The sequence below is a fragment of the Geotrypetes seraphini genome, chromosome 17 (assembly GCF_902459505.1).
Source record: "Geotrypetes seraphini chromosome 17, aGeoSer1.1, whole genome shotgun sequence".
Classification (NCBI taxonomy): Eukaryota; Metazoa; Chordata; class Amphibia; order Gymnophiona; family Dermophiidae; genus Geotrypetes; species Geotrypetes seraphini.
Genome location: NC_047100.1, coordinates 6276885 through 6414099, shown reverse-complemented (window position 1 = coordinate 6414099; position 137215 = coordinate 6276885). Strand labels below are relative to the sequence as shown.

General features: G+C 44.1%; 1 protein-coding gene across 1 annotated transcript; it reads left to right on the top strand.

The window, feature by feature from the left end:
• The first annotated feature begins 16305 nt into the window (after positions 1–16305).
• Positions 16306–130038, top strand: CELSR3 (cadherin EGF LAG seven-pass G-type receptor 3). The gene is made up of 36 exons (XM_033926602.1): positions 16306–21130; positions 63076–63714; positions 74901–75123; positions 79937–80052; positions 81200–81288; positions 82141–82298; positions 84492–84655; positions 84918–85043; positions 86381–86550; positions 89129–89314; positions 91270–91380; positions 92209–92377; positions 93237–93378; positions 94624–94744; positions 95170–95353; positions 97392–97493; positions 98343–98357; positions 101702–101796; positions 103432–103641; positions 104281–104464; positions 105196–105345; positions 106748–106928; positions 110037–110204; positions 113428–113554; positions 114411–114617; positions 116660–116834; positions 118808–118920; positions 119549–119628; positions 120726–120852; positions 121634–121753; positions 122480–122616; positions 123372–123478; positions 124444–124617; positions 126011–126211; positions 127753–128908; positions 129685–130038. The coding sequence occupies exons 1-36, from the start codon at positions 16306–16308 to the stop codon at positions 129710–129712; spliced, it is 11280 nt and encodes a 3759-aa protein (XP_033782493.1). The 3' UTR covers positions 129713–130038.
• The last annotated feature ends 7177 nt before the right edge of the window (positions 130039–137215 follow it).

Below are 137215 nucleotides of genomic sequence, written 5' to 3'. Positions count from 1 at the left end.
CGAGAGCTCACGGCAGCCATTTCCTATGAGTGCACGGGGCAGGAGCATAGGAAGATCGCTCCTGCCCCGAAAACCTGCTAGACCACCAGGTAAGGCTTAAGGGATGCCGGGGGGAAGTAGGGGGTGGGTCAGAGCTGGCCTGAATATTATTTGCGTTTTTTTAATATTTGAGGGCCGGCTCTGCCCCTAACCCCCTTGGATACGGAGGGAGAAGTATATAATGTTACAGAATGCCATGTAACATAGATATCATAACATGAAATAAATACTTCGGTCCATTGACCAAAATCTGTTGACTATTCCTTCACTTAAAACCATTAATACGCATAGACAATACATCTTTTCAGTTAAGGCTCCTCAATTGTGGAATTCCTTACCAATTTATTTAGGGAAGAATGAAATATTGATAGATTTAAGAGCAAGATAAAATGCTTTCTTTTTAAAGATGCTTTTGATTGCTAGACATTGCAAATTAGGACCGCACACATCAGTTTATACCCCTGATCCCTTCAATCAAGCTGAAGACTCGATTTATTTAAAACCCATTCCCTTGATTGTCTCATTTGCTTTCAATTATTGTATTTCCATCCCTACATTCCTTATTGGTTCTGTCTGTCCGGTAAGTCATGTTTTTGGTATATGAATTTTTGTTTCCTTGTATGTTTTTATAAACTGTTTTAGAATTGTGCATTGCCTTGAATGTATGATTAGACGATCAATCAAATTTTAAATAAACTTGAACTTAGAAATAATTGGCAATAATTAGAATAAAATGACATACATACCCAAATAGGTAAATGACAAAGCAAAAGTGAGTATGTATGTCATTTAAATTTTAACGCTGTAATTTTTTTAAACATTTTTTTCAATGTATTGCCAATTATTTATTTCATGTTACGATATCTACTTTTTGGGTTTCTGCCAAGTATTGTAGCCTGGATTGGCCACTGGAAACAGGGCTAGACGGACCATTGGTCTGACCTAGTCTGGCTATTCTTATGTTTAGAATTGGTGCTGCCCAGATACCGTAAATCCACACCCAGGTAATGCCTTTTCTGTAGGTTAATTTTGTCTAAGAAACAATATACTGGGCAACATTTGACTTGGGATGGACGGAATGGGGTAGACATTGCAAAAGAACTCTAAAAGCTGTGAAGGCAAACCCTTTGATGGTTGTTGACAGTTTATTAAGCATATAGAAATTCAGATTAGTTTCCGGAGTAATTATTTTGAACTCCGTTCTGACCTGTTTCTCAATTGCTTCAGAAGGCAGCGGCTCTTGGCACCAGACTCTGTCCTGTCCTGGGTTCCTAGCTGAAGTGTGTATTGCCAGGCAGCGCAATTCTGGACCTGCCTTAAAATGGACCCTATAAACTGAAAGAGCTAATTGAGCAAAGTATATAATAACAGAGCTATCACTCAAGTGCTAAGAAAAACGCTGCGATTGTATTTTCCACATTGCACTGGGCGCCAGACACCCCCAGGTGCTTTTCTGCAAGTAAATTCATTTTGGCTTGATTTATTGATTTTTTTTTTTTTTTTTTTTGTCATTTGGCACCATCTACTGGGCTACTTTTACAGCCCTGAAGAAGGCCCCTGTGGCCGAAACACGGACCGTGTTGGGGTCCAGTATGTTCTTTTACAAAGGACTTTACATGCCTGCCACAATTTGTTTTATTTATATGTAGACTTGTGCGAATTTTAACTGAAATTCTATATTTTAAATAAATGTATCTGTCCACACAGTGGTCCGACCAGTGTCCCTTCCACACAGTACGATGCGGAAACATTATCTATGTGACATGCACAAACAATTTATGGATCCAGTTTATTTGCGAAATTATTTACTGATAGCTCTTCTATATATTATCTCTTCCTTTTATGAAGCCGTTAGGCTTTTTATCACTGACCTTGGCGGTTTTAGCTCTGATGCTCATAGGAATTCTATAAGCATTGGAGCTAATACTGCCATGACAGTCGATAAAAAAAAAAAAAAAGGCCTAACACGACTTTGTAAAAGGAGCCCTATATGAAGGTAGTTTGAAAAGTTTGGTATAAAAGCATATTAAACAACGTAGTCTCCATGGAGGGGTATATACTTATTCCAGTGAGTTTCTAGGTTTTTTTTTCCGTACCATAGGAAAAATAGCTTACAAAAAACCTGGAAATTTACATGACTTAAGTATATAGCCCTCGATGGAAACTAACATTGTTTAACTTGCTTTTTCACCAAACTTTTCACACATCCTTCGTATTTTATTAACCAGAATTGCAATCATTGTCAGGAATCTTGGACCAGCACGTCTTGGCTGCTGACTTTAATGTTCTCAGGAGACGTATCTTGAGTAGTTTGGAGAAGGATTTATTTGGGCTGCTTAATGAATCTTAACATGCCACCCTAGGATTTTGGGACAGCACCACCAAGCTGCTGGAGGTGAAAGGTTCAGCTCCACACAGGCAGGATAAGAACGCATGAAAGCAATTACCCAAAGGTGCACAACATGTGTAAGTGTGCTTTTTAAACATTGATTTTTAATTCTTTAACACTTTGGGCAGTATACTGATCTTATAATGCTGAACAGTGCCGCCCTGTGAACTTTGAAAGTGCTTGAGATGCTTTCACAGGACTGTATATGATCAGCTACTGAAAGATGTCAGAGGGCCTGTTGGGAGAGGACAGATATTGGAAAGGGGTTAAGATGAAAGTGGGAGATGCACCATTGGGGGTGGGGAGGGGGAACTTGTTAGAGGAAGATAGGGAAAATGCCAGGGAAGAGAGAAGGAGAATTGATTGCATGGGAAAAAGCTAGTGATGATAGATGACTTGTAGAGAGAATTGTAAGGGCAATAGAGAATGAAATGGAGGGATACATGAGACTTAAAGATGTGATAAATCTGAGGAGGGTTGAAAGGTACGAGAAACATTAAAAAAAAAGCAAATCTGAGGTCCCGAAAGTCTTTGAGCTTTGTATCGCTCTCCTTTTTTTCGTAATGAAGCATCACATTGGATGGCAGTGTAAAGGTGGGGAACTGAATTTAGATTGGGGGGAGGAGAGGATGGACATTTTGCTATATTCTATAAGTGAAGGTTGAGTGTAAATTTCTGCCCCTCTAATGTATTGCTCTTGACCATGTTGAATTGATCACTCTGAATGGTGCAAGAGACATATATAAGGATTTAATTTTTTTTAAAAGGCGTATTTCTCAAGCAGGGCTCCTTTTTTGTCTACTGAGGATAAAATAAAGGAAGGAGGGGACAGTTCATGCTGCAAGTCATGGCTTAAAACATTGGTTTAGGCCTTGAGGCTTTATTTTTGCATTGATCCCTAATTTCTCAGGCCCTGGAAAATTGTCATAAACCTTAAATACATTGTAAAGTACCTTGAATAATCTGGCAAAACTTTAAAGCACTTTACATGGAGGGAGATGTCACCACAAATTAAAATGTTGTCTTATTTGGGGAAAGTGCCTCTCCTAACCCTTCTCTTTGTTCTTGGAAACGTTTCTCAGTTTGTTGAGCAGTTTCTAAAGTTAATCTTAGACTACTGAGAAATTTTGCTTTAGGCTGAATTATTAGACTATAAAACAAAGTGAGGTAGATGTGACTAGACAAATTTGTTAGATAATGTGGTGTCACATTGGGGGAAAAAGCCACAATTTTGAAAAGGTATTCCTTAGCGCCCCCTCCTCCAATGTCCCCCGCAGGAACTTCATTTCCCCGTCCCCGTGAGTTTTGTTGCTGTCCCTGTCCCATGTCTGTAAGCTCGGCCTTAACTGCACAAGCCTTGAACACTTATGATTTGAAAGTGTTTGAGGCTTGCACAGATGAGGATGGAGCTTGCAGGAATGGGGCAGGGACAGGAAAAGAACTTGCGGGGACGGGAAGATGAGTTCCCGCGGGGATGGGGGAAAATTTGTCCCCGTGTCATTCTCTAGTCTAAAGTTCTGAAGAAGCGCACCTGTAAACATCTCTGCAAATGTGAATATTAAAAGGGCTATGCATTTTCTTAAAACACTAATATTGATATAAACATGGAAACTATAAATAAATGAATATTTAAAAATGTTTTATTCTGTGAAATGCTTTCATGATATATTCCCCTTCTTGGACTTTGATTTCTTATATACAAGAAGGACACATGGCTTGAGAAAGGTTCTGAAACCTGGAAATGTTCTGATAGCTCTTGTTATGAGAACATTGAAAACACAGTCTGGCTTTGTAAACTGTCAAGAGAAATGAATTTATCCTGTGGCCTGCGAGTTGATGAAAAAGATTTTTTAAAATCACCAAAGCTATCCAAATCTTTCAGAATCCCTTCCCCACCCCCAGGTGTGATTTCTTCATAAAAGACTTTGCAATATCACTTTCTATGATGAGATACTCTATGGGGTGGTGTTTTTAAATGCTGTGGCACCCCAGCTGAATTCTGGTTCGAAGGATTTGCAAACTGCTGTTTGATCCCTCTCTTTAAGCCTGGTACTATCTAAAGTGAACTTGGCTTCCTTTATATCCAGCAGCTCTGGAGAATACTAGGAAACAAACTTTTTCATTTAGTTTTGGAAAACAAGCTCATATCAACCTCTTTTTTGGGACTCTGGGGCTGCTTTCTTTGCCGTCATGAACCTCTTTCCCCTTTAGCTTTGTGCTAACCAGAATTGTGCCTTTTTGAAGTTGGCTCAGAGTAGCATTATTATGGGGCAGTTTTATTCCCCCAGCTCATTTCAGGGGCCTCTTCATCTAAATTCATACATGAGGAGGTAGGGGGTGAAATGATTTGCACAAAGAGCATCCGTGAAAGAGGGTGGCATTTGAACACTGCTTTCCTGGGTCTTTGCTTGCTGTTCTGACCAAGGGCTGCTCTTGCTCTGCTAATCCACAGATACAAACCATGCTTCACAAGTCTTTTACTACTACTGGAAGATAATTAAGAGCAATTATTTTGTACTTTTTTCACCATTGCAAGAAAATGAGACATTTTCCCCATCCCCATGAGAACTAATTTTCCCATCCTGCCCCATTCCTGCAAGCTCTGTCCTTATCTGCACAAGCCTCAAACACTTATGATTTTAAACACTTTAAAATCATAAGTGTTTGAGGCTTGTGCAGTTAAGGAGGAGCTTACAGGAGTGGGGACGGGGAAATTGAATTCCTGCTAGGACGGGGACAAATTTGTCCATGTGTCATTCTCTAAGCTGTACACATAATATAGAGTAGTTTTGTATCGGTGGAACACTTTATACTCCATGCACTGACAGATAGCAAAATGATTGTGTTTTTATTACACACATGGTCGAGCCACATTATTAGGACCACCTTTGACATCAGGGATGCACAGACTTCGTGAGCATAAAAGGTGGGATTGCCAGCAAGTTGCTGTCGTGGGGAAAAAGTGCAAATTATCAGACATTGAAAAAGGCATGAGTGGATACTGGGCCGAGGGCGGCTGCATTTTGGAAACGATGGAGTTTGTGAACTGTTCACAGGCTGCTATGGTTAGTGTACGGTGAGAGGATGAATGGAACCTTTTTGACAACCTGACGTAATGGGCAGTATGAGCCATCGATGTGAGAAGTGAACGTTGGCTGCGCAGGTTGGTACGGGCCAATCGGCATGCTATCATGGAGCAACTCAGCATCCAAACAAACCAGGAGACTTCCAGATGCAAACCCTGTTGCAAATGGAACTCGAGCAGATGACTGGTGACTGCACCCATGCTTACTAGGGTTCATCAGAAAAACATGGCTGCAATTTGCACAGAAGTACTGACATTCACTTGCACCAACTGGCAGAGGGTTACCTTCTCCGATGAGTCACATTTTGAGCTCCATCGAATGGATGGATGTTGACGTCGGGCATGAAACCACTGAGAACATACACCCAGCAACCATTGTTGGATGTACACAAGCTGGTGGCGGCAGCATTATGGTCTGGGGACTGTTTTCTTGGATTGGTCTGGGTCCCGTGATACCTCTGGAAGGCACTCTCAACCGATATGGGCATCTTTCCATCCTTGCCGATCAAGTACACCCGTACATGTTGACGGTCTTCCCTATGGGATCTTTCAACAGGACAATGCAACATGTCATACTGCCAGAATTGTTTGCGAGTAGTTCAAAGAACACGACCAAGACTTTGAGCTACTTCCATGACCTCCGAATTCCTCAGACCTTAACCCAATCAAGCACATTTGGGACCACCTCGATCGACATGTTCGATGAGTGGATCAACAATTGTCGGATGCACTGTAGTCTGCATGGCTTCAGATACCTCTAGCAACCATCCAGCATCTTATTGAGTCACTCCCATGGTGTCTGGCTGCCGTCCTTGCTGCTAGAGGCAATTATTCTGGATATTTGCAGGTGGTCATCATAATGTGACTCGACAGTGTATATAGACGTGTGTGTGTGTGTATATATATATATATATATATATATATATATAAACATACACATACACACACATGTCTATATATATACCGTTGAGCTACTGGCAGGATATGAGGCATGCATAATGAATACCATATGCCTACTTTTGATCCACCCTGTGTGTATCTCTGTCAATCTATACACACATACACGGTGGACCAAAAGTAGGTATAAGGTATTCATTATTCTTATTTTGCAGGAATTGAATAGATATAATACAGTACTGAACAAAATGATGAAACCAATACAAAAACACACAAATGTTATTCGTGACACCTGTAATATAAAAAGAAATAACAAATTCCTGAATACCTACTTTTGGCCCACCCTGTATGTATGTATATATATATATATATATATATATATATATATATATAGTTCCTTTATTAATTCTTTAGATGAGTCTGTTTGTTATTGAGCAGCTTGCAGCAAGGCCCATGCAAAGGGAAGAATCCAGCTAATATCCAAGACCTGCATCTTATCTGATTGTGCGGAATAATTCAATTACACTCAATTTCACTGCACTAATGCCCTGCTGATCCCTGGTGCTATCAGTTAGATAATTGGAACAAATAAACTTGCAGACCTTTGGGTTTGTTGTTGGGTTTTTTTATTTTTTTGAAGAAACATTCTTCTCCAAATTGAGTTTGTTGGTGCACATGCCTGATTTTTGGGTGAATGAATCAATCACCAACTGTAATTGTATTATTTTCCTTTGCTCTGTGCTGTTTAGATTGTGAGCGTACAGCTGCATTCTGCCGAATGCAACGAGACATTTCTCAAGTAGTGTTTCAGTTCTGGTGCCTGCTTAATTCCGTCTCCATTCCCTGTTACTCCCCCTCTTAGCTCCCAAGAGCTCCGTGACAGAAGCCTTTCCAATTTCCTGCGTATTCATATCCATTGTGGGCCAAAGAACCAGTTATCACCCACTTAGAAACTGTTTCTTGGTTATTGCTAGTGGAACGGAAGAAATAGCAAGGGAAATTAGCACAATGCGAGATGTAATACTACAGCAATGCTTGGAGCAATATTTTCAGGGATTTGAAGTTTTGTATGAAACAAGAAATCCTAAAGTTGAAAAAAAGAAATGCAGTATTCATTTTAAAATAGAACTGGTGTAAGCCCAGGCCCCACCTACCCCGACCCCTCAAAATGTCCCATAAGGGCTGAGGGGGATCCAAGCTACAGCTCCCTTCCCTATTAGGAGTCCAGTTTAAGGCTTTAAGAGTCTCTGTTCTTTATAAACCACCCTTTTCTCTTGCAATTCACATGTATGCAAATTAGGATGCAAATCAGTTCAATTCCACTGGCAAGGTCATCCCGTATTCTTTACTATTGGGCAATGCAACACGGGAGGGGGGGGGAGGATCCTAATCCCACCCACCTAGTCTTCCACTATGACTAGAAAACCCTGGTAATCTATTGCTCACGTTTAAGGGAACCCTGGGGAGGGATGGACTCTGGTATAGCCCTCCCTCAAGAAAGTACGCTCTTACGTGATGAGATGTACACCCCGTCACACCACTGTGAAGTTAAAGAATTGGAGGGTTTGGTGGAAGAATTGGTGGAAGTTCTCATTTTTATTTTTAAAATTAGGTTTGGTGAGTCAGATTTTTTCACCAAGGTTTTTCTCTTTTAAATGTCTATTGAATTTCATAAAACACAATAATTCAACACAACAATTAATCTAATGACATTTAAGCCCCCTTTCCCCCTCCCCCCACCAAAATTGTAAAAGTAGACGAATTGGGAGTACAAACCAGAATTATTGTGTTTTATGAAATTCAAATGGCTGCCATGAGTTTCCATTGTAGATGGCAACCATTTTGATGATGGCTCTGCACGGGGCAGGAGCATAGGAAGATTGCTCCTGCCCCGCGTCACCGCAAGACCACCAGGTAAGGTTCGGGCAGCCTGCAAAAAGTAGTCCGGGGAGGTTTGGGTAGCCTGCAAGAAAATTGTGAATAATCGAATTTGCGAGTAGTGAAACCGCGAGTCCGGAGGGAGAGCTGTAAATACATGAGGTTTGTGACTTTTCACTTACCCAGAGATGACTGTTATGAATTTGCTGGACACTAGTTGTTAAATTTGGGATCTCGCTAAAAACAATTATATACTGGGGGAGGTTTTTATGGCTGTGACTTTTCTTGCGATTGATGCCCTATTTTCTGAGGCTGTTCCTACCCCCAATTAATTAATGGAATGAAATGATAAGTTTTGTCATTCTGGGTGGATTTGGTCAATGTTTTCTTATATATTTAGCTTTTATGTGTCGGTGTGTTATGTCAGATGAAAGGTGCTTTTGGCTTACCCACTGCCAACCTGTGGATTCTTTGAAAAGGTGAAGAGAGGATTCTGGGAAAGGACAGTGATGAAAACAACGAGGCCCGGATTCTATAAACAGCCACCGGTCACGTGTCAATCGAGACTTTGGAAACGTAGGCCAGGGTTTTCTAGGCTTATGTTTCCAGCACCTTCCTTTCATGTGACTTGTGGCTAAGAAGGAGATTTATGACGCCTAATGTAACTTCTGGCATTAGGCATGCCTACAGTGGTGTTAAGCATCGGAAAGCGCCTCTGTAGCCGTGATGTATCTGCCATTTTTTTAGGCGTCTACATTTTTCTTTTAAACAGCTTTTAATCTTTTTTTTTTTTTAATGACCTTTTCCAGTTTGCTAAATATTTATGTTCTCTCTAGTTTTCTAAATATACAAGACTAAAGGAAACCACAATCACAAAAGGGGCAAAATGCCACTATTATTATATATCCACTCTTCCTATTTATTATTTCTAAAGCAGCACTAATCTTACTCATAAATCCATTCAATTCAGAAGTTAATCTTTCATCCCGTTCAGTAATTTGAACTGAACATCATCTGCATACATACGAAAAGCCACCCCAATCTCCTCTAAAAATGTACCCAAGGGGGCCAAATATTAGCTTGGTGCTCTGATTTTTGGCTCTTAACTTTTAGCATCCTTTACATTACATTACATTAGTGACTTCTATTCCGCCTGTACCTTGCAGTTCTAGGCGGATTACATTTGAAGATAACTGGACATTACCAGGAAGTTACAAATTAACGATTGGATACATAGGAGAGGTTTTAGAATAAAAGAGGAAGGGAAGAAATTTGAGGAATACCTTTAGGGGAGTTGCGGTTGAGGGGGAAGGTTTCAGGTTAGAGTCATTGAGGGGTAGTTACAAGAGGGGAGGAGGACGACGGGAGAATTGCAAGGAAGGGGGGAGAAGAGAGGGAGGGTTGAGAAGGCTGGATATATTTTTTGAATAGCAAAGTTTTGATTTCTTTTTGAAAAGATTTAAAGTCAATTGTTGCTGTCAGTAGGTTGGAGATGGAGGGTCCAGTTTTGCTGCCTGCGTTGCTAGGAGGCCGTCATACACTTGTCCACTATATGGACTATATACACTTGTCCTCTATATGGACAGAGAAAATGTTCAGTGCCACTGTCTCTAGAGTGCAGCTGAAAACTTATTTATTTACCACTTGTATCCTAAGTGGTTTACATTCAGGTACTTTATCATATTTCCCTATCTTTCCCGCTGGGCTCAAACTCTAATGTACCTGGGGATTAAATGACTTACCCAGGGTCACAAGAAACAGCGAAGGATTTGAACCCACAGCTTCAGGGTGCTGAGGCCATAGCTCTAACCCTTGCACCACACACTCCCATTAGTGAATGGGGGATATAGGATCTATTGTGCAGTGTTGGCCACTACTGGATCAGTTCTTATGGCTATCTTACCCATTAACAGCAGATTGTAAGCTGGGCTTCTTGCCTGCAGCCTTCAGGGAAACCTGATGCAGTGGTGCTACCGTTAAGATTGCAAACATCTGCACTATTTTAATAATTGCAATGTTGATGTCATGTGCAAAGAAGCATTTCAAATTGGTGTCAGTTTGGGACATTAGGTCATACGCCGACTTGTGTGTCTGCTGGGAGCGACAGTGTAAATGTTATTGGGTAATTGGCTGGCTACTGAAATCCTCGCAGAAAGATTTGTGCTTATCACAGCTGAGGTCTCCTGGGAACGCTGTAAACTGTTGAACTGCGCTAAGTAAACGGTACCTACAGTCTCAAGTAGCAAAGGTCAATCCCGAGCTGAAAGGCCCAATGACAATAATGCTGGAGCAAAGAAAGATTTAATTAACAGTGGATTGAGCGTAATCCCTAATATATTATGAACCACCCAAAGATTGTGGTGGTGTTAACACTTTAAAATCATCTTTTGTTTTGATGTAATATCTAAAATCGACATATTTAAAGAGAAAGTAGTGTCTGTAGCTGTTGGGCATTGCTCTTTATCTTTAACTCAAGTTGACAATGGCATTTTTTTCTGTCTTAAAAAAAACCCCAACCCAAAACAAAACTTTATAGTTACTTTGTTCCCAAACACTGAGGTCAGGATGCCGACAGCCATCTTGTTTGGGTTTTTTTTCTCTGCTGCTGATAGGATGATATCCCAACCTGCCTCGCTGATGCCAGCATGCTCTTCCTTCTGTAACTTTTGGCCATTGCGCTCACATTATTTTGTGTTGTCGAGAGCTTACAGCCAGGTTTTCTCAGATGGCTCCTTAGGGGCCACATTGCATGGTGAAATGAGAGAGCTATGTATTGCAAAATAGGAAATTTCATCCTTATTGAAAACGTAGTGCCAATGTTGTATTTAAGAGTTTATATGGGATTTTCCCCCCCCCCCCCATTATTTACCCTTTCTTTCAACTCTCACCGACCTTTTTCTACTAGAGGTATACATAAATTCAAATTAGATTTCCCTTTTATTAGAGGGATTCAAACTTTAGGTAGGCTTTCACACTCTTTGGCATTTACCATGGTGTAAACCTGGAATGATCTCCTTTCAGAAATCAGACTTTTTTTCTTCTTCGACATGTTTTAGAAAAACCATGAAGACGTATCTGTTTAAGAAATTTTTAGCTGATAAATAAGAGATGGAAATAGATGAATTTTACTGTCCAACTACTGTTCTCTAATGTTTCTTTGAGTTAACTTTTGTTAACTGGTTTGACTCCCTTTGGGGAATGACCTGGTATATATGACTAAGGATTGGATTGGATTGGTGTGTATCACATTTCTCTCTTTCATCAATGACAATCTTAAATCCTGTTCAGATCTTAATTCCCTTCTTGGACAATACAATGCCAAGAAATCTCAAAAACAGCCAGGGGCTGTAGGATATAAAACCTGATGCACAATCGAGAGCACTTTATATTGGACTCTTGTTGTACAGGAAGCCAATGTAACTGCTTCAGTATCCCACTAATCTAGTATTATACGTCTTATCGGTGTACAAAAAATGCTTTCTTCATAATATTCCTCTCCATGCTTTCTAGAGAAACATTTTGTACTGAAATCAGATAATCGGTGTGTGCCTACAAACTAAAAACTTATTGTCAATGTAATCAAAATCAGATGTATTGGAAGGACTGAAATCAAAGCCACTTATGTTTTGCAGACAAAACAGTGACACAAACGTTGGCACTTGTTTGATTTGTCTGGCTCAATCACAAGATTATTTTGAATTCCTGCATGAAGATGGAATTCAACTGCTGAGACTTTTCTAGAGATGTGACTTTCATGCGATACTAAGTCCACGGTCCTTTCCAGTCTGAATATCTTTTCTTCTAAAATTAATTTTATCACATCAGCCAGCAAGACTATATCAGGTTTTTCTCACTGATTTTGGTTCTGTAATAGAAATAATATTTTGTGGAGATTTCCTAAGAAACAAAGGAGAGAGATGGAATTTTCCATTTTGTTTTATGTTGCCACAGAATGTAGTGAAATCAGTTAGCTTAGCAGGATTTAAAAAAGTTTGGCTAATTTCCTAAAAAAAAGAAGTCCATAGGCCATTATTGAGATGGCTTGTGAAAATCCACTGCTTATTCCTAGGATAAGCAGCATAAAACCTGTTTTACTACTTGAGATCTAGACCTGGGTTGGCCTCTGTTGGAAACAGGATATGGACTTGATGGACCTTCGGTCTGTCCCAGTACAGTGAGCCATGTATGAAACAATTAAGCCATTGTGACATCACTGATGAGGTTGGCTCTTAGGCATTGGTGGAATGAGGCATTATGACATCACAATCTCAGCTATGGAATGTTCCTATTATTTGGGTTTCTGCCAGGTACTTGGAACCTGGGTTGACCACTATTGGAAACAGGATACTGGGTTTGATGGACTGTCCTAGTATGGCAATTCTTATGTTTTTACTGGGCTGTAAACCACTTTGGCTTTACCAGAGAAACGCATTATATCAAATACATTACCATACCTATACCTTATCCTGTGAGGCCTGGTCCCATCTCTGCCAAAAACCCTACAGCAGGAAAGACGCTCAAAGCTCTCCTATCCCATGGCTGGCTGCTGGCCTCATCCTTCCACATTCAGGGATCCAGTGGGGCTAAAATAATCCCCAGTCACTTCTGTCCCATTGGTATAAGATGAAATTGCTTCTACTCCCTTTGGAGCCATGAATGGGTTAAGATGCATGTGGAGAGGAGACAGAGAGCTGGGGTAATAGGGAAGGGTGGCCGAAAGCCTGGGTGAAGGAGAAATTTGTTTATTTTGATGGCAGGGGTTAGTTTTAATGTAGTCTGCCCTGATACCTAATACCTTGCGTCATCTTTAAAGAGAGAACATTATAGTCTCCAGTACTCCTCAGTGTCAGTAAGTGAGCTGCATGGAAATAGGTTCAGGAGAAGAAGCACGGGCCTTTGATTGGCAGCTATTTTCAGAGAGAGGCACACCCTGGGGCTCAAAGAGGGTGGTTGAAGCAGACATTTCCTTGATGCAAAGTTTTTAAAATAGTTAAAATGCACTTATTTAAAGGAGTCTGCATCAATAATTGTAAGAGAGACCCCAAACAATATTTCTTGATGGAAATGCTAAAATGCACAAATTAAGAGATTACAGCACACATATGCATGTTTCTCTCTTAGTTAGGAAACTTTGAATTAATGTTTCCCCTGGACTGCTCATCACCATCCATCATCTCCCACACAGTAGGGTCGCTGTCTCATTTTGCTAGGTTGTATACTAATATCCTTCTCTCAGAACCATCCACACTCTTTATTTCATGAACTATTACTGTAAAATTACATTACAATATTACCAGATTACAAGAAGAGAACATTTAATGGCTGGGAAACATCCATAGGTTTTACTGTGGAATTATATCTAAATTGTAAAGGTCTGAATAAATGGAGAAAGGGCCATTCACTGAAATTACCTAAGTATATTATGGGAAGGGGTAAAACGCCAACCTTGTGGATCTAAACCCGCATGTCCTTAAAAATCTTAGGTCCGTGTCACTTTTCATGTGTAATCAATTTTTATTTTCAAACAGAGTACAATAATGGGTTTCAAAAAGGGCCTGGATGACTTCTTGAAAGAGAAAGGGATTACAGGGTATAGATAGAGGGGTACTATACAGGGTACATCAGGATTAGGGCATAAACAATTCAGGTGGTGGGAACTTAAAGGTCGAGGACCTCGAGGGCCGGAGCGGGCTGCTGGGCACGATGGACCCCTGGTCTGACCTACAAAGTAAAGGAAACCGTGGAATAACAAAGTAGAAGCAGCAGCCCGCCACTTTTAGTCTCAGCATAGGTCATGGCTCTGAAAGACCTCCATGACATTTTAGCTCTGACGGACCCTAAAGCTCCTCCCTCCCTATGCTGAGACTAAAACTGGTAAAACTTTTGTCCTGAGGTCCGTGCCACTTAGGGCTCCTTTTACGATGACGCGCTAGTGGTTTTAGCGTGCTAGACGCTAACTCCTCCATAGAGCTGGCGTTAGTATTTTCTGTGTAGCGTGGGGTTAGCATGTGTGGCATTGCAGCGTGCGCTAAAAACGCTAGCTCACCTTCGTAAAAGGAGCCCGTAGACTCAACATAGGGAGGGAAAAGCTGAGACTGAAAGTGGCACGGATCTCAGATTTTTAAGGACGTGCGGGTTTAGATCCGCTAGGTCCATGTCTTAACCTTTCCTATATATTATATATTTGGTGAGTTGCTTTATTGTAATACTAATTATTGGGAGAAAGTATTTTTTTAAGGATATTGCTGTTTCATCGTTATAAGGAAAAGGGGGAATCGCCTCAAACCTTTGCTATTGTGTGTTTCTATCTATCTAGCAGAATTCATGCACATACATGCCAATAAAGTTTAGAGGAATGAATTTAGTGCCCACTTTGTTGAAGAAACAGTGCTTAATGAATTGTACATGAACACACTTGTGATAAATTGCAAAAAAAATAGCCTTATTTTGTTTTTATTAATATCTGCGTTCATGCTTGCACAGGTCTACAAGCTACTCGTAATTGATACATGTGCTTTACTAAGTCATTCCCTTTCAAGAGGAAAATAAAATCTTGGTAGATCAGGTCCTCCAAGTCATATTAGGAAATGATAGCATATGGAAGGAATTACAGTATGGTAAATCAGACCAAGAAGACTATAATGCCTCTGTGTCACTCCATGGTATTGCATTCAGTTCTGGTTACCGTATCTCAAAAAAAGATATAGCTGAATTAGACAAATTTCAAAGACGAGTGACTAAAATGATAGAGGGAAAGGAACTCCTCTCATGAAGAAAGGCTAAAGAGATTAGGGCTTTCCAGCTTGGAAAAGAAATGGCTGAGTTTGTGTGGACATAGACCTTTTTACATCAGTGAGTGTTCATTGTCCGTTCCCACTGTTTTTTTTTGTGTGTGTGATTTTGAACCCATTGGTTTTTTGGTCCTGTTGGACTTTTGGTGTTTGAGGGGATTTAATTTCATTTTGGAGGGCAAAAACTCATTTCGGAGTTTTATATTGTTTCTCCTAGCTAGCCACTCAGCTACTGATCCTTATCAGGTCTCCCCCCTCAACACTGATACATTTGAAATAGGAATATAGCACAGCTCTAGTGGGCCACAGAGAATATACAGTAAAACCTTGGTTTACAAGCATAATTCGTTCCAGAAGCATGCTTGTAATCCAAAGCACTTGTATATCAAAGCAAATTTCCCCATAGGAAATAATGGAAACTCGGACGATTCATTTCACAACCCAAAAACTTTAATACAAAATACTATACTACTTGTATTGCAAGACTTTGCTCGTTTAGAACAGTCACTACACTCTTGCAGTGGCAAGAGAGAGAGCCATTGGCTCAGTTGTGATGTGTGTACTTGTATTGCAAGACATTGCTTGTATATAAAGTTAAAATTTAATCATATGTTTTGCTTGTCTTGCAAAACACTTGCAAACCAATGTTTTACTATGTGTGTGTGTATATATATATATATATATTTTTTATTTATTTATTTTTTCAAAGAGACAGTATAAAAGAAAATGAAGTTTATGACTTAAACCAATAGCACGTCAATGTAGAAAATAGACGGGCATATTGGTAGTTTGAATAATCCGCCCAGCTCCCTGATTTAAGTGTCCATTGCTGAATTGGACCCTTCTATTCCTCCCGTCTTCAGCCGTCAGGAAAAGAACCTTAAGTTTCAGCACCTTGGACAGCGCCAAAGAGGCTTTTGCCAGCACTAAACATGGCCGAGGGAGTCGCTCTCTTGGAATCCAAGCGGTGTTTTTACTTGACATGCGCCCCGGGCTCTACCAAGTGTAGCTATTTCGGCGGGGGGGAAGGAGAGAGGGTGGAGCGGACCATTGGGGGTTGCCGGGAGCCATGTTGGAGCCAAATGAACGAAAGGCGAGGAGATGCCGTGTCCAAAGAGTCGGGCGATGAGGCGGGGAAGAGCCGCGTAAATGGTGGCTGTCGGGGCGGGGAGAGCCAAAGGAGGACCGGGGGAGGGGTGCCTAGGGAGCCGGTGAGCGGGGCTGCTATGGCTGCTTTGCTGGCGGGACCGAGCCGGGCTTCGCATCTCCTCCCGCTGCTTCTCCTCCTCGTTTCTTTGTTCACTTGCAGCCTGGAAAAGCATGCGGGCAGCGAGCGCGTTAGCCACCGCGTCAGGTGCACGAAGAATAGCCTGGCACCGTGCATTCGAGCGGAGAGGGCTTGCGCCCAGGGATTGCGAGAGGAGGAGGAGGAGGAGGACAAGGGGGCTTTGCTCTTCCAGTGTCTCGATGGAGCCTGTCGTAACAGGGGCAATGGCAGCCAGGAGGGGCTGCATGGGTGCCCTTGGAAATTAACCCTTTGTTTGGGAATGTGTGGACCTTCAGCCTTCACCAAGGGACAGCATAAAGCAGCAAATCACTGTAGCGCTATAAAGTATTTTTATCGCACTTGCGAGAGATGCTCTTTAAAGAAATGCAACTATGCCTCTTTATATTCGTATATAAAACGCACGAAGAGCAGTGGGATCCATCAAACAGTGCAACGGACTAGTGGGTTGTCTCCTGAATCTAGTGCTGTGCCTTCTCTCTGGGGCGTTAAAATTAGGTACAAGAGACGGGGTGAATTTAAGGGACAGCAAGCCGTGACAGAGAGCCGGAGGGGCTGCCCCCTTTGCTCTCGGATTATCCACGTAAAGTTGCATCAGATGAATGTGAGTAGGGTTTGGAGATCTCTGTTGGCCAACTGCTCCTCCGATTGTTGGATTCGAGAAAAGGCGAGGGGCACGATTTTGCCGCGTTCCAAACCAAGCTTGCTGTGTTGGACTGGCTGTTTTAGGACCGCAAGCAATACGAAAAAACGTGGAGAGCTCTTTACCAAACTAGTCTGCAGTGACCCCCGGGATCCATGCCCTCAACCAAATCATAGCTCAAAACACAAACGAAACTGTTGCCATTTGGATTACCAAACTGTCTTCCTGTTACCTTGTGAGGATTATTTTCTAGCCGAAGCATCAGGAACCCGGGGAAAGACTGAAAAGGAAGAAGCAAAAGAATGTCAGATGGCTTTCGAAAGACACTTTGATAGAGCCTTTATAGTCTACAATTTTAACAGGTCTTTTCACAACGTTGAGATTTACAACCAGTGGGAATTCTACATGGGAACAGCTTTGTGTAAACGTGTTGGCCAGCCTCATCCCTCAGTCGACAAGGGCAGCTTGGATTCAGCCAGGAACACGAATTTAATTTGGGACTGCCTGATTCTGAATGTTAATAACTCATGCCAGAAGAAAGAAGCAGGCACCTGGGACTTATTGCAAGGGGTGAAACAGCGTGCAATGCAATTTAGGAGGCAATGCCAAAAGAAACGTCTAATTCTCAGAGAGGCTGGCTACAGGTATGGCAGACAGAAAGAAGCGCTCAAGGACCCAGCCCTGCATCCAATGCAAAAGCATGCCCCCGAGAAGCCCTTCTCTTTTGTAAGTATACAGTTCAGCTGTTCTGAGAGCTGGTGTGACCACTTGCCTTCGGATGAATGTTTGACCTTAATTAGCTGTGCTGGGGAGTGCTTGCAGAGACTGCTTCGGAAGGAAACCCTTTGCCAGTGCATAACTGTTGGCTTCAATCAGCGTTGGGAATTGTTAGACCCCAACCAGCCCTGTAACTTCAGCTTGGATGAGTGTTTGCGAACATTTGAGAATATAAGTTTTGAAGGGCAAGGTGGGGGAAGATGCCCTGTTCCAGCACCATGCCAGGAAACAGCTCCTAGAATAGAATTAGAAATCCGGCCTACTCCTATCAAGGGCTCCCTGGCCTCTGAGCAACAGCAAACCATATCTTGCAAGGATCACTGCCTCTTTGTTCATCAATTTAATTTGACCATAGGTTCTTTAAAGTCAATTGTTTTTGCCATGGAACCTGGGAGCCCTTTAGGCATCAACTTGTGTGTTCATCTGCAAGAAAAGTCTAGTAAACCTATGAACTTTGATCAAGCTCATTTACGAAATCCATCCTTTACTGTGAATGGCAAGCAGAAGGGCAGAAGCAGTAAGCGAGAAAAGGCATCTCTGCCCTTAATAAGGACTCCCAGGGCAGCCAACCGCCATCCACACTTCCCTCAACACAACTACCAGGTTCTGGTGGCTGAAAACCAGCCACCAGGGACCCCGGTTATAACCTTGACAGCCCAAGATCCAGATTCAGGCGAGGCCGGAAGGCTTTTCTATGCCATGGATGCCTTGATGAATAGCAGGTCTTTAGAACTGTTCAACATAGACTCAGTGACTGGACTGATCTCCACCATAGAGATTTTGGACCGAGAAATCATGGACCTTCATTATTTCAGGATTACTGCTGTGGATCATGGGACACCTCGTCTTTCAGCCACTACAATGATTTCAATAACTGTGGCGGACAGAAATGACCACGACCCCATCTTTGAACAGACTGAGTACAGAGAGACCATTAGGGAAAATGTAGAAGAGGGTTACCCTATTTTGCAGCTGAGGGCCACCGATGGCGATTCCCCAGCTAATGCAAATATTAAATATCGTTTTTTAAATGAGAAAGCCGCGCACTCCGTCTTCGAGATAGACCCCAGGTCAGGCTTGATCACCACCAGTGGGCAGGTAGACAGAGAAAAAATAGAGAAATACTCTTTGATTGTGGAAGCCACTGATCAGGGTAAAGAGCCTGGTCCCAGGTCTGCTACAGTCAAGGTCTACATTACAGTTCTAGATGAGAATGACAATGTCCCCCAGTTTAGTGAGAAACGCTACATTGTTCAGGCGAGAGAAGATATTAGGCCCCACACAGAGATTTTAAAGGTAACAGCTACTGACTTGGACAAAGACAACAATGCTTTGGTTCATTACAACATTATAAGTGGAAACAGTCGAGGACAGTTTGCCATTGATAGTATAACGGGGGAAATCCAGGTAGTGGCTTCTCTAGATTTTGAGGTTGAGAGGGAGTATTCCCTTAGAATCCGTGCTCAGGATGCAGGGCGCCCCCCCTTATCCAACAACACCGGGATGGTCAGCATCCAAATCATTGACATCAATGACCATGCTCCCATTTTTGTCAGCACTCCTTTCCAAGTGTCTGTCCAGGAGAACGCTGCTCTGGGCCATTCAATCATCCGTATCCAGGCTGTGGATGCAGATTATGGGGAAAATTCCCGAATGGAGTACAAACTTACCGGGGTATCTCCCGACACTCCCTTTGTCATCAACAGCGCCACCGGCTGGATCACAGTGAGCGGACCCCTAGACAGAGAATCGGTAGAGCACTATTTCTTCGGGGTGGAGGCTCGGGACCATGGCATCCCCCCTCTATCTGCCTCAGCCAGCGTGACCATCACTGTCCTGGATGTAAATGATAATCGCCCCGAGTTCACCCAACGAGAGTACTTTATCAGGTTGAATGAAGATGCCAGCGTGGGCACCAATGTCCTCAGTGTAACTGCTATTGACAGGGATGTGAACAGTGCCATCACCTACCAGATCACTGGAGGAAACACCCGCAGTCGCTTTGCCATCAGCACGCAGGGGGGAGTCGGGCTAATCACTCTCTCTTTACCTCTAGATTATAAACAGGAAAGGCGCTATGTTCTCACAGTGACTGCTACTGATCGCACCCTTCACGACATCTGCCATGTATATGTGAATATCACTGATGCAAATACTCACAGGCCTGTGTTCCAAAGCGCCCATTACTCAGTCAGTGTCAACGAGGACAGTCCTATTGGCAGTACTGTGGTACTCATTAATGCAGTGGATGAAGATGCTGGAGAAAATGCAAGAATCACCTACTTCTTGGAGGACAACATCCCCCAGTTCCGCATCCATGCGGACACCGGTGCTATCACTTTGCACGCGGGGCTGGATTATGAGGACCAAGTGACTTACATCCTGGCCATCACTGCCAAAGACAATGGAATCCCTCAAAAGTCAGACACTACCTATGTTGAAATCAAGGTCAATGATGTCAATGACAATGCCCCCCAGTTCCTCAACGCTCACTATCAAGGGGTTGTGTCCGAAGATGCCCTTCCTTTCACTAGCGTCCTGCAGATCTCGGCCACTGATAGGGATGCCCTTGCAAATGGAAGGGTTCAGTACACTTTCCAAAATGGAGAAGATGGGGATGGAGACTTCACCATTGAGCCCACCTCAGGAATTATCCGCACGGTCCGTAGGCTAGACCGGGAGAGCGTTCCAGTCTATGAGCTGACAGCTTATGCTGTAGATAGGGGAACCCCCCCACAACGAAGTCCGGTTCACATTCAGGTGACGGTGCAGGACATCAATGACAACGCTCCAGTGTTCCCAGCAGATGAGTTTGAGGTGTTTGTCAAGGAGAATAGCATCGTCGGCTCAGTGGTTGCCCGAATTACAGCGGCTGATCCTGATGAAGGATCCAACGCACAGATCATGTATCAGATAGTTGAAGGCAATATCCCCGAGATTTTTCAGATGGATATCTTCTCTGGAGAACTCACTGCACTGATAGATCTGGATTATGAGGCAAAAGCTGAATATGTGATTGTGGTCCAGGCTACGTCTGCCCCTCTTGTTAGCCGAGCCACTGTCCACATCAAGCTCATTGATCAGAATGACAATAGCCCGGTCCTTAAGAACTTTCAGATCCTTTTCAACAATTACATCTCCAATAGGTCCAACACTTTCCCTTCCGGAGTCATTGGAAAGATTCCAGCCTACGACCCGGATGTATCAGACAAATTGTTCTATACTTTTGAGCGTGGGAATGAGCTAAACCTGTTGATTGTAGACCAGTCAAGTGGGGAACTGAAGCTGAGCCGTAAACTGGACAATAACCGACCCCTGATGGCCTCTATGTTGGTGACTGTCACAGGTAAGATATTTATTTTTTTTTAAATTAAGATCTCATGTAATAATCCTGTTCTTTATTAACATTTCCTGGGTATATCGATAGTATCTAACGTTTCTTCCTGAGGAGAAGGCAGGAAGGGAGAGTGGAAGAAGTGTGGCTTGAGGGAAGAAGCCAGGGCTATAAGACTGAAAGTTAGGGGGACCAGCCTCCTCCCCGTTCCACCACCACCACTGAATATTACATTATAAACCAGAAAAACAGAATGTCCTGTGAAAATTCATTGTGATAGAAAAGGCAAAACTACAAGAGAGTGAGGCCCCAAATGAAAATGATTAAATGTGTCCACTACATATTAGTTACGGTAAGCTTTTTAGCTTCGTTTATTCCAATGGGTTGAAGAACGATGCCAATTTACTCTTTTTTTTCCGTCCTGGTTCATTAACATTTTGAATTTTAGAGTTGGCTTAGTTTTGTCAATATTTCTAGTCTTCCTCCCGCACAAAATATGTTCATGTTGAAATATTTTTCTGGAATAATAGCGTTGCACTTGTTTGCTAAAAATAATACTCTTTTGTCAGACGATGCCATATCATGCTAACTTGGTTTCTTGAGGGAAATTCATAAAGCCTTGGGTTGTTTTTTTATTATTATTTTTTTCATTGCCAGGGTTGAACTTATTCAGTTTGTTCCCAGGAAGTGCTGCATAATTCACGAATCCCAGCAAAGCTTTTGCCATCAAAATCCTCCCACCCTAGAGACTCATTAGTAAAGTGAGATGGGAAAATTATGTCCCTGGTTTCCTGATAAATGCTTATGTGTGTTCCCTCTGTGACAACATGTGTTTGGCTCAGCTCAGTTACAGCTCGAGTTTGCAGGGAGATTAGTGACTCCTTGGGGTTAATGTATAGTAGAACAGTTTACACAAACATACACACCTACTTTCTCACTCTCACTCACTGAAAAGCAAAGAAGAGGAATAAATCAAAGCCAGTTCTTTCTCTCTATCTATCTATCTATCTATCGTCACAGAGTGGCCCCTGTTCCTAGCGAGGAAGCCTTGCCGGAAGAAGGAAATGAGGTTAAAACCCTTGAAAGTATTCCTAGGCCTGCTAAGGAGAGTCCCAAATCAATGCCTAGGAATACTCACAAGCAAGCCTTCCAGCAAGGAAACCTCCTAAAGCCCTGCCTAAAGCAGGCAAATCTGGTTTAGCTTAACCTAACCACGTCATTATCACAGCTCTGAAAACTATTTTATAAATAAATATAATTAATATTGTGTAAAGTGCTCAGACCCTTCAAACAAACTGTTTAGTGATAACACCAAACTGTGGCTGCTGTTGGAACCATCATTGCTTTTACAGTCCCATTACCACCCGCTTACTTCTAAATTCGAAAGAAATAAGATCACTTATCTTAGATGTTGAATGGGTGGCTTGTTGATTGTACTGTCGGCTGCCACAGGTGAAGAAATAAAGTGCTGGTGCTTAAACGGGCTCATAATAAAAGCTGCTATATGCCATGTCAAGAACCCAGGCTTTACCTAAGCCAGTTGTGGGAAAACAGATGGAGAGACTACATCTCCCAGCAGCCATAGGGCCAGGGAAAGGAAAGAGCAGGCATGGAATACTGGCCACACCCAAACAAGCTCAAACTGGTTTAGGCCAGGTGAGAAGTTCTCTGAGGGCAGACTACCCTAACAAAACTGCAGGAAGGACTAATCAGCTCCATGCAATGAAAGAAAAGGGTTTAGCTTTCACAGAGACGGTTCCAGGGCCAGCGTCAGCAAGTCTGAGCCACACAGCAAAAAGAAAGCAGCAGACTCCAGCCAGAGAACCAGAAAACAACAGTCCACCTCATGGCATCAAACTCAGGCAGCGGTTTGTGATGAAGAGGCTAAGGATAAGGTTGGTTCTGGGTTGGTGCAAGATAGTGAAATGGTGGATAATGATTTGCCCAGCGCTGAAGGGATGGACATAGGCTGAGAGCCATTGCTAATAAGCTGGAGGGAAAAGTAAAGTCTGTTCAAGTTTATTGGAAATGATGACGTTTTTGTTTTGAACTTTAAATACAAGCCACAGGCAGCCATTTTGTTGGGATCTGGGGAGGAGATCTTTCCAAGCTGATCCATTGAGGGAAATTATTTGGAGATGATCCCACCCTTGGGGCATTTAACCCCAAGTGAATTTTGCCTGACAGAAGAAAAGCTTTCATTTTGTTGAAATAAGGCTTTTATGTTTGGGCATATTTTTGGCTTAAACTACAATTGTTTTGTTTTGGTTTGTGAATGCTGGACTTAAGCACAAGATGATACAAAGCTGAGAATTTATTTGACACTTGTTTATGCTGGTGAAACAATAAACAATACCCAAGGAAATTGCCCCCAAAGTTTTGAACTCTTTTATTTTGAGCCTTACCAAGCTACCAAAACAACCTCACAAACTGCTTGGCCGAGGTTTGTGTCACTGGGTTAGGTCACTTGCTGAACCCAGCTTGGCCGTGCCTGGTCACACTATACATCCCATCTAGTATAACCCTTGTAGTCTGCAAAAATGAAAGAATCATAATACAAATTGCTATGTGGATGATAACCTAATGCTTAGCATTGCACCATTCCTTCTACCAGATGTCCTATCTATCTGTCCAAATTAGATTGCAAGCTCTTCTGAGCAGGGACCGCCTATTGAATGTTAAATGTACAGCGCAGCGTATGCCTTCCAGCGCTATAGAAATTATAAATGGTAGTAGTAGTTTGAGGTGGCTGCAGAGAGCTCTGCCTCAGAAGATTGTAACAGCATTGCCTGTAGTGGGGTTTATTTCCTTTGAAGGTTGCTTGTAAAGGTCATTTTCTAGCCCAGGGGTCGGCAATTCCGGTCCTCGAGAGCCACAGGCAGGCCAGGTTTTCATGATATCCATAATAAATATGTATGAGATGGATTTGCATGCACCGCCTCCTTGAGATGCAAATCTATCTCGTGCATATTTATTGTGGATATCCTGAAAACCTGACCTGCCAACCACAATGAATATGTATGAGATGGATTTGCATGCACCGCCTCCTTGAGATGCAAATCTATCTCGTGCATATTTATTGTGGATATCCTGAAAACCTGACCTGCCAACCACAATGAATATGTATGAGATGGATTTGCATGCACCGCCTCCTTGAGATGCAAATCTATCTCGTGCATGTTTATTGTGGATATCCTGAAAACCTGACCTGCCAACCACAATGAATATGTATGAGATGGATTTGCATGCACCGCCTCCTTGAGATGCAAATCTATCTCGTGCATATTTATTGTGGATATCCTGAAAACCTGGCCTGCCTGTGGCTCTCGAGGACCGGAATTGCCTACCCCTGTTCTAGGCCAAATATAGGGTAGTCTCTTTCTCTATGTGTATCAAATCTAGTTAGTTTGGGTTTTGATAAGTCATATAGACTATTCTCTTCATTATAGAATCTCAGTTCCCCAATGAAAGCGCCATTTGTGCGCTGATTGTTAATATTCTATATCCACATTGGTAAGTGCTGGTGGGGCACTAGCCCCCCAATTCTACAAAGGGAACCTTAAGGGGGCCTTTTACTAAGGCGTGCTAGCCGTTTTAGTATGCGCTAAACACTAACGCATCCTTAGACTATAATGGGCGTGTTAGCGTTTAGCGTGCGCTAATATTTAGTACGCTCTAAAACAGCTAGCACGCCTTAGTAAAGGGACCCCAAAGTTAGGATCATCAGCCAGTGTTGGTGCTGAATTTAATTGAGTAATAGGCTAAATCGACACCAATAATCGGCACTCAACACTCTTAATTGAAGTTAATTGAAAGGCACCTAACTTGGTACCAGTTTCCCTGTTGGAATTAATTGAATTGTTTTAACTCGCATTTGAATATTTTTAATGCGTGGAAGTCAACTGTATGCAAGTTATTATGTAAGATGCACTAAAAATTTTACGGATCCTTAATGAATCAAATGTATGCTAACGAATGTAGTCCTTTACTGTTGATTGACTATCAAAGTCCCTAGGTAATGCGAGGCAACTGTTGCCTATGCATCAGTACTTTCTTCTCATCTACCTCTTGGTCACAAAAAGCTGCATTGGTGCCTAGTTGAAAAGGGAAACGATGGGATAGTGGCAGCATTTAGAAAAGGAGTTTCGAGTTTATTCCAAATTTCTTATACTGCCTAATCAGGCTTCTAGGCGTGTACAATACTAATAATACATAGAAAAGATTCATTAAAACCAAGTTATATAATTAACATAAGAATTGCCGCTGCTGGGTCAGACCAGTGGTCCATCATGTCCAGCAGTCCGTTCACGCGGCAGCCCCTAGGTGAAAGACCAGTGCCCTAACCGAGACCAGCCCTACCTGCGTATGTTCTGGTTCAGCAGGAACTTGTGTAACTTTGTCTTGAATCCCTGGAGGGTGTTTTCCCCTATAACAGCCTCCATAAGAGCGTTCCAGTTTTCCACCACTCTCTTGAGTGAAGAAGAACTTCCTTACGTTTCAACTTTAGAGAGTGCCCTCTCGTTTTCCCTACCTCGGAGAGGGTGAACAATCTGTCTTTATCTACTAAGTCTATTCCCTTCAGTATCTTGAATGTTTCGATCATGTCCCCTCTGTCTCCTCTTTTCAAGGGAGAAGAGGCCCAGTTTCTCTAATCTCTCGCTGTACGGCAACTCCTCCAGCCCCTCAACCATTTTAGTCGCTCTTCAAGTAGTACCGTGTCCTTCTTCATGTCCTTCTTCATGTACCAGTGCTGGACACAGTATTCCAGGTGAGGGCGTACCATGGCCCAGTACAGCGGCATGATAACCTTCTCCTATCTGTTCATGATCCCCTTCTTAATCATTCCTGGCATCCTATTCGCCCTTTTTGCCGCCGCGGCGCATTGCCATACTCAAGGCCTTCCGACTTCTGCCCTCTCCAAGATTCTCATGAGATTCTCAGAGATGGTGGGAGCTGGAAGATCATGAGCATGTGCAAGGCTCTGCAGTGGCCCAGCGTAAAACATCAGCGGCAGGCTCTTTCAGCACTGGCACATATATGGTAAGCAGTGATGGTCAGTGGTGGGAGAAGGTGGACAGCAGCACCAATTATTTTGGGTGCATAGGGAGGATAGCAGCGCCGGTGGCCTGGAGGGATGGCTTGCAGTGAAGGAGAGCAGAACCAGTGGCCTTGAGTGATGGTGGTGGTGGATTTGGAGTGCCAGGACAGCAGCGACAGTGGTCTTCAGGTTTGAATATAAACTGAGACCCCCATTTTTGGCCCATTTTTTACCCCCAAATCTCAGTTTATATTCACATACTGTATAAGCCTATTTGTAATAGTAACTGTCAAACAACCAGAAACTACATTTATCCAGCATCTACCAATCCCCCATGGGTGCCGATTAACTGACAATTAGAAAAAGAATTAGAAGTTCTAGGATCGGGGTATTAATGCTCTGTGCTATGGTGGAACAAGCTGGGGGTTGAGTCTGCTGTCCATGGTGCTGACTAGGATTGGGCATGCCATGGTATTGTGCTTAGCATTACAGAGGTAAGAAAGGCAAATTCTGCAGCTAATGGGTAATCCTAAATAACACTGTGCAGGAATCTCTGAGGAGATATTCCTCCAAACCCCAGTGCTGCCCAGCCTGAGCCAGGTCACTAGAAAAGGTGACCACTAAAAGCTTATTTATTAGAACTATAAATCTGGAAGAGATATTAAGAAGGTTGGAGACCATCAGAGGCTTCTTTTCTTTATGCTTGAATATTGATCCAAAGTGACACCATAGACAAGGGGAAAGCTCAGTTGCTCCGGTTCTCAGAACACCTACAGACAGCAGCACCTGTTCAGAATGAAGCCTCTTATTCCTGAAAATAATAGATCCTCTAGCTTATTATTCCAATCCACTGCAACATTGTTGTATACATTGCATAACATAAGAGTTGCTATATTAGGTCAGACCAACCCCCCTCCCCCCCTTCCAGTCTAGTATCCTGTTTCCAATATTGGCCAATCCAGGTCATGAGTATCTGGTAGGATCACCCCCCCCAAAAAAAAACCCCCCCCAAAAAAAACCCAAACAAAAAACAACAACCCCAAAAAACAGATTACTTGCTCTTACACTCAGGATTAAACAGTGGGTTTTACTTTGTGTACCTTGTTAATCATGGTTTATGGATTTCATGTTATAACAAATAAAGTGAATTAAATTATTTAATTATATAAAATGCATGATATAATACTAAAAATAATTATAGAGTGCTCAGTGTGATATCTTATTCAAAACCAGCAGGTTAATAGAATAAAGATGTATTAACATTGCATCATTGCACTCACCTACCTACCAGCCCTGAATATTCTGTTGAATATGAACTGTTCAAGCAGATATATAGTGGTGAATATATATAAATGAATACTTAGCTGAATTTAGAAGATATTGATTGATTGATTGATGAACAAATCACCACTATCAAAAATGTTATCTCAAGATGATCAAAAATATCCTTGAAATCTGCTCATCAATGCTGGGAGTCGTGCAATGAAATATTCCATCTTGTTATAGCTGGTTAGGAAATAGTAACAATAAAATAAGTGAGTCCCCAAATCAACCGCTGAAAGCTTGTCAAAGTTCAACAGGTAGCTAAAACTCCTTAGCGTGAAAGCTTGGGGACTCACTTATTTTATTGTTACTATTTCCTAACCAGCTATAACAAGATGGAATATTTCATTGATGAGCAGATTTCAAGGATATTTTTGATCATCTTGAGATAACATTTTTGATAGTGGTGATTTGTTCATCAATCAATCAATCAATATCTTCTAAATTCAGCTAAGTATTCATTTATATATATTCACCACTATATATCTGCTTGAACAGTTCATATTCAACAGAATATTCAGGGCTGGTAGGTAGGTGAGTGCAATGATGCAATGTTAATACATCTTTATTCTATTAACCTGCTGGTTTTGAATAAGATATCACACTGAGCACTCTATAATTATTTTTAGTATTATATCATGCATTTTATATAATTAAATAATTTAATTCACTTTATTTGTTATATTATTAAGTCGGTGAATAGATTTATATATTTTCTCCTATTTATTTATATTATGGATTTCATGGCCACATCCGTCATGGTGTCTGTGATCTTGCACCCTAGTCTTGTACCAAGGGTGAAAGGTTGTGGCTGTCATATTGGATATGGCCAGGGCAGGTGCAAATGGGCACTTCTCCTCCCCTGATAGATCTCTGGTAAACTAACAGGGATTTAGGTAGGCCCAGGAGCCCTACCGGGGGTGGGGTGTATGGGCTGCGGGGCAATGGGGAGGGAAGCAATGGCAGGAAATGACAGAGGAAACGTCCTTGACATTTCTTTTGTCATTATTAATAGATAGACATGGGGTCTCAGGTATATTCTACTATCAAAGAAGGTTGTGAACTTCCTCCCCTATTTCCAAGGTAGAATCACAGGGTGGGGGATAGGAGCAAGTAGCACCCTTTCAGTCCTCAAGGTATTATCTCAGTATAGGCCATGTTGGTAATATATTGGCATGAGAGATCATGTGGGAGTATGTGACACAGGGGTTAGAGCTACAGCCCCAGCACCCTGAGGCTGTGGGTTCAAATCCCTTGCTGCTCCTTGCAACACTGGACATGCCACTTAATCCCCTCATTGCCCCAGATACACTAGATAGAGTTTGATCCCATCGGCACAGATGGGGAAATATGATAAAAGTACCTGTATGTAAACCACTTAAGATATAAGTGGTATGTAAATAATAAAAGAAGTTCGTTTTCAAAACACAAAGATGTCTAACCAATGGCATAAACCAGCACATGGATATTTTTCTCACCAAAACGTCCAAGTGCTTATTTTTGGAACCCAGCTTTCTGGACGACTTGCCAGGCTTGACTGCTAAGCATCCAAAGTTCAAGGGGGCATGTTGGAGACATGTTAGAGGTGGGCTTTGGGCGTGCCTAGCACTTGGATGTCTTACGGTGATAATTGAACCTTTCCCGAGATGTCCAGGACGTCACTTAGACTTTGGGATCTAGACCTGTTTTTAAAGCATTTAAGTGCTAAAAGGTACCCAGACTGACCAGATGACTATTGGAAGGATGAAAGCATGCTCCTCCCCTCCACTTCCCTAGTGGCCACAGACTCCCTCCCACCTCCAAAAATGTGAAAGAAGCAGTACATACCGGTCTCTTGTGGAACATCCAAGTACAGCAGCAAGCAGGAATCTGGAGTTGCCTGGTGGGTGAAGGTGTGAACCATGGAGAGGGGGGTTCAGGCCCATATCCCACACTACTCACCACTTATATGGTGAAAAGTGTAAGCTAACAAAACCCAACCAAAATTTACTGTATTGCCATATAGGTGACACCTGCAGCCATAAGGGCTGTTGGGGTGGAAGACAGGTGGGTATAGGTGTTGGAGGAGTTCTGGAGGGTTTAAGGGGGATCTGGTGAAAAATGTACCTACCCTCTAAGGTACTTCACTGTCCTGTTGGCATGTCTGGGTGGCAAGTCCATTAAGATGCCTATTAACAAAGTAATCTCAACTTCTTGGGTTTGATACTGGCATCTCTATGCTTGAGCGGTCCTGTAGCCATGCAACTGTTATATCCCTCCTGAGGAAGCGTCCTTTTTGCGAAACTCGAGTAGAGGGAATGCAATGGTTATATAGATGCACAAGTGGTAATATAATATTTGTTGGAACCGGGGAAGCAGAGAGGTGCACATGAATGAACATTCGCTCCAGTGTGCAGCTAAGTGAAATTGTTTCCAACTTCATTGCCATTATTACGAAAAGTAGGAGCAGTCGGGGACTGATAAGAAGCTATGATGGTCCCTTGTACAACCTCAGCTTAATACTGTATTCCTATTGGGGCACTTAGGTTATGGGTCTGAGCACTTATCACTATAATTTATGCATTTTTAATTGTTTATGTGAGGAAGGCGGCTATGGGATCAAGCACTGAATGAGTGCATCCTGCTTTGGTTGAACTATTAACAAAGTAAAAAAGGGTATGTGTAAAATGCTATGCAGATGTGTAAATGCAGCCTTGGGTGCAATTTCATGTGTATGTAAAGTAAGCGCCTACGTTACCGTCTGCCTCATTTGCATATCATTAGCATACATGATAAAGATCAGACTTACACATGTTGAGGGCTGATGTTAGTGTACTCTGATACACCGGTCTCTTATTGTAATTCAGACCGCAGTTGCTGATTTGCTGCTGCTTGCTTTTAGTTTCGGACTGTGATTCTGAGCTGCCCGAGCGAGTTGGCGACGTGACTGATGAACCGTTTCCCACCCCATTCCCCCTTATTGCTGCCGAGTGAAATTCAGCTCAGCCAGTCATGAAGACGCGTATCAAATTATTCAGAATAACGGAAGTCTCATGGCCACGCATATTAAAATGAAATCTGGCGGCAATGCATATAGCACAATTAATTCAAAGCCACGAACATGATGGGCGTGCACAGTTAAGGGGAATTGTAGAAATGGATGCTTCCTTCTAGGCGAAAGCCTACCCTGCCAGCATCTGGGCACCCAGATTTCATTATAGAGAAAATCCACTGCTTATTCCTAGGATAAGTAGCATAAAATCTGTTTTCTCCTTGGGATCTAGTGACCTGGGTTGGCCACTTTTGGGCTTGATGGACCTTCGGTCTGTCCCAATTCGGCAATTCTTATGGTCTTATATTCTTATGTGAACCAAGTATGGGACAATCAAGTCATTGTGACATCACTGATAAGTTTGGCTCTTATGCATTGGTGGAATGAGGCATTATGACATCATAATCTCAGCTCTGGAATGCTGCTGCTATTTGGGTTTCTGCCAGGTACTTGTTAGTTGGATTCCATGTACTTGGCACAAACCCAAAGAGTAGCAACATTCCAGAGCTCAGATCATGATGTCATAATGCCTCATTCCACCAGTGCCTAAAAGCCAACCTCATCCGTGATGTCACAATGGCTTGATTGTCCTATACGTGGCTCACATAAGACCAAAGTTCCATCGAGCCCAGTATCCTGTTTCCGCATAAGGTGTAGGGCTAACATACAGCCAGACATTCAATGCTGATGCCCAGATATGACTTTGCATTGACAATCTGGGAACGCAGCCAACGCAATATCTACCCCTTACCATCTTCTTGAGCAGAGAAACATTCATCTCCCCAAGCGAGATTGCAGATGCCTCGATCAGGCTGATGACTGTGCCAAGCGTTTGCCAGCCACAGTGGCTTGCTCTGTTTTCTAGTGATGGGCGGGTGGCACACTGTCAGCAAGTGAAATGATAGCTCACTCTGGGCAAATGCCAGCAGGCGGTACGTGCAGAGATCATGTCAGTTTCCTTGGATGGTGGTACTGCGGGGACCACTCAAATTTTTCGGTGCAATACTCAGGATACCCCTTCACCGATTCAGGCAGACAAAGAAACTAGATTGTTCACAAAGGACAGGTAAATAATCCTTAAGCATGCCGGCAGCGATTTCTGTGTGCCTGTTTTGGCCTTTCCATGGAGCATGTTTTATGTCAACTTTAAATTCTAGCCTGTCACTTCTTAAATTAAGTGCTGTACTAGAGAATTTATTGGATCTAATGTGCAAAGAACAGGGCAGTAGTAGTCACTCCACAACTAGGCAAAATGATATGGAACATTCTGCAGTCCAGACTGAGAAAACCTGAGTGAGGAACAAGGAGATTTTCAGAGAAAAGAGAAGTACTGCCAGGGAGTGCTGAAAAGTTCTCAGCCCAGCCAAGAAGAGAATGACGTGGATACAACTCAATCAATGATCTGAAACAATGTCAAAATATAGAATTTTGTTTCTGCAAATTAGCACTTAACGAAATAAGATAACACTCTTTTCAGCTACGGTGACATAGTAACACTCAGAATTTAAGAAGCTAATTGGTTGGACTGAGAACTTTTCAGCACCCCCTTGTATGCCAAGTATAGGACAATGAACCCATTGTGACATCACAGATGAGGTTGGCTTTTAGGCATTGGTGGAATGAGGCATTATGGCATCACAATAGCAGCTCTGGAATGTTGCTACTCTTTGGGATTCTGGTAGGTTAGGATCTGGGTTGGTCACTGTTCGAAACAGGATACTGGGCTTGATGGACCTTTGGTCTGTCCCAGTACAGCAATTCATATGTGAGCCAAGAAAAGGACAATCAAGCCATTGTGACATCATTGATGAGGTTGGCCTTTAGGCATTGGTGGAAAGAGGCATTGTGAAAAGTTCTCAGCCCAACCAAGAAGAGAATGAAGTAGATATGGTTCAAACAATGATCAGAAACGATGTTTATTGTTTATTGAAAGCTTCTATAAAGTTACTAATGACTGTGAAGTCAAAACAGAGAATTTTGTTTCTTCAAATGAGCAGTTAACGAAATAAGAACACTCTTTTCAGGTACAGTGGCAAAATAACACTCAGAATTTGGGAAGTTGGATTGTTGGGCTGAGAACCTTTCGGCACCCCTTTGTATTCAGCAGATATCAATGCTTCAGCTAATTGCTGAAGAAATGGTAAGTAAATTAAAAAAAAAGAAAGAAAGACTCCCACTGCTTCATGGACTTCAAGAAGGTATTTGATGTGGTAAGGCATGAAGGACTATGGGGCTCACTGTCAATTATGAGAACACAGGAGAAACTGATGAGAATGACAAGAGATGGCTGTAAGGTCCACAAATGGATAGAGAAGATGGTTAAGCCCAGTAGACAAGGCGATCCATTGCCCTGCTGTTATTCGTAACAATTCTGGAGAAGGTCTTGGAAAAATGGAAGTTCAAGAGAAGGGAGGTGTCATGATTTCCAAAACCCTCTAGGTCTAGGATAAAGAAAATATCATCCCCAAATCTTTCCCACATGCCGTCCAAACTCCATCTATGTGAATGCCTACTCATGAATTATCATGTCAATATTCTTGCGATTTAACCAGCCAGAAATAGCTCCTGTTCAGTTAAATCACCTGTTTGGGACTAACCACTAATTTTCTGTGGCAGTTAACCGGTGTCCTTTTCTAGTTTAAATTCCTTTGGAAAGGCATTTCACCATGTTGGGGCCATTACTGAGGACATTCTTGCCCTAGTGCTGTTGTATTTGATGTCTTTGTAGTTAGGACTTTTGGCTTGAGCGCAGAGTGCGTAGGGGTGTATGGTGTTATAGTCTGGCTGCTAGGTATTGCGATTCCGAGAGGTGAACAGTTTTGTGTGTCAGCAATAAGATTTTGAATTTCATCCTGCGCTCAGTCGGGAGCCAGATATTCAATGTTAGGGTATGCACAGCTCTCGGCCTTGAATATCTGACCTGGAAGTTAACTGGCACCAGCTAATATTCAGATCGGTGCTCGGTCAACTTGGCACATAAAATTAGACCAGTGGTTTGCCGTCCACGCTCTTCATCGGTCAGGCAAATGCATTCTCGTACTTTGGGGCTTGCATCATGTCTCTGCCACGCTCTCATTTTTCCTTTCCCATCCTGTCTCTTCTAAACTGTCTCTCTCACTCCCCCTCACCCTGTTGCTGTCAGCCTCCCTCTGCTTCATGTCAAAATATTTCTCAAGCAAATGAAACTCTGATGTGCCTTCAGCACAGCCCCCGTTAAATTACCAGAAAGAATAAGAGCATGAGTGGAAGCAGAGATGCCAAAGGCAGATCACCCCAGAGGCTGAAAATTTACTGTCCCAAAGCGTGAGTCTGAAGGCCAAAGAATGAGATTTCTCAGAATGCATGTGTAGAATATAAATCAAGGAAGGTGTAAGTGTTATATTGCTTTACCGGTGAACGATATTTGCCTTTCTTTGGGATCTGATTCCGATATCCCCGCTTGTACTTTGCATCTGCAGCACATCGCCAAAGAGACACAAGCAGACACAGACCTAGAACAGGAGATAAACACAGGCAGATAGGAAGATAGGCAGCCACACATAATGGCAGAGACACAGGCAGACAACAACACAGAAATACAGAATTCATGCACACATAAACACGGAGGGAGAGATCGTGATACAAACAGAGGGATACGGGCAGATAGAGACTCAGATAAAAATAGAAAGAGGCAGCCAGAAACACAGACACATACACACAGGCACATTGAGGGAGAGGCAGAGACACAGGCAGAAAGAAACATGGATGCAAGCACACACAAAGACAGAGAGAGAGAGAGAGAGACGGAGATAGAGGGATGGCGGCAGATAGAGAAACACAAATATACACACACTCCCAGAAATACAGACGTAGAGACAGGCAGACAACCACAGACAGAGGTGGAAAGAGACCTACATACAGGGAGAAACACACGCTCAGAAACAAAGGAAGATATAGGCACTTACACACTGTAGAAAAATATATTCAGAGATGCAGAAAGAGGCCCAGGCACACACAGATGGCACATTCACAGAGATACAGGGAGCAACATAGGTGGAGATAGAGACAGGCAAACAGAAACACATGCAAACACACTTGTGGATAGAGGGAGATGTAGTGATACACATAGTGACATGCCAGATGTTGCTTTCGGTAAGAGTAAATTCGATCATGTAACCCCTCTGCTCAAGGAATTACATTGGTTCCCAGTGTATCTCAGAATTCAATTCAAGTGCATTTAAGATCCTATTTGGCATTGGAATGTTCATAGATCTCATCTTGCCAGAAGTTCTCACAAATTAAAACTTAGATTTCCCTCTCTCAGTGGTAAAAACAGAACCTTCAAGAGATTTAGTCATTCTTTTGCTTTTAAATTAACCGAATTCTGGGAATGCTTTACTGCTTACATTAAGAAGTTTAGGTTCTTTTGCTTTATTCCGGAAAGTTCTGAAAACTTCTTTGTTTGCTAAACATTTTGGAAATTAACTATTTCGGTCTACTTTTTCCTTGTCAAGTTTATGTATTATGTATTTACATTATTGTTAACCGAGTCGAGCTCCTCTTAGTTGATGACTCGGTCTATAAAACTTTGGGCCGCTTCTATTAAACTGTGCTAGCGGTGTATAGCGTGGGGAGCCAAGCTGAATGGCCTGCTCTGCTCCTGACGCTCATAACCTATTGTAGAGGAGCAGGTGCCAAGTGAAGCCATTTGGGAGGAGAAGTGTAGCAGAGGACTGAGTTAGTCCCCTAGCATAGGCATCGGAATGGTGGAGGCCCTCCCACCCATTTCATGATGTCGTAATTTAGATCATTGGGCAGCCGCCATGCAGCGTCAACGAGCAGCCCTGCCCTGAACTCTTCATTCTAATTCTGGGAGCAGGCCATAGGAGGTGGAGTTGGGAGCTGGTGAGGGCCGTGCCGCAGTATTCCGCTGGGGCTAGGGTGGTGCTCCTGGCCCCCCCCACCACCACCAAAATCAAGCACCATTTCGCTGCCTATGCTCTGATGTGCATCCTGCAGGTGGAGGCGGTGCTAGCAAGGTACGAGCAAATAGCAGAGGAGATCAGCAAAGATCCCACTGTGGATCCTAGGTTCAGATGGAAATCCTTATTAGTTAGGATAAACCTTTTCCAACCTATCATGGGTGGCCCTGAAGACCAGGAAAGAACACTGATTCGTTACCTAAGAGTTTTAATTTGCATCTTGGATATTACAATGCCTCATTACTTATGTTAAGAGGTATTTTAAGAAAGGTTTCCATTGGAACACCACGTCTGAGGCTTGACTGGTTATTGTCATGTGAATACTAAAGATAACAGTCTACACCATTAACTCTTTTTTCTGAGGCCCTCCAAGTACCTACAAATCCAAAATGTGGCCCTGCAAAGGGTTTAAGTTTGAGACCACTGGTCTACACCTTAAGTCCTGAAGTTTAATCCTTTCCTCCAGCATGGAATCTATGCTAGCATATCGATGAAGCAATGGTTTGGCCCTGGATATTGAATGTGAACCTGTGACCTGTGAGGATAGGCCTGGGAAGGAGTTACATTAGTAATACTCAACAGAAATAAACCAAAGCTCAGCTCCCCTTAGATATATGCATAAGCAGCAGCCTAGCTCCCGTTCTGTCTCTAATATCTGTGTCTGTCCCTGTCACATAATACAGGCCGCCCAGCTGCCGTCAACCTCTGATGACTCTCTGTCACTATCAAACTCTGCTCTGCTGCTGATCTAGAGATGAAAGGCTCCATATCCCAAAGCCAGTCCAATTAGCTATGCGTTGTCCTTGCAAAGCTTTGCTCTAGGGACCGGGTCCAGCATTTCTTCTGCTCCAAACAGCTGTAATTGGGATGAGTTGGCACAAAACCATAATGTATGGATAATATTATCCTTTCCTTTTCTCTGTATTTTGCTTGTGTTTATTTCTCATCTCCTTCAGACTTTCAGAACCCCTAAACCACCCCTTTAAAAGGTACATAAAATGGTCCATTGCAGTGTTGATTATGCAGAGTGTCAGAAGGGCTGATATAAGATGGAATCCCTTGGAGATGAATTTGTCAGAGCACGAGCTCCATCCGGCAGGAGCAGCACGGCAGAAGCTTGTGTTGGAGAAAACGGTTCTGCTGGAAGGAAATTTGGCAAGTTTCTTTGAAGCTTGGGCTTGTTCACAGCCACAGCCTTGTTTAAATTGCACTGGTTGCCTGTTCCCGAGGGTATTGAGTTTAAGTTGCTTTGTTTGGGGGTTTTTTGTGTTTTTTTTTTTAAACATGACATTTTTCATCTCCTGAGTATTTGTGTACGAAATTATCCAAATACTCGTCTGGGAGATTTTTGCAATCATTACAATTTGCGATCACTACAATTTAGGGTGCCTGGTCCAAGAGAAATCAAACCGGAGTTAACCAGAAAGAGAGTTTCTTCTTATGTTGGAACAGCTCTTTGGAACTCATTGTTAAGTGGCTTCTGTGATGGTTTGTCTTACTATGATTTCATGTAAACAATTGAAGTCAATCTTATTTCAAGTTTCAAGTTTATTTAAAATTTCTTATACCACCCAATCAAGCCTTCTAGGCGGTGTACAAAAACACCAAAACGATGTGCCAAATAAAATACATTTTAAACAAAAACAGACCTGGGGTAATGACAATTTTTAAAGACGTTGACAAATGGAAACAAAAGGGAAGAAGTGTTAGAACTACAATTGATAGAGAGAAAGAGAACACGCAAGGGGAAGAATAACAAAAGGAGGGGGAACAGAAGGTATAATGGATCTGAAAATTATTGATTTGGAGGTATATGAAGAAGGGTTTTTTCCTAATTATTTTGTGCAATTGTCTGTGATCAGTGGTGTAGTGAGGGTGAGAGGCACCCACTTCCTTTCCCGCCTACCTCTAGTTGTTCACCGCCATGAGTAGCGATTTCAGCGTGCTCCTTCGCAACCCCGGCAGCTCTCTCTCTGATGTCACTTCCTGTGCACGGCACCCGGAAGTGATGTCAGTGGAAGAGCTGATGCAATCGCGAGGAATACGCGAACGTGGTTGTTCATGGCGGTGAACCACTAGAGCTGTGGGGGAAGGGGGAGTGGGAAGAGGCAGAGGAGGGGTGATGGCGCCCCCACCAACTGCCCCTTCACCCCCCCTTACTACGCCACTGTCTGTGATATACAGTGTTCCCTCGCTCATTCGCAGTTCGCGAATCATGGACTCGCTCTTTCGCAGTCTGCTTCGACCGCCTCTTCCTGTAGCAAAGTCAGGCTACACCAATCAGGAGCTGTGTGTCAAAGCAGCTCCTGATTGGTGTAGCCTGACTTTACTACAGGAAGAGGCAGTCAGAGCAGACCGCGAGTGATTTTCTTCACCCGCCGGCGCTCCAGCTACCCTCTCCTGCCTCCCCTGCCTTTTGACAGGCGAAAAACCGCATTTGCGGGTTTTTCAAAATTTGCGGGAGTTCCTAGAACGGAACCCTTGTGAATTTTGGGGGAGTAGTTGTATTGTCATTTTATTTAAATTGTAGTATTGTAAACCATGTAATACATTTGTCTTAGCAGTATATCAAGTGTACTAAATCCAATCCAATCCACAGGATGTGGCTTGAGCATGACGGACAGGGTGCTGAATTAAAGGGCCAGAGCTAGAGATTCTGTATTTTTTTTTTTTTTTTGTGGTGAAATTGTCCCATCTCAGACTGTCAGGAGAACAGAAGGCGATAAGGAGGACAAATGAGTTTGCCAGGAGTGAGCTGCATAAATTTGAGTGCCCAAACCTGTCCAAAGTAATCAAAACAGTCTTCAGCCGATAAGAAGGAATGAGAGCTTTCATTGCTTTCATTGCTCAATCAGAATTCTCTGCGAGGAGTGCGGAACATTCATGGCTAATTAGCGACAAGATTACGGGAGAGACAAATCTTCTTTGCATTTCAGGAGAAATGTGCAGATGGATATCAGAGATAATTGAATGGCGATCATCTTTTCCATTTACAGCTCAAATATTGCCTGCATGGAAGAGATAAATGTGAGAAAATTCCCCAGAAGATGAGATTGCAGCCAAAATGTTTAAAGGTGATGCTCTTGACAGACTCTGAGCGAATCGTTAAGACCTCTGAAGCTCTAGTCCAAGGACACACCCAGTCAGGTTTGCAGGGTATCCATAATGAATATGCATGAGAGAGATTTGCATGCTCAGCCTTCATGATCTCTCATGCATATTCATTGTGAGTCTTCCAAGACTGGCTGAGTGTGTCCTACGGACTGGATTGAGAACCACTGCTCTTCTAATTAGTATTGGCAAAGTCATCCTTAAAGGATGCATGACCTGACTATTCCTGGGGGAATTTTATGCTTAAAGAATACAAATTCAGCACAACAAAATAACAATTCTTCAAATTTTTTCAGGCTTTATAGTCATCAGAACAGCAAGCTAAATTAGTCGTTCCATAATTGTCTTTTCTATATTACATTTGAAACGATCAAAGATGGGGAATGTTTCATATTTTTGTGCATTGGAAGTGTACGAACATAAGAATAGCCTTACTGGGTCAGACCAATGGTCCATCTAGCCCGGTAGTCTGTTCTCATGGTGCGTACGCCTTTCGGAGCTATATAAATGATAAACAGTAGTAATGGTAGTGGTGAAGTTCAGTTGAGGTGTGAAAACAGCGCTGCAAGAGAAGCCGCTTCCAGAGACTCTTGCCAGCTGGAAGGGGCTCAGCTCATGCTGCCTCTGTTGGCCCAAGGCCCAGAAGATAGGCAGGATGGAGTCTCTACTGCCACGGTGACAGAAAAGCATGTTTGACTGAGAGATGCTATTGAATAAGTGAGATAAGGTCAGCTAGGGGGAAGGAGGAACAGGCCCGAGAGGGCAGAGGGCAGACCCCATCTTGTCACACTCTATAGTGTGTAGACCATAACACTGAGGTCAGTTTTCAGCAGCAGGCTGACTGCATAGCTTTTGACAGGTAAAGATACCCATTTAAAGTTAGGCTGACTTTCAACAACATTACTCATGCAAATAGTGATGCTAAAAATCTGCGTGCCAGTTTAAAGCAGGGATTCTCGGCCTGGTCCGCGGGACACGCTCAGCCGGCCAGGGTTTTCAGGATATCCACAAAAAATACGCAGGAGAGAGCTTTGCATACATGTGGATTTATCTCGTGCAGATTCATTTGGAGTGTCCTGAAAACCTGACTGACTGGGTGCGTCCTGAGGAATGGATTGAGAACCTAAAGTTGCAACTGCTATTTGCGTGGTCCCGTAGGAATTGGCATGGGAAGAGCCACGGGCGCCTTGGCCCCCCTCAAAATTTTCCTTTCCTGACTCTTCTCCAATCAGGCATCGCACAGCCATCCAACGTGGGGCCTTGAGCAACTGATCGGTTTCCATCCCCTCTATGATAAGAAGTTCAGAGGAAGTGGGAGTCAGCCGGCCTTGAGCATGTGCAAATGCTTAAGATTTGCTCCGTTTTCTATTGGCTAATTTTCAACTGGGAAGGCACAAAGATCTATATAACACACTAACAACCCAGCACAAACCTTTATATTATTTCATGCTAATATATTACTTTATCCCCCCTTTCTTTAAATATCAACGCTTTTTTCTGTAGAATCTTCAGCAGGCTCTTTTGCGTGCAATTCAGGTAAGGATAGCACGAGCCACTTTCGTCACCGGATCCTTTGGGTTTTTTGTTTAAATTATTTGTGCAAACACAGCACCAATGAATTATTTGTCAATCATTTTATAAGAAAGACTTATCTTAAAGTAAGTTGAGCGAGACTTGGGAGTGATCATCAGTGCAGACATGAAGGTTGCAAATCAGGTGGAAAAAGCATCATCCAAGGCAAGACAAATGATGGGATGTATCAATAGAAGTTTCGCAAGCAGGAAACCTGAGGTCATATTGCCACTGTACAAAACCATGGTAAGACCTCACCTGGAGTACTGTGTGCAATTCTGGAGGCCATATTACTGCAAAGATGTGCTTAGAGTCGAGTCGGTTCAGCGGATGGCCACTAGGAATATTTCGGGGCTCAAGGGTCTCTCGTATGAGGAGAGACTGAACAAACTGCAGCTCTACACTCTGGAGGAACGCAGGGAGAGGGGAGACATGATTGAAACGTTTAAATACATCACGGGTCGTGTCGAGGTAGAAGATGACATCTTTCTACTCAGGGGACCCTCGGCCACAAGAGGGCATCCGCTCAAACTCAGAGGAGGGAAATTTAGGGGTGACATTAGGAAGTATTTCTTCACGGAAAGAGTGGTAGGGCACTGGAATAAGCTTCCGGAGCAGGTGGCCAAGGCCAACAGCGTGCTTGACTTTAAGAATAAATGGGACATCTATGTGGGATCCCTACAGAGGCCTAGTAAGACACTCAGACTTGATAGGGCGGGTCAGTAGAGTGGGCAGACTTGGTGGGCTATGGCCCTTTTCTGCCGTCACCTTTCTATGTTTCTATGTTTCTAAGTCACGGGAACACCTCCACCGACAGGCCACGTTTCAATTTTTCTTGAGGGTCGAGGCTCCCACCTTAAGATTAGCAGGAGATCCTCATGTCGCTCTCCAGATTCTAAATGAGAACCTTGGGAGCATGACCCTTGATCCATCACAACCCGTGACTCTGTCCGATCTTGTTCACGATTTTCCTCCATCGTTTTTAGGTAGCGCACCTCCCTGCACTCCTTCCTTCTCGGTTTTCATTTCTAGTTTCCCAGTCTAATTGCAGTATTTTGCTTTCAGTTTGACAGATGTCACTGGTACCAGTAATAGGAGCAAGCAGGCACTCATTAAACAGTGTAATTACTTCTCCCTCTTTGTTGTACTGCTCTGGAAGTTCCCTAGGTGTTTTTTCATTCAACCCATCAAACACATTTATTTGTGTTTATGCGGCAGAACTGCTGGTCAGTGACTGGTAATCACTTTACGGCTTTCTGTCATTGAAATTAGCGCGATGCTTTTCTGACCCATCTCATGCAGGACGGAACGAGTTCTTTCATCAGTAGTTGCTGTTTAAGATTGGTGCACTGTCTTTTTTTTTCTTCTTGGGTACATTGACTTTCAGATTGCTTGAGATCTGCGTTATCTGCACCCTGAAAATATGTGGAAGTTACTATAATGATTTGAAATTAGAAATGGTAAAAAAATTGATGAACCCCTTCCCCCCCCCACACACACTGTCCCATCTTACTTTCTCAGCCTTACTCTGGGGTTGTCTCGATATAGTTATCTGTTCCACTGCTTTAAAAATCCTCAGATGGTGGTCTCTGGGGTTCCATGTTATCAGATCCAAGCTGAGTCAGTCCTCCCCCTCCGCTGTACCTATGAACCTGGACTTCCAAATGGTGTAGATTAATTGGAACTACAAGCCCCAGAATGCACTTCAGGATATTCATTCAGCATGACCAGACCTAGAGCACAGGGAGTACTCTGATGAGACAGACTGGAATTAGAAAGCAGAACCTGCCTGGGTACCAAGGGTGACATCATAGTTCTGGGTAAAGAGTGTCAGTTGAAGCTGGTCTTGGTTTTAATCTGATTGAATCTAGGGACCTGGAGGGTGCTCCAGGAAGTAGATAGCCACTAATATTCCAGTGAGACCTTTCAGTTCAAATTACTATAACTCATAATAGTTCCTGAGAGCTGGCCTCCATGCTTCACAATCTAATTTGCTACTTTAAACTTCTTTCCATCATTCAAACCTCCTGGAATGTCGCTTCAGATAATTCTGGAGCCCCTTTTGTGGACGCTTGATTTCCTGCTGTCTCTTTCTGCTTGTGAAGAATAATGAAGCCCAGTGAAAACTACTTGACTGTTTAAAAATTGCTCTCAAGAAATACAAAGATGAACAGGAATAAATTGTGAAAAGAAATGTTTCACAGCAACAATGGGACAGGGAGGAAGAAGAATCAGAAATGGGAAAATACTTACTGGTAATATGTGCTTAAACAAAATGTAATAGTTTATTATTAAAAGTTTCAAGTGTATTAAAATTTGTTGTGCACGCAATATCAAGTATTTCAATGTGTATTACAAGTTAAAAATAGGAGACAAATTATAAGACAATGAATTACAAATAAAATATATACGTGGAAATTTAATTACCGATACAAAAGGAGAGGGGGATGAACTACAGTCATTAAAGAAAATAAAGAGACATTTATGGGGAGCACATCAGGAGGGTAGCAAAGAGGGAAGATAAGAAAGAGGAAAAAGTTTGCGTCTTATAAATAAGGACTGATTGAAACTAAGGGCTCCTTTTGCTAAGGTGCTCTAGCGTTTTTAGCGCGCGCTAAATGAAAAATACTAACGCAAGCCCTATGGAAGCATTAGCGTTTTGCGCTAAACCCACTAGCGCACCTTAGTAAAGGGAGCCTTAAATATTAGGGTATAAAATTTTAACTGTAAACGAGTTATCTTTATGTCTCAAATGCGTCTTTATACAGGAAACTTTTAAAATAACCTTTAAATTTTTCTAATGAGGGTTCACCACGCAAATCTAATTTTAAACAAAATAATATTAAAGGGAACCTGGGTGAGCACAAAATCATTTTAGAATTCAATACAAAGCAATTATGTTATGTCATCAATTTATAAATGGTACGACGCCTGAAATTTTTAAGAGTATGATGTCTGGCTACCAAACACTAAGATCCCTGCGTTCCGAAAGGGCCGCATTGTTGATAACAAAGGCTAACCCTAAATATGTGGAAATGAATGCCATGAGTCAAGCTGTGGAATGGTCTTGTTGGCCAGATTCGAAAATGTGGAGAGAGGAATTCATTTAGGAAAATGTTAAAGACTCAACTCTTTGTAGATGCATTTTTTTGAGCGGTTGACTTTATGTAAGATCGAATCTGCCTGCTTTTGTTCTTATTTTGTTTTAACTTTTTAATATTTGATGTATGTAATTCCCTGTAAACCGTTTTGGAAAAAAAAAACGGTATAGAAATTGAAAAAATAAATAAATAGGTATTCCATAATTTATTTAACGAACAAAAAACACAGTGGCGTAGCAAGGGTGAGAGGCACCCGGGGCACTGGCGCCCCTTCCCTGCCCTCTTCTCTGCCCCTACCTCCACATGCTCCTTCCCCCGCCCTGTCCTGCCACGGGCACGCCACTTCCCTTCCCCCGTACCTCGGTAACATTCCTGGCGCAAGCAACAACCCCCCCAACCCTGCTGTTGCACCGTTATCGGCTCTTCCTCTGATGTCACTTCCTAGGCACAGGTCCAGGAAGTGATGTCAGAGGAAGAGCTGATGCTGGCTTGACAAGAACGTTACAGGGGTATGGGGGAAGGGAAGCGGCATGCATATGCGGCACTTTGGGAGTGGGGAAGGAGCAAGGGATGCAGAGAGGAGGTTAGGTCCTTGTGCTTTCGCCAAGATGGGCCAGACGCCACTGATCCAACCCTCATATCATCCATGTGAAAAAGTAACTGCTTCTTTAGCTTCAGCTAATTGAATATAGACAACTCTGTTGAATCTAAACCTTACTCTATATTGAACTTTACCATAAAATGAGGTATCGCCATAATGTTTCTAGAAGAATGCTATGCCAGTTAGGCCACAATCAAAGAAAATTCTAGAAGAGGTGAGAAAGAAAAAGTTGTTGAAATATATCAGCCTGGAAAGGGTGGCCTTGGCATTCCTAAAGCTCTGGAACTCCACCAAACTACACAGTGAGAGCCATTATCTCCAAATGGAGAAGACTTGGAACTGTGCTGAATTCTCCTAGGAGTGTGCCAAAATTGCTTCAAGAGCACAGTAGCAACTCATCTGGGGAGTCGCAAAATTTCCCAGAAGAACATCAAAAGAACGGCAGGCTTCTCTACCTTCAGATTAGGCCAGTGTTTATAACCAGAATAAGAAAGAGACGGGGGAAAAATAGGATTCAGGGAGAGTTGCAAGGTGAAAACTGCTGTTCCCCCCAAGAGTAGCGACAATGATTGTTTCACATTTGCAAATAAAGAAACTCTTCTTTCCACGCTGGATAGAGCAGATTTAAACACCCTTCATTGGTATTATGGAGGAAAAGGACCTTGGCACAAGAGGGACTCCACGAAACTAGAAGCTTGCCACACCCAGTCCTGAAAAATACTCCATAGCTTGTGTGATGCATATATATATATATATATCTATATCTATATATCTACAATATTCCCATATAAGAGTCTCAGTTAAGAACAAAGATCCACAAGCACTAAAATCGTCACATAGTCTTAAATAGAAGAAAGAATTCCACTTTAGAGAATGGCACGGGGACAAACTTTTCCCCTTCCCTGTGGGAACTCATTTTCCCATCCCTGTGAGTTCTTTTCCTGTCCCTGCCCCATTCCTGCAAACTTCAGGCTCATCTGCACAAGCCTCTAAAATCATAAGTGTTCAAGGCTTGTGTGGTTAAGGCTGAGCTTACAGGAATGGGGCAGAGACAGCGGCAAACCTCACGGGGGACAGGGAAATTGAGTTCCTGCATGGACGGAGATAAATTTGTCCCTGTGTCATTCTCTCTTCCATTTCTCTTTCAGAAAAGCATGTATCCTCCTTGGATAAATAGAAGATGAAGCTCCTGAGGCAATAGAGGGGGATTTTACTTGCCTAAGCTCACAAAGAGCTCAGTGGTCTCCAACTCCAACCCTTTGCAGGACCACATTTGGGATTTGTAGGTACTTGGAGGGCCTCAGAAAAAAAGAGTTAATGTCTTATTAAAGAGTTTGAGACCATTGAGTTAAGGGGAACATTTAATCTGCTGGCTGGGTTGGAGGCCAGAGGGGAGAACAGGACAATCAAGCCATTGTGACATCACTGATGAGGATGGCTCTTATTGGTGGAATGAGGCATTATGACATCACAAGCTCAGCTCTGCTTCCCAAAGACAAACAGGATGTAATGGATACAGTTAAGCCAGTGGTCTCCAACTCCAACCCTTTGCAGGGCCACATTTGGGATGTGTAGGTACTTGGAGGGCCTCAGAAAAAAAGAGTTAATGTCTTAGTAAAGAAATGACAATTTTGCATGAGGTAAAACTTTTTTTAGTTTCTAAATCTTTCCTTTTGGCTAAGTCTTAATCATAATCATAACGTGGGAAAATGCAAGGTCATGCATATAGGGAAAAAGAACCCGTTGTTCAACTACAAATTGGGGGGGGCATTGTTGGGAGACAGCAGTCTAGAGAGAGACTTGGGTGTGCTGGTGGATGCATCACTGAAGCCATCTGCACAGTGCGCAGCAGCCTCGAAAAAAGCCAACAGGATGCTGGGCATCATAAAGAGGGGCATAACAACCAGGACGCGGGAAGTCATCATGCCATTGTATCGAGCGATGGTGCGTCCACATCTGGAATACTGCGTTCAATATTGGTCGCCGTACCTCAAGAAGGACATGGCAGTACTTGAGAGAGTCCAAAGGAGAGCAACGAAACTGGTAAGAGGGCTGGAACACTGCCCATACGCCGAGAGGTTGGATAGGCTGGGGCTCTTCTCTCTGGAAAAAAGGAGGCTCAGGGGAGATATGATAGAGACCTTCAGGATCATGAGGGGCATAGAGAGGGTGGATAGGGACAGATTCTTCAGGCTGAAGGGGACAACAGGTACGAGGGGGCATTCGGAGAAACTGAAGGGAGATAGGTTCAAAACAAATGCAAGGAAGTTTTTTTTCACCCAAAGGGTCGTGGACACCTGGAATGCGCTACCGGAGGAAGTGATCAGGCAGAGTACGGTACAGGGATTCAAACAAGGATTGGACGGATTCCTGAGGGATAAAGGGATCGTGGGATACTGGGAGAGGTGCTGGGATGTAACACAGGTATAGAAAGCTAACCAGGTAATAAGTATAGAAACCCAACCAGGTCGTGCATGTGCAAGACCGGAGGGTTAGGACTTCGATGGGAAGATAGGACTCAATGGGAAACCAAGGTGGCAAGGGGGCCCCTTCTGGTGATTCAGACAGGTCGTGACCTGTTTGGGCCGCCGCGGGAGCGGACTGCTGGGCAGGATGGACCTATGGTCTGACCCGGCGGAGGCACTGCTTATGTTCTTATAATATTGTCATTTCTAGCTAAAGAGACATATGATCAAGAAACTGTTTTATTTTACTTTTGTGATTATGATAAACATACCGAGGGCCTCAAAATAGCACCTGGCGGGCTGCAAGTTTGAGACCACTGATGTAGTTGGATTTGACCCTACCAATCTAACCATTGAGCTCCTTCTCGACAAGGTAGATTTTTGGGGGGGTAAGTTCAAACACCGAGTTGACTTACACCTTGCACCTGACACTTGAGTTGCTGGCTATGTGCCTCGCTTAGTCTGGGTATCGGCAATCATGGTGTACCATCCACTTTAGTTTCCGGTAGCCTGAAGAGGCTGTTTTGGTTGTTTCATTTTCCATTCAGTTACTGATGTATATGAACGTCTGTCTCCCTCTGCTCTTGTTCCCTTCCAAACCTGTCTATTAGTATTTTTTTTACCTTCCTTTCTCTTATGTCCTGTAGAGATAAGTTGTTTGTGGGATCCTTTTATTGGATGAATTCAATACATCTGAGACTCGCTTTTATGTCCTGAAATTTGACATTCTCTCTTCTTTATAACTTTCATAAGAAACCTAAATTCTTGTCCTTCATAACACTTTCCTGTATTCTCTATGCAGGTAAACTGGGAAAATCTCTTCTCTTCAAAATCACAGGTCTCTGGAACGACCTTACCATCCCGCTGCGGAACCTAGGCTCTCTCCAACTATTCCGCAAACAACTGAAAACTTGGCTCTTCTCTAACATGTAATTCTATTTTCCCCCTTACTCTTCCATTCTATATATAAGCTCATGTAAATCTTTTCCTTTCTCTTCTTATATTTTAAGTTCTTGTAAACCGTGCCGAGCTCTACTTCCATGGAGAGGATGCGGTATATAAACTTAAGGTTTAGTTTAGTTTAGTGTGCCATTATTTTGTTCGAGATAGTTTCAGTGTCTTCCTATTTTTGCTTTGTTTTCTTTTGCTAAGTACCCCTTGACTTACTGATTTTCTGTCAATGTATTTTCTCATTTTGGCAGCTTCTTGTCCTGTTCGTTCTTCTGTTTCTGGACATTGGGATATAGCAGGGAAGTCCTCCAGTTCATTCTCAGCTGGTCTCCCCCCACCCACACGATCTTTCTCTTCTCTTTCCTTTAAAGTCCTGGAATGTAGCCAGCTGCGCTGTGCTCTTAGGACCCTGAGTGCAGTGAATTAATGAAGTCATTAATTTCGATCCTGACAAGAGTGAAAATGGTACTAATGGATGCGCTGGATCCAACCCCAGCTGTTCATTTCGTTTGATGAATTTTGGGAAACCTGATCTCTTCCTTCCTGGATGATCCTGCATTTCTTGGATTAGAGTTAACACCCCTGTGGTTAAGAGACAAGCCAGAGATGTCTACTCAATTCCACGAGATGGAGAAAATGCTAATATGTCTTTTTCAGGCTTGGAAATGCTAAGTGCCACGTTCCGAGCAGCTCCCAGTATAAATCAACCCGGATGGAAATTTAAATATTTACTTACCTCCCAGATCGCCTAAATTTGGACACAGATCCCATGTCTGCAGTTAAATTAATTATCTAGGGCTCCTTTTACAAACCCTGGAGGGTAGTTTGCCACAACAGGGGGGGTGGAAGAAGAAGCCAGGAGGTGGGGGGAGCTTCCATATTTTCCTCTGTCTCTTGCCCATCACCGATAGACCTAGAGGCAAATTCACTACACCCTTTTTGGGAACGATAGGAGTGACTGCTGACGCATCTTCTCACAATGGCGCCATCTTGGATCCACCCCAAATTCTATAAAGAGTGTCTTCCCCGGTCACCTCTGGCTGGGGAAGTCAAACCATTTAATTTGGCCACAATCGTGGGGTCGCAGCCACAAAAAAGATTGACAAGCACTGAGCATGTGAAGGAGTGGTTGGTACCTGTCGCACCAATGTGATAATGGTTATCACACTTGTGAGTCATCAGCATGGCCTAATCACATGCTAACTGCTTGGCATACTGTAATAAACAGGTTTTAGGAATGCACTTGAGCTCGGTGTCTGTTTGATTCTGATTATTTGGATATAAATGTTTGGGCTGAAGTGGCGTTGGTGTCATTAAAATCTGCGACTACCTAAAGAATGTGGTTCTTGAGGAAAAGAAGTAAATCACTCTTCATTACTACTTTAGCTCCTAGTATTCATCGGGTGTACATGAATCCAATTTATTTATGAGCGAAGACCATTCTCCATGAAGTGCACTGGTTACCGGTCTCGCATCGCTCCACGTACAAAATTCTTCTGCTCGTCTTCAAAATAAAACTTACGCGCTCTCCAGCATTCCTCAATAAACACGTCATTCCATACTCTTCCACTAGGGCCCTTAGATCAGCAGACCAGACCCCACTAACTGTTCCTCCAATTAAAGAACTTTATTACACCAGAAATACAATTTTTTTTTTCTGCCACAGCCCCTGCACTCTGGAATGCCATGCCTTCTCATCTTCGCCACTAAAATTCTCTCGATAAATTCAAAACCAAACTTGGAAACTTGGCAAAAAAGTTCAGTTATGATATATTTTTCATTGTATTTGTCGGAATGCAGCATAAAAAAAGCTTATGTGGTATTTACTCATTGGAAGAGCAATACCCCTTTGCATTTTCATCAAATCAACCACAAAAAAAGCTGTACCAGATTCCTCTGGTACTATTTAGGGTTCTGCCAGGTAATTGTGACCTGGATTGGACATTGTTGAAAACAGGATACTGGGTTACATGGACCATTGGCCTTACCTAGCTATTCTTATTAGGGCTGACATATTTCTGAAGATAAAAAAAGAGGACATGTGACCCTGTCCCCAGCCTGCCCTGTCTCGCTTCCACACAAACAGAGCCATACTCAGCCTCTCCTCGTCTTCTTCACTCCCTTCCCTTCCCCCCCCAGATGGGTACCTGTCTTGTGGCAGCGGGGGGGTCACCCATGGGTGGGAGCCGCATCAGTCATGGTCTTGCCATGTGTACCAGTGGACTAGGGGTTGGAGCTCATGTTGAGAGCCACTGAAGGTTTGTTTAGTGCTGGCTGGAGGTGGTAGGAAAGGCCCCGGCTCTGCATGAGCTCAGGGCCGTGTCTGGAGGGCCTCCGAGCATGTACCTATGCAATGATGTCACATGCGTGTGCGGGCACCCTCCAGAGGCAGCCCCGAGTAGTGATTGAATGTGCTTTGGAATTCAAAACTGGCTAGCAATGCCTTATGTGAAAACGCCACCCATATATAACCACTCCCTACTCTACATAATCCTCTATCATTATCATAACTCCACCCTCATACTATCTCTTATTTTTTGCAGAATATTTAGGTCTCTTATGGGGTAGCGATATGCGTTTTTATACTTCCTTGCCATTTGGAGATCTAGTAGAGTATTCATAGCATACTGATTTGAAGAAGATTGTCTCAGCGGTGTAAAGGTTGGCAGTCGTGGAACATAGTTATGAGAAATTAACATTAGCTGAATAGCAGTTTGACATGGGTGTTTTAAAAATGGCCTAATTAATCAAATCAAAGCAGGTATTTGCAGAACGCTGCTGTTTTTTTCAGGACCAATATTGCAACAGCATCGTTAGCGTTTAGGTAGCTGTGTGCTGAAATTGTGCCGTGGGGAATTGGCAAGAAGCTTCTGGAAAGAAGTCGGCAATTATGGATCGTTGGCTTTCGCTGGCTTGGCGCTGCACCGAGAGAGGCACAGGGTGGCGCAGGGTTAACCTTTCGTATGCACAACCTTAGCACAATAATATTTGGGCTTTAGGATTCAGCTGACACCTTTTCAGTAGCTATAGGAGGTCAAAGTGAGGTATGTTCAATTGCATTAGGCATTTTCCTCTGCACAAGTGGGATTTGAACCTTGGCTTCCAGTGCCTGCTCTGCTGTTCTGACCATTAGACTACTTCCTGATACACCTTCAAATATCTCTTTATTCCCAGAGTTTAAATAAGAACTGGAAAGTGTACTTCTGGGCCACCACTATATTTATGTGGTCAGGGAACTGAACTGTTTAATATATATTCAAAGGCAAGGAGGGAATGCTCCAAACAAAGAGAAAGGAAACTGGTAAAAGCAGAAGACATAATTTGAGGTTGAGGGGTGGTAGACTCAAGAGCAATGTAAGGAAATTCTTCTTTAGGGAGAGGGTGGTGGATGCCCGGAATGCGCTCCCGAGAGAGGTGGTGGAGAGGAAAACGGTGACGAATGAACACAGAGGATCTAGAATCAGAAAAGAATAGCAAATATTGAAGAACTAAGGCCAGTACGGGGCAGACTTGCACGGTCTGTGTCTATATATGGCCGTTTGGTGGAGGATGGGCTGGGGAGGGTTTCGATGGCTGGGATGGTTAAGATGGGCTGGAGTGAGCTTTGACGGAGACTTCAGTAGTTGAAACCTAAGAACGGGACCGGGCAAAGCTTTGGATTCTTGCCCAGAAATAGCTAAGAAGAAGAAAAAAATTAAAACCCAACAAATTTTTAGATTGAATCAGGTTGGGCAAGTTGGATGAACCATTCGGGTCTTTATCTGCAGTCATCTACTATGTTAGACTTGTCGACTGTCGCAGGACTGCCCCTGTTCCTAGTGAGGAAGCCTTGCCAAAAGAGGAAGGTAAAGTTAAAACCTAAAAGTATTCCTAAACCTGCTAATTTAAACTCCCAAAGCAGCCCCAAGGAATATTCAAAAGCCAAGCCTTCCCACATAGTTAAACCTCCTCAAGCCATGCCTAAAGCATCCAGCACTGGTTTAGCTTTCCCCAAGGAAACAGCCAGGAAGACTACATGTCCCAGCAGCCACAGGAAAAGGGAAAAGCAGGGATGGAATACAAGCCACACTCAATCAGGCTGATGCTGGTCCAGGCCAGATTAGAAGGCTTCTGAGGGCAGGCTATTCTAACACACCTGCAGTAAGGGCTAATCAGCACTTCAGCAAAAGAAAGGGGAGTAACTTTCACACAGAAACATTTCCAGCTCCCCAAAGCCATACAGCAGAAGGAAGACAGCACAGTACAGCCTATGAAAGCCAGAAAGCAACAATCCTCACCATGCAAACTAGGGTAGAAGTTTGTGAGGAAGGGAATAAGGCAAATGCTAATGCTGCTTTTAAGCCAGATTTTGAAATGGCTGCTAGTGAAAGTTCCTATGACATGGAAATAGTAGAAACTGATTTGCCTAGCCCAAAAGGCATGGAAATAAGTTGAAGGCCATTGTTAAAGTGTGTGTGTGGTGGGGGGGGGGGGTGTATGAAAGGAACTTGGGCACAAGATTATTGTGGAAAAAGTGAAGTTTTTGTTTGAACTTTAAATTACAAGCCACAGGCAGCCATTTTGTTTGGGATCTTGGGAGGGGATCTTTCCAAGCTGATCTATAGGGGGCATTAAGCCTAACCCCAAGGGAGTTTTGCCTGGCAGAAGAAAAGCTTTCATTATTGTTAAAATATGGCTTTTGTATTGTGGCATGTTTTGGCTTGACCCGTAATTGTTTGTTTGGTTTGTGCATGCTGGACTTGACCACAAGGTGATAGAAACCTGAGAATTATTTTAGAAGTTTGTTTATGAGGCTGAAACGATAAACATTACCCAAGAAAATCGCACCAAAGTTTTGAACTCTTATTATTAAAGCAGTACCAAGCTACGAATAACCTCGCAAACCGCTCGGCCGAGGTTTAGGTCACTTGCTGAGCTCAGCTTGGCCACGCCCGGTCACACCACACACTCATTTTCTCAGTGGTCAGTTGCAGGTGTGAAAGCTGGGCATTACGGAAACAAGACGGAAAGATTGACTCGTTTGAGCTTTGGTGCTGGAGAAGGATTTTAGGTGGGCCGTGGACCACCCAGAAGAACTAACAAATCGATTCTGGAAAAGATCAAAATGCCTATGTCGCTCGAAGCCCAAATGATGAAGTTATGGCTGTCTTATTTTGATCACTGGAGAAGGACATCGTGTTTGGGAAGATCGCAGGAACCAAGCGAAGAGGGCACGAATTAGCATGTTAGTCTACGAATGCGTTAGGATTTAGCATGTGCTAATTCGATTAGCACACCTTAGTAAAAGAGGGGGTTAAATAAATTTCAAGGCACCTACGGGCGCCTAAACAAACGCTGCCAGAATTGCATCTCCGGAGGCACCCAACACCGCTGTAGGCGTGGCTAACTCCAGAAGTGGCGTTAGGAGTGAATCACGTCCAAGGTAAGCACCATAAATGCAGGCCTCGAAAACCCTGGCATACATTCCCGGCGTCTACCTTTGCCGGAGGCGTGATTCTCTAAACGGCGCTGTCGCTGCTGCTGATGGCGCTGTTCAGAGAATCTGGGTCCTAGCGCTTTGAGGTAAGCGCTAAGTCCAAGGCGCTTACCACCAAATAGGCAGAGTTAGGGAGAGGATCGTGAGGCTCCTGTTTTGGACTTAGGCGCCTGTAAACGCCTAACTTACATGCAGGTACTGAGGCCAGGAAAACCCTGGCCTAAATATGGCGCACCTAAAAGTTAGGGCACCTAGAGACACCTAAGGCCGCTTAGGTGGCGCTAAGTGTGATTCTCCAAAGTGCGCCTAACCTTTTTAATGTTCCCAGCGTGAGCAGCAAACCCCCAACCCGCCGCCCACGCCCTCGTCATCTCGTTCTCCAACATTACTTCCTAAACCCGCGCCTAGGAGGTGACGTCGTAGGAAGAACCGATGATGGAGCGAGCAGCGGGTGGGCGGTTGCCGCTCGCATCGGAAATGTTATAGAAGCACGGGGGGGGGAAGGGAAGGACTGCGCGCACAAGTAGCAGGAGGGGGGTGAAGAAGGGGGGCAAGGAAGGGGCACCGCCCCCTTGCTACACCACTGCGTATAGAGAACCTGACCCTTACTGCCTTCAAAATGGTAAGGGATCAGGCACCAATTTTTTTGTTCGTTGCTGCGCACTAATGATAAGATTGGCGGCCATTAATTTGGAAAATAGAATATCGGCTATTTTCTGGCTGCGATAAAAAAATGACCTTAATATGCAGGAAAGACCCATGTAAGGGTGAGGCCACCGTTTACCGCAGCTTAGTAGAACGGCCACTTACCCCCTCTTAGTAAAAGAGGGCCTTAGTCTAAGAAGATTTTGCCTTACCTTTTTACTTCGTAATTTTATTTTCAATCGGAGTTGAAGAAATGGTGTAATATGAAAGGCAAGGTCGCATCACTGGTAAGGGGCATGGGGGAATCGTTGAAGGCTGCTCATGGAAAGCAGCGGGGACTGCTGGAAAAGGTCTTGGAAAGTGTTTATTAAAACCGAGCTGGGCTGCGGGAACAGCTCTAATAACTCTCGGTTTCGAGCAGGCTTTTTTTTTTGTCCCCAAGGTATGAAATAATCCACAGCTTGACATTCTTACGTTTTATATCTTTGCGTGTGTTTGGTTGAAATTAGTTGTAATAATGAAGCTAACACGGCGACAGTCGCAGTTAAAATGTCAAGTGCTCTTAATTATACATCCACGCTGCCTAAAAGCAAATGTCAAATGCAGCCATCAAAGTTAAAAATTCACTCAAATGTCATAATCCCTTCCCACCCCCAACAAATTAAACCAGAGGTTCATACGGGTCAAAAGAATTTTGCAGATGTGAATCTATTGTAGCCCAGCTGAGCAGTTCTCGACATCACTCATCTAAAGTATGGATTTAAAATTGACAAATATTTTTGCTGAATGCTTTTTAAATTTACTCTGCTTGCGTATTCCACTGCTAATTCATCTGTGGGTCAAGTCACTGAACAGATCAGGACCGAACCAAAGCTTGTTTCTTATTCGGTATAGTCTGCTTCCTGAAAATTCACCCAAGTCACAGGAATGGACAAATATCCGCTGAAATTTTTGTCGTTCAGTTTGATATGTTTAGCATTGTGCATGAGTTGAGACTCTTTCATTTGGAAAGGAAGCTCTGGAATGAGAGGGCATAGGATGAAGTTAAGAGGTGATAACCTCCGGAGTAATCTAAGGAAATACTTTTTTACGGAAAGAGTGGTAGAGGCGTGGCACAGCCTCCCGAAAGAGGTGGCAGAAACAGAGACTGTGTCTGAATTCAAGGATGCCTGGGATAGGCACTTGGGATCTCTCGGAGAGAGGAAGAGATAATGGTTACTGCAGATGGGCCATTTGGCCTTTATCTGCCGTCGTGTTTCTCTGTTTCATGTTTCTATATTCTAAAAACCAACCTCATTCCCAGTAAAACTTCAATGATGCACACACCTTCTAAGCAAAATCTATTTTACCTCTGTTAGGCTATGTCCATGCGGAAAATGCTGCAGTTTATACCACCGAGTCTGTATTTCCTACTGAAGTTTGTCCTGCTTATACTGTGATCCGTTCTGGGCTCCTTTGGGAGGACAGGCTAAATAAATGTCTAAAATAAATATTGGCCCGCTAGACAACTGTCTTCAGTGGTTCTCAACTTGGTCCCGATGACCCCCCCTTGCCCGTCAGGTTTTCAGGATATCCACATTGACTGTTCATAAACTTGGTTTGCATGCACTGCCTCCATCATATGCAAATGTCTTTCAGGCATATTCATTGTGGATATCCCGAAAACCTGACGGGCGAGGGGGGCACTCCTCCAGAACCGAGCTGAGAAACACTGGGCGTAGGTCACCTAATGGAAGAGCTGGCCTTGCTTATTGCTTACGGCCTGTAGGCTTCCTGAGTCTGTCTTCAGTCCTTTCTGTTTTCTCGCTCTGAAGCTTCTGAAGCCCTCCTTGGGCGAGGAGGAGGCTTGCAACTCCTGCCACCGCAGGTGGACCAGTTGACCCTCGCGCTTCATGCTAAGCTCAAGGTTGTTCTGCATGGGGCAGAAAGTTAATGTGATGAAAGCCCTTTTACGAGGCATGGGCCTTCCATCATGGACTGCCGATTAGGGCAAATTAATTATTGCCTTCCTTTTATAATGCTCAGTGTGACAAAACAAGCCTACTGCTATAGGTCCTAATTAATTCATTAGATTTAATTAATCATTGTTATTTCTTGCATGTAGCTTGTGCGACAAAAGTATAGACTGGTGCGTGTAATGAAAGATTCTATTGATTTATGAATCCGTTGAAGAATGTCAGCATGACTGAGTTCTAGCTTTGGAAAAATCCTTGGATTACTGTCAAACGGGGGGAAAAGAGAGTCCCAGACTAGAAGATTGCTGTGAGTGAGAGGGAAGCAGGGTAATGTACAGGAGCACTGATTTTCCGGCATTTATGGAGCTTTAATACAGTATAATAGAAATATTTATAGCAACAATTGCAATAATAATAATAATAATTTTATTCTTCTATACCGCAAGTCACACGACATCATCACTGCACACAACCCTAACACGTCTGCCTTTAAAAATGTGCGTGCAAGAGGTAGAGAGCACTTTAAGCCTAGCGGGAGTCCTTGCTGCCAGTGGGTAGGGGGTAGTGTTTCAGTACTGTGTTTTCAAATGGCTAGAGACAGGCAGGTTCCCTGGGGGTCCAGGAAAACCCGGACATGTCCTCCTTTTTAGAGGACTGTCTGGTCACCCGGAGGGATTTCCAAAACCCGGCAGTTTGTCCGCTTTTTGGAAGTCCTGAGCTCGGAGGCCGCGTCTGGAAACTTTTGCGCATGCGTGACTGGCAACCATGATGCCGTCATACACACACAAGCAAGTCACCGCTTCAGCGTCCGCGCATGCGTGAAGGCTTCCAAATGCGGTCTTCGAGCTTGGGGAGGTTCAGGTGGGGATGGGCCATAATCACGATGCAAACCTTACCCTAACACTAGATAGAAATGAATCTTAAGTGTAGTGGGGGTGTCCCCCCCCCAAAAAAAAGCAAAAATAGTATCCACCGTCGGGGTGCATTTGACGGGTCACCTGCGTGCAATTGTTGGGGCGCTATTGTTGAATACACAGTTGATGAGTCACCCTTCAGAGTTCATGTACCACATCCTTGGATCATTCTTTGGCCAGTCCAGTAAAAAGCTTTCAAAGAATCTATGTCTTTCTAGGCCCAGTAGGGCTGTTAGGACTTGGCACTTTCAAAGCAATCAATTATCAAACCATAGAAAGATGAATCGCAGAAGGGGGTCTGTGAGAAGCAGAGCGTTTATTCTCTGGACTGAAGTCTTTACCGCTAAGCTTTTATATTATGGGTTTCATTTGCTTCTTAGCAGAAGCAGGGCAAGCGTGAAACGCAGTCGCCTCCTCAGCAGCAGGGACTAGGGTACTTCTGTGCCATAGCAGAACAGGGTGATGAGGACAGAAGAACAGACTTTTTCAGCGTCCAAGGTTCTGTCAAATAAGGATCTCATGAGTTGAGCGTGACGGAATTCAGGAAGGTCAAGCTAGACACAGAGATTCAGCAGGGTGTGCGGTATTGTGCCGTGTTGATCACATGGCCAGACCTGCTGGGTCTTGTTGGCTTGATTTGCTCTTAGATGCTACGGATCATAATTAAGTAGAGGTAGAAACAATTACGAATTGCGGCGGCCGCTGCGGTGACTGCCCCGAAACCCATAGGGATTTAAAGGGTTTTGGGGCTTTTGCTGCTTGGTTTTGCATCCACAATTTGATTTGCATCTGTGCCAAATGTAAGTGTCTTAGAAGAATAAAATAAGAGAAATTTGCATGCAATTTTCAAACGTTAGCAAAACAGAAATCGGTAAAAATGGTGCAGAACATTATTACTAATTTTTTTTTATTGATTCAAGGCATAACCTCCTCCCCCCTTCTTTTATCAAGCTGCGCTAATGGATTTTAGCGTGAGTTGGCGCGGTAAATGCTCCAGCGCTCAGAGAATTCCTATGCGCGTTGCAGCACGTACTTCACTGGCCCGCGCTAAAAACCTCTAGCGCAGCTTGATAAGAGGTCCTAAATTAGGCATCTCCGACATTTAAAAAAAATGTAAATAATACAGGGTCCATAAATCTGACCCTCTTTCTAGGTCATTTTTCACAAAACCTCATCATTTTTCTAATCTGGTAACTGGTGTGTTAAACTCTGTGATAGCTCAAGAGCCCACCTCTGTCTTTTATATAGTAACATATAACTTTATTTTTCTATACCGCCATAGTCAGGTGACTTCTAGGCGGTTTACATTGTAAGAAGGCTGGACATTCAGCGAATAACAAAAGGTCTTAATACAATACAATAAGTCTACATACAATACAATACAATGAGTCTAAATACAATACAGTACAGTACAATATAGTGAGTCTAAATACAATACAATACAATAAGACTAAATACAATACCATACAATGATTCTAAATACGATATAATGATGGCAGATAAAGACCCAAATGATCCATCTAGTCTGCCCAACCTGATTCATTTCAAACTAAAAATTTGTTGTTTTTTTTTCTTCTTCTTATCTATTTCTGGGCAAGAATCCAAAGCTCTGCCCGGTACTGTTCTTAGATTCCAACTACCGATGTCTCCGTCAAAGCTCACTCCAGCCCATCCACACCCTCCCAGCCATTGAAGCCCTCCCCCAGCCCATCTTCCACCAAACGGCCATATACAGACACAGACCGTGCCTTAGTTCTTCAATATTTATTATTATTTATTGATTCTAGATCCTCTGTGTTCATCCCACGCTTCTTTGAACTCCGTCACCGGTTTCCTTTCCACCACCTCTCGGGCGACCAGTAGCTGGAAGGATGAACTGAGTTGTCAGAAAAGCAAGGGCCAAGGAACGATCTGAGAGCACAGACTTGAGAAAGCAAAGCATGACAATTAAAATATATATTCTGCTCCAACCAATCGGCTCAATGCGGATTACAATATAAGATAATTAGCAATTACTAGAGAAGTCCAAATGACTATAGGTTACACATGCTTACACAGTTGTATTAGAATGAACTACAATTACATTACACATTTTTGAAAAAGAAAAGCTTTCAATGTCCTAAATTTTAAATACATTTTAAAGCATTTATGGAAGGGGCTTGACCAGCCAGCCGAGGCCTCACTCTGTCTCCTAGATTAAAAAGGGAAACGACACAGTGCTGGGTTTTGAAAAGCCGTCCGGACCCCCGGGCATGTCCTGAAAAGGAGGACCTGTCCGAGGAAATCTGGACGTCTAGTAACCCTATGACTGTGCGTCTGTCTTAGGTCTGAATGATGAGTATATACAGGTGTGAATAGACGGAGAATTCAGCAAGGGAGAAGGAAGCCAGAGGGTCCAGAGAAAAAGAGAGAGAAAATTTGTGGATGTGTAGAAAGCTGAAGATAGAAAAAAGGGGCTGGAAAAAGCAGGGATGAGGGTTCACAGCATCCAGAGAGAGAGGGGTGGTCAAGAGAGAAGGCTTTTATAGGTTGGAATCTTATTCTAAAAATAGAATCGATTGTAATTCCCAGAATCTTTCTGTTCATAATTTGGAAATTGTTTGAAACAATGGTGAACTTAATTGATAATGAAGGTGTGACACAGGAATGATAGAAGGAATTAGTCTGTCTAGGTTCTTTGTCCATTCAAGTAGCATACCGTCTTGATAAACAATCCAGTCTGGCTAGATACTTAGGCCTAGATTCACGAAGCGCACTGATTAAGTAGGCACTCTAAGGCTTCGGAAGCTGCCTGGACTTAGGCGTTGCTAGGCATTCGAGAGGTAGGCGTGAGTATATTACGCCAGGTTTTACATGTCCTAATTTACCGGTGCCTAACTCAGATGCCTAGCGACGCCCAAGTCTACCACACCTATTCTCCCTCCTTAACCACGCACTGTAGGGTATCAGAAGCAGGCGCTGCTCTAAGTTCCGCGTGAAACTCTCAATTTTTTTTTCAATTAACTTCAATGGCTTGGTCAATTTCCACACCATGTAAGCTAATTAAGATAATTTATAGAATCTGGCCCTAGAAGTCATACTTGAAAAATGGGAGAAGGAGGAGCCCTAGCTACAAAGAGGTCAGCTGGGGTCTATTGGGATGTATGAGAAATAACATCGGCTACACCGCATGAGCTGTATGATCCTTCTCTGGCATTGCATTTTGTGTTTCCATGGAAACCTTGGCAATCATGCCGACAGGCTGTGATGATGAAATTGACTAGAAGTTGGGTCTGGTTGGCAAGCTTTCTGGTTTTACACTCCTCATGCCAACCTGATTGGTGTTGGAACTGTCCAGACAGTTCAGGGATTTCAAAGAGGCCAGATGTTTGGGGCATTAGCCCTGCTGGTTTGGCTAGCTGTTTGGTGTATTTCAAAGCCTTCTGGTCCGAGAGGAGAAAGGGGTGATGCTGAGTGTGAACTCTATAGGGAATCTTTCGTGCTCTTCTGCCCAAGAGGGTAGACTGCAAAGCAGACATCAGTTGAAAGGAAGCTCTGGACAAGGGAGCACAGGAAGAAGGTGAAAGGGGACAGATCCAGGATTAATCTACAAAAAGACCTCTTTATGGAAAAAGTTGTAGATATGTGAACAGCCTCCTGGTGAAGGTAGTGGAGATGAAGACTGTGAAGTCAAGAAAGCATGGGACAAGCACAAGATCTCTGAGGGAGACAAAGGGATAGTTGATTGCATGAATGGGTGGCCTGGATAGGCCATATGGTCTTCATCTATGTTTCTCTGGCAAGAACTGTCATGGATAATCAGTGATATCTTACAAACAGTCGCATTCTATTCCTATTAATATATTTGTTGTCTGCAAAAAAACTTTTTAGGAAGGACGTATTGCTTTCACCTAACTCTCAACAGGTTCCTATATCAAATATTTACGATTTATCTTTCTTAACTATGAAAGATCAGTCAGGTTTTGATTTTCCTAAGTTTTTACAAACTATTCCATGTTGTTAGTTACCTTTTGTTTCAGAACTTGACAAATTTTGTTGCAGTGGCGTGGTGAGAGGCGCCTGGGGCGGTGGTGTCCCTCCCCCTCCCTCTTCTCTGTCCCCACCCCCCCATTCTCTCCTTCCCTTCCCCATACCTCTTTCGTGTTCCTGGCGCAAGCACCTGCTACTCGGGCCGCAGTCGGCTCTTCCTCTGATGTCACTTCCTAGGTGTGGGTCCAAGAAGTGACATCAGAGGAAGAGAAGCCGGCTGGGGTTGCTGCTTGTGTCAGGAACATTAAAGGAGGTATGAGGGAAGGGATGCTTGCAAGCGGTGGTGGGGGGGCGGGGAAGGAGGTACAAAGATGGTACCCGGGCGGACCATCACCCCTTCTTACTACACCACTGATTAGCTGTGTTGCTTATTTTTTTTAAAAGAGATTTCCTGATCTATGATCAGAAAGTACAGATATTTCCTGACTTGGCTTGAACCACTCAGTGGCGATGGGCACTTAGTTCCCATGCGAGTGTCTGGTAAAATATGATTTGAATTATATTTTAGTTGAGCCTTTTCAGCTAGAAAATTTTTATTAGAGGAGGAGGCCCTAGGGAGGGTAGATTAAGAAGACCCTCGATGGGATGTGTGTTAAATGGTGCTTAAATCTTAGATGGTTAGATTTTGAATAGAAAGTCCTTCTCTGTTCTGTTTATGTAAAATGTCCTCGTTCATGTGGGCTTATGGCAAATATATGAGGGGATGCTAGAAAGTTCTCAGCCCGACCAAGAAGAGAATGACATGGATATGGCTCAATCAGTGATCTGAAACAATGTCAAAATATTGCATTTTGTTTCTGGAAATTGGCACTTAACGAAATAAGATAACACTCGGCAACAGTGGTAAAATAACGCTCAGAATTTAGGAAGTTGGTTGGACTGAGAACTTTTCAGCACCCCCTTGAATTTTTGTTTTCCTTTATAGGTTTTTGATTCTATGTTATCTTTCTTTTTTAATTTGCCTTTACTGAATCTCGACAAAAAAAAAAAAAAAGTATTTCAACACGCAGTCACATTCTGTGGCTCGCATCTTGGATACATCCTTGGTGCTGTGGACCAGTATGACTGGGCAGACTGGATGGGCCAGTTGGTCTTGTTCTACTGCCATCTGCTCTGTTACTGCGCAGATGGAATAAAACTGTGGTGCGAATCCTGGTTTCGAGAATTCAGTGTTAGAAACAGAGAAATTAATAGTAAACAAAGACCCGCTGGTCCTTCTACTCTGCCCCAAAACCTTGCCCACATTCCTTGATGTGTTTCCATGTGCATCTGGCCGTTGGCACACGAGCAGCTTTTCCTGAATCTCTTCCTGCCGGACCAGCAGGGTCCTTTGATTAAAGGACTTTCATTCATATATATGTAACGTTTTAATAAATTCCGATGGTTCTAGAGGCTGATGTGTACCGTCCCTTCCCCGCTTGCCTTTTTGCTGTGTTACAGTGTACGTGGGGATTGTGTTTTCCTTTTTGGTGGCGGTACATCATCTTCCTTTATACCAGCGGTCTCAAACTCAAACCCTTTGCAAGGCCACATTTTGGATTTGTAGGGCCGCAGAAAAATAGTTAATGTCTTATTAAAGAAATGACAACTTTGCATGAGGTAAAACTCGTTCTAGTAATTAAAATGAGCTTTACCTCATGCAAAGTTGTCATATAGTTGAAATATAGTTTATAAATCTTATTACTATAAGTCATATAGTTGTAATGTAGTTTATAAATCTTTCCTTAATTGCTCCTGATAATTTCAGCTATACAAAAGCAGTGCAACATGCAAAAAGTGGGAAAACTATCAAAGTATCAACTGCAAGAGACAAGATTTTGGTTCTTTATGGAAAACTTGGGCCTCAAGTGTCCAGCGGGTTTCGTCTGCAACCGCCTTCAGCTCTCACCTCCTCCAGCACCGGACACACGCACGAGCTGCGCTGCCTCCAATGGTTACCTTACATTCTGGACCTTTGCTCTTCTCACTGCTGTAACCTCGCGTAAGCGCTTTCCTGCGTCTGCACGCCATTGGACTCCACCCCTCAATCGTGTACAGACACAGGAAAGAGCTTGCGTGAGGTTACAGTGACCGCCGGACACTTAAGGCCCAAGTTTTCCGTAAAGAATCATTCTTTATAATACTGAGACCACCGCTTTATACCATCCTTTGGGTAAAGTGTAGCCTCTCTGCTTTCCCTGTTCCTTCTAAAGCAGTGGTTTCAAGTTTTCAAGTTTTATTAGGATTTTATATACCGCCTATCAAGGTTATCTAAGCGGTTTTTACAATCAGGTACTCAAGCAAGTGGTCTCAAACACGCGGCCCGGGGGCCACATGCGGCCCGCCAGGTACTATTTTGAGGCCCTCAGTATGTCTATCATAATCACAAAAGTAAAATAAAACAGTTTCTTGATCATATGTCTCTTTAGCTATAAATGACAATATTAATTTTAAGACTTAGCCAAAAGGAAAGATTTATAAACTATAAAGAGTTTTACCTCATGTAAAATTGTCAATTCTTTAATAACACATGAACTATTTTTTCAGAGGCCCTCCAAGTACCTACAAATCCAAAACGTGGCCCTGCAAAGGGTTTGAGTTTGAGACCACTGTTCTAAAGTGTAACTGTGAAAATAGTGGAGCAACAGGAATGAAAAACAAAACCCCGCTAGTACCTGGCTTCAGCCCTGTATGAAATCTTAATGTCGCTCTAGGTGAAATGTGTCATAAACTGTGTCTTTAAAAGCACAATAATAGAGATTTTTTTATCTTCTCGCTCTTTCTTTGTCTCCCTGTCTTTGGCAGATGGACTTCACAGCGTGACCGCTCATTGTGTCCTGCGGGTGATCATCATTACAGAGAACATGTTGGCCAACAGCATTACCGTGAGACTGGAGAACGTGTCGCAGGAGCATTTCCTGTCGCCGTTGCTCACGAGCTTCCTGGATGGGGTGGCCACGGTGCTCGCCATCTCCAAAGAGGATGTCTTCATTTTCAACATTCAGAATGACAGGGACGTGGGTGGGACCATCCTAAACGTCAGCTTCTCGGCGCTGATGCCCAGCGGGGGTCGGAATCGGTTCTATAGCTCCGAGGACCTGCAGGAGCAGCTGTACATGAAGCGAATGACGCTGACCACGGTATCCATGCTGGAGGTGATGCCTTTTGATGACAACGTCTGCCTGAGGGAACCCTGTGAAAACTATATGAAGTGCATTTCGGTGCTCAAGTTCGATAGCTCTGCTCCGTTTATCGCCTCCGAGTCGATCCTCTTCAGGCCCATCCATCCCATCACAGGCCTGCGCTGCCGCTGTCCGCAGGGCTTCACTGGGGACTATTGCGAAACGGAGATCAACTTGTGCTATTCCAACCCCTGCCAGAACGAGGGCTTGTGCACCAGGCGAGAAGGCGGCTATACCTGTGCCTGTAGAGAACGCTTTACAGGTGAGTGGTCAACGTTGGTTTAATGTTGATTTTTCCATCGTGCTTGGGTGTGAACAAAGGTAGGAAACTGAATCTCGACAATTCTGTGGCATCTTGATCATTTACAGATACCGTGCATACAGAAAAGAGGCATCAAGGACAGGCATGGAGCCCTGCGAGATGTGCTCAGGAGTTAGGGTTGCCAATGGTCTGGCTTTTTCAGAGGTTGGCAGAATTGTATGGTAATACGTGGGGTGGGGTGGGGGGGGGTCAAGGAAGTGGCCTTGGGTACTATGAAAGGTAAGGGGAGGCTGACCATATTTTGTCCAGCTTGAGAAGCAAACGAAGACACCACTCAGGAAGGAAATCCATGGCCTTCCAATTAGTGTCTGAGGATGCAAGGCCATTAATTAAGCTTAGTGTAGGAAGAGAACTAGGATACAGAATGCCTCAAATACATGCTGAATTCCACCTTGAAGTCTGAAACTACAAGGGTTGAGCAGGATTTCCGACCTTCCTCCTTCCCCAGAGAGAAGCTCCTCTATGCTGTAACTGCAAATTGTTCCGAGCCATGCTGCATTCCTGGCAGTCAGATAGGGATTATTTTGTGCACCCCGCTAGCTGCACATTCTTCTTCTCAGCCTGGTCTCCTACTGTTTCCCTTTCCCTTGTGTGAATATCAATGCGACACAACCTCACCGTGAAGAGAGCGGTTCAATTGCCATCCCTGCAAGACAGCTCATAGTTATTTCAAGCTAAAATCGAAAGCGGTGGAGTTGATTGCCGGTGAAATCTATGCCGATTGGTTTCTAGAAGAGGATGAAGGAGAAAACGGCAACAGAATTTGAGAGTCTGGGATGAGCACAAAGGATCCTTATTTGCAAAGAGGTAGAGGGGAAGTCGCAGGTCAACCAAGGTCACTGGCCAATTTATTTTAGCAGAGCAGACGGGCAACACCCCCCCCACTCATCCCATTCCCACGAGCTCTGTCCCTGCCCCATTCCTGGTCCTCGTCTGCACATGCCTCACTTTAAAATCATAAATGCTCGAGGCTTATGCGGTTAAGGCAGAGCTTGCAGGAATAAGACAGGGACAGAACTGGCGGGGACGGAAGGAGAATCTAGAGATCCCACGTTGACGGTGAAAATGTGTCCCTGTGTCGTTCTCCAAGTCTAGCGCCTATTCCTCCTGCCGAGAGACTTTGCGGCAGTTTGTTTGTATCATAGGAAAAATAGTTTACAAAAAAACCTGGAAGCTCGCTAGACTAATGTGTATAGCCCTCAATTGAGACTACGTTGTTTAATTTTTCCTTTTTTTTACCAAACTTTTTAAATCACTCTCGTATTTTTCACAAGATTCTTCAGGGGTCATACCTTAAAATCTATTCCAACCCCACAAGATAAAACCTAAAATCAAAACAAAAACAAGGTAGAACTACTCATTACAATCATAATTTTAAGTCCAAACCATACTTGTGTGTTAGAAACAATTAGAATTCAAAAACAAGAGCTACACGATTTTTAAATACATATTTTATACTATGCAAGAACAACCTATTAATATATTTCCTGAAAATCTATATCTCGCAGTAACCCGAAGCAAAATTCACCATGCTCCCGTTTGACTCCAAAGAAAGTGGATCTGTTAAACTGATAAACCACTTCAAGAAGATTAAACTACAACCAGCTTTTCTGTGTTTGGTGGATTCTTTGCAGTCATTGTAGTTTGGGAGTTGGCATGGATTTCCAAGTATTCCCTTTTCCAACTGGAGAAGCTCAGCTGAGCAAAACGCATCTGGTGTTGGGATAGTGCAGTCACGGCAGGATTAAACTAGGCATGGGCCTAGGGCCCCAATATTTAAGAGGGGCCCTCTCAAATGTGTAAGTCAAGGCAGAGTTTTGCCCTGGTACGTTAACTGCTGCTACAGAGAAGAGAATCGGGAGGGTGCAGAGCCATTGTTCACCACAGAGGTCTGTCTATTCTTCCTCACTCCCTGTATACTGCCTTCTAATCGGCAGGGGGAGCCAGCGAGCAAGGCCTCTTATCTGCTGTTTCTTCCTCTGCCAGTTTTCCTCTTTAGTCAGAATCATGCAAGGCTCCATTTGTGGGAGCTTTAAAATATATTTAAATTACAATGAGGGGCCCCAACATACCTGTTTGCCTAGTGCCCAACAAAGAGTTAATCTCGTCCTGATTGCAGTTTGCGCCGTTATGTTTGTTGTGGCTTTGTCTGTTAAAACTGCATCGCTCCTTTGAACTCTTATAAATCTGGTTCATTGTGTGTTTCTGCAAAACTGTGATATGCGTCTGATTTTGAATTATGCCGTTCTCGGAGGGGTTGTCCCTTTGTTCCACGGCCAACGCCCCCTTCCTGATGACGCTAACACAAAACTCGAGTCGAAGAGCGGCAAGGTGGTACCAGCACGGGACCTCTTCGCCACACCGTTTCTCCAGTATTATTATTATTATTAGGATTTTATATACCGCCTATCAAGGTTATCCAAGCGGTTTTACAATCAGGTACTCGGGCATTTTCCCTATCTGTCCCGGTGGGCTCACAATCTATCTAATGTACCTGGGGCTATGGAAGATTAAGTGACTTGCCCAGGGTCACAAGGAGCAGCACGGGGTTTGAACCCACAACCCCAGGGTGCTGAGGTTGTAGCTTCAACCACCGTGCCACACACTCCTCCCAGATCTTCCGTTCATCTTTCATTCATTCAAAATAAGTGATTGTATTAAAATGTTACATAGCGGAATATATTTAAAGTGAGTTTCACTACTCAGAGGACGGTACACGGGACTTTCAAGTGGCATGATGGTCCCGGCAAACACCCAGCGCTAGTATGTTTTATCTGTACTTTATAGTACTTTATGGTTGGTGATCTGAGCACTTTAATTGCACTTGATGTATATTTGAAGTATTTATTCATTTATATGCAACTTGTGGAGTGTTTTGGATTTTATGGAGTGTGAACATATCTATGTATCTACAGGTGACATAAAATTAGAAAAGGGGGTGGGGAGAGAAATATCTCAGTGATCAGAGCCAGTATAAGAGTAGGCCGGCAATTGTGGTGATTTTTGGTGGACTTGGTTCCTATTGAGTGTTTTTATTTTTACAGCTAACCAAATGTGTTAAAAATGTTTCACACTGTAAAGCGTGATTTCCTCGAAAATTTATTGAAAGTTTTACAAAATACAAATGCAAAAGGGAAAATGGTACACAAGAAAAGTACAATAGTCAATAATGTATAAAGTGTTGGTGTCATATGAAAAGTACATCAATGTAAGTGAGGAAGAGGTATAATATATAATACTCAATAATCCCAAATCTAATACAGGTAGGGACAGAAAAAAGAAGGATGAGTAGACAGGGGAGGAAAGGAAAGAAAAAAAGGAGGAAGGGCAAGATAGAATCAGTAGGAGGGAAAGGAAAAGCTATCTAGGAAATGGAGGAAGAGGAGAGGGGCAAGAAAGAAAAGGAAGAGGGAAAGAGATCCTCCGAGGCCTGATTTCCTTGCTCAATGCATGGCTCCGTTTCAGTCCTGTTAGCAGAGGGACTGCAGCGCCACTTGCTGGTTACAGTCCTTGTGTTAAGGCTAATTCTGCAAAGCTGGCGTATGCAGATCTCTGCTCCTCCAGGTTGTAAATCAGCCAGGTTTGGCTTTTTTTTTTTTTTCCTTAATCCTTTTTATTAAAGGATTCGATGAAAACAGGAATGACAATATCAAAGAGAGGTCCATACATCAGAGGTGCAAGAATGCAAGCGATAGTGAACATAATAATTAGCAAAAGAAACGGCATGTAAATCTATCCTATGCTGCCATAAGAGCATGAATAGAAGATATCCCGCTTTCCCAGACCCCACTTTTCATTAGACCCAACTAGGGCAACGCATGCACCGACCAACACTCTCCCAAAACAGGCCGCTGCATATTCATAAGACCATTCAGGATACAGAAGGCCGCTGTGTTTAATTATTGGGGGAACTCTGGGGTTTTTAGGATAATAGAATCATATTTGTTGCAGAAATCCTGAAACCAAGCAGATTTGCCGTGCAGGAACAGCGGACTTGTGCCGGCTTGGTATACTGTTGATTGACATGAAGTTGATTGACGTGCAGGTGGAGCTTAAAGGTCTCTGCTTGGTTTTTAAAGTGCTTCAGTCTAACTGTCCATTGAGCGGCCGTTCTCTGCTACAGCGGTATCGTCCTTTGCGTGAGTTGCGGTCCTCTGACAAAATTTGTTTGGAAGTTCCGTCATTGGCTGTGGTGCGGCTTTTGAGAAACTAGGTCCAGGGTCCAATGCTTTGGAATGTTCTTCCTTTATCTTAACGCCAAACGAATATGCGTCTACATTTCAGAAAAGGGGTGAAGACTTTGCTGTCGGAGCGTTTTTTTGGTTCAAGCACTGAGAATGTTTGAATTTTTACTTTGATTTTCTGTTTGCAATGCTGACTTGTGGGTTTTGTGTTTTGTTTTTTTTTACTGTATTGTGCGTGTTATTTTCTTCCTCGCCTAGATTTGTGGCTAGGTGGGTTATAAATTTTAAACAAATAACTAAGTTCTGTTGCTGCATTATTTTCATTCACTAGGTTTACTGGGCCTGAGTGCGATGAACAGCATTAAGAGAAATATTCCAGACCCTGTAGTCAGTTACAGATGATGTGTTATGTACAATTTGTCAGGCCAATAAAGTTTTCTGAATTTGAATATGTATTAAGGGCTCAGAGTTGAATCGCAGGCTACGTTTGACTTCCTTAGTTCATCCCCAGGCACTCCCCAAGTCTTGGAGGAGCCATTTAATCCCTGGTACTGGATTTAGCTTGACTTTGTTTTCCAGTGTGGTTGCTTAAGGTGCACGTTTGGCTGTGTTATCGGCAGTCATGGCAGCTAGTGTGCGGTGGAGACCCAGCCCTAAGCCTGCCCATATTGCGTCCAGATCCCACCCACTCCTGCGTTGGGCTAGGGTTACCACACGTCTGGATTTACCCAGACATGTCCTCTTTTTAGAAGTCATGTCCGGGCGTTCGGATGGCTTTTCAAAACCCGGCATGAGATAGGTTTGCATCTCAAGGAGGCAGTGCATGCAAATCCATCTCATACATATTCATTGCGGATATCCTGAAAACCTGACCTGCTTGTGGCCCTGGAGGACCGGAATTGCATACCCCTGGTCTAGATGATAGATGGACACCGAGGAGAGATAGAAGTTAAGGAGGAAAACCTGGATCTAGGGCCAGCGTTTCCTCTCTCTCTCTCTCTCTCTCTCTGCTTCTTCCCTTTCGCCCGATAACAGATGGTTCGGCTGCAGCAGAGTCCATAATAGCAAACTCATTTTAGTGGAGCTATAGGAAAGCAGCTGCAATTCGGGAAGGCAAGAATTACTGTCATTACCGTACCTGAGCACCTCTGGAGACGGAAGCTCTCGACGCGGGGAGGCTGCTGAAAGATAGGAGTACAATCAGCCCTAATCAGCTCAGGGGTCACTGAGAAGGGGACTCCACCCTTCAGTAGCTGACGCGACAAAAGCCATCAGCGAGTTGGATGGCTCAAGGGTGGGTTGAGAGGGAATGTACCGTTTACAGCGTTGCTTCTGTGCTGATGTTAAGGTGTCATTTCTGAATGTTGAGCGTGCGAAAACATGGACTCTGTTCCTTACTATTCAAAACTATGTTTACTACTCCTGCCGTCCCCTTTTTTTTTTCTTTTACAAAACCGTAGCACAGTTTTTAGTGCTGACTGCAGCGGTAACGGTCCACCGTCAAAAGTGCGGAGGTCTTTGGAGCACCGCAAATCCCGTGGCGACATTTGCGTGCAGGACATATGCACGCAACCGCTTCCGCCGCTTCAAAGCCTTCCTGTTAGCGCTGTGAGGGGATGTGTGGAGGGGGGAACCCCGCCAGTACATTTACAAGTCCTCACACTCCCGTTTGGAGGGGTTATGGGGGGAACCCCCCCCCAACTACACAGAAAACTCCCGTTCTCTTTTCTGTTTTTGCTGATCGGGAGTTTTCACCCCCCTCAGAGCACTAATGGAAAGGCTTCAAAGCGACGGAAGCAGCAGCACGCATATGTCCTGCACACCAGCGTCACCACGAGATTGTCGGCACGAAAAAGTACTGCATGCTTTTGATAATTCACCGCGATAACAGCTCCTATGTTCATAGGAATTCTATGAGCATCTGAGCTGTTACCGGTTTTGTAAAAGGGGGGATATTTTTGTTCCTTATAAACAGATATGTCCAGATCTGAATGTACTGTGATGGTAATTTAATTTTTTTTTTTTTAATCTGTAACTGGTTGAAAGTCTCCCCTGTTAAACTGACCTTATCTAAAGGTGTCGGGAACAGTCCAGGTTCATTTTCTCGGTGAAAGGAATGGCCTGCGAGGTGACAGCTGGTTTTTATAGAACCATGTCGCGGTTTAGGCCCTTTTTTGGTTTAAAGGTTGATTTGTTTCAGCACTTTTGAGGTCATCCCACATAGGAACTGCGAGCTGCCATCCCGTCTTTGCTGACCTTTCTAGTTTGCTAGATATTGAAGAGCTTCTTGTAAGGATGGCATCAGTCTCGTGAGTTTGCTGCCACACTTACAAGCTGTGTTTTGTTTGGTCACTATCCATCATTTTTCACTGGCCCCCCGCATTTTCTTGTGGAAGGTTGGTTTTGAGCTGAGTAATCCCACGCTGTCCCTGTGAGCACAAAACAATCCTCAGAGCAGCGGGGGCCTGGCCGCATTTCTTTCATCCTCTTATTCGTTATGAATCGGAGGAAGGATTGTCATGTTGGTTGCACCCAGTGGCGCCAAGTTCAACATTCAAAGAAAAATGTTTTACAAATGCTTTTCAACTGAGTCATACAGACCATTGGCCCATTGGTCTGACTGAGTATGGCTTATGTGAGCCAAGTGGCCTTCCCCTTCCCAGCATGCACTGGGAAAGGGAAGGCTTGCCATTGTGAAGAGGCGAGCCTGCTGGCCGGAGGGTGTAGGCATCCCTCTGACTGGCCTTACTACAAAAGGTACAGGGGGGGGGGGGGATAAGGAGTTTTGATGCTTGGGGCAGGTCATGGTATTGGGGACCCTGCAGGCAGAAAGGAGTGGGGAGGGGGTGCTTCAGGAGTTCCGGCAGGAGAGAGTGGGCATCTCTCCTGCTGATATCGGGGGTGGGGGAGTACCCTGCCAATCAGCTGAGCCATCAGGACACCCCCAAAGCCATGGCCTCTGCCATGATCAGCTCATGGCTGCTGCAGCTTGACTTTAGAATCCCATGGCGGCATAGATAGGCGGCTGATATTTAGGTCAGGGTTTCCAGGCCTACATTTCAACTGTCTATCTTGGCTGAATTTTGGTGCAATTCTATAACTGGCGCTGTCGAGTGATTGATACACGATCGGCATCCACGTTTAGGGTGGCCACCGACATAGGCGCTGGTGACAGAATCCGTCAGTCAACTGCTAGGTGCCGTTTAAAGCAGTGTTACTCAACTCGGTCCTGGAGAACCCCTTTGACAGTCAGCTTTTCAGAATATCCACAATGAATATGCATAAACTTGATATGCATACACTGCCTCCATTATATGCAAATTTATTTCATGCATATTCATTGTGGATATTCTGAAAACCTGACTGGGTAGGTGTGTCCTGAACATCCCTGGTCTATACTAGGGTTATCATTTTTCGGGCCACAAAAATCCAGACACATGACCCTGCCCTGTTCTGCCTTTAGCCCCACCCCATTCTGCCCCAGCTCATCCCAGTCCAGTCTCCAGCCCCGCACTCACAAACCTCTTCTCTTCTTCCCTGACAAGTTCCAGCCACGTCTGGTGGGCCTGGAGCATGTGCGGATGTGTGTGACATCTTCTGCGTGTGCTCAGATGCCCTCCAGATGTGGCCGGAGCTTGTCAGGACTTTCCAAAACCCAGACAAACAGCCGAGTTTTGGAAAGTCCTTCTGGGTCCCTGGACAATCCTCTATAAAGAGGACATGTGTGACTGTTTTCCTATAGAGGACCCTAGGAATGGAAACTACTACCCTTGTAATCTTGATGGGTTTAAGAAGTTATTGAAGAGACATTTATTTTGCAATATGAAATATGGGCTTTATGGTATCTGTTTGGGTGTAATTGCTGGTCGCTTATTTTGTGTTTTTTTTACATATATTTTATGTACTTTTATTAAGTATGTTTATACATGTGAGCCGCTTTGGGAAAAGCGGATTATAAGTAACCCTAGTCTATACTAATATCACAGACTCTTTGGCTCCCACTGGATTGTATTCCATGCTGCTATATTAATGGGAAAGAGTTGAATTTAAATCTTTCTATAAGGAACATTGAGCCAGTAGAGAAACTTTCTGCAAAGCAACTAAACTAGATTGGCCACCATCTAGGATTATGTAGAGGCCAATTGCCTATTTGCTGTCATAATTAGCAAAGGGGCCTTTTGCAAGTCAGCTTCCAGTAAGGAATAAGTTTCATGGACTTTGCATTGCATTCAGAGCATCTGGTTTAATGACGGCCTCCCCCTGATGGCTGCAAATGTAACGGCCTTATTGATCCAAATTCCTAGCACATATGTTAGGCTTTCAATCTGGATATGGTTCACAGGGCCTCTCGTAATGTATTGAGTCTTTAAGCTTGCTGAGCCTCTGGACTAAGACACTTCGGCACTCTCAACTGCCGAGTTTTCACATATGGCTGCTTAGGGGTTGAATTAATAGGGAGCAATTCTGGTCCTCAAGGACCGCAAACCTGTTTGGCTTTCAGATTATCCATAATGAACATGCAGAAGATACTGTACATATGCAGACAATGGAGGCATTGCAATTCAAATTTATCTCATGCGTATTTATTGTGGATATAAATACATGTCTAACTATCTATCAACACAATAGCCATCCCGCAATGAGACCACAAGGGCTGAAAACACCACTAAGAATGAAAGAAAAGGCCTCGGGACAGCAATGAGCAATTTATGCCCTGCCAACCTCCAATCACTTCATCGGCATAAAAAACTTTCATTCGATGGTGTATCAAACATATCGTAGAGAATTAATATCTAGAGTGTTAATTTATTAAGGTAGACTCGGCGAAAGCCGCCACTTATCCTTGAGACTAATTAACATGGAAACTTGCCACTTGTGGGATTTTGTAGGTACTTTTTGCTGTCTCCTGATTGGGATGTACTGTATCTGTAAAACTCTGTGGGGAACCCACACACACAGTGAACCTGTACTGTATGTGGCTGAAAGGCCCAACAATCATTTGCTAAAGATGAATCCAGAACTGAACCTGAAAAGTAGCTTTTGCTCGTACGTAATGGTCTTCTACAGCGACCAGCTGTTCACTTGGTATGGCAAACCTCTTGGGGTCCGCGTATTTCTAGCAGAGCATGCCAGTTCGGCAGATTTTTATGTTGCTGTTACTGGAAAGAGATTGATAGCCCAGAACTTTACGTCCAGTGACAGATGTGCCTCTGGAGTTGCGATCTCATGTGCTTGTGTTCGGGCTGTGATTCGCCAGAAGGGGAAGCGATAAATTGGAAAAACAAGCATGGCAGTACACTGTTTAATGCATAAAGGCAAGGAAGCTCCATGGTAATGGGCAATCTTCCGTTCCTGCTGAAAAATGACAGCTTAGAGCAATCAGGTTGCCCTGACAAATTCTTCAACTGTCGATTCAAAACTTGGGGTAATGCTGTGACACATTGCTAAGTAGCTGCCTGAATGTCCAGTGGCTCTGGATGTTATTGTATTCTGCCAAGCCTTGTGGGCTTTTCTTAATATCACGTTAGCTGTAAACGTCTGACTGGTGGAGACCAGTAAAGAGTGCTGCCTTCCCTACTTGCATACACCACAGGAATTTAAAAATCACAGTCAATCTCTTATGAGTTTATTTTGAGATATTTAAGTCCATTGCAGTGTCACTTCTTTCCTTACTCCTGTAAGGATAATACCAGTTTTGTCATGTACAAAATCAGTGGCTGGCAAGAGGAGAGCAAAGGGTCCAGACTTCCCCTGGAGCCATCTTTGCGGGAACGCTGCTACCTCTTCTTTTCGGGCCTGGGGGTGAATCAGGGCGTGGCCGGCCAGAATGGGGCAGGCCTGGGGGCAGGGCCATGAGTCCGGATTTTCCATTTGGAAAATCTAGTAGCCCTAACCGAGAGGGTGGATGATGTATGGAATGTGCTCCCGAGGGAGGCGATGGAGAGGAAAACGATGACAAACAGGCTTGGGCTGAACACAGAGCATCTCGAATCAGAAAATAATGGGTATCTATTGGAGGAACTAAGGCCAGGACTGGGCAGACTGTGTCCTGTATATGGCCCTTCAGTTGAGGATGGGCTGGGAGGGCTTCGATGGCTGGGATGGTTTAGATGGGCTAGAGTGAGCTTTGATGGAGACTCCAGTAGATAGAACCTAAGCGTAGTACCGGGCACAACTCTTGGTTTTTGGTCCAAAAATATCTAAGAAAAAGAACCATTTAAACTAAAGCATTAATTTATAGAGTGTGTACGGCTAGGCAGACTGGATGGACCATTCGGGTCTTTATCTGTCGTCATTTACTATATTACTATTATGCCTGGAAATTCAATGACAGTCCATATCTTGGCCATGGCATTGAATTTCTGGCCAGCTCTATCATATCTGGTTAATTGCAATATTTAACACTTAATTGACTATGGGGCAGCGCATACCCATCCCCCACCTCCCTTTTACCAAAGCTCATAAGATTCTATGAGCATCAGAGCATGTAGCACCCTGGGCTGTGGTAGAAACATCTTAGTACAAGAAGGCCAAAGATAGGATTGACTTTTATGGAGTGATTTTGGCCAGTTAAGAGATGAATATTATTGCTTAACCAGTTAAGTGCCAACTCTACACCCAGAATGCCTCCAAAATAGCCAGTTATGCTTTAGGTGCTCACCGGTCATTTTCAGTGGCATTAACCGGTTAAGTGCCACTGAAAATTACCAGTTAGCCCCAAACAAGTGATTTAACTGGCCAGGAGCCATTTCAGGCCAGTTAAATCTCTTCGAATATCGACTCCTTAATAGCAGAACATAAAAAATTAATTGTTTTCAGAAAGATAACCTATTAAAATGGTTTGATTGTTTTCTTCCCAATGTGACTGTTCTCCATTGGCTCTTTGTCCGCATTCTTCTGACCCACTTTGAATATTGGCCTTTCTGTTCTCTCTTTCTACAGGTGACAACTGTGAAGTGGACAGTGGTGCAGGACGTTGTGTCCCGGGCGTGTGCAGGAACGGAGGCACCTGCACCAACTTGGCCAACGGTGGTTTCCAGTGCCAGTGCCCTTCGGGAGGTTTTGAGAAGCCCTACTGTGAGCTTTCCATTCGATCCTTCCCTCCCAACTCCTTTGTCATGTTCCGAGGCCTGCGACAGAGATTTCGAATGAGCCTCTCTGTTTCGTAAGTACTTCTCTTCTGGTAGGAACTTGATAGCTGTACAATACGTCAGACACAAGTGCAAAGGTGTGCATGCTTTTCTTTTTCCATTCTTCTCATTCATTGGATAGATGCTATGGATGGTATTAGTGATTCTCATAGGATATCTGGGTTTGATTCTAGAATCCACTTTCTTCTCCTCATCTCTATGTCCTCCTTCTTTTTTCTCTCTCTACTTCTGATTTGATTTTATCTCTGGCTCTATCTACCTTTTTAGTCATCTTCCATCTTTTTCGCAGTTGTCTCCTTTGTGGTCTCTCCTCTTTCTCTTTTCCTCTTTTAGGTGTTTTCTTTTCCCTTCCTTCTCTCTCCATATGCAGCTTTCCCCTGCTCTCTCTTTCCCTTCCCCTCATTATCTTTGCCCTCCACGGACAGTTTGAGTTGCTTCTGCATTCACTTTGAACAAGCAGAGCTCTTTGTAATGAGGTTAGGATTGATGAAACGGGGACGATGTCACTGCAGACATCCAATCACTTCATCGTGGTAAACAATGGGTGCAGGATGCTGTCGGAGCCATTACCTCATCGTGCCATGACTAATGTCACCATGGAATAATTAGATACAAAGGGCCCTATCTCTCTTCCCTCTGTGGGCACTTTTGATTTCATTAGCCATTCTGTGTCTGCATTGAGGGGTCTTTGTCGTGTGTGTGAACACAGATCCATGAGAAGATGGCATCTACCATAGATTACTTTGTTAAATGCAGGAAGTCAGGGCGTTTGTCCCCCTAGAGAGAGATCATTGTAGCAAGTTAAAAATATCTAAACAGCTGGAGAGCCTTAGATATGAGGAAGAGAAAAGAGAATATCATTTGTTTTTGCTCATTGCTTTTTTTCTTTCCAAAGCATTCACCTGGTTCTTTTTTCAGAAGCACTACTGTGCAGCACCGGGAACCTAATCCACGTGGATGCAGTGTCCTCCTTCGGAGAGCATCAAGGGCAGTTCTCTAAACTAGACGCACGCATTGCCATGCCCCCACGGACATGCACACGTACAGAGTACCAGATGGGTAATAGAAACGTAGTACACATCTCCCTCCGTATTCGCGGTTTCAGCAATCGCGGTTTTGATTATTCGCAGTTTGTTTTAGCTTGCTGGCTCCTCCCCCCCCCCCCTTAGTTACATTGGCTTGCATATCGAAATCGCCGATTCCAAGCGTTTGCGGAGAAAATCACCGATCCCGGCACTTTCTGCACCATGTTTTGCCTCTCCTTCAGGAACAGTTCAGGTCTCCCGCCATGTTATTCGCGGTTTCAGCATATTCACGATGGTTTTTAATAGACAACGGCGAATGACAAATGAAAAAGTTATTCACGGTTTTTCTGTATTCGCAGCTCTGCTAATCCCCTCTCACCATGAATACAGTGGGAGAAGTGTATAGGTAAGATGATTTTTTAACTCGTTAGTCAGCACAGTGGTGTAGAAGAGGGGGGGGGGCGGACTGCCCTGAGTGCCCCCTCTCTGGCCCCTAATGCCACGCTCGTGTCCTCTTCTTTCTACCCCTCCCGTACCTCTTTAAATCTTTGCCAGCACGAGTAACTTCGCTGGCCTGGCTCCCTTCTGAAATCACTTCTGGGTCATGGGGCCAGGAAATGACATCAGAGGGGAAAGCTGACACTGACACGAGCAACAGGAGAAGCTGCTCATGCTAGTGAAGATTTAAAGAGGTCCGGGATTAGGGAGAGTGTGAGTATGGCATGGGGAAGGAGCGAGGGAGGTGCAGAAGGAGCAAGGGGGGGGGGAAGGGGAGTGTATGGAAGGAACAGGGGGGCGCCACCACCCCAGGTGCCTCCTGCCTTCACAACCACATTCTGGATAGCAGGACAGAATAGTACTACTATTACTACTATTATGAATTATTTCTATAGCGCTACCAGACGCACGCAGCGCTGTACAGAGTCATAAAGAGGACAGTCCCTGCTCCAAAGGGCTTACAATCTAAATGGGCAAGACAGACACAGGATGTCATGGATACAGTTAAGGGGAAGGGTTAATCTGCTGGCTGGGTTGGAGGGCAGAGGGGAGAACAGGACAATCAAGCCATTGTGACATCACTGACGAGGTTGGCTCTTATTGGTGGAATGAGCCACTATGACATCACAAGCTCAGCTCTGCTTCCCAAAGACTGAAACTCTTCACACTACTCCTATGAATTATTTCTATAGCGCTACCAGATGTACACAGCACTGTACAGAGTCACAAAGAAGACAGTCCCTCCTCGAAAGAGCTTACAATCTAAACAGGCAAGCTAGGCAAACAGGATGTCATGGATACAGATAAGGGGAACGGTTAATCAGCGGGCTGGGTTGAAGGGCAGGAGTAGGGTTAAGGATTGAAGGCTATATCAAAAAGGTGGGTTTTCAGTCTGCTTTTAAACAAGGGAAAGGGCTTGATAGACAAACTCAAGTAATTTATTCCAGAATAGCCAGTATGTTGCTGACTGTTGGAGTTATCTGGGCAGTAGCAAAGAATTTGTGTATTCTGTTGACCACTGGAATGATATGGACAGTACTTTGAATATCCAGGTATGCCACTGTCCACAGAACAGCTTTTGAGTCTTCATTTGCCTTTGTATATAAAATTATCCTCTGCGGGCAAATCTAGGAAAGAATGCACGCGGGATGGTCTCCCTTGTGATACTCGTAAAATCATACCCAAGCTCTGCCTTGAGTAGCTTGTCTTTGTGAGCAAGGTCAAAGGCCACCATGTAGGAGACATGGGACCAGCAGAATCCTTTCAAATCACTCTCAGTATTGAGCTTTTTTTTTTTTTTTTTTTTAAAGCGTGATAGAAATAAATATAAAAAAATATATAAGCAGATGGTGAGAAATGCTGGTGAATCCGTAAATCGGCATCTCAGGAGTCTGAGGAGATAATCTAGAAGGAACATAATTCAGTTATTTTGTGAATGGGATGACCTAGCTCTGCTAAAAATCGAGTTTTCCGACACCTCTTAGGAGTTCAGCAGTCCTCTCAGCACAATAGCCATGAAGCCACTGAATAAATGATACTGTTGCCGGTGTCTCTGACCGGAGGAGATTTAATTTAGGAAAAAGTCTTATCGTACTGTTTAGAGAGATGGAGAAAGCCAAAGGGGAGGGGGCGGAGGAGATATTCTTTTGACTGGACACAATGGGAATAATTTTATAATGAGGAGCAGGAAAAGCATAGAAGCCCATATACTGCGTGTGGACAGTATTATAAAGATCACAGAAAGAAACAGAGGAAAAAGACAAAAAGACCCTTCTAGCACAAGCTTACTAGAATAAGTGTGAGGTCTGAAAAAAAAGAAGAAATTCAAGAAAACAAATTCGTACAACAGTCTCACTTTATTCCAGATGGTCAACAATTATCTTTTCTTTACCGGCATTAGATATCACACCTATTGGCCAGACAAAAGGCTTCCAAGCAGTTTAAACTTTAAAAAAAAAAATCATATATACTGCAATTAAATAGCAATTAATACCAACAATCACATTAAAAAAGCATCTAAATAGTTTACATAATTTTGATCATAATAAAAAAGATGGATGCCCTCCCGACCGAGATGAGCAGGCTGAGGGGTGTGTGGCATGGGCGTAATGGGGCGGGGATGGGTGAAACTGGGCGGGCCTGAGGGCGGGTCGATGGGTCTGGATTTTACATACGTAAAATCTGCTAACCCTACATAAACCTGAATATTTTAATGCTGGTGCCTGGACATGACTCAGCTTTGATTATCGAGGCGTAAAGTGGATGACAGCTAAAAGGAATTGTCAGCCCCGCCAGTTGAATATTTACCCCTTTGAATTAAAATCGTGCCATGTCCCTAACTAATCTATTCTGCCATCAGGTGAGTAACCTTTTCTGCGCGGACTTCTTTCTTCTTAGTCTTGGGAATAAGAATGGCTCATGTCTGTGTGTTGTAAGTCTCGGGGAGTTATAGAGTAGATTTGGTCCACTTAACAAATTTTGAATAACTTGAAATCTCACCTAATCTGACTTCTAGGTGGTGCACATTGAATTTAAAAGGCTAAATATAAAATACAAATAATGGGAATTGATTTATAACAGACAGACAGTAACTTATTACTCAGACAAACAAATCGATTATAAGCAAACTGGAACATTACTTCCAAAACACTTTCAGATAAACTTGACTGTGCTTAAAATGCCAATGCAATTTTGAAAGTTCTCTGTAATGTCTCTGTCTGTATACAGTCTCTTTCCCTGTAAACCACTTTGAATTGTTTGTGGTATGGCGGTATATAAAAATAAAGTCATTATTGTTATTACAATATTTAAAGTAAAAAACAAAGAGGGGAAAATATGAGGGGAGGGGGAAGATGAACATTAATGCAAGAAGAAACCAAGAAGGAAGGTCTATGAAACGTCTTTAAAAGGACGGTTAAAGTCCAAAGGCTCTTAATTTGGGGACTTCAAATGAATGGTTAAATGGTTTGGAACGGAGTTCCATAGTGAAGGGGTGGTAACGGAGAAATTACTAGTTCACATAGTGTTGATGTGCCTTAAGGATGGGATGGAGAGCCCGTATTGCGAGACAGATTGGAGGGATCTTTGAGGGATAGATGGTATTATTGATGAACTCTAGTAAATTAGCGACTCGAGTTTTGTTCTCAGGGGCTCATTTAGCCTCTCTGCTGCAGGATAAGATTCAGACCCAGGAATCTAGGTCTACTGGATTCGTAGGTCTTTGGAAACCTGTCCTTTGCATGTGCGAGAGTCAGAAATCAGGCGCATCCTTCTGTCTAAATTTTATCCTCTTCTCCTCTGCTAGGTTTGCCACCCTGGAGAAGAATGGGCTTCTGCTTTACAATGGGCGCCTGAATGAGAAGCATGACTTTATTGCTCTAGAGATCACTGATGGACAAGTGCAGCTTAAATATTCCACAGGTACGTGGCACTGGACATGTGGTTAGTGGGGTAGTAAGGTGGGGGGTGGTCCGCCACAAGCGTCATCTTGGTGAAGGTATAGGCACCCATCCTCCTATCCGCGTGTCTTAGCTTCACCCCTTCCCCTCATACCTCTGTAACGTTCCTAGCGTGAGCAGCAACCCCCCAATCTTCTGTGGCACCAGGGTTGGCTCTTCCTCTGACATCACTTCCTGAACCCTCCCCTAGGAAGTGATGAGAGGCATTGAGAGGAGTTTATATTCAGACTCGCGACTGTGCTCTAACGTTCTCACGGGAGGCACTTTCAGTAGGCAAGCATGGCGAGTATAGAATCAGTCACTGTTGACCATACCGGAGCATAAGCAAGGGAAGGAGAATTGCCAGGACCTCTTTAAAGTTACATCAATAAATATAAAATGTATTGGGCCTGCGGAGGAAGAGTTGTAAGAGTTATCTTTGAAAGTGGCCCCAGACCTGGCCAAAGCTCCGCCCCTGACCCCACCCCCTAATAATAGCAAACAAAAGGAACCCGAGATCCACAGAAAAGAATGAAACTAAATTATCCCGTGCTGCGGTAAATCCTCTCACGTGGTTAAAGTGAGGCAGAAACCAGCAGATGTATCAGATCACATCAATTTTACATCTATTTCCAATGAAAATATCTGGTGTGAAATGAGATTTCTACAAAAGTGTTATGTATTTGCATGTGTGTCATTAAACACAAAGGCCACCTTTTTATCAAGCTGCGTTGCGTTTTTGGTTTGTTTGGTTTTTTTTATCGCCGGCCGCTGTGGTAAAAGCTCCGGCACTCATTTCTATGGCTCAGCATTGAATATCTGGCAATAAAAACCCCTAACGCGGCTCCAAAGAAAACGTAGAACTGGAAAATCGGGTGTTTCCATAATATCCACACTAATATGGCTTGTGAATGCTCTGTTAAGTGTCTCTAATGGTGGATTAATGGCTGTTTTGTACTATGTGTTAAAAATATTTTTTTTTATGTGGATAATTAGTTATTTCAGTGGGTGTAATTTGCATGACTCATTTGCACGCTTGCTATGAAATGAAACTGAAGCACGCTCTGTTCTTTTCCTGGGTCCTTTCTGCGCAGAGGTGACTGTTTTTCCCCCCCCCCCCTGCTTTCTAGGTGAGTCAACCACGGTGGTGACTCCTTATCTTCCCGGAGGTGTTAGTGATGGCAAATGGCACAAAGTCCAGCTTCAGTATTACAACAAGGTAGGCTTCACCTCCTCAAAAGCGTAAACACGTTTGCTGTACTTCGGATTTAAAAAAAAAAAGTATAAATACAAATGAAATTGATATGCAAAAGTTTTTTTATTTTAAAATGAAAGGGTCTTTTTACTAAGTCGCGTTATCCGTTTTCGCCTGCGCTAAACGCTAACATCTCCATTATAGTCTAATATTTGGCGTGAGCTAGCGCGCCTTAGTGAAAGAAGCCCTACATTTGTTAGGACTGAGACCACCACCAAAATCCTTGTAAAGACTTGATATCCACAGTCTAATGTCATGTGGCTCGAGATTCCTGTTTGATAATTATTTGTCTCGTGTGTACCCTACCTGCGATCAATGATTACGTTTACTTTGTTCTTTAGAGATAAACACAGGAAGGGTCACTTTACAACAGGTCACCTGACTTGCAGAGGTGTACCAAGAGAGGTTGATGCCCGTAGCGATGGCGCCTGGCATCGCCGCGCCGTATGCCCCCCTGCATACCTCTTGAAATGCTCGTTGGCACAAGCAGCACCTCCCAACTGCTGCTCGCACCACGGTTCCCTTCTGACATCTCGTCCTGGCCTCATGGCTTGATGGACCTTTGGTCTGTCCCAATATAGCAGTTCTAATGTTCTGATGGTATCAAAAGAGACGTATCTCATTACCATTCAAACCTATGACTAAAACTCAGTGAATGCTGCTATATTGAGCTATAGTTATGATGTAGACACACTGTCATCATATCCTTTCCTGGCAAAACTTTAGTTTGTTTCCCTTTCTCAGATATGCCTTGTGTGTCGTCCAGATTTAGAGGACTGAGATTTTGTATAGGTTAATGTCTGACTTCCTTTTCAGCCTAAGATTGGATCCACGGGAGTGGCACAAGGGCCCTCAAAGGAGAAGGTTGCAGTTCTAGCCTTGGATGACTGCGACATGTCCGTGGCCTTGCAGTATGGCAGCCAGATTGGGAATTACACCTGCGCAGCAGAGGGTGTCCAGTCCAGCTCCAAAAAGTGAGCATTTGGTAAAGTTCTTCTGCACGTTGGGCCTGATATGACAAAGGAGTTTTCTTCTTTTGTACCTGTGGTAGGTCCTTTTCAAAACCCAACAGTGGCTTACTAAGGTGGTAGGGAGGGGGAGGGGGCAGACCGTGCTAGGTGCCAACTATGAGGGGGGGGGGGTTCCCGAACTTGGAGTCACGGCCCAGCCCCAAGACTCTGGGTAACCCCCGTGGCCCAGCATATTCCTAGCCTTATCATCCAATCTGATGTCCCTTTCCCTTCCGTTAAGCTGAAAAAACTGCTGGCCTCGCCAGTGATTCAGCTACATCGCCCGCGGCTCCCCCTTCTTGCTTTCCGCATCTGCCAATGACGCAACTTCCTGTTACCACCCTGGTGGATCGCGGCAGAGGCAGATGAAAAGCATAAAGGGGACCCATGGGCGACGTAGCTAAATCACTGCTGAGGCTGGCACTTTTTTCAGCTTGACGGAAGGTAAAGCATTGGGGGGGGGAGGGGGGTGTCAAAAAATGATGGGCCCCGGGTGTCGCATACCCTAGGTATGCCACTGGGGAGAGGTTGGGGGGCAGAGAGGAGGCGGAGTGCTGCAACTTCGATGTGCTCGTCGCAACCACCTCAGCTTTTCCTCTAGTGTCATTTCCTACGTCAAAGGGAGCCAACGCAGTCGCAAGGAGCACATTGAAGCTGTTGTTTGTGGCGGTGAACAACTGGCAGTATAGGGGAAGGAAAGGGGCGTACGTATGGCGGGGGAAGAGTGGGAAAAGATGAGGGGGGGGCAAGGAGGAGGACAGATGCCAGTGCCTCCACCATGATGGCCCCCACTCCCATCCACCCCTTTCTACGCCACTGAAAATACCTAAGAGTACCTGATTACAATTTGGTGAAATTTAAACCATTTTGGATGAATCTCTTTGTGAAAAAGACAGTTCATAAATCCAAATGAGAATAAAGAGTAACATTGCGAAAACCGGAACCTTCCGTTAGATCTGGAACCAGGTCAAAACTCTTCCAGTCGGAGTCTGACCTCAGGTTTTCAGCACATTTCCACCGACATGGATACCTTTGAACTGCCTCTACTTAGAAGAGATTGTAATTTATTCTGTTTTTGGCCCACTTTTTTTTTGTGTTTTAATTGGCGCTAGCAGACATGCTGAATTGTGACCCTGAGGTTATTTTAGTCACGGCAGAGGGAGCTGCAGAAGTGAAGCTCCTGCGTTTCTCTCTTATTTTCTCTCAGTTTCAGTTGTAAACCACTTGCATCCCATGTACTGATTAAATGTATCTTTATTGTAAACCATTTCTATCCCATGTACTGTCAAATGTATCTTTATTGTAAACCGCTTCGAACTTCACGGTATAGCGGTATATAAGAAATAAATTATTATTATTTATTTAAGGATAAAATATTCAGCTGCTGGGGGGGGGGGGGGGAGAGCCAGCAATTTTTCACCACCGCCAGCTTTAAGCCACCTACCCTCGCCTGGACTGGTTTCAAGTAAACCAGTTATAAAGTATATATAGTGAAACTATCTGGTTAAAAATAAGCGGTAGAGCTCCAATTCACCAGATTCAAATCTCTCCTACCCAGTTCAACGTAGGGTGCAGATGTCTAGACTTATCAGGACATGTCTTCTTTTTAGAGGACTGTCTGGGTGTCTGAACGAATTATGAAAACCTGGCAGTTTGTCTGGGCTTTGGAAGGCCCCGGCTCTGCCAGAGCTTGAGGCTGTGTCTGGAGAGTCTCCGAGCGTGCATTTGTGTGATGTCATTGTACCTCATCCACACATGCTCAGAGGCCCTCCAGTTGTGATCCTCCTTGCTCAGGGAAGGAGAGGAGATGAGGTTTGCATGGGGCGGTATAGGGTGGAGCTGGGAGTAGAATGGGGCGAGCCTGGGGGCAGAATGGGGTGTGGTCATGTGTCCTCATTTTTACTACTACAGATATGGTGACCCTACGGGGCCCTTAAATTTGCTTTATCGCTTTTCCTGACGAGCATGTTAAAGGTTGTTGTCCCAGTTTGGAACCATGGAGCTGTGACTGGTATGTACGTCCAGTGCCTTAGCGATTTTGACCTTGACCGCCTACAGACACAGAGCTGAAATTCTGTAGGACTTTGTGTCCCAAGCATTCGCCATTCTGCTCGTATCTGGGACAGGAAAACACACCTGTGTGATATTTGCTTTCAGGTCCCTGGACTTAACAGGTCCTCTGCTCCTTGGAGGAGTTCCAAACCTGCCCGAGAACTTCCCAGTGGCACACAAGGAGTTTGTGGGCTGTATGAGAAACCTGTACATCGACAGTAAGAGGATTGATTTAGCTGCGTTCATTGCAAACAATGGAACCTCTGCAGGTAATGTGAGTGGGCCATGTCAGGAGCCAACCCAACCAGCTTCTTGCCTCAGTCTACTCTATACCGTTTTGAACATTTTTTGTAAATCTTTTTTTTTTAATCTGTCTGGTAGATTAGACATGAATATGTTTACAGCTCTTCAGGGTATCTTAATGTTTGTGAAAAAAACCATGAGGAATAAAAGTTGTCATGAGCTTCATGAAGTCAACTGAACACTAATTGCTTTGCACATTCCTAACTCTTGAATTTCTACTGCTTATAGGCTGCCATGCAAAACATTCATTTTGTGATTCACGCCCTTGTAAGAACGGTGGCTCCTGCTCAGTCACATGGGGGTCCTTCACTTGTGAGTGCCCCCTGGGGTTTGGAGGCAAGGACTGCCGGCATGGTGAGTACATACTGAGCAACGTTGGAAGTTAGACTGAACTTCAAAGGACAGAGTGTGGAATTTATTTTTGAAAATGTATAGGAATGTGTTGGCGCCTGTCCCCTCTTCCTCTCCTCTACCCCACGTCTCTCATGTCGTTTCCTGGTCGAACGGCACCATCATGTTCGTTGGTATGTTCCGACGTATCTCATGAACTGAGCTCTTTAAAAGTCATGCACACTTAAAGTCAATGCATGATCTGAGGCAGGTGTTAATTTTAGAGTTCACTAAGCTTGTGCTAAATGGTTTTGAAGCAGAGCAAACCATGCTATTTAGTGCATGCCCACTACAGCCTTATTTAAATACATATACTTGCCAATTCGAGAACATCCCAGCTAATATCTTCTCAGACCAGTTTAGTTTGCAGTTCAGGGCAATGCTTATCGAATCCCAGGTACCAGGTCTCTGCTTTGGTACAAGAATTTCAACATTGGTCGCAGGGCCTCAAGTCTAACAAGACTAGAATGAGAATCTCTGCATTATGCAGCACAAACTCACAAGAGAGGTGGTATAAAGAACAAGGAACCTCTTGTTCAACGGCAGGAGATGAGTAGAGCTGGCCTGAAGGGGAGAGGGAAGGGAGAAGGGATGGAGGCTGCTTGCTTGCTTGCCTGTGAAGAATCATTAGTTGGGGAGTTGGATTTAGCTGGAGTGGGTAGAAGCTTGAAGGTGATTGGTTGAGTGACTTCCTAGGTAGTCAGAACTAGCTGAGGGGATGGGGGGGTGGGTTGGTTTATTGGGAGAGGAGGGGGATGATGGGATAGGAGGGGAAGAAAGGGATAAGAGAGAGACTGGGTTTTGACAGGATTGTGGGAGTTGAAAGAGAAATAGAGACTAGGTGTCAACAGGGTTATGGCGTTCTGGCTGTGAAATTTTGCCAGTGGCCTGTAATAGTGCATGAAGAATTGGATATTTTAAACAGTCATTTCCTAATAGGGTTACTATATGGCTCCAGATAAAGGAGGACGGATTGAGACATCCGGGTTATGTTTCCAATGAAAGCAATGGAAGTAAAGAGACCAGATTGAGACATCTGGGTTTTACTTCCTGTGAAAGCAATGGAAGTAAAACCCGGATGTCACAATCCATCCTCCTTTTTCACGGAGCCATAGGATAACCCTACTTAGACATGGAATGTGAAAAAACAGCTGTAGATTTTGGAGGGGATCCTTCTCCCTGGCCCCTACTTTCTTCTTCAGCTGTAATCTAGGATCATTGTAACCAGAACAGGAAGTTGCGAGCCCAGGAAACTTCTGGTCATGTCTAAAAAAACCTCTTTGCCTATTTTTGCCTTCTAGCGATGCACCATCCTCACCGCTTGTACGGCAGCAGTATCCTTTCTTGGGACTTCAAGAATGAGTTGAAAATCTCCCTCCCTTGGTTCCTGGGGCTTGCATTTAGGACCCGAAGGTCAGAAGGTGTCCTTCTGCAGATGCATGCTGGCCAGTACACCACCATACTGTGCCAGGTACTGATCATTCAAGACCTATATCACTATAAAAAGATGATTCCTTACATCCCACTTTGTTCTTCAGACTTGTGTCAATCGTCATTATCTGGGGGAAAGGGTGGGATTTGGACCACTGAAGACATCCAGAGGCATCTTCATGGCCAAAATCTGGTAATGCGGTTAGTGCCATCCGTTTGTAAGAATAAAACAAACAAACAAAAATGCTTTTAGACTTCCCATGTGAATGTGAACCCCAGGATATTGAAAATCACAGACAGCATTGACTTCAGAGCTAGGGTTGCCATATTTCCTCTTTGATGATAAGAGGGTGCCTGGCCCCGCCCCTAGTCCCGCCCCCACATGAATCTCTAGAAAGCTGTTGCGGTATCCAGTGTAAATAAACCATGCAATATAGTGTCCCTCCCCTCCCCAAAGATTGGAGGTTGACACCCCAGAGCCTAGGGCAACAGCCTGCCCTCATTCCAGTCCTATCTAACACTGTATAGTTTGTCCCTCTGGCAGGATTGACTTGTGGGAAATGACAGTATTTGAGGCTGTATTTATTTATTTAATGGTTTATAATAATAATAATTTAATTTATTTTTATATAACCGCCATACCAAAAGTTCTACGTGGTTCACAACAGTCAAGACTAATACATACAATACAGATGAATACATCAAAATTAGAATACATCTGATAAATCGGCGAGGTTAAATGCATACAGTATAAGTAAAATACAGCAATTTAAAATAGAATAAAAATGGAATTAAATTGAGAAACAGGGTGCATTAAGATACCAGCCTGTCGAATAATTGTGTCTTAATTTGTTTTCTAAAATCAAGATAAGAGGAAGCTTCTAGCATAATTTTTCAAGCCATGTATTCAATTTGGCGGCCTGAAATGAGAAGGTTCTCTCGAGGAACCTCTTATAATGATAAGATTTTATAGAGGGATATGCAAACAGATGAACTCTTTGTGTACTCTTATTAGTATAACTCAGGGTAAGATAACCTGGTAACATACCACTTATATCCTAAGTGGTTTTATATTCAGGTAATCTAATTAATATAATAAAAGGCTACTCGCGCATACACACTCCCATCTGCGTGCGTCTGTTTTCCGTGAAATGTAGGGCATTGCAGGTAGGAGTGCGCATGTGCGCGAAGCTAGCTCTCTCTCTCTCTCCCTCCCCTCCCAGGCGGATGTCGGCTGCGGCGGCTGTCGGTGGCCCGAGGCGGATGTCAGCCGCGGCGGCTGCTGGCCGCCCGAAGCTCTCTCTCTCTCTCTCCCTGCTCTCCACCTCGCGCAAACCTAAATCCAGGGAAATCCAGGGCACTACCGGTAGAAGTTTATTTTTAAGATTAAAGGTGCTGCGGCGGCTCCTCTCACGAGCAGCACCTGTGTCGGAGAAGGCTTCCGACGCAGGCAGCGATCTTGAAAGGAACCGCGGCGGCAACTTTAAACTTAAAAATAAACTTCTTCCGGTACTGCTGTTTTTCCTGCTGTGCCCTATCAATCTCCTTAACCACAGTGAGTGCGATGGTAGGCCAGACCGTGGGAAGCAAAGGGGGGGGGGGGTTGGGGGAAATGCTGCTGCACCGGGATCTGTAGGGAAAGGTAAATACCGCTGCTGCTGCTGCTCAGAGAAGTGGATGGAGAGGGAAATACTGCTGCTGTTGCTGCACAGGGAAGTGAGGTTCGGGGAGGGAAATGCTGCTGCACAGGGAAATGAAGGGGGAGGGAATGTTACATTTGGAGCAGGGAGAGAGACAGATAGAAATAAAGACAGACAGACAGCGGGAGGGAGGGAGACAGAAAGAAAGAAAGGAAGAAAGACACAGGGGCAGGAAGAGGGACAGAAAGACAGACAGAGAAAGGGGGTTAGGGAGAGATAAATACAGCAGGAGATAGAGAGAGAGAAAGAAAGAAAGAAAGACAGACAGACATCTATTCTAGCACCCGTTAATGTTAACGGGCTTAAAGACTAGTTTATCATATTTCCCTATCTGTCCCGGTGGGCTCAAACTCTCTCTAGTGTACCTGGGGCAATGGGGGGGATTAAAGGGCAAATTCTATAAGAAGCGCCCAAAAGTTAGGTACCGTTCAGCGCAATTCAAGTAAAATTGAGTGCTGTTTAATGAATCACGCTGAGCGGCCCAATAAATAGGCCATCTCTAGGAACAACTAAAAGTTAGGCACCCATGCGAGCGCTTAAGCACGCTTAAGAGCAGCGATTCTGTAACAAGGCGCCTAACATGAAGCCACGCCTACTCCTAACACTCTTAGGGCCTATTTTCTTTGAAGGCCGCCTAAATCTTTAGAGGTACCTTGTTACAGACTCGCTCTTTCTTGATAGGCGCCTAAGTTTCAATTATTGCTGATTAAAAAAGCTTAATTGAGTTTGTTGTTCAATTTAGATAGGCGTCTATCTAGAAGGCGCCGGTTACAGAATTTGGGCCTAAGTGACTTGCCCAGGGTCACAAGGAGCAGCGAGGGATTTCAACTCTCAACCTCAAGGGTGCTGAGACTGTAGCTCTAACCCCTGCACCACACATGCCCTCATTTTTCTCATTGACGCTTCCCCTTTCTGCAGCTGGTCTCTGGCCTGGTCTCCTTCTCTGTGAACCGAGGCAGCAGTCGCACCACGAAGCTTCTCCTGGACCAGATGCTCGTGAATGACGGGAAGTGGCACGACCTCCAGCTAGAGCTGCGCGACGTTCACAGTGGGCGTGAGACACGTTATGTCATCACCATTAGCCTGGACTTTGGCACCTACCAGGTCTGTGCTGATATAGGCAGGATGACAGCATGCATGCAGGTGGTCACCAAGCTGATGTTCTAACTCTGGGCGTTTGATACTCAAATTTTTTAAAAAAGGAACCTTGGACAATGAAATAGAATACTGAAAAATTTAGCTGGGCCCTCCTTCCTGTTTTACCCTATTGTACTTCAAACTTTCATTATAATAGTTAAACTCTGGAATGCATTGCCAGAGGTTGTGGTAAGAGCAGATAGAGTAGCTGGTTTTAAGAAGGGTGTAGACAATTTCCTGGAGGAAAAGTCCATAGTCTGTTATTGAGAAAGACATGGGGGAAGCCACTGCTTGCCCTGGATCGGTAGCACGGAATGTTGCTACTCTTTGGGATTCTGAAATGTTGCTACTCCTTGGGTTTTGGCCAGGTTCTAGCGACCTGGATTGGCCACCATGAGAACGGGCTACTGGACTTGATGAACTATTGATCTGACCCAGTAAGGCTATTCTTATGTTCTTAAGTTTTGATTCCCTCCTCTTTCTCTCTAGGGATCCTCTATGTCAGGGGTCTCCAAAGTATGACCCGCGATATGATTTTATCCGGCCCGCGGAAGAATTGTGCGGAAAGGCGCCAATTGGACTAATTTTCCAATGAGAATTTGCAAAAAAAAAAAAACCACCCCAAAACACAGGGTGTTGATGGATTTCAAATGCATGAATTAAAATTGGGTTCAAAATATATTGATATTCCATTTTATGTTAATATTAGCGTTTCAGAATTTGAAACTCAGTTTTTAATAAGATTTTAAAAACAGTTCCATCATTCACATTAATGGTTTTATTATCATTTCTGATGAAGATATGAGAATTTGCTGGTAGTGTTCATGTTCGTCATCATTAATATATGATAATTTAATCTCACGTATTCTGTAATTAATTTATAAAATTTTCTGCTTTCAATAAAACTCATGTCTAGAGTTATTTATCTTTTTTGAAAAGTGCTGAAGTATCCAACGTGGCAAAAAATTTGGAGACCCCTGCTCTGTTTATCCCACACATTTTTGAATTTGGATTGGGCTGGGTTGGATTTATTAATTTGCTATACCACCTCATACCAAAGTTTTATAAGGCGGTTCACAATTAAATAAAAGCCAGTTAATTATAACAAAACTACAACCCATTACATTTGCAAACAATAATAATCAAGCTTATAAAACACTAATAAGAAGGAAAAGTTGAATGAAAACTCATTGCTAAGTATTCTGGGAAATCTACGTTGTCAAAATCTTTACTGGGTAGTGCTGATGAATCTCCCCTCGGACTGCTGTGGCGCTGCCCAGAGAGAGCCGGGGCAGCGTCAAGGCGATCCTGGAAGTTTTGTGGACAATGGCTGAGCACCGCCCTTTGGATTTTCAAAGTGGTCATTGTTTTCATTCCCACCACTTCCCCTAGGAAGGTATTCCAGGCATCCACCACCGTCTTTGTAAAAACAAATTTCCTGATGCTACTCCCGAGTCCTACGACCTTGAAACGTCAGTTCATGTCCTTTCTTACATTACATTAGAGCAGGGGTGTCCAATGTCGGTCCTCGAGGGCCGCAGTCCAGTCGGATTTTCAGGATTTCCCCAATGAATATACATGAGGTCTATTTGCATGCACTGCTTTCATTGTATGCTAATAGATCTCATGCATATTCATTGGAGAAATCCTGAAAACCCGACTGGATTGCGGCCCTCGAGGACCGACATTGGACACCCCTGCATTAGAGATTTCTATTCCGCCATTAGCTTGCGGTTCAAAGCGGATTTGAGTTATTAAGAGTAGCTGACAAAGTATACAATGGTTTATGGGTTTTATATATATCCCAGTATCTGTTTGTGCATAGCTGATGGTAGGAGAGGGTGTTACGCATATCTCAGAGTTGTTAAGCATGGTGGAAATGTTTTAGTAGCCTGCGTCTTCTGATTCACTCTCCCTTGCAGGACACGGTGGTTGTTGGGAATGAACTGCATGGCCTGAAGGTGAAGCATCTCCATGTCGGAGGAATTCTGGGATCCGGGAAGGTGCAGAATGGCTTGGAGGGCTGTGTACAGGTCAGAAGCTCGGCTTAGGATGCCACGTAACAGTGTTCGGTCCTATAAGGGGGTAACTTTGTAAAGCATTTTCAGCACCTAACTTGACGTGATCCGTACAGATTTTCCCCCGCCATAGAGTATACGTGTCTTCACACCTGCCTCCGAGCATGTAAATCTGTGCACCGATTGACTTAAAATAGATGTCTTTATGAGGATTTGATAGATATCCTGTGGTAAAATTACCCCTTGCTTGTTTGATAGGTGAAGAGTGCTTATTTTCAGAAGATCTAACGCCAGTAGACCTAAGTAAGGTTTGGTGAAAATGCAGTAGCAGAAAAGGAAACGAGGGAGCTTTCTTGGTTTGTCAGTTGTCCTCTAGGGGTGACACCAGGAGTGTGTGGCGCAGTGGTTGGAGTAGGGGAGGGTCATTAGGGTGGGCAGACTAGATGGGCCGTGGCCCTTATCTGCCGTCTATTTCTATGTTTCTATGAGCTACAGCCTCAGCACCCTGAGGTTGTGGGTTCAAATCCCTCGCTGCTCCTTGTTGACCCTGGGCAAGTCACTTAATCCCCCCATTGCCCCAGGCACATTAGATAGATTGTGAGCCCACAGGGACAGACAAGAAAATATGACAAAGTATCTGAATGTAAACCACTTAAGATATAAGTGGTATATAAATAACATACCGGTAGATGCCAAGCTTGGAATGAGTGGGAACATGCACTGACCTTGCATTTTAAGCATCAGCTTAAGCTCCTCCCTCTGAAATCTCCCCATGTTCTCTCTGAGCTCCGATTCCTTTCTTTGTCCTCTGAGTTCACTGTCTGTCTGCCTCTCGGTTTGCAGGGAATGCGACTGGGCGAGACGCCGACCGGGATTGCCTTACCAAAGCCCACCAGCGCTCTGAATGCCGAAGCAGGGTGCAGTCTGTCCAACGCCTGCGACTCCAGCCCCTGCCCGCCCAACAGTTCCTGCACGGATGAATGGCAAAGCTACTCGTGCGTCTGCCAGTCAGGTACAGACCCGGGCACATTCCCAAGCAGCCTCCTCTCTTCCTTCGTTGCCTCTTTTCTGATGTTCCTTCCTAGGGCTACCAGATTTTAAGGAAGCAAAATCTGGACACATGGCCACGCCCCCAGTCCCACCCCATTCTGAATCGCGCCCAAGCCCCACCTCCTCAACCTGTTTACTTGCTTGGAACAGCGTCGGGAGGATATCTGCACATACGCAGGTGTGACGTGACATCACATGAGCGTGCGCAGGCCCATGATGTCATTGCGTTGCATCTGTGCAGATGCCCTCCCGATGCTGCTCCCAGCTGAAAGCTTTTCAAAACCCGGACAAAGTGCTGGGTTTTGAAAAGCCGTCCGGGGAAATCCGGAGGTCTGGTACCCTAGCCCTGCCCAGACTCTTTCCATTCCCCATCCCCGGCCCACCCACAGTGCCCTACCCCACCTCTGTTTCCCCCTAGTTTCACCTCTATCCCCAGCCCCCAGCGCAGCCTCTCTCTCTTCAGCCTCCTACCAGGGCCACCCTGGAGTCAAGGATGGCTCTTTGAGTCTCCCCTGTCCCCACATGTCTCCTCCAGTGCTGCTATTTCAAAACTTCAATGCTAGCGCTATCTTCATGTTTTGGAATATCGGGGTTATTTCTCTTCTTTAAAGCATTTACTCCGCCCCCTTTTACAAAGCCGCTTTAGGCTTTCTTGGCGGTATTAGCTCCGATGCTCATAGAATTCCTATGAGCTTCAGAGCTAATACTACCGCGGCTGGTGATAAAAAAAAAAAAAATTGCCTAACGCAGCTTCATAAAAGGGGAGGATGAATCTTTTCAGCTGTCTCATTCTAAGAGGGTATCTGTGTGCTCCTGTCTAGGACACTACGGGGAGAAGTGCACAGACGCCTGCCAGCTAAACCCCTGTAGAAACAAGGCGGTGTGTCGTCGGAAGCCAGAGTCCCTGCGTGGTTACGTGTGCGAATGTGGCGAGAACTATTTTGGACAGTACTGTGAGCACAGGTGAGGTTCACGCAGCTCTTCTAGCCGAGGGTGAGATATTCGAACGATGGATGCATTTAATGCAGCAAATTGTATTTCTATACTATTGCCTCCTGAGGTCTCTAATCTCTGTATTTCCTCTGAATATCTACTTATTGTCCAGCACTCTTGATTGTAAACTGCCTAGAAGTCACAAGATTGTGGCGGTATAGAAGAATAAAGTTATTATTATTATCTAACTTTGTCAGCTTTGCTACTACATTGGCCTTTTGGAAAATATACTAGGGCTGGTTGACTAAATTTATAGTCACAATTTCACTAGGAACATAGAAAGTGAGTGGGAACAGGGGCAGATTAAGGATGGGGAAAGCAAAGGTTATGAGCTTAGCACTTATTTTCAGCACTGTGCTCATAAATTAGGCTTAGGGTTACTGTATTTAGTAATGCAAAATCCCAGACACATGACCCAGCCTTGTTCTACCTCTGCCTCCGCCCTGCTCTGCCTCCAGCCCCGCCCCCCAAAAGCTTTGGCTCTTCCTCTCCAACCTCCAGGCCGTGTCCGGAGGGCCTCGAGCATGCACGGATACATGTGACGTCATCGGCGCATGCTCCGAGGCCCTAAAGACACAGCCGGAACTTGTCGAGGCTTTCCAAAACCTGGTCAAACTGCCAGGTTTTGGAAAGTCCGTCCGGGCACCCACAGTCCTCTAAAAAGAGGACTTGTCCAGGTTTTTCCAGGATGTCTGGTAACCCTAATTAGGCTCATATATCTAGGCAAATAAAAGGCTGGCCTAAATTAAGGATAAATTTAATCTCCTAAATTAAGATGTATTTTCAGTTGAAAGTAGGACATGTCCGGGGGTCCAGACAGCTTTTCAAAATGGCACTTTGAAATTTTACATAAATGCCATTTGAAACGGCTTTTCCCTCTTAACTTAGATACCTTCCGATGCCTGAATCAAGGCGCCGTTTATAGAATTTCCCCCTAAGGGAAAAATCAGACTCTGAATCGGAGCCAACAATGTTGAAAGACTCAGCTCTGGCTGTTCCTCGATCAATCATTATTTCATGGAGATGCCTTTGAAATGGATTTATAGATTTATTTGTCATTTGGTTCTCCATCATTTATAAGCAATAAACAAAAATTTTGCTTAATATATACAAGGTAAGAGCAATGAGATCGCCTCCATTTATGACATGATCTAGACGACATTGGTTTGCTTAGGTAAAGAAGGAAGTAACTAGTTAACTGTTCTGCCTTGTTAGAATGGACCAGCAGTGCCCAAAGGGATGGTGGGGGAACCAAACCTGTGGACCGTGCAACTGTGATGTGAACAAGGGCTTTGACCCAGACTGCAATAAAACAACTGGGCAGTGTCACTGCAAGGTGAGAGAAGCAACTTTAAAGAGAATTATCAATCTTAAATCATGGCTCATTCCCTGTAATCTGCTCTGAAAATTCCAATGCATTGTTCTCTAAATAGGGTCCATTCGCCATGCATGAGTTTCTTGGTCTAGTCCAGTGGTTCTTAAACCTGTCCTGGGAGACCCCCCCAGCCAGTTGGGTTTTCAAGATATCCCTAATGAATATGCATGAGGCACCTCTATCATATGCAAATCTGCCTCGCGCATATTCATTAGGGATAGCTTGAAAACCCAACTGGCTGGAGGTCCTCAAGGACAGGTTGAAGAACCACTGGTCCAGTCCTTCTTAATTTCTCTCCTAATCTATACCATTCTTCTTTGCCTCCCTCCCACATTCCTGGCAGTATTCAGCCTTGATCATTCTCCCTTCCATTCTCTTTTACTTAGGATTTTCATTACTGTCCCAAAGGAAGCGACGTATGTCTACCATGTGACTGTTATCCCATTGGCTCCTCTTCTCGGTCATGTGAGCAGGAAACTGGCCAATGCACCTGCAGGCCTGGAGTTATTGGTCGTCAGTGTAATGCGTGTGATAACCCATTTGCTGAGGTGACACCCAATGGCTGTGAGGGTAAGCTTTATGAATAGAAGACTGGCAAGGCGCCTACTGGCACCGAAAAAAAATGGTGCTGTTAATAGGATATGAAAACTCAATATAGCACCGCAGGGCAAATTGATGATTTATTAACACCATCTAACCGTGTTAAGCGTCATTCAACGTGCCAAAGGAGAATGAATTCATCGACCTTTCAAACACTGTCTCTAAATCACTATTTAAATAGTTTCCTAAAACCTCACTTGATACCCAGATACACAATGACGTCGCAAATGTTTGCAGGAACGAGCTGAGCCAACTGTCAGCTTGGCAACACAGGCAGAGATCCCCCGAGGAAGATCATTGTGATTTGAAACTCTCCTAAGAGGGAGAGCGTCAGGAGTCCTTTAAGTCTCGCCAGCGCTGGAAGTGGTTAAGACCATTAAAGATAAGTGTCGCTGATACTGCATTTATTTATTTGCTGATGTTGTATCTAATATTAAGAAGAAGAGGGATACATTTCAGCACTCGTAGCTGGTTCTTCTTGGCGTATGTGAGGGCATAAGAACATAAGATTTGAGCTGCTGGGTCAGATCAGTGGTCCATCGTGCCCAGCAGTCTGCTCACGTGGCGGCCCTTAGGTCAAAGACCAGTGCTCTGAGACTAACTTTATCTACATACGTTCTGGTTCAGCAGGAACTTGTCTAACTTTGTCTTGAATCCCTGAAGGGTGTTTTCCCCTATAACAGCCTCTGGAAGAGCGTTCCAGATTTCTTCCACTCTCTGGGTGAAGAAGAACTTCCTTATGTTTGTACGGAATCTTTTCCCTTCTAACTTTAGAGAGTGCCCCCTCGTTCTCCTCACCTTGGAGAGGGTGAACAATCTCTCTTTCTCTACTAAGTCAATTCCCTTCAATATCTTGAATGTTTTGATCATGTCCCCTCTCAGTCTCTCTTTTCAAGGGAGAAGAGGCCCAGTTTCTCTAGTCTCTCATTGTATGGCGACTCCTCCAGCCCCTTAACCATTTTTATCGCTCTTCTCTGGACCCTTTTGAGTAGTACTATGTCCTTTTTCATGTATGGCGACCAGTGTTGGATGCAGTATTCCAGGTGGGGGTGTACCATGGCCTGGTACAACGGCATGATAACCTTTTCAGATCTTTGGTGGTGTATATATGATTAAAGCTATGGTCCCAAGATGGGGATCTGAAATAACCTATGATCTGAGTATCATAAGCATTATGATAATACCCACCTTGCAGAGTTTATGGTATCTAGTGAGGCTTTAAATAGCGATTTAGAGACGGTGCTTGAAAGGTTGATTTAATTCTTCTTTATCACGTTGAGTGACGTTTAACACAGTTAGATGGTTTTAATAAATCATCAGTTTGCCCTGCAGTGCTATATTGAGCTTTCATGGATATCGGGCAGGATGACTATTGAGACCTCTTTCTGATTTCTAGTTAATAGAATATGGACCTGAGTTCCTCAGGAGGGGATATTTAGGATTGGGTTGGATTTATTAAGTTGATACACCGCCATATACCAAAATTTTAAGGCATTTCATAATTAAATAAAAACCAGTTAATTGTAACAAAAAATACAACTCATTACGGGATCCTTTTTACTAAGGCGCGCTCGCTGATTTAGCGCACGCTAAGGTACCCATAGAATATAATGGGCGCCTTAGCATTTAGCGTGCGTTAAATCGGTTAGCGCCTTAGTAAAAGGAGCCCTACATTTGCAAACAAGCTTAGAAAACACTAAGAAGAAGGAAAAGTTGAATGAAAATTCATTGCTAAGCGTTCTGGGAAAGCCACGTTGTCAAAATCTTTACTGGGTAGTGCTGCCGAATCTCCCCTCGGACTGCTGTGGCGCTGCCCAGAGAGAGCCGGGGCGTCGTCGAGGCCATCCTGGAAGTTTGGTGGGCAATGGCTGAGCACTGTCCTTTGGATTTTCAAGTGGGCAAATGTCTACCTTCCGCGCAACTTTGTTCCTCTGGCAGAATTTACCAGTTCATCTTCCTGTAACGGATGACTCCAGCTGAGGTGGTTGGTTGTTTTTTTTTTCCATAGTGATTTACGATGGATGCCCTAAAGCGTTGAGAGCTGGTGTTTGGTGGCCTCGGATCAAGTTTGGTCTTCCAGCTACAGTGCCGTGTCCAAAGGGCTCGTTGGGTAAGTTTGTAAGACTAGAGGGAGAGTGAATGAGAAAAACAGTACCAGTGTCTGTTGTGTATTATGGATACTTCATTTTCTTAGAACTTAGCAACTGACCTAACACTTTAGGAAAAACCTTTTCTTCAGTGTTCTGTACATTTGTAGGGTCAATTTCATAACAGCAAAAGGAATTGACCCTATTTACTCCACAAAAAACCACAAACAGAAAAAACAAAAAACTTGTGGAGAATTGACGCTGAATAGGAACTCTGAGTGTTGGGAGCAGCGCGGCTTACCGCGCTACAAATTGCTAGCGTAGTTTGATAGAAGAGGCCCTTAGTCTATTGAAGCTTACTCGGAACAGTGGCGTGGCATGGGTGAGGGGCACCCCTCCCCCGCTCTCTTTGCTCCCATCTTCTCCCTCCTGCCTTGTGCACACGCCCCTTCCGTTCCCCCGTACCTCTTTAGCGTTCCAGGCACGAGCAGCAACCTCAGCCTGCCGTTCGCGCCAGCGTCGGCTCTTTCTCTGACATCACTTGCTAGGCGCGGGTCCAGGAAGTGACATCAGAGGAAGATCCGATGCTGGCATGAGCAGCAGGTTGGGGGGTTCTGTCCATGCCTGGAACATTAAAGAGATACGGGGGAAGGGAAGGGGCGCGAGCAGTAGTGTGGAGGTTGGGGAAGGAATGGTGTGTGTTCTGTGGCTAAGAATGGCAACAGCCCTGGCCCACCAGTTTCTCACCATCTGGAGACGCCCACACTGGGCCTGACCTCTTTCTCCGTGTCTGATTCTGACAGAACACCATAACAGTGTCCTTTCTTCTTCTTTTCCCCTGTCCCTCTGTCCCTCTCTTTTTCGTTGTGCAGGTTTGCGGGGTGCAGGTAAGACGTAGCCTCTGCTGGTTCATTGTCCCTCAGTCTGCTTTGTATGGCTTCTCATTAACCCTCTGCCTGCCTGAAACACCTGCAGCTTAATGCTTAGCTCTGCGCTTCAAAGCCTCCTATGTTTTACTAATGCGTAGCTGGGCTTGGCTTCTCTTTGGCCTTTTTTTTTTTTAGTGAATTTTCTGTGTTCAGTGAGTAACAAAGAGTTGAAGGATGAACAAGATGTGACGTTAAAAGTGCTTTTTCCTTTTCGTATGATTGTTTTCCCATGTGGTGGTTGGGTATCGGAAAACAAGAGCTCTGGAATACATCTAGAGAACTTGAATGAGAGGGTGATGACAGTCAGCAGGTTGGCCGTTCAGAAGGTCGCATAAATTTCTGTTAGGTGACATCCTTGCAGTTTCTGCTGGAAAAAAAGCACATCCAATCCAGCTATTTGAGAATGCAAAGAAAAATTACCTCTAAATCTAAAAGTGTGAGAAATATTTTAGGACCCTCGGACTAGTTTTCAAGTTGGGGGCAAAACAGTGAGGGAGATGCCTTGCTCAGGGCAGGCTTAACCTCGTAGGGGGCCTCGTAGGGTTACTAGATATCCGGGGAAACCCGGACATGTCCTCTTTTTAGAGGACTGTCCAGGTGCCTGGATGGACTTTCCAAATAACGGCAGTTTATCTGGAGGGCCTTCAACAAGCATGCACGGATGACGCCACATGCTGCAGGTCCTCTAGATGCGACCCGGAGGTCGGGAAAGAAGAGACGAGGCTTTGTTGGAGTAGAGCTGGGAGTGGAACAGGGCGGGGTTTGAGGTGGAATGGGGCGGGGCTAAAGGCAGAACAAGGCAGAGCTGGGGATGGAATGGGGCGTGGCCATGCGTTCAGGATTTTACAATGATAAATATGTATTGGGCTTCTCCCTTCATAATAAATACATTTTAAAATGACTACAAATGGGGTCCCCAATTGCTCTGGGAAGTGACAGAAGAGGAAGCAGCAGGTAAGAAGCACAGTTCTCCATAGAACAGAGAGAACATTGCATGGGGGGTGGGAGGTGGGGGGAGTCAAGGTAGAAAGTGGTGGCTCTGGTTACCTTCTCCCCTTTTACTGACAATCAGGATTTACCAAAGCAAAAACCTGCTTTAAGAGCCATTGAATTAGCATGCCTGAGAGGGTCCTCCTAAACATTTGGACCCTAGGCATGTGCCTAGTTTACCTATCCCTTAATCCTACCCGGGCTTTGCTTGAATGCTCAGAATATACAGAGCAAAAAGCAAAGAGGATTCTTTTTTTTAAAAAAATGTTAACGCATTTGCAAGAATGGAAGATCAAATTTTAATAGTCTACATGCGTTGAAATGGAATCATTTGACCTTGTAAAGGAAGAAGCCTGAAAAGCCCATAACGGTGCATCTTTTAAACTAATTGGAATAATTGTTATGGTATTCAGGATTTCAAGTTTTCATGACAATAATGATATTTATACTTTTTGAATTGCTTTTGAAAACCATTCAACGTTTTTTGGTTTTTAAATTTTAGGTTTCAATGGCCTGATCTTAAAATTGTTTTGACCTCTAAAGAACTCCTGTAAGATCAGGACTAACGTAATCTTATTAACAAAGCATAATGGTAACCAAAAAATTCAGCTACACAAGGCACATTCTTTTCCCCCTCCCCACCTCTGTGCAGCAATTCTTCCTCTCTCTCACTGTCCACCATCTCTCTCTCATTCCCTCCCTTTCCTGCAACAAAGGGAGTGGGGAAAGAGAGCGATAGGGATCTAGGGTGCATCTCTCCAATCCCCTTTACTGATACATCTAACATTTCTCCCACTCTCATCCCCCAGATCATGTGCAGCATCTTTCCCCCCTGCCCACCAGCCCCCTGCCAACATTTCACCCTCTAACACCCTTCTCCAGCACCACGCCACATCTCTCCCTCCATGACCTCCACCACCATGTCCAACATTCCTCCCTCTTGCATCCCTTTCCATCTGTCCCATCACAAACTTGCTGCCCGCGTGATGTCGGGGCCTGGAAGCCAGGCCAGCCAGGAACTTTCTCTCGAACATCAGCATTGTTCTCGTATATTATTTTCTTTAAAGAAAATAATTGTTTTCATATATTGTTCGTATATTGAAAATAATTGTTTTCATATATTATTTTCTTTAAAGTTTTAAAGACCTACGTTTTTGATAAATGTTATTCGTGATATTTTATCTCTTTGTGCTCCCCTTAATAATGTAGAGTTCTTGTAATCTGCTCTGAATTTGAAAAACAGTGGAATACAAGACTACTGATTCGATTCCATATAGAGTTGCATGTAGCTGGATTATTGCTACCTATATGTACGAGACACATTTACTTGTGTATAGTAGCGTGGTGAGGGTGAAAGGCGCCCGGAGAGGTGGCGGCTCGTCCCGCCCCCCCCCTCCTGCCACATGTTCACACCCCTTCCCTTCATTCGTACCTCTTTAATTTTCCTGGCTCTCCCTCTGACTTCACTTCCTAGGGGCGGGACCCGGAAGTGACGTCAGAGAGAGCCGACACCGATGCGGGCAACGAGTTTGTGATGCTGCTTGCGTTGGGAAATTTAAAGAGGTACGAGGGAAGGGGCGCTCGCGTGTGGCAGGGGTGGCCACTTCTTCTGTACACAGCAAATAACTTAGCTCCTCATACAATTACCCCTATAGTTTATATTACATCAATGTTGCATGTGCTAAACCAGTGTATCGCAAGCTTTGTGCCTCCTGAGAGTTCAGGTGTGCCACGACACACTGGCGAGGAGGAGAGTCAGCCGTGCCAGCTGACTGCCTTCAGGACATGCCTCTCGCGGCATGTCAGCTGGTGTCTCTTCTCCTCTCTCTCTGTACCTCCCCTCCTCCCGGATCCCTCCACCGGAGCAGCCAGTTGGGCTTCCGCGCCTGCAATGACATCACGCATGCGCATGTCAACGCGTTGACGTTCGTGCACTTCCGTCGCCTTCCAGCTGGGGTACTGCGTTTAGTGTGCCACCGGCTGGAAACTTTGCGACACACTGTGCTAAACCAATGAAGTGTAAATAAGAATTTCCAAATAAATAGCAAATGAACCTCCTCCCCCCCCCCAAAAAAAAAAGAAACCTGAGCTTTTTCTACTTGGATAACGACAGTGGTTTGGGCGTTAATATTGATGGTGAGGTTACTGTAGACGATATTACTGCGGCAAATGTTTTTCTGTTGATCTAGTAGATGTGGTTTGGATGGGGAAGGAGATACGGGTCATTCTGATGATAGAGTGATGACCAGCAGTAGGGTAGTGAAACAGTTCTTCTTGCTGAGACTCGTTAACCCTCATTTGGCCTTTTTCAGGTGTAGCATTTCGACACTGTGATGAGGAAAAGGGCTGGCTAGAACCGGATTTGTTCAATTGTACATCTCCACCCTTCACCGAGCTTTTAACCTTGGTAATGTCTCATCTTTCTGAATTACTTCAAATAATGTCGCTGCCTTCTTCCTCTGTATTGAGGGGGCTTTTCTCCGAAACAGAAAATCCACTCAATACCAGAGAAATGTGAAGCAGATATCAATTGTTGGTGCTGTATTTAAACTATCGGTATTCATTTCTTCTCATACATTATGGGGTCAATATTCAAAATGACTTAATTGGGCAGGAGAAGCCCCTGAACTGGGCAGTACCCCGGAACATCTCCTCTGATTGCCATGGCATTATCTGGCTAGTGTCAGGGCCATCTGGGGGCAGAGTCTGGGCAGAACTGGGAGTTATACAGCCACCAGTGATATTCAGTGTCGGTGTTTCCGAGTAGATCTGTTTAAATAGCTGTCCTATCTTTGCCCGGTTGGCTGTGCAGGTATGGCACTGAATATTGACCATATCTGTATAACTTCCACAGAGATGCCAAGGATGAACCATCCCAAAGAGTGAGATTTGCTACGCCAAGGAGATTGAAGGCCAAAGAGTGATATCTTTCAGACAATTTGACATAATCTGAGGTTGAAGAGTGGTAGACTCAAAAGTAATGTTAGGAAATTCTACTTTTCGGAGAGTGGTTGATGCTTGGAATGCGCTCCAGAGGGAGGTGGTAGAGAGGAAAACAGTGACGGAGTTCAAACAAGCGTGGGATGAACACAGAGGATCTCGAATCAGAAAAGAATGGGGTATACATTGAAGGAACTAAGGCCAGTACTGGGCTTGCACGGGCTGTGTCTCCTTTATGGACATTTAGTTGAGGACAGGCTGGGGAGGGCTTCGATGGCTGGGATGGTTAAGATGGGCTGGAGTGAGCTTTGATGGAGACTCCAGTAGATGGAACCAAAGCACACTACCGGGCAGGCCCAGAAATATCTAAGAAAAAGGACCATTTTAAATAAATGATTAATTTTTGGAGCATGTATGGGTGGGCAGACTGGGTCTTTATCTGCCATAATTTACTATATTACTATTACAATATATCCAGAGTGTAAATCTAGAATGATTTAAGAATAGCATCGCTTTGCAAATGAATCAATGTAGGCTTTTCTTTGGAGCCTCTGAAGAAATACAAAGTGGGGAACAATTTAGATAAATTTTTTGAGCTGGCAAAATTGTCTTCCGCCCAGTAATTAAAAGCAGGTACATCATTTTCAGAGCGCATGTACTTGCTGTAAAGGGAGAAGGGACATTGCAAGGAGAAGCAGAAGGCAGGAAGGTGTGCTCTGATTTTGCCCTACTGGTTGGACCGCTTGGTTGACTTCTGTAAGGCTTCCCTCTCATGAAAACAGTGATCAAGGTCAGTTTACTGGTTCTGAAGCTCTGACGAGTGAGAAATAGGGCTCAAAGAGTGTGGAAGTGAGAGAGCTGTCCAATGTTTCAAGTGTAATAAAATTTTGATAAAATCGCAATTTCGATGAGTGAGACTTTGGCATCTCTGGTCTTACCTCTGACCTGGATATTCAGGTTCTGGTGCTCAGATATGGCTCAGCACCCGACATCTAGGTTTAAATTAGCTGGTGGCACTCGGAGTTTCTAAAACACTGTTATTTCTTTACGTGTAAATCCCTGGCACCTGCACATTATATTAATGGACTATTTCTGTTAAAAGCTGGAGAGTCTGGAAAAGAACGAGACAGAGCTGAACACCATCGAAGCCAAGAAACTGGCTTATCGTCTGAGCTCGGTGACGGAGCAGATGGAACGCTATTTTGGTAATGATGTTCAGATCACGTACCGCCTGCTGTCCCGCCTGATGGAGTTTGAGAGTAAACAACATGGCTTTGGATTGACCGCCACCCAGGATGCCCATTTCACCGAGGTAAATCCTGTGCACCTCCCCCCCTAAAAAAAAAAAAAAATGTCCCGGGACAAGGTTTTTTTCTCCAATGTGTGGATTTCCTGTGCTGATCCCGCTTTTCTAAGTGAAGGTCCAGATGATCCGTAGAGGCCAAAACACAATCCTGTTTAGCAGTGACGTGTCTAATTTTATTACAGCTATCAGGCAGAGGAATGAAACTCTGCGCCTTTCATACATTCATAGATTTTTCCTGGGATTTATACGTTGGGTGCCAAGCCTGCTTTCCAGACAGATTTTTATCAGTTGACAAGAACCTTTTCTGTGTTGTTCCACCTCAGTTTAAACTATCACATACAGTCTGCAGCTACGTTATAAAAAGTCAGGAGTTCCAAAATGAGGCAAAGACTATGGAACAACGTTCTTTATGATAATACTTTGGTGTTCTTTCGAGCAAGGTGTTTTTATTTGAACCCTCAAAAGGAGGACATGTCCGTGGAAATCTGGGCATGGGGTAACCCTAATTAAAGCTCCCCAGACCCTTAAATTGGTGCTGAGGTGGATAGGAACTGTGCAAAACCTGCCTTAGGGAATCATGTCAAAAGTTGTCCCCATTTCTAGTAAAACCCTCCTGGGCTGCTGTTCCTCTGTTTTATTCACTAGAATCTGCTGAGAGCAGGCAGCTCTGTGCTCACCCTGGAGAACAAAGAACACTGGGAGATGTTGCTGCAAAGTGAGAACGGAAGTGCAGGGTTGATGGAGCAACTCCGGGAATATACCAGCACGCTGGCCAAGAACATGAAGCTGACCTACCTCAATCCGGTTGGATTGGTCACCCCCAACATAAGTAAGGAAATGACCGCTACCTTGGACTTTTTTAAGAGAGAGATCCGTGAACGCAAAGGAAGAGAGAGTTTCAGTAAATTTCAATAGTCGCACATGTGCTTTTAAGTTGACACATGCTGATTTCCAAACAGAAGGTCCCTGTGCACTTGGAGGGGGGGGGAATTCTACAACGGGGTGACTAGAGGCAGTGGCATAGCGAGGGTGCCCCTCCCCTGCCACGTGCGCTTGCACCTTCCCCGTACGTTTTTAACTTCGGTGCGAGCAGCCACCAGCTTACTGCCCATGTTGGCTTCGGCGCTTTCTCTGACGTCACTTCCTGATTGCGGGTCCCGGAAGTGACATCAGAGAGAGCACCGAAGCCGAAGCGGGGAGCAAGTTGGTGGCTGCTCGCACCAAAGTTAAAAAGGTATGGGGGAAGGGAAAGAGCACGTACTTGGCAGGGGGGGGTAGAGAGGAGGAGTTTGGATGATGGGTTGAACTTGGGAGGCTGAAAGGAAGAAGGCTGCAAGTGGGTGGATGGGCTGTGATGCACTTAACCTCTTTATTTTCTGGTCTAGTGAATTCTAGTGATAAAAACAGAACACTGTGGATGATGGTGTTCTAAAAAGATGTATCAACATTTGCTTTGAAAGAATAGTTATACTAGTTGATGTTATATAATGTATCAAAGGATCTTAAAATCCCTGTTGTGTCTCATGTCCAAGAGTTTGCCTCCTTTCCCTCTGACCACAGTTCTCAGTATTGACTGGATGGAGAACCACACACACTCCAGGAGGCATTTTCCACGATACCAGAACAGCCTATTTCGAGGCCAGGACACCTGGGATCCTCAAACTCATGTTGTGCTGCCGGTTTCTGTCCTACAGCCCCCTAAAGTGGAAGGTAAATGGGTGTACTGCTGAACTTTCTCCATAGAGATCATCCCCGCTATTGGTAGACCATACGCAGGAACCCCCTGAGCATATCTTTCTAGTGAGCATCCTGTTGGAATCAGTAAGAACAATATTAATGAAGTATCATTTCTACACCAACATCTCGAACCTTCTGCGGTACATAGCGGAGGTCGTGGAAGTGGGTATTTTACTTCTGGAAGTATCACTGTGGAAGAGCAATGTGTGGGGGAAGCTAAGAAGCAAATGCAGTGTTAGGAACAATTAGGACAGGAACGGCGGCTAAACCAAAAATTATCGCTCCATGTGTGACTTCACCTTGACTATTGTGTGATTACAGAGGAATTAGAAAAGATCTGAGAAAGTTGACCAAAATGATATGAGGATAGACTAGGAAGGCTCTTCAGTTTGGAGAAAAGACGGCTGAGGGAAGATATGACAGAGGTCTATAAAATCCTGTGTGGAGTAGAATGGCTTAGTGCAAATCTATTTTTTCAAAAGGTGCAAAGACTAGGGGACACACTATGAAGCTTGCTCGCTGTGGATTGGTAGCATGGAATGTTGCTACTCTTTGGGTTTTGGCCACCGTGAGAAAGGGCTACTGGGTTTGATGGACCATCGGTCCGACCCAGTTAAGGTCTGGATTAGAATTCATTGCTAGGGCAGTTAGAGTCGCTGGGGTTTAGAAAGGGCTGGTCAAATTCCTGGAGGTGAAATCCATAAACCAACATCCCGCAAACGTTTTGAAGCCGCGGCGCACTAAACTTGGGGCCTTGGCTGGGGGGCATCTGGAAATGCGTGGCCGTTGACGCAACGATGACATGCGCATATGTGATGTCATCATGTCGACGTCCACGTAGGCTTGGAGGGCCCTCCAGATGGGGCCCTGAGCCTGCTAATTCTACACCAGTGGGGGAGGGTGCTGGCGGAGGAGAGGCGCCGGCCAGGAGATGCGCTGGTGCCTGCTGTCTGCCTACAGGACATGCCTTTCGCCAACTGGTGCTGGCACCTCTCCTCCTCACCAGCGTCTCACGGCACACCCGGAATCTTGCCGCGACACACAGTTTGTGATACACTGCCATAAACCATTATTAACGTAGTCCTATCTGTGCCCATTTTAAGTATGCGGATGGAAATTGAATTGACGCTGGCATAACTTCCGGGGCCACTGAAGACTTGGATATTCAACATGGTCCAGCATTGAATATCCAGGCCTAATTCAGCCTGCAGCTGTGAGTTTTTTTTAAAACCAATGACCACCGTGGGTTGGATAGCTCATTGTAGCTAGATCCGGTGCTATGCTATAATTTCAAAGTTGTTTTCTTCACTGCAGTTTTGTCCTACAAATGTTTCTTTTTTTTAACACATCTTCTGCCATTTTGTTTTAAACTAAGCACCTGCCCCTGCGACACCTACCCTGACCAGCGCGGAGCTCAATGCCACAGCCGAGATCTCCAAGCCAAAGAAGGTCATCCCGGAGCCGGAGCCTGCTGCCACCATCCTTATCCTCCTCATCTATCGCACCTTGGGGGGGCTTCTTCCAGCCCGCTACAGTACTGAGCGCAGGAGCATCCGGTATGCTGTCAAACACAATGGAATCAGTTTGAGAAGGGTTAAACACCTGCCCCCCCTGATTCTGTAAATGGCACCTAACTTCTAGGCGCTGTTAATCATCTGCCAGGCGCCGTTTATAGAACTGGGCGCAGCGGTGCGGTGCTCTTCCGTGTAGGCCAGAGTTTTTCTTGCTTCAAATGCACGCGCCTAAGTCAATAAGGTTACCAGATGTCCGGGAAAATCCGGACATGTCCTCTTTGCAATCCCGGCAGTTTGTCCGGATTTTGGAAAGCCACAAGCTCCAGCTGTGTCTGAAGAGCCTTCAGTAAGCGTGCGTGAATGATGCCACATGCATCCGCGCATGCTGGAGGCCCTTCAGTAAAATCTGGTAACCCTATGTGCAAGGGCCAGCTAACTCTGGGAGCTACCTCTGCAGGTCCTGGGGATGCTGAGCACCTCAGTATTAGCTTTGGGAAGTCCCATTGCTTGGTCTCCCTTCATGCAACATAGATATTTATAGTAATAGATCGAAACATAGAACATGACGGCAGAAAAGGGCCAGGGCCCATCCAGTCTGCCCACCCCCTAACTACCTCCAAGAAGAGATCCCACATGCCAATCCCATCTCTTCTTAAAATCTGGCCCGCTGCTGGCCTCAGTGACCTGTTGTGGAAGATTATTCCAGTTGTATATCGATCACATAGGTTCCGGTTCCAGATTCCATCTGTTTGATTTCTGATTTCCTGGCATTTCGAAAAAGACTTTTGACTTGCCTTTTCAAAGTAGGCCATTTTGTAATTGCTTGATTTGATCAGCAAATATATTTATTGAGCTTGTCAAAAATAGTAAAGTAATAATAATAATAATAATAACTTTATTTTTCTATACCGCCATAGTCAATCGACTTCTAGGCGGTTTACAGTGTAAGAAGGCTGGACAATCAGCGAATAACAAGAGGTCTCAATACAATACAATAAGTCAACATACAATACAATACAATACAAAGATTCTGTATACAATACAGTACCATATAGTACGAGTCTAACTACAATATAATACAAAAATCTGAACACAATACAATACATAATACAGTACAATACAGTACAACAGAACAAAGCAATAAACAAGCTCATCATTTTGAAAACAGAAACATAACCCAGCTACTCCCCCCCCCCCACCTTCCTCCCAACCACTGCTTGGTTTTAATTATTTTAAGGTTTAGGTTTAAGGTTGTTTACTGCTATTTTGTAATGATCGGCCATGTTCTGTTGATTAATGTACGTCATGTGTTGTTGTAATTATGTACGCATTGCTGTTATCCGCATAGATGTAAGTGTTTAAATAATACAAAAGAAAAGAAAGAGAATAATCAAAACATGAAAGAGGCGAAATTCTCATCAGCAGTGCCAGTCCCCGAATACCAAAAGCTACGACATGGCTCCACATGTAATTTACCAAGCAACTCGCATGGAAGTGCATTCCAGTAATGAGGGCCCAGTTATGAAAAGCAAGCTTAGCTTAGTGCATTCCCAATGAGATGAGAAGGCAGAAGGCAAGATTAATTGACTTACGTAATGGACGTTAGATCATTTAATTTTTTTCTGTCCTTGTATAAATGTATTCTGGAAGTCAATCTGGCCCCAAATTAATTTGCTATTAGAAAATCATGTAGCCCTGTCCTATGATACAATTTTATTTGGCACTTCAATGAGATATAAAAGTCAAATTTCAGGATCTAATAATAAATTAATATTAACAGGAGTTGCCATCCAGCACATAACTAGGAACTGGAAAGATTATACAAGTCTGAATTTTACATTTTGGTGGAATACAGTGTGTTATATATATAGAATGGAAAAAGTTATTGCATTACAGAATGGGAATTATAAGAATTTTAAAAAGATATGAGGGCCATTAATGGAATATTAAAATGATTTGGCACCTTTACAAGATTGAAAAAGTTAGAATATGATAATGATTGAAATATAGAAGTGGGAGGGGATGGGGTGGGATATTTTACAACTTGATAAGATATATGAATAAGAATGTACAAGTGATTGTGTATAATATATTGTATAAAATTGTAAACTTGTTGATTGATGGAAAAATGAATAAAGAAGTTTAAAAAAATAAAAATTGACTTACATAATATGATCGCATCAAGGCCGTTTGTGCTGTTCTTGGCACCCCAATCATTTTAAATGTTGGTGCGTATACAACTATCTACTTGTTTGGACTTAGGCTTTGGAGGAGTAATTGAGGGGGTGGTTGTGTTTACCTTTCTAATGTTTAAAACCACCTCAAAAACTGAAGAGTACCATTTTGGAGGTTGATGACTTAATTCCCCCAAGATAAGGCTACCAGATTTTCGTCAATGAAAATCCGGATCCATGGCTCTGCCTCTTGGCCCGCCCCATTCCATCCGGCCCCGCCCCCCTCAACTTGTTTGCTCGTCCGGACGGCATCTTCGCACGCATTGGTGTGACGTGGCGATGTAGCACGCGTGCCCGTGATGTCACCAGGTCACACCAGCGAATGCGCAGATGCCGTCCTGACGTCGCTCAATGCTAGAGGCTTTTCAAAACCTGGACAAAGTGCCGGGTTATGAAAAGGAGTTCATGTCTGGGGAAATCTGGATATCTAGTAACCCTACCTCCCAGATTCCCAGTTTTATAAAATCCAGGATTTGCATATCTGGGTTGTAATGTCAGCCACTTTAATGCTGCTGCTAGTTAACCTTTCAAAGACCCAAACGACTAATACAGCTTTTTTTTTCCCCAACGTGTTTCCTTGTAACATGGCTATTCCCAGCGGCCAGCTACATGGATATTGCCTTTGGTCTTACAGTTTAGTTACAAAAGGCTTCACGTTCAGCATGCCTTTTGTAAAATACTTTGCAAAATTTAGATGCATCCATGGCTTGTATTTAGGTGACCTTTACAAAATCAGGCTTTTAATAATGTTAACATGATACCTCTGGAGCTTCTGCATCACTAAGTATAAACCTTAAATGGTCCTTGAAACAGAAACCAAATGGGCTAAAAATAACAACCTGAATTCTGCAATTCTGTCTTCTGTGTAGATGCTTGAAGGATTCTCTAATTTTGCCTCTTGTCTTGTGTGTTTTAGGTTGCCCAAGAACCCGGTCATGAATTCCCCCATTGTCAGCGTGTCTGTCTTTAGAAACCACACCTTCATCCAGGGGGTCCTTAACTCACCTCTGACCCTGGAGTTCCAGCTGCTGGAAACAGCCAATCGGAGCAAGCCTCTGTGTGTTCAATGGAATCATTCCAGCCAGTAGGTTGTTTTCTGGTTTTGCCGTCTTCGTACTTGGATCGTTTTGGGTTTCTTACTTCTTAGACTATCTCAAAGGACTGCGTTCAGTTAATAGGAGCAGCACTTGTGATTGCGCCAGAGGAGTTTATGAATGGTTTGAGCCATAGGCTAAGAAGCAGACAAGCTAGGGTTCAAATCCCATGATGGTTCCTTGTGAGCTTGGACAAATCACGTAACCCTCCATTGCATTGGATACAAATGTAGATTGTAAATCTCTCTAGGGGCATGAAAATACCTACTTTACTTGAATGTGACTCACCTTGAGCTACAACTGGAAAAAAAAAAGGCTTGAGATTAATCCAAAATCCCTTCCTCCTACTCAAAAAAGTACTTTGTAACATAGGGGACAAGTCTATAACATAGGTGCTTTGAAAATGAGCATTTATGTAAAAATAGATGCATAATTGCAAAAGTTCTGCTTACGTGCTATTCTGTAAATAACTCACTTGGGACAGGACGCCTATATTGTAAGCATCTGCAGTGCGTCTGCAGAGACATGTACCCATGCTTAAAAATGCCCAAGGCGGGGTGTGAGCATGGTTTTTGCCCAGAACTGGCCATGACATTTAACATTGGTACACGTCTCCGTAGATGCGAGACGGACACCTTAAATGTAGATCTGCAAAATGTCCAGGAGCGTAAACGCGACTCTGAATAGGACGCCGATGCGTGACTGACACACGACTGGCAGCCGCTGCTTATGCCGCCGGGCCCCATCAAACCACGACACCCCACTCCAAACTGCAGCACTCCCCGAACACCTGGCACCCTGCTCTGACACGCCCCAAACTCCCGGCACTCCACCCCCAACACTCCTGGACCCCACCCTGACATCAACCCCATATACCTTTAATAACAATCTGGCAGGAGAGATGCTCACTCCTTACCTCCGGCAGGCCCGCCTTCATAATGGCGGCCTTCCCATTCCCGGTGCATCCTGGGTAGCACTGGGGAGGGACCTAAGGCTTTGATTGGCCCAGTTGCCTAAGACCCCTTCTATGAGAGGGGCCCTTAAGTGCCTAGGCAAATCAGGGCCCCTAAAGCCCCTCCCTGACTAGGCCTCTACAGGGAGCCAGTGAAGCTTCCTATAATAAGGTGAGACATGATCTGACTTCTTCAAACCAAAATTAAAAAGACAGCTGAATGTTGCAGTGCAGTCTAATAAGATACAATGTTACAAGAATCAAGAATACTAGGTATGAAGGATTGAGAATGGACATGAAACGAAAGGGCATCAAAATAAGAACAGACAGACCACAGCATCCAAAGTGCAGCAAATCCCTTCTAACTCTTAAGCTAAATGCTGAGAAAACGGCATTTTATTGGGTGGGTTGGTGTGTAAAGCAAATCCTCTGCCATGAACAGGTTTCACATTGAATAATACAAGAGGCCGCTGGAAAGTTCTCAGCCCAACCAACAAAGTTGGGGCAGTCTCCATCGAGGGCTAGGCACTTAGTCCAGGGATTTTCACCGTTTTCGTTCCGTAGGAAAAAATATGGAGCGCAAAAGGTGGGAAAATCGCTGGATAGCCCTCGACGGCGACTGCCCCAACTTTCTTGGTTGGGCTGAGAACTTATCAGCGGCCCCTCGTATTTCTGTTTCTTTTCACACTACAGTCCGTGGTCTGGGAGCAGGGCCGTTGTGAGCTATGCGCGGTAGTGCGACCGCCCAGGGTGCAAGGGAGGCACGGGCTCCAAAACTTGAGTCCTCTCCATCGCTTTCTCATGTTGGGCTGCGACTCAGTGGGTGGGATAGGAGCTCAAGGGGACACGTTACACGGGGCGCGTTTCTGGCTCGGGACAGTCCTGTCTGGGAGTCTGGAGAGATTTCAGTTTAGAGAGTAAATCCCCGATTCATCATCATTTAGGGAGTCCTGTGCCACTTTCAGCATTTGCACGCTGCAAAAAGAAAAAAAGAAAAGAAAACTTTTTCTCAGCCGTACAAGAAATGTGATTAGAATGTGGGGAAAACCCATGTAAGCAACTGCTAAGCCCATTTCTTAGCTCAGCTTAGTAACAGAGAGCTGCGCTGAATGGCCCGCACTGCTCCTGACTATCGTAGAAACTCGATGAGCGTTGGGAGCAGCGTGGCTCTGTGCTAAAAATTGCTAGCGCAGTTTAATAAAAGGGGGAGGGTGGGGGGTTAGTGTTTCAATGACAGCACTTCCCTAAAAAAAAAAAAAAAAAAGCCGCTGTTTCTGCTCCTTTTCCAAGCAGACATAGTGTGAAAAAAAAAAAAGAAATATGACGTTTTGAACAGGTTTTGCAATGCAGTAAAATTGCCACTATATTTGTTTTAGAGAATGACACGGGGACAAATGTGACCCCCGTCCCCGTGAGTTTTGTCAATTTCCTGCCCCTGCCCCATTCCTGTAAGCTCTGCTATAATCGCACAAGCCTCAAACACGTATGATTTTAAAGTGTTTGAGGCTTGTGCACCTGAGGACAGAGCTTGCAGGAATGGGGCAGGGACGGGAAAATGAGTTCCCACGGGGACATGGAAAAGTTTCTCCCCCGTGTCATTCTCTACTTGGGAGAACAGTATAGAAAATTTAATAAATAAATTCTGTGAAAGTTTGTGTCTCTGGTAACCAGAGTTGGTATTGTGATGTCATAATGCCTCATTCCACCAATAAGAGCCAACCTCGACAGTGATGTCACAATGGCTTCATTGTCCTATACTTGGCTCACTTTTACTACATTTTGATTTCGAGAGTGGTGCAGTGTAGAGAATGACATGTTGACAAATTTGACCCCGTCCCCGCAGGAACTCAATTTCCCCATCCTGTCCGCACGAGTTTTGTCCCTGCCCCATTCCTGTAAGCTCTGCCTTAACCACACACTTATGATTTTAAAGTGTTTGAGGCTTGTGCAGGTGAGGACAGAGCTAGTAGGAATGGGGCAAGGACAGGAAAAAAAAAACTCGCCGGGACGGGAAAATAAGTTCCCATGGGGACATGGAAGAATGTGTCCCTGTTTCATTTTCTAATTTGTTTTTTTTTTCCCCCCCCTAATGAACTTCAACCAAAGCTGTCGAAGCTGCTTCTGCCAGGGAACTGTGTTGGCTCATCCCGTTGCGTTTCCATATGTACTGTGCTTTGACATGTTATAATACCTTTTGCTACCAGTTTGGGCCTGACCAGGGTTTGTTGACGATTCTTCTTTGTGTTCGTTTGTGACTGCAGGGTAGATGCTCCGGGCAGGTGGGCAGCAAGAGACTGTGATTTGGTGTACAGGAACTCTACTCATGTGCGCTGCAGTTGTTCTCAGCTGGGCACTTTTGGGGTGCTGATGGACAGCTCCCACCGAGAGGTAATGAGCATTGGCGCTAAGAGCTTAAGAAAGGTTTGGACAATTTCCTGGGGAAAAGTCCATAGTCTTGTTATTGAGAAAGACATCGGGGAAGCCACTGCTTGCTCTGGATCGGTAGCATGGAATGTTCCGGAATCTTGCTATTCTCTGAGGTTCTGCATGGAATTTTAATATTCTTTGGGGGTTCTAGAATCTTTTGTTACTCTTTGGGATTCTGGAATGTTGCTACTCGTTGGGTTTTGGCCAGGTACTAGGGACCTGGATTGGCCACCATGAGAAAGGGCTACTGAGCTTGATGGGCCATTGGTCTGACCCAGGAAGGCTATTCTTATGTTTTGTTTTTTCTAAGTTCAATATTCTTTATTAAAGTTTTTCAACATACAAAGGTATATTGACCATTTCAATGAAGTAATATCACGATAAAGCATACAAAGTCAATATACAGAGGTTAACAGAACCGAAAATAAATCAACAATAACCTTTAACTTGTATCTAGGTCAGCCATGAGTGAAAGCAGAGGTTGATGAGACAATATCAGAGTAGCACAATGTACTACATGTAATTAGTATGGTAAATTAGTATTTATGAGAATCATTTGCCAATATTGGTGTTACCAACGAACAAGCCAAGGGAGCCCACATTCTTTCGAAGGATCTGAGGCAATTTTTCTCATATTTTGCAGACCACATTCCACCATTCATTATAGCTAAGAGCAGTCCCTTTTAGGGTTTTTTGACGTGTGTCTTATATGATTGAAATAAGGTGTTGCCAGCTAACAGTTTGTAATGGATGTGACTTGCTGTGCATTTGTTAAGTAACATTACTGCAACTAACAGTTTGTGGTTTTGATTTGCAGCAGCTGGAGGGAGACCTGGAGACGCTGGCCGTCGTCACCTACTCGTGTCTCTCGGTGTCCCTGGTGGCCCTTCTCATCACCACTTTCATCCTGGCATGTCTGAAAGGGCTAAAGTCAAACACCCGGGGCATCCACATTAATATTGCAGTTGCTCTGTTCCTTTCAGAGCTGGTTTTCTTACTGGGCATCACTCGTACGGAGAACCAGGTAAGAGGAGGCAGTTGGCGCATTATTTAATCTCGTTACGGTTCCTGCTTGGCTTGTGGCTCAAGAAGCATGAAGGAAGCATTACCTTTCCAAGTTAAATTGTTTTCCTAGGGAAATGAAGTTCACGTCCAGCTGAATATCCTATATAATAAAAGTCTAGAGCGCGCATGCGCTCTTGAAAAATCGTGATCCCTGGCGCCGTGTTTTCTGATCCGTGGCCGCGTTCCATTTTAGAACGCGGCCAGGGATCACTCTGGCCACTCCCCTCCTCACTCACCAATCCGAAGCAAGCACCTCACCTCCTGCCCTCGCTCACCGCTGCTGCTGCTGCCACTGCCGCTGATCCTTCTCTTTGGGGCAGCCTGCGATCGTGGCCGGCTTTGGCGGGCCTCGAGGGCCGCTTTCCAGCCTCGGGGGCACGTTCCCTCTGATGCACGGGATCGCATCGGGAGGGAGCGTGCTTCCGGGTTGGGGAGCGGCCACCACGATCGCGGCCTGGAGCAGGCCAGAAGACGCCAGGATGCAGGGAGGGTAAGCAGGGGAATCAATACAGAAGGCCAGAGGGAGAGGGAAAGGGGGCTGCTTTGGAGGGAGGGGTGTGCTGAGGGGAGACAGAAGGGGCCATGGAGAGACAGGGAGAGGGAAAAGGGGGCTGCTTTGGGGGAGGGGTGTGCTGGGGGGAGACAGAAGGGGCCATGGAGAGATAGGGAGAGGGAAAAGGGGGCTGCTTTGGGGGAGGGGTGTGCTGGGGACAGACAGTTTTGCACTGGGGGAAGACAGAAGGGGCCATGGAGAGACAGTTAGGGAGAAGGAAAAGGGGCTGCTTTTGGGGGTAGAGGTGTGCTTAGGGCAAACAGCTTTGCTCTGGGGGGGAAGACAGAAGAGGGCCATGGAGAGACAGGGAGAGGGAAAGGGGGCTGCTTTGGGGGGAGGGGTGTGCTTAGGGCAAACAGCTTTGCTCTGGGGGGAAGACAGAAGAGGGCCATGGAGAGACAGGGAGAGGGAAAGGGGGCTGCTTTGGGGGGGGAGGGGTGTGCTGGAGGCAGACCGCTTTGCTCGGGGGGGAGACAGAAGGACACAGACAGCGGCCAAGGAGAGAGAGCTAAAGAAACACAGACAGACAGACACACATATATTCTAGCACCCGTTAACGACTAATAAGTAATAAGGGCCTAATATTCAAATGGGTTTAACTAGGCCGTAGAGGACGAGCAGTTAAGCGAGCAATGCGTATAGGGTTACCAGACATCCAGATTTTCCCAGACATTTCCTCCAAACGGAAAATCTGGTAACTCTAGCAATGCAGCTGAATGTCTTATCTCTGGTGCTGATCATGCTTTTGAGGCGCTAAGTTTAGCTTCCCAAAGCCAATACATTTTTTTAAAAGAGTTGATCTAGCAACGTATCTCGTGTACAATTCTGGAGGCCGCACCTTCAAAAAGATATAAAAAGGAAGGAGTCGGTCCAGAGGAAGGCTACTAAAATGGTGTGTGGTCTTTGTGATAAGGTGTTTGGAGACAGGCTTATAGATCTCAATCTGTATACTTTGGAGGAAAGGCGGGAGAGGAGAGATATGATAGCGATGTTTAAATATCTACATGGCGTAAATGCGCATGAGATGAATCTCTTTCATTTGAAAGGAAACTCTGGAATGAGAGGGCATAGGATGAAGTTAAGAGGTGATAGTCTCCAGAGTAATCTGAGGAAATACTTTTTTACAGAAAGGATGGTAGATGCATGGAACAGTCTCCTAGAAGAAGTGGTGGAGACAGAGACTGTGTCTGAATTCAAGAGGGCCTGGGATAGGCATGTGGGATCTCTTAAAGAGAGAAAGAGATAATAGTTACTGTGGATGGGCCATTTGGCCTTTATCTGCCATCATGTTTCTATGATATGGAATGCACAAATCAGTGCAGGGGTGGGGCTTAGTTCAGCTGTAAATGTAATCCAATGCATACTGAGATGGCTAATGTCCTCTGAGTTGTACAGAATCGGTGGGCTCCTTTTTCTGACTTTGCTCTTCTCTCCTTTGCTCCCCTTAGTTTCTGTGCACTGTTATTGCAATCTTGCTCCACTATTTCTTCCTGTCCACCTTTGCCTGGCTGTTTGTCGAGGGTCTTCATATTTATCGCATGCAGACTGAAGTGCGGAATGTTAATGTTGGAGCTATGAGGTTCTACTATGCCATTGGCTGGGGTGCTCCCGCTATCATCACTGGTATGTATCCAAACAGGAGGGGGGGGGGAGGGAGGCACAGAGGGGCGGCCATCTTGAAAGCATCATTTTGGTCACATAAAAAAGTTGATAACCTATGTGTCAGCCCCCATAAGGACATCAAAATTGCCATACTAGGTCATTCCAACATTAGCCAATCCAGGTCACAAATACCTGACAGAATCCCCATAAGTGTACTTTAAGAAGAAAAAAATAAATAAACTAGATTCCATGTTACTTTCCTGCAGGGATAAGCAATAGCTTACCCCAGGTCTATCTTAACGATTTATGGACTTTTCCTCCAGTAACTTGTCCAACTCTTTTTTTTTTTTTAACTCAGCTATATTAACGACATTTACCACTTCTTCCAGCAATGAGTTCCAGAGCTTAGCTCGTTTGACAAAGCCATGGTAGAGGTTTCTACCACAGGCCAGCGAGGTAAATGCTCCAACGCTCATAGAAATTCCATGAGCATCATACTTCCTGGTAATGCCTGGATGGTCTGGGGGTGAAGCTCAAGTGGAGATAGAAATTATTTGGTTACCACAGATATTCAGTATTTTAGGCCAGAGAAAGAACTGTCCTAACCAGCCAGGAGAGCTATCTGGGTACCAAAGCTGATTATCGATGACAGCTGGATAGATTCAGCAGCCTCAGAGTACCTGAATATTCTGTTCCGCTATCTGGGTACAGTCCGGTGCTGAATGTTCAGGTATAGAAAAATCCAAAGTGGCTAGTATTAAACACCACCCCCCCCCAAACCTTTTATCATGCCAAGCTGCCAAGAAGCACAAGCTAAATGCTGAGCCGCTCTTTCTAATCGTGTGGACGGCTCAGAATTCAGAGAACCGAAGTTTTTCCTTCCTCCTATTAACGGTGTTTATTTCTCTGATCCTATCAACGCCCCAATATTTATTTTCATTCCATCTGTTCATCCTTGCGCTGTAGCAAAGGGAATTCACATTCAGTTTTGCATGTCTCACAGAATGACTTTGCAGACCCTTCTCTATGGGATGAATTCTAGGAGTTCTTGTTAGCCTTGAACTTTGCACCGGATTTTAGAATTTGCACGTACTTTTACCCTTTTAAATTTGCCACAGATATACAGTACCTGTGGACGAATAGACCTGATTTTTGTGCGTGGGTACGTTTTGTTTAGAAAATATCAGCCATAGATTTGGAAGCGCAATCTGTGCGTGTTTAAATTCTGATCCCGCCTCAAACCCCTGCCTTCAAAACACCGACCTAAATGCGTGTAAAACTGCGCATGTTGCAGAAAAGGGGTGGGCAACCTTTATACACAGACCATGAATGTCGGTGTTACTCCTAGTGGGCCACAACATTATGTGGTGTTGGAACTGGAAATGCCCAGAGCTCCAAGACCTTCTGGGATAGATAATTCAGGAAAAATGTAAATAATAATGATGGAAACAGACTGCTAGATTGGCTACGCTGAAAATATTTGGAAAATGCAGTATTTAAAATTGCCAAAACTATGGTTAATGATGCTTTCTGTGTTAATTTTCCTGGGTCTCGTGGGCCACATAAAGTTCAATGACAAGCCTCATTTGGCTTCAGTTGGTTTTACTTAGGGATACCAGATGTCCGGGAAAACCAGGACATATCCTCTTTTTAGAGGACTGCCCCAGCTCCCGGACGGGCTTTCCAAATCCCGACATTTGTCTGGGTTTTGGAAAGCCCTGATGAGCTCCAGCCACATCTGGAGGGCCTCTGAGCATGTGCGGATGATCCACACATGCTCCAAGCCCTCCAGATGTGGCTGGAGCTTGTCCGGAAGAAGAGAGGAGGCTTTGTGGGAGAGGGGCTGGAGGCAGAACAGGGCGGGGTCATGCATCCATTGTTTCCTGGACAAAAACATGGTAACTCTACTTTTACTGCAAGTGTAGGACAGACTGAATCAGACAGATGTCTAGTAGATAGTGTCATAGAGGTGATGTTATTACCTTTTATTTCAGGCCTGGCAGTGGGCTTGGACCCCGAGGGCTACGGGAACCCAGATTTCTGTTGGATTTCAGTCCATGACAAACTGGTTTGGAGCTTTGCTGGACCCATTGCCATTGTTATTCTGGTAAGAAGTGTTTATCTCTCACCTGTATCACTCCTCGTGCCATTTTCTTTGGGTTCTGGCCTCACACTTCTTCATTTCTTATGCCAGTCTTTCCTTTGTTTCATTAACCATCTTGTTTACAGCCGAATGTAAGATTGGGTGCTTGATATTATCTATGTTTATCTACAGGCTCAGGAAAGGGCTGAGTCTAATAGGTCTATTTACATATTCCTGCTCTCAGTTGAGTTTATCAATTGGCTTTCATACACTTGATATTCTCAGGGTGTACGGGCTAGGATTGGGGTTTAAAGCAGGTCTTCAACCCAGTCAAGTTTTCAGAATTCCCCCAATGAATATGCAAACTAACTTGGTTAGCTTGTGCTAAATTGGTTAGTGCCCCTTGATGAATTCGTCCCTAAATGAATAACTAACTAGTTACAACCTTAAACAAAGGCATGGATGGAAGGACAATCCTACACCAAGTGGCATGAGAGGTTCTCTTAAATAAACAATTTGCAGAGCTGCATCTGTGTCTTAAACTCTCGGATTTATTCAGATGAAGGGCATTGAGGAGGAAGCCATAGTCATCATCTTCCGTTGGTCAACCTAAAGCTGCCTCTTAGTGGTCTCTTCTTCTGCTTGACTTTAGATGAACGGGGTGATGTTCTTGATGCTGGCGAGAATGTTGTGCTCTCCGGGCCAGAAGGAAGCCAAGAAGAAATCTGTTCTGTGAGTGTGGCTCTTGAGACCAGATCACAAGGTCATTTCACTTTTGGATACCACACCATCACCCAGTAATGATAAACCTTGGCAGATTCAAGACACGTACAGGCTTATTATACAAAAAGGCAGCTGCTGGAACTGCCACTTAAATTATGTGCTCCCATAAAGACTGGACTTTTTCCTTGTAATGAATACTCAGCTGACCAAATTTGTCAGCGGTCGTTAATAAGTTAATAGCTATGACTTCAGTTTGTAAAGAGAAATTGTTTTAATATGAGGGGCTGCTGAAAGGTTCTCAGCCCAACCAAGAAGAGAATGATCTGGAGCCATGACACCTACAAGTTATTCCACACATTTTTTTCTTGACATTTTTAGTTTCAATGATATGAAATGAAGCGATAAGTGTCAAGAAAAGTGTGGAATAACTTGTAAGTTTAATGGCTCCACACCATTCTCTTCTTGGTTGGGCTGAGAACTTTTCAGTGGCCCCTCCTATTGTGATGTCATGCCTCATTCCACCAATGCCTAAGAGCCAACCTCATCGGTGATGTCACAATGGCTTGGTTTCCCCATACTTGTGCCCATTTGCCTCCATTGAAAGGGAAAGTGTCAAGAGAAGTGTGGAGTAACTTGTAAGTTTCAAGGCTCCACATCATTCTCTTCTTGGTTGGGCTGAGAACTTTTTAGCGGCCTCTCGTATACATTTAAACAAGATGATTTTAGATTGTTGAGTTGCTCTGCTGAATTGCTTTCTGAAAAATAGTTACTGCTAGTCCTTCTGTAACTCTGCCCTACGTAGAGCAGGAGTAGTAACTCCTAGGATCCTCTGCTAAGAAATATGTTTCTTCACCTTCTCCTTTCTGCTCCTTTTTTCAAGTGAATTTTCCTGTCACGGTTTCTCTTCTCCCCATCCCTCTCTCTTTTGTTAGTCGTCCTTTGCATGATATCTTCTCTCTGACCTTCCTTTAGATTTTGCTTATTTGTTTCCCTTTTTCCTTTCCCTTTCCATGTTTTTTTTTTCATCGGTCGTGGCCTCCGAGGGATTCAGATGTATTTTAATCCTTGATTCTCTCTTTCTCTTGTGTCTCTGTCTCTCTATCCAGCATTACATTGCGAAGTTCTTTTGTTCTTCTCCTGGTAATTAGCACTACATGGCTTTTTGGTCTTCTGGCTGTGAACAACAGTGTCGTGGTTTTCCACTATCTCTACACTATTCTCTGTAGCTTACAGGTAATGCTCCACGTGGAATGATGTGCTCAGTGGCCTCCACTGTCCGGTAATTCTCTGGATTCTTTCTAAGTTGTGACATCCTTTCATGGAACAAAGGAAAAATCAACAGAGGCTGACATAGTATTTGAGCTCTGAAGACCACATACTCCTTCCTTCCTGTATTTCACTGCCAATACACTTTCCCGTTTAAGTCCTAAGATTATCCCATGGGGAGCTGACAGGGATTTGCCGCTGGTACCCCTGGAAGGGAGGCATGCAGAATTTCGTTGCTCTTCTTCCACCAAATTTGCATGGGTCAGGAAGGCGGGGGACTGGATTTTTGCTCTCCAGCTGTACACATTCTTGATCTTTCTTTCTCCAATGCTCCGGCATTCAGTTTTGCCTTCTAGCAAACAGGCTGGGGCTTATCTCACTAGGATTGTGATATGTCGCAGGGGCACCAGGCCCGGATCCAGCTGCAACTTCATGTTGTCTGTGGGTATTTCATTGCTGGTTGGGGCCCCTGGCAGACAGAACACTTTGTCGCACAGAGTCTTGGATATTGATTCCACGTTCCACTGTATGACTATCTGACCTTATGCAACTGCAGAAAATGTTCCTTCAAACGTCCGTCACAGCCACAAATCCCTAGGAGAATAGCTTCAGTAGTCTCCTCTTCCCTGCCTCGTAGATTTGCACAGCAGGAGTGATGTTTGAAAGCAAATGCAAGTCGAAGGCAGGTCTTTGCTTCCTTAGTGATGTCAAACTCACGCTTGTGTTCTTGAATTCTTTTGCTCTGCAGGGTCTGGCGGTGTTGCTTCTCTTCTGTGTTTTGAATGAAGAGGTTCAAGGGGCTTGGAAAGTGCTCTGCCTCGGGAAGAAGAGCCAGAGCGAAGAAACAGCGAGATCAGCTCAGATGGCGGTAAGATTTTTTTTTTTTTTCCTTCTATCAGCTGAAGTTGATGAGAGACAAAGGTGATAGCTCAGGGGGTACCAGTGAGTGCTGAGCAGTGGCATAGAAAGGGAAGGGGGGTTCGCTCTGGGCACCCATCATCCTCTCTGCCACTCGCTCCTTCCCTGCCCTCCCCCCCCACTACCGCGCACCCGTGTCCCGTCTCACATATTTCTTTAAGGTTCATGGTGCAAGCAGTGACCCCCAATCTGCTGCTTGTGCCAGCGTCGGCTCTTCCTCAGGACCTGCGCCACGGAGGAAGAGCCAATGCTGGCTCAGATTGTGATGTCATAATGCCTCATTCCACCAATGCCTCAGCTCCATCATAAGTGTTCGAGGCTTGTGCGGTTAAGGCAGAGCTTACAGAAATGGGACAGGGACAGCAACAAAACTCGCGGGAACGGGATGGGGAAATTGATTTCCTGCAGGGACGGCGAAAAATTTGTCCCCGCGCCATTCTCTACTCTGCAGTCTCTACTTTCATTCTGCCATGATTTTTTCCCTTTGGAAAGATCTTCTACAATCTGCGTGCTCCATTCCAGAGAGGTTAAGTGCATTATCTCTCTTGTTTCCAGAAGGTATCAATACAACAGTTCGGTTGCGTCATCCTTTTATTAACGGATTTTCTTGCAGTTCGCAGAAAGACATCTTGTTTTGTCCTCATGGCTTTACGCATTTTGTTTCCTTCTCTTCAAGGGTCCAAACTGCCACAATAACACGTCTCTGTTTGAGGAAAGTGGCCTTATCCGTATCACGCTGGGGGCATCCACCATCTCCTCGGTCAGCAGTGTCCGCTCGGCGCACACTCATTCCAGCAAGCGGGGCTTTCTCAGGTATGCGCGCTCGCAAGAGCGTCAAGGTCAGAAGAGAAGCGCTGTCATTCTTTATAGATACGAATCCAGGGATCCCAGCCTCACGTCAACATCCGCACTAGCGCGGCCGCCCTTCATATGGGGCCCTGAGCCACGGGGGGGGGGGGAGGTTGCTGCAAATGAAGAGGCGCGGGACGGGGGAGAGACGCCTATGGGGACTGCCTCTTGCCATGAGAGGCACATCCTGTAGGCCAGGGGTGTCCAATGTCGATCCTCGAAGGCCGCAATCCAGTCGGGTTTTCAGGATTTCCCCAATGAATATGCATGAGATCTATTAGCATACAATGAAAGCAGTGCATGCAAATAGACCTCATGTATATTCATTGGGGAAATCCTGAAAACCCGACTGGACTGCGGCCCTCGAGGACCGACATTGGACACCCCTGCTGTAGGCAGTCAGCCGGAGCCTCTCCTCCTCCCCGGCATCTTCCGGCACACCTGAAATCTCATGCGACACACAGTTTGCGATAGACTGATCTAAATACTTATCTAGCCAGGATGGTAAATAATCAATAAAGGAGAAAGCAAAAACACGTTTGTCTAATGAGTGAAATCGTACAAGTGATCATGATCTTAAGAGCTGATGGTTAGGATATATCCTTGCAATGTAGTCCAACTGAGTAGACTGGATGGGCCAACTGGTTTTCTTCTACTGTCATCTACTATATTTGTATATCACTGTGTATAAGGATTGATTCGCTTGTAATTTATTTAAGAGATAACACGGCAGCACGACAGGGATCGGCTTTGGATCACAGCCTATTAGGACATGCCGGTCCAACGGACCTTGATGTGGCCATGTTTCATCGGGATGCAGGCGGAGGTAAGATTAAACAAAGAATTGTTTTGTAAAAGGTCCCCGTAGAATTCCACACTCCAAACATATGGCTGTACATTTTAGCAAAACACCTAAAAGGTGTAGGTGTAAAACGAAAGTCCCCCAATTTTTCACACCGTTTAATCATTGAACAAAAAAATCTTCATGTGCAGATTTCTGTGAAGAGAATAGGTGACCATCTAAGGCAATGTCTCTCAAACCACGCACCATGGCACAAGTGGTGTGCCCTGAAGAGATTCTGGGTGTGCCACCAGAGATTCCAGAATGTTACTTTTATTTTTATTTTTATTTAATTTTTATTTTTTTTTAATTCCCTTCACTATATACACTATATACACTATATACACTAGAATAGATGGCATGTATGCCACATACGCAAGAGTCTGTCAATGTTATGAGAGTCTGTGTGTGTAAGGATACAACCGCCCAGACAAGCATCATTCTTTGACGCGATGGGTCCTTGAAAACAAATGGCAAGTAACTTTAGTTTTATTGTTTTTAATGCAGAAGTTATCAAAGGCTTTGTTACCGTTTGGATCTTCTTATCTTTGCGAACTTGGATTTTAAGCGACTATAGACGGTGGATGATGAAATGCATTTGCTGGTCGACTACTGAGCAGCGTTTTGAGTTCATTAGCATTCAAAAACAAGCACATCCATCGCATTGATTAGCAATTCTGTCTACTTTAGTTTCACCGTTGTTACAATTACCCATACGTAGCTTAAAGAACTTTAAATAAATAACTCTCAAATTTTAATTTTTTTGCTGGTTTTGCAATTTTATAATTTCAGTTTTGATGTGCCACGAAAACCATTTGCTCTGTTTAGTGTGTCACAGCTAAAAAAAAAGTTTGAGAGACACCGATCTAAGGGTTTGTTAGCAGCCTGCTCGCTTTGTTTTAAAGGGTAGGATGGTGAAAGCCTTTCTTCTTTTGCTTTCCATGGTGTAGGACAAGATTCGGACTCGGATAGTGACCTGTCCCTGGACGAAGAGCGTAGCCTATCAATCCCTTCATCAGAGAGCGAGGAGAACGTCCGTCTCCGTGGTAGATTCCAGCGTCAGTTCAAGCGAGCGGCCCATAGTGAGAGGCTCCTCACTAACCCAGTGAACACTTCACCCAAAGGTAAATGAATGATTCAAAATAATTCCAAACGCGTTTGAGGCAAAGTGATATAATGTACCCGAAACTAAAATGGGCAAAGCATAAAGACAGAAGTCATAGAAAAGTGACACTTTGGCATTCCCAGTTACTGGTTTGAATATCCAGTTAGGCACGGATTCTCTAACCAGCGCTGATTTTCTAGGCACTCAGTTAAAAATGCCTTTCAAATGGCGTTTTTTGGGGCCTATAAAAATCAGTGCCTGAATTGCTCCTATGTAGGTGCTTTAGGCCACCTAATACCACTATGGGCGTGGCCTAACACCGGAAGAGGCCTTAGGCAGCCTAAAACACCCATGTAAGCGTGATTCACGGCAAAGATAGGTGCTGCAAATGTAGGCCCGGAAAACCCTGGCCTACATTTCTAGCATCTATCTTTCACAGAGGCGCAATTCTCTATAGGGTGCCATCGTGTGTTTGACACGCAATCAGTGCACACTTTATGGGCGGCCGCCGATATCGGCACACAAAAGAGAACCGGGCCTTAGTGTTATAAGCCTGTGGGGCTCACGTGCTAATGGTCAGACAGCAAAGGGAAAATTAGTGTGTGGCCATTAATGGGGAAAACAAAATAATCAGCCATTTTATTCTAATGGTAAAAAATGGTTTTAGCACATAGGACTGACCAATGGAAGAATGCGCTAAGGTAAGGTTACCAGATTTTCCGTTTGGAAAATCTGGACCCTCTAGACCCGCTTGCCCAGTTCTACCCATCCCTGCCCCGTTATGCTCCAGTCCCGCCCTAGCCCTGCCCCCCACTGCCTGCTCTCGTTGGGCAGGAGGGCATCCGCGCAGGCGTGAATGCCCTCATGCCCGACAGTGATTTGTTCCAAACTTCTCAAAACCCTGACAAAATGCTGGGTTTTTGAAAAGTCATCCAGACCCCCAGACATGTCCTCAAAAGGCACGGGTCCTGGATCCAGAAAGTGGCATCAGAGGGAAATCCAACGCTGGTGCAATCAGCATGCTGAAGAAGCCACTTGCACTGTGAGGATTTAGAGGTACCGGGGAGGGGAGGGAGGGAGGGAGAGCGCATGGAGTAGAGGGGTAGGAAGGAGCGGGGTTGCAGAGAGGAAGGGGACTCCTACCCTTACTACGCCACTGTTAGTGATTGAAATCTTTGCGAACACTTCCCGTCCATCTCTTGACTAATAGAACTACTTACGTTCATATGAGCTGGTAATCTGAGAATGGAACCATTAAATGAGGGAAAAGGGAAAAATTCCAGGCTACCCAGTAAACCGAAGGGCACGTTGAGGTTCCATTGATTTGGTTTCATTTCATCAGCAAAGAAGAGCTTCCTGCCGAGTGAATCATTATATCTGAGACGGTTTTATTTTGCAATGTACTCTTTTAGATGTAGACGGCAATGACCTGATGTCCTACTGGCCAGCTCTGGGAGAGTGTGAGGCTCACCCCTGCTCCCTGCAGAAATGGGGATCTGAAAGGAAGCTGGGGCTTGATCTCAATAAGGATGCAGCCAATAACAACCAGCCAGAGCTATCCCTGACTAGTGGAGATGAGAACTCACTCACCCAATCCCATAGACAAAGAAAAGGTAATGGACTGCCCATTATTGCACGGTGCGTAATTTGAGTGCATGGTTCTAGAACTGGGCACCTGGTGGAAGCCTGTTCTCGACTGGAACAAAGCCATCTGCCTTCCTTTCTAGAACGTCGGCTCTCCGAAATGAAGAATTGAGCTGTTGAAGCGGGACGCTAAGGCTTGCGGCTCACTGCCGATAGCAGCCGTCTGAGGATCCAAATAAGAAATTTATACAACACTGTTTTGATAGATGGGTGGATCGTATATTGATAAGATCTATTGAAGCTTTTCATCCCCTTAAATATAGTGGCCACGTTTGAGTAAAATTCCTTTTTAGAACAGCAGCTCCACTGGGTATATGTGTTGTACCCTGTGACCCGTCAAAGGTGCACAGGACAATCCCGTGCCGACAATTCCGCCCCGACATTTGCGCGCAAGTCAAATGTGTGCACTGAATGGGGGGATAACCCCCGACTACACTTAAAACATTCACTTGCTTTAGTGTTAGGGTAAGGCATCCCGTAATCATGTAAACCTTACCCTAACACTAGATAGCAAGTGAATGTTTTAACGCACCACAATTGTCATACACGCATTTGTCGGCGCACGCATTGGACGGGGTAGATTTGTCAGCGCGCGATTATCCTGCGCGCAATTGTCGGTGTACCATTGTACCTAATTACTACAGAGACGTGTGTAACTATGTTACATGCATGATGAGAGTCTTGCCCAATCAGTGGCCTAGTAAGGGGGGGAGGGGCAGACCTCACTGGGCACCATCTTTGCGGGGGCGCCTATGCCTCTCCTCCTCTCCACCCCCTCCCGTGTACACCTTGAAACATTCACCAGGATGAGCAAAGTCGTCGCACCTTCCGCTCGCGCTGGCCACGGCTCCCTTCTGACATTGGGACGTAACATCGGAAGGGAGCCCAGGACGGCACGAGCCGCAGGCGAACATTTCAGGAGGTACACAGGAGGGCAGGGGGAGGCACTAAAGTGGCAAGAGGTGCTTGGCGCAGTGGGGAGGAACAGGGGCGGGTGCATGGTGCGGCAATGCCAGGCGCCACCGTCCCGGGCTTCACCCAAGTTCTGCGCTTGCTCTACGCCTGTGCCGCCCCCTTCCAAATATGCACTATGGCCCTGATTCTATAAAATCTGCATAAAATTAGGCGCCTACTGAGTCCAATTAATCTGCGCACACATCGCAGCAGCACACTCGTATTTGGAAGCACAATTTTGGTCACCGCAAATTGAACTGAGGACCTGTCCGGGGGGGGGGGAGGGGGAGGGGATCTAGATGGCTTTTCAAAATCGACATGCAATCAGCGACCGTTTTTAAGGCGGCTGATGATAACGGCACTGTGTATAGGATCCAGGCCTTGATTTCCTGTTTTTAACGAGGTCTCTGCATTTGTAGTTGAAAAGTATGTTTACATGTTGATTGTTTCCATTGACAACCAAAGTGAATTTAGGTAAGTGGTTTTTCAACTTACATTTGTATATAACAGATGTTGCGGTGATCTTTTTAACTCTTTCCATTGTTTTCTAACATAGGAATTTTGAAGAACCGTCTTCAATATCCACCGGCTCTCCAAGGCTTGTCATCTGTGGGCAGGATGTCTAATGAACTCTCCTGGTATAAAACGTCTACTCTGGGCCACAGGGCTGTGCCAGCAGCCTCGTATGGCAGGATGTACTCTGGAGCAGGCAGCCTGTCCCAGCCAGCTAGTCGATATTCTTCTCGTGAGCAGCTCGATATGTTGATGAGAAGGCAGATGTCTAAAGAACAACTAAGTAGGAACAATTCCAGAGAACTTTTAGAAGTAGTCCCCAGCAGACATGGCTCCAAGGAGCAACTAAATGCCATACCAAACAGGCATGGGTCAAGGGACCATTTGGACAGTATTCCAAGCAGGCATGGGTCCAGAGAACACTTGGAAAGTAAACCAAGCAGACATGGTTCCAGAGACAATCTAGACATGGCAGGTAGTAGAAATGATCCAAGAGATCACCTGAATTCCCTAAGTAGAAAGCAGGGTTCTAAAGAACAGCTAGACACATTACCCAGTAGATTTGGGTCAAGAGAACGGATAGACTGTGGACCCGTAAGGGAAATGTCTAGGGAATGGCTAAATACTTTGCCTACAAGGCAAGTATCAAGAGACCGAATGGACACTTTACCAAATCGACAGACATCTAGAGAACATCTAGACCTGCTTTCTAAAAGACAGCCTTCAAGGGACCAACTAGCATCTGCTAGGCAAACTTCAAGGGAACAGCTGGATATTTTATCCAGAAGATCTAATTCCAGAGAGCATCTGAATATAGTGCCTAGTACAAATCCATCAAGAGAAAATCTGGAGTTTCTTTCTCAAAGGCAGCCTTCTAGAGAAAATTTAGAGTTGCTGTCTGGTAGACTTCCTTCTAGAGATAATGAACCTCTTTCTAGAAGGCAGCCTTCTAGAGAAAATCTAGAAGCAATTTCCAGTCGACATCCTTCCACTGAGCAACTAGATATCCTTTCTTCCATCCTTGCTTCATTTAACTCATCTGTCCTCTCCAATGCCCAGTCCTCCTCAACTATTTCAGCCCCACACAATACAACAACGCCTTCCGCAGTGCAGAATTCCTCAACTCCTTCTGTGCTGTGCCCTTCAACACCTCATTCAGCTACATCCCATAGTATCCCTGAGCTATCTCCAGATTCAGAGTAAGTATCGCCTCTTCAAGTTTGTCTAGAGTCCAGGCTATAGTAGTGTGAATTTCAGATGAACTTAGGACTCTCTATTTAACAATCCTCTAAGCTAAAGATTGCAGATATCATTGTCCTTGGGACCATGGCGAAATAAGGGTCAACAATTATAGGGGTGACCTTTTTACTCGTGACAAGCTTTTGTGTGTTTTCTTGAAGTCATTAATTCAGTTATACTAGGATAAACAGTGTAAATTTATCTAAGTCTTAGGCTGTCGGTATAAGAATTGATGAGACATTAACATTTTACAACTGAAAAGCCCTATATCTTTCTGGTAATGGGTGAGAGAGCCAATATCTCTAATGAATCCATTTTGAAATCCTGTTATATTGTATCTCTATAATATGTAAATAGATATATGCCACTTATAGGCTAAGTGGTTACATACAGATACTTCAAGCATTTTCCCTATCAGTCCTGGTGGGCTTACACTCTATCTAATGTACCTGGGGTAATGGGTCACAAGGCACAGCAGACACCTAACCCCGCCTATCCACCCTCGATTCTCTAACTGGCAACCATGTCACAGGCGCCGTTTAAAGAATCGCATTGCAGCAATGGAATCTATGAAATTTTGATGACTTTCTGAAACAACCTAAATATTGCATTGAATTTTAACCCTGCTAAAATTTTGATCTTGATTTATCCATACATTTATTGGAATTGTGACTTTTTCATTGACAAAAATCATCAAAAATGCAAATTTTTTTTGTTTTTTTTTCCCCATGAAAAGAATAGTGAGAAGTGAAGGCCATTCCTGAGGAATCATGGTTGTTCCAAGGAGAGGAAGATGAATAAGAGGTTTAAATGGTCATCTGGTGAATCGGTTGCAGACAGCCTCTCGGAGTCTCCAGGACAAGGTGGCTTGAATATCCCCAGGTCAGAGGTCAAAATTCATAATGCGTTGAAGAATATGTTAGGTTCAAAAGGTCTGCTGGAAAGAAAGGAGTCTCCAGAATGTCAACAATTGCCAAGGACAACCACCGGTCACCAACCCCTGCACCAGAAACAAATCTCCAAAAGCGGAGATAGGGGGAAGGTGGAATCCACTCCGTGTGACAGAGTGCACACTGCGCTGGTGCAACTGCCTGCAGATCGAAACCAGTAACCCAAATCTTCCTTGAGGAGGCACTCAACAATGTAGGAGGGAGGGGAAAACACAAACAAGACTTTTTTTTATACATTTTGTATCTTTGTAATCAGAAATAAAAGAAAAAAAAATCTATCCTTATTTTTACTGCTATTATGTTGATGTCACAGTGTTGCGAAGACTGTTCAACTGGAAATGCAAAGTTATGCCATCTGTGGGGACATAAATACCCGAAAAAAGCCTTTACAGTTTATTTTTGGAATGTACCACTTTACAGTCTGCAAGGGGGATAGCGTCAATTTTGAAGAAAAAAAAAAGAAAGAGTTGGTTTCCCTTCATTTTCAGCTTTTGTGCATTCCGCGTCCTGCTTATTGTAGATGTCATATGACACCACACCTGGCAGAAGAGCATTTCACGTGTTGTAAAGACGTGTTGTATTGTAATAGTGAAGGAAATTCTACTGGGATGAATGTATTTGGGAACCAAGGTAGAGCTGCCTTATATCTATAGAATCAAGGATCCAGAGATGGTTGGAGCTGTATGAATGTGTTACAAGAGGATGTAACTCATAGCTAATGTTAAACAGTGTTTTAATATCCATATCAAAAGGAAAATGTAGGAAGCCCCTGGGTTGTGGGCCAGGCTGGACCAGAGTGTCAGATATCCCACTAGGAATCTTGCGAAAGCTTATGATAGACGGAAAGGGGGGGGGGGGGAGCGGAGGGCAACCTGAAAGAGGAAGGTTTTGTATTGGCTGTTGCTACTTAATTTACAAACTGACTTGAAATGTTCTGAAATGCAGATATTTTTCCCAACTCGAGTGAGCAACTTATTCGCAAAGAAACAGGTATTTTTAAAAAAATATATATTGTATCTGCGTTGTAGTTTCCTTCTGGTCTTGTGGCTGAGTTTATAGCTTGGGCAATCAAATTCTTCACGATTTTTAACACACAGATGAGCGATATATTTTTCCATTGCATTACGTTTAAGTTTTGCATAAAAGCAACGGCAGTTGCATAGATCTTGAAAACGTAAACATGAAAAAACCGTGCTTGCTTTCCGAGTGCCAATAGTAAGATCACAGTATGTGTCATTCTGTGTGATACTTCAGCAAATGTAGTTTTTACTTAGAAGTTTGAAGTCTAATATTATCCCCTTGTTCTCTTTATTTTGAAACCCTTCTCTGAGTTCTGAGAAAGTTTCATGAATAGGTATTTGGAGTAATCGACCCACTCTTTTGCATCAGTCAGATCAAAAAGTTTGCAGATGCTCACGGAGGTGGGTAAAATCTTGTCCGGAAGAGCTCTTTGGTCAAGACTTAAAATTTAATTAAAATGCTTATTCCAGTAAAAATTCACTAAAAACACTCTTAAAAAAAGTTTCTGTTCCATTTAACACAGATTCTTTTTAAGAACATAAGACTAGCCCTACTGGGTCAGACCAATGGTCCATCAAGCCCAGTAGCCCGATCTCATGGTGGCCAATCCAGGTCACTAGTACCTGGCCAAAACCCAAGGAATAGCAACATTCCGTGTTGCTGATCCACTGCAAGCAGTGACTTCGCCCATGTCTTTCCCAATAACAGACTATGGACTTTTCCTCCAGGAACTTGTCCAAACCTTTCTTAAAACCAGCTACACTATCCGCCCTTACCACAACCTCTGGCAAGGCGTTCCAGAGCTTAACTATTCTCTGAGTGAAAAAATATTTCCTCCTGTTGGTTTTAAAAGTATTTCCCTGTAACTTCATCGAGTGTCCCCCTAGTCCTTGTAATTTTTGACGGAGTGAAAAATCGATCCACTTGTACCCGTTCTACTTCAGACGGGATTTAGTAGACTTCAATCATATCTCCCATCAGCTGTCTCTTTTCCAAGCTGAAGATCCCCAACCTTTAGTCTTTCCTCATACGAGTGAAGTTCCATCCCCTTTATCATCTTGATCGCTCTTCTCGAACCTTTTCTAGTGCCACTAGGGCATAGAAATTGAAATATCTCATGTTTGCAGAAATAATACATTTTCAGGTGGCCATAAAAAAAGGGGCCAATTTAAGAATGTGGAATAAGTTGTCTGAAACTTTTGCCCTGAGGTCTTGCTAACTGACAGGATTCTCTCGGTTTGTGCACAGAAAGAAAGGGCAGCCATTTTGTTTTCATTCACTTACCTGGATGGCCTTCCAGTGCCATCCACAACTAGTCATTTTAAATGGGGCTTGATGCTCTGTCAACTTCAGATGGAAATCAGCTGTGTATCTTTTTAAATAGGTTTAAGTAGGTGCCAGAGGGGATGATTCTATAACAGGGCACTTTATTTGGAGCCTGTTCTATAAAGGAGTGCCTACTTTTCTTTATAGAATATCAACATAGCGGAGCAAATTTAGGTATATATTACAGCTTAATCACTTGCACCATCCATGGAGCCAGTGTAAGATGCTTGCATTTAGGCTGCCAAACAATTTGCATAATTTACACTGTTCTGTAATTTACGCCCACAGCTGTGTACCCTGCCTGCGGTTTGCCCAGACAGTGCCCACCTTTGAACTATGCACATAACCAGAATATCAATCTTTTCATCTGTCGGCGTGCACGTATAAGTGCCAGTGTTCTGGTCATTTGAGCGCATTATGAATTGCCCGCAGAGAGGTGGTGGAGTAAACCATACTTGTAAACGTCTGGTTCTTTTGCCATTCAGTCATAGTATTTGTGCTCAAATAGTCAAACTTGTCGAACAAACACATTCACTTCCTTTGTCAGGCACTGATTGTGCCCTTATATCTTGCCATGTTCCTCCCTTCTTATTGTCTGCTAGGAACATTCTTTTAACTTTTTTTTAGTAACACAATAGTTGGACTGGTTTCCTTTCACACCTAAATAAAGAGGTAATAACTCATTAAGGGTGACGGGTGCTTGCGGGCTGTCAAGACGTTGACGATTTCCTATGGAAATCAGAAGGCAAGCTGCCACGTAGACCATCTGCAAGTAACTCAGTATCAACCAGTGGGTATCTGTGGTTGCCCACAGGAATCTGCTGCCTTTCACCAGTCAACACGGGACCAGTTGTAAGGGAGAGAGTGAAAGTGAAAAGGTAAGGGTGAAATGCATCACTAGAAACCCCAGTTCTCAAAGAAGGCTCTTGTAAGCAGTGTTTGCAATATTGGTAATTGTCTTTCAAGGGGGAGAGGTGAAGAAATGTATCTGAAACTGGAAAGATGGAACTCGGAATATTTAAGAAAAGTAGGAAAGGGGGGATCGGAAAAGCTAAAACGGGCAGTAAGTAAAGCTGAGCGCTTAACACATCTTACATTTGACCAAATACGAAAACCAGGCAAGGAGCTGAGCTGATTGTCCTAATAGATGTGTAGAGCCTTTGAAGAGCGCCTCCTAAGCCACTGCGTCTCTCACGTCTAGAAGTTGGCCACACGTCATAGGCTTCAACAAGTATGAGGAGATTAGTGTCAAGTGAAATTTACTGGCTATCATTCAGGGTTTCAGTTTATGCATGTTGGGAATGGATTTGGCCTACCTGTTGTTTTCTGCACAAACACTAGATGGCGCAATCCACTATCCTAAGGGTAAGCAATATGGCATCCAACCCAGGCCAAAATAATGCTTAAATGCTAACATTTCAAAAGAACATAAGAATAGCTTACTGGGACAGACCCAATGGTCCATCTAGACCAGTAGCCCGTTCTCAACATGACCAATCCAGGTCACTAGTACCTGGCCAAAACCTAAAGAGTAGCAATATTCCGTGCTACCGATCCAGGGAAAGCAGTGTCTTCCCCCATGTCTTTCTCAATAACAGACTATGGACTTTTCCTCCAGGAAATTGTCCAAACCTTTCTTAAAACCAGCTATATTGACCACTGAAAGGGAGAGTCCAAAATCATTTTTATTCCATATTTAACTTACCATGTATAATATCTGAAATGGATCAAAGAATTGCTCCCCAATACCATTTTGCCTGTAATAGATGTAATTAGTTGCTTTAATAGCAGTTGTGGCCATTGATGCTTTCCTCATGGATAAGGAATATTTTCAGGTCAAACAGTAGCAGACATGGAGAAATTTATTACAATACTAGAGAAGTTCTGAGTTTATCTGTAGGTAGCTCCAGTTCCAAGATCTTAACCTTTCTTCACCAAAAGTGAGTGTGTGTGCCACAAATCTAAATATACCTCCTATAGCTTTGGGAAATGTGATGCCATTTGCATGGCATCAACTGACAGTGCCTCCTGCCTGTCGTCATTAGAATTTACCAAAGCATCGATAAATTATTAACATTTCTAGAGATTTGAAACGGAGGATTTGTAGTTCTACACCTATGCTTTGCAGTTTCTGACCCTCCCCCCCCCCTTGAAATGCATATAAGAACATGATGGTGACATTTTTATGACACTTTGATTTACGTATTCAACACCATTGAAAGTCTCCTTTCACTTTGAGTCTCTGAGGGTTGCAGTGATGTATTTTGTAACATATTGACAAATCTTGTCATATAGTTCAGCTCCATGAATGATATCTGAAGGTCATTTCCATTCACATGACATGAACTGTTGGAAGTCCAAGATGACTCTCTAAAGACAAATGAATCGCTTTCCTGCTATAGTCTTGGTTTGTTTGATCATCGGAGGGTAAAAAGAAACATCAAAACAATTTTTGTTCTCACCTTTTTACCTTAACTCTTCTTTAAAATTGAGGATGGCAGGTACAGACCTAAATATGCTGATGGATGAGTTAGGGAGGGAAATATTTGTTTCTTGAATGTTCTGTGAGTTTACATAAGAAAACAAGAAGAAATCAAAAAGTTTAACTAAAGCACAGTTCAAAAGTGGAGTCCTTTTACTAAGACGTGGTGGATGCTTGGAATGTGCTCCCGAGCAAGGTGGTAGAGATGACGGAGTTCAAAAAAGCGTGGGTGAACACAGAGGATCTAGAATCAAAAAAGAATAGCAAATATTGAAGAACTAAGGCCAGTATGGGGCAGACTTGCACGATCTGTGTCTATATATAGCCGTTTGGTGGAGGATGGGCTGGGGAGGGCTTCAGTGTCTGGGAGGGTGTAGAGGGACTGGAGTGAGCTTTGACGGAGACTTCAGTAGTCGGACCCTAAGAACAGTACCGGGCAGAGCTTTGGATTCTTTCCCAAAAATAGCTAAGAAGAAAAAAGAAAATACAACAACAAATTTTTAGAATGAATCAGGTTGGGCAGACTAGATGGACCATACGGGTCTTTATCTGCCGTCATCTACTATGTTACTATGTTAACTGATTTAGCACATGCTAATCGATTTAGCATGCGCTAAATCAGTTAGTGCACCTTAGTAAAAGACCCCAGTACTTGCAAAAATAATTTATAGATAAAAGTGCAGATTACAAAAAACAAACAAAAAATACTTTTGATGCAAGTGAAAAGGGTCGAATGTATGTGATTTCCCAAATGTTACTTTCTGAGCTCCATGTTTACTACAGTATATATTATTTTTGCAAGATGTATATAATATGATGCAGAATTTGTTACACAGTATTTCTATAATCATGTATTTATTTTCATGATGTATGATTCATTTGTTTTACAAATTGATATCTATTTATAATATTTATCACCAAATATCTTTTTTTAAATATTTTTTAAGTGAAAAGGAATTTTAATGTACAATCTTCATAATATTTTTTAAGTTTATTTTTTTAATTTTTTTGTGTCTATTTATTTACACTGGTCTTTAGTTATGGTTGATAATTAAGCTGAAAATACGTGTATTTAGAATCTGAATTTAAAAAAAAATCTTCAATGGACCAAGTCATACTGCTACAAGGGGACAATTTATATTTACAAGAGCAGACAGAAATATTCATATGTAAACCTTACCATAAATGTTAGACAAAAAGCCATGATAATACAAAATAGATTGGATGGTATCCCTCTTTGGTATCCTGTGTAAGTAGTAGGATATACTGTAGCACCTTGCCTCCAGTCCTTAAAAACCAAAAACGACAGTGAAGGCGACCTCTGGGTGCTACAGTGCTTTATTCATTCCAGTAAAGTCTCGACACGTACGGGTTTCGGCCAAAACGGCCTGCATAAGGAATCTGAACAAAAGTTTAAAGCCTAATAATCACCCTCTCTTATCTTGTCCTTAATGTGTTTCGTCTCTGTCAAGTGGCAAAATTGTGTGTCACAATGAAAGTTGACTATCACCATGGTCTCATCGGGGATCTCCTCTATGAAACGTGGTTTCTACATCTCCCCGATGTAGAAATAGAGAGCCTGGGCCGAAACGAGTTGGAAAAGGAAGACTAGCACTGGATGTGTGGCATCCAGAGGTTGCTTTCACTGTCTTTTTTTGGTTTCTCTGGTGTGAGGTGATTTCTCCTGTGTTGGTTACGTTACTCCAGTCTTTAAAGACATAAGTAGGCTTTCTGTTGGCTGCTAAGTGGGACTTTGCAGTCAAATAGCCTAGGTTCATGCCTACCCTCCATTCTGTCCATTTATTTAGGTTCTTCCTATATGCAGTTGTTGGCCAATAATATGGTCCGGTATTTTACGTAATGGTCAAATCATGGACATGAACCAATGAAGTCTGAGTTTTACTATACAGGTGCCAAAAAATAGAACAGCGAAACAGGTTGGTATGAATACTTTTGGGAACAGTTCAATGAATATTCAGTGAAGACTTGGAGCTCAGAATGTACCTGGAAGGACCACTGCCTTCCCCCCTGGATCTAGATAGAGTGTAGTTCTGCGGAGAGATGATTGTAGTTCTGTGGGATAGACTCTGTAGGCAGCTTTTCTTTACTTTAAATAAATTTCATTTATTTTTGGTTTGTTGGGGACTGGAGCGAAAAATGAGCTCCGCCTCCCTCCGTGTAAAACTGTACCATGGACGCACCGGATTTGACGATAATAAAATTCTATTAAAACAAATCCAGCTTTCTATTGTTCTTAATTTGCTCACCCAGATCTTTCCGATCTGATGCTAGATCGAGCATTTGTCAGGTAAGAAATCAGGGTGCAATTCGCTAAGGTGGCATCTAAATGTATGCGTGAAAAAGAATTACGTTTAGCACTAATTCTACCATGGTGCGTCTAACCTGTTACAGACCCCTAGTAGCACAAAGCTGCTTTGCTGCTCCTAAGTTCACCTTCCAATGTGCACTGCTGAAACATTTCTATAAGT

Coding starts and splice junctions, on each gene's coding strand:
- CELSR3 (XM_033926602.1), top strand. CDS start 16,306: ATGGCTGCTTTGCTGGCGGGACCGAGCCGGGCTTCGCATCTCCTCCCG. Junction 92,378..93,236: donor CTCGTGCGTCTGCCAGTCAG/GTACAGACCCGG, acceptor GCTCCTGTCTAG/GACACTACGGGGAGAAGTGC. Junction 105,346..106,747: donor ACAGCCCCCTAAAGTGGAAG/GTAAATGGGTGT, acceptor TTTTAAACTAAG/CACCTGCCCCTGCGACACCT.